General features: G+C 43.9%; 4 protein-coding genes across 12 annotated transcripts; 2 read left to right on the top strand and 2 right to left on the bottom strand.

The window, feature by feature from the left end:
* Positions 1-1,677: 1,677 nt before the first annotated feature.
* LOC116618750 lies at positions 1,678-47,697 on the bottom strand. Of its 2 annotated transcripts, none has more exons than XM_032382813.2 (19): positions 47,607-47,697; positions 45,081-45,355; positions 43,871-44,095; positions 43,121-43,275; positions 42,631-42,819; positions 40,540-40,747; positions 37,543-37,694; positions 36,823-37,034; positions 25,542-25,765; positions 24,984-25,052; positions 24,230-24,448; positions 24,004-24,158; positions 23,416-23,601; positions 22,613-22,820; positions 21,816-21,967; positions 21,335-21,549; positions 20,727-21,237; positions 20,202-20,388; positions 1,678-1,794 (listed from the first exon to the last, which is right to left on the bottom strand). In XM_032382813.2, exons 2-19 carry the CDS (start codon positions 45,331-45,333, stop codon positions 1,790-1,792), a joined length of 3,525 nt encoding a protein of 1,174 aa, XP_032238704.2. In that variant the 5' UTR covers positions 45,334-45,355; positions 47,607-47,697; the 3' UTR covers positions 1,678-1,789. The 2 variants fall into 2 exon arrangements, with proteins under 2 accessions (XP_032238704.2, XP_048584651.1); XM_048728694.1 differs by lacking the exon at positions 1,678-1,794 and adding an exon at positions 15,002-15,120.
* Positions 47,698-75,476: 27,779 nt separating this feature from the next.
* Positions 75,477-75,830, top strand: LOC125568052 (uncharacterized protein K02A2.6-like). Its single transcript, XM_048729363.1, has one exon. It carries the CDS (start codon positions 75,477-75,479, stop codon positions 75,828-75,830), a length of 354 nt encoding a protein of 117 aa, XP_048585320.1.
* Positions 75,831-78,332: 2,502 nt separating this feature from the next.
* On the top strand, positions 78,333-82,376 carry LOC125568051 (uncharacterized protein K02A2.6-like). Its single transcript, XM_048729362.1, has one exon. It carries the CDS (start codon positions 78,333-78,335, stop codon positions 82,374-82,376), a length of 4,044 nt encoding a protein of 1,347 aa, XP_048585319.1.
* A 3,816-nt stretch (positions 82,377-86,192) lies between these two features.
* LOC116618744 lies at positions 86,193-143,597 on the bottom strand. Of its 8 annotated transcripts, none has more exons than XM_048728689.1 (13): positions 143,535-143,597; positions 143,448-143,491; positions 138,466-138,701; positions 137,614-137,667; positions 122,762-122,974; positions 121,501-121,655; positions 120,291-120,476; positions 117,810-118,017; positions 98,934-99,085; positions 98,432-98,646; positions 97,297-97,807; positions 96,764-96,950; positions 86,193-86,814 (listed from the first exon to the last, which is right to left on the bottom strand). In XM_048728689.1, the coding sequence occupies exons 3-13, from the start codon at positions 138,689-138,691 to the stop codon at positions 86,807-86,809; spliced, it is 2,115 nt and encodes a 704-aa protein (XP_048584646.1). In that variant the 5' UTR covers positions 138,692-138,701; positions 143,448-143,491; positions 143,535-143,597; the 3' UTR covers positions 86,193-86,806. The 8 variants fall into 8 exon arrangements, with proteins under 8 accessions (XP_048584646.1, XP_048584643.1, XP_048584650.1 ...); XM_048728686.1 differs by having other exon boundaries at positions 143,390-143,491; positions 143,535-143,553; XM_048728693.1 differs by lacking the exon at positions 143,535-143,597 and adding an exon at positions 87,940-88,983 and having other exon boundaries at positions 143,390-143,491.
* Between the last annotated feature and the right edge of the window lie 582 nt (positions 143,598-144,179).

Raw genomic sequence — 144,179 nt, 5'->3', positions numbered from 1 at the left:
GCAGTTCATTTGGGTAACTCGTCAAAATCACGGTGAGTAATGAACTCTAGTGACGCATGGCAGTTCATTTGGGTAACTCGTCAAAATCACGGTGAGTAATGAACTCTAGTGACGCATGGCAGTTCATTTGGGTAACTCGTCAAAATCACGGTGAGTAATGAACTCTAGTGACACATGGCAGTTCATTTGGGTAACTCGTCAAAATCACGGTGAGTAATGAACTCTAGTGACACATGGCAGTTCATTTGGGTAACTCGTCAAAATCACGGTGAGTAATGAACTCTAGTGACGCATGGCAGTTCATTTGGGTAACTCGTCAAAATCACGGTGAGTAATGAACTCTAGTGACGCATGGCAGTTCATTTGGGTAACTCGTCAAAATCACGGTGAGTAATGAACTCTAGTGACACATGGCAGTTCATTTGGGTAACTCGTCAAAATCACGGTGAGTAATGAACTCTAGTGACGCATGGCAGTTCATTTGGGTAACTCGTCAAAATCACGGTGAGTAATGAACTCTAGTGACGCATGGCAGTTCATTTGGGTAACTCGTCAAAATCACGGTGAGTAATGAACTCTAGTGACGCATGGCAGTTCATTTGGGTAACTCGTCAAAATCACGGTGAGTAATGAACTCTAGTGACGCATGGCAGTTCATTTGGGTAACTCGTCAAAATCACGGTGAGTAATGAACTCTAGTGACGCATGGCAGTTCATTTGGGTAACTCGTCAAAATCACGGTGAGTAATGAACTCTAGTGACGCATGGCAGTTCATTTGGGTAACTCGTCAAAATCACGGTGAGTAATGAACTCTAGTGACGCATGGCAGTTCATTTGGGTAACTCGTCAAAATCACGGTGAGTAATGAACTCTAGTGACGCATGGCAGTTCATTTGGGTAACTCGTCAAAATCACGGTGAGTAATGAACTCTAGTGACGCATGGCAGTTCATTTGGGTAACTCGTCAAAATCACGGTGAGTAATGAACTCTAGTGACGCATGGCAGTTCATTTGGGTAACTCGTCAAAATCACGGTGAGTAATGAACTCTAGTGACGCATGGCAGTTCATTTGGGTAACTCGTCAAAATCACGGTGAGTAATGAACTCTAGTGACGCGAATTATGCAGGCTCTAACTCCACTGGAGTGTTTTAAATTGATATTTGTACGATTTTTCAATATCTTGCGCATTTTGGTGAGATTTGATGAAATCAACAATTGCTCTCGTAATCCTGCTATTTGCGTCATTCTCGTCATTTGCTTCGCTTCTCGGCCAACTGCTTATTTTTCGCACCATTTCTCATCCTTGGAAAGATGAAGGGTGTAGTGTCCGGGTTACCTGTGTTATGACCGGGCTGCCTGTGTAAGGAGTATATTATAGGATGTTCGTTCGTTGTAAAGCAGATGGTCGAGACATGTAATAAACAGTTGTGTTTACGAATGCTATAAAGGGGTTTATTTACTCAATAGCTGGCAGCTTAGGAACGATGACAAATAAAGTTTCTCTCTGAGGGCGCGAAGCAAAGCCTCGGTCGAAACGCCAAAGCCTCAGTTTGATATTTCCCGGCATGACCCCATTCTCGGTTAGTAAGTAGAATAGGTTTATTGGAAGTGTAGGAATTAAAGAAGAAAGGTAGGGAGGGACAAACTTAAATAGGACACGCAACGAGTTCTCTGTTTCACAAGAAGTGGGAACAGTTATTTTATTTGAGTTGCAATGCGTTTGACATGCGTTAGATATTCCTTCCTTCCTTCTTTAATTCCTTACGGCACCATTTTCTCCCAGACATTATCCTGAAATAAAAAGAATGAATAAAACATGTTAAAACCATTACAGCTTTTGTTGATCAGACGTCTACTCAGACTACTTATTGTGGCTTTAATTTGTCACCCAAAAGTCAACGTGATCTCTTAGCGCAAGTCCCCTATTAAGGCAGGCAAAGAATATTTTATTAAATAAAACACTGTGAAAATACACAAATACTAACATGGAAATTGGAGCGATTTGCAAAAAGGAAGGTATCTTAAAAGGCGAAAGCATTCAAAAAACCCTGGCATCTAATACAGAACTATGATCTGGAATTGTTGTTTTCAGAAGATAAAGTAGCAAAGGTTATGAATATGGACTTGCTTTATTAGACTCGCTTGAACCTGAAATATGCACTTGAATCTGGCATGGAGTACCCTGCTAACAGAGGCTTTTTCCTAGTGTTTCTTATTGTTGTTCTTGTATTCGCGGTTTTGGCTACTCGGGTTGTTTTCTTGTTTTTTTTTTTTTTTTTGTCGTTTTGACGAACAACGCGATAAAACCCGAATCGCGAATCGGCAAGGAAAGCGTCAAAGACAAAAAGAAAGGTAGTTCTGCTAGCAGGATAAGCATGGAAAAGTTTTTCAGGTAAATACAAATGTTTTTATAGGCAGAAAACTTTCGTTCGTTCTGTTCGCTGTATATCAAAGCAATTCGTTCAACAGAATTTGCCTGTTCTGTTCCCTATATCGTTTATTTTATTTTTGATCAAATCAGATTTTGCATTGGCATACTATATAGATAACATAGGCAAATCCTGTATCATGTGAGATAAATAAATTAATAAAACATTTATAATTAGTTGAAATTGATTTTACGGCATTGTACATGTACTTAAGATAATTCCCTTGAAATAGTTCTACAACCCAGAAGTTTTTAAAACTTGGCATAAACAATATTAAAGTGAAGGGCTTTCAAAAAATGTAATAAAAATGAGGGTACCGACCTCGTTTTCACATCAGAGGGGCGTAGAGTTGACGTGATTTTGCTGATCGCGCGAGGAAAAATCCCAATTTTTAGTTTACTAAATGAGTGCCTATAGTCTTTAGAAAATTGAGTTCTGTTTGTCGAGCTGCCAAAATCCGATCTTCTTAACAATAACCCGTAGAAGCTAACGTTAAAAGCAAATCACATTTTGAGGCATCGCACTAAAAGACACTGCTTTCGCCGCTATTTATACGGTAAAAAGCGCCATTTTGAAGTATTTTTACGGCTTTTAAACAAACTTCTACGACCCAACTTTTTTCTTCTTTCAGTATATCATTTTCCCGTATATATTAAACTATTTGAGCAAATAAAAAATTGGGGTAACCGAATTCGTTTTTCTGTCAAAGCGATTTTAAGTAAAAAACGCGCGCCTTTTGCTTTGTTTTCTTGTATAACTGTGGCGCGCGCGGGGACTTTTAAGTCCCCGCGAATTAAGTCCCCAAGAATTGAAATTCTTGGGTTGCAAATGACGTCACATCCGCCACATTAGATATGCCAAAGTTGAAGTGGTGGTCAAAACAGACACGCGAAGATGGTTGTCTACATTTCGTACAAGTGCCGTGCACCTGTAAAAATGTCATATATTTGCGCTGTTTTCGAGTGTACAAATCGACCTATCCAAAAGAGGGAAGGTTTCTTCAGGGTTCTGCGGAAATTTTTACGAAAAGGCGTTTTGTGAACAATTGTTTGGTATAACCGGAAGTCATTTGAACCCCTACTAGACTGGGGTATGATGTATTGAGAGAGTGATCGCGTGGTGGTAAAAATCGAGAGTGAGCGAGTTTGGGTGGTCTGAGAATCACTTGTAATAATACAACGAGAGTTAAATACAACATAATAAAACCCAACGTAACGTGAGTAGTGTGTCGTGGAAACAACGACGATATAGTGGCACCCCTGGTGGGACGAGAATGGCTAAAACAACAGAAGCATCGATAGAGAACATGGAACAAACACTGGAAGGAAAACTCAAAAGCTTACGCATCATCGGGACGAAATCAAAAAGGATACTAGAACAACAGAACCTGGAAAGCAACTGTCGTCAGATAAGTACCCTAAAAACTAAGGTCAGTGAAGCGAATTCTGTCAAACTAGAAATCCAGGAGATGAAATTTGAGAAGAATGTGTCTGACGAAGAAATTGAAGCGTGGTCGAATGAACTAATGAAGAGAAATTCAGGCAAGAGCTTAACCGCGAAAAACAAAAGTTTGAACAAAAGTTGACCTTAGAGCTTAGAGCCGCCGAGAGTAAACAACAAACCGGGTCAAATTCCATTGCCTCGGCCAAATTACCAAAACTTGAAATATCCAAGTTCACTGGATCTATTCTCGATTTTAATCGATTCTATGGGATGTTTGAGGCACAGGTTGATAAGTCCAACACGGCACCAGTTACTAAGTTCGCATACTTAAAAGAGCTTCTGGATCCTAAAGTGAGATCATTGATAGATGGGTTGCCTTTTAACAGTGAGGGCTATGAAAGGGAAAAACAAATACTTAAGGTGAAGTATGGGAAACCCAGTGAAATTGTTAATGCCCATATGCAAGGGATTATCAATCTCCCAACCATTCAAGGGTCAAGTCCTACTAAGATCAGCGAATTTTATGAGAAGTTACTAGTCCATGTGCAAACCCTGGAAACCATGGGGATGTTGAAGGAAGTGACTGGTTATGTGAGGTTGACCTTAGACAAGCTACCTGGTATAAGAGCAGATCTAGTCAGACTAGATGACGAGTGGCATGAATGGAAGTATTTCCAGCTCATAGAAGCACTGAGAAAATGGTGTGAGAGAAACCCAATTTCATCCCCAGACCCCCAGCCCCTCTCCCAAAACAAGCCCCAAGGGATGAGTCAAGGGAAACACCAAAGGAAGGAAAGGACCTTTAATGCCAGAGAAGAAACCCCTAAACCCAAAACATGTGTGTATTGCAAGTCTGAAAGCCACCTGTCGGTAAATTGCGAGCAGGTGAAAGGGGTGGCTGCCCGCCGTAAAATCCTTAGCGAAGCGAAACTGTGCTTCAACTGCACAGGGTCAAAACACAAAGCTGATAAGTGTCGCAGTAAAACCAACTGCCAAAATTGTGATGGGCGGCACCACACTTCCATATGTAACAAGCATGAGAATCCCACCCAAAGAGAGATGATGCTAGCTTCCAATGAGGGATTCCCGACCCATGTAGTATACCCCGTGGTGATTGTTAACGTAGAAGGCATAACATGTCGGGCATTACTAGACACAGGGGCAGGGGGGACCTATGCTTCCAGTAAATTACTTGAGCGCATTGGGAAAAAAACAGTAAAAACTGAATGCAAGCAAATTGACATGATGCTGACTACTGCATCTAGAAAGATCTCGATTTATCAGCTTGATATAGAAAGCATTGAGGGATACTTCACACTAAAAGCCACCGCAAACCGTGTAGAGCGTGAGATCTTAATGAGGTTACCCAGCCCCCACTATGCAGAGATGATAAGCAAGCATGCATACTTAAAGGGGGTGGAAATGGGAGATGTGGACACAAAGGAGGAACTCCCAGTTCATTTGATATTGGGCGCTAGCGAGATCTCAAAGATAAAGACCCAAACTAGACCCAGGGTGGGAAAGCCGGGAGAACCCATTGCTGAACTGACCAAGATGGGGTGGGTTATTATGTCACCGGGAGCAGAACCAGACACTTGTAACCTTAACTATGCGCAAACGTCAACCGAAGACTATGATAAACTGTGTAGTCTCGACATCCTGGGGCTGGACAATGACAGGGGGGGGGGGGGGGGGCAACCAGAACGATGTGTACGAAGCCTGGAACAACTGGAAGGAAGCGAGGAGGGTTTCTACCAGACAGGGTTACTATGGAAGCCAGATTGCCCGCCCCTGCCTAACAATCATAATGGTAGCCTTAAAAGGTTGAATCATCTAGTGAGAAAACTTGAGAAAACCCCAGAGCTTTATGACACGTGCAAGGAGATTATTAGAGAGCAAGAGGGAGAGGGGATAATTGAGAGGGTCCCAACTGCCACGCATGGGAGGGAATTTTACATCCCTTTCAAACCAATTGTCAGAGAACTCGCTGAGAGTACCAAAACAAGGCTAGTTTACGATGCGTCTGTGCGCGCTACAGCCGACGCGCCATCACTGAACGACTGTTTGGAAACAGGTCCACCCTTACAAAACCTCATCTTTGACATCACAGCTCGCAACAGGTTCCACCCAGTCACATTAGCGGGGGACATACGTAAAGCTTTTCTGTCAGTCCGAGTAAAGGAAGAAGACCGCGATGCTTTACGATTTCATTTTATCGATCCATGTGACCCAGATAAGACCATTGTGTACCGCTTCACAAGGGCTTTATTTGGCTTGAACCAATCACCCTTCTTGCTAGGGGTAACACTTGAACAGCATTTGAACACATACACTGATGAGTACCCTAAGGAAGTAGATGAGATCAAGCGCATCCTCTATGTAGATGATATCTTACTAGGGGGGGACACTAGGGAGGAGGTAACCAACCTTAGAAACACTGTCGTCAAGATTTTTGAATCCGCAGATTTCAAGCTGCACAAATGGCACTATAACGATCAACAGTTGGAAATCACAGAGAGCGTGGAACCTGCCGATGGAGACCTCAGCTTCGCAAAGCAGCTTCTGAAAGTCGAGAACCCAGAAACCAAACTACTCGGTATGACCTGGAACAAAGCACAGGACAGCCTTGCAGTGACCTTCACACAACCAACTGAGGAAGCAACCAAGAGAAAGGTGCTAAGTAACCTGGCCACCATCTATGATCCCCTTGGGCTGGCATCCCCCATCACTGTGTTAGGGAAGATGGTCTACCGTGACATCTGTGACAGAGGATTGAAGTGGGACGAACCACTGCCAACGGAGATCAGTCAGCGCTGGAAGGCATGGGAGAGCAGACTACCAGAGAGAATCGAGGTCCCCAGGAGAATTTCCGGGCACTACCCTTTGTACATCCCGCCGAGAACCTTACTGGCAGAGAAGCTGGTGATGGAAGCCCATACAAGTGCGTTACACGGGGGAGTGGGAGTTACGATGACGGCAGTCAGAGAGAGATATTGCATCCCACGTCTGAGGTACCTAACCAAGCGCTTAGTCAAGAGCTGTAAGGGGTGTAAGAGATTCCGAGTCACACCCTTTCCCAAGACGCCAGCTGGGAAACTACCAAGAGATCGCATAGTCGGTGAACGGCCATTTCAAGTAGTAGGCCTTGACTATGCAGGTCCCCTACCCTACAAGAGTGGCAACAGCAGCGACGGTAAAGCATATATCCTGCTGATAACGTGCAGCCTACCAAGAGCGGTACACCTCGAGGTACTACCTAATCTTGTATTAGAGGAATTCAAGCAAGCATTCAAAGGATTTGTGGCGAGACGAGGGCGACCTGAAACTATATACTCAGACAATGCGAAGACGGTCTTTGCCGCTTCCATGTGGATCAAGAAGATAGTTATGAGTGAAGAACCTTGTGACTATCTGGCCAAGTTGGAAGTTCAACCTAAGCAGGGCGCCGTGGTGGGGCGGAAAGTTCGAAAGACTCGTCGGGATGATGAAGCAGTCACTGTTCAAAGTGATCGTAGGCGCCAGAGAACTCCAAGAAGTAATCCTAGATGTTGAGGTGAGCCTTAACAACCGTCCACTCACTTACGTGGAGGATGACATCCAGCACCCAGTGTTGACACCGAACCTAATAATTAATGGCCAAGATTATCCATATCCTGAAGACAATGAGGCGACCGAGGAGAAAGAACTCAAGAGACGTGCACGCTATCTTAAAAGGTGCAAGGACAGGCTATGGAAACGGTGGACGGGGGAGTACGTACGAGGTCTTAGAGAACGGCACAACCAAAAACACAAGCTGAAGCAGATGATCCCGGAGATTGGAGAAGTTGTGCTTGTTCATGGAGACGAAAGAACAGATGGAAATGTACTGTTGGTATAGTGCAGAAGCAGTTCGAGGGGCGCGATGGAATAGTGAGAGGCGTAGAATTCAAGACACCCAAGAGCACCATCGACCGCCCGGTGCAGCTGCTTTACCCCCTGGAGTTGAAAGTGTCAGACCCACCGGCTCTAAGGGCAGCAAGGGCGTTGAATCCGGAAGCTGATGCGTTCAGACCCATTCGGAGGGCAGCTCAAGCAGCAAGACATAATATTGTGCAAATTTATAACCACGAGGCATAAGTCATTTTGCACTAAGAACTAAAACCAAGAACGATTTCTTGTAATCGAGGACGACTTACCACATACCGGTATTCGAGTGTTTTATCATTATCATGTAATCTTGTTACTGTTGAACTTGAACTTACATTTGAGCCCTCATTCTGATCCTCAAATGGTGGGAGAGTTTTGTGAACTATTGTTTGGTATAACCGAAAGTCATTTGAACCCCTACTAGAGGGAGGTATGATGTATTGAGAGAGTGATCGCGTGGTGGTGAAAATCGAGAGTGAGCGAGTTTGGATGGTCTGAGAATCACTTGTAATAATACAACGAGAGTTAAATACAACATAATAAAACCCAACGTAACGTGAGTAGTGTGTCGTGGAAACAACTACGATAGGCGAAAGAATTTACAGAACAATGGCGTGAAAAGCTGCGAAATTCGTCTCTCCAAATGAAAAGGAGCCGAGTCAAAAATCGCAACAGTTTCCAGTAATTCGTTTTTGAAAGGTATGAAAATCATCCCAATGTCGTCTTTGGTGTTGTAAGTAATTCTGAAATGTGTAATTACGCTGTAAATATTAAAATCCCGTTTTGTCACACGTTGCCCAGGGCTACTGTCAATAGTTTATAAAGGAATGTGGGGGGGATTTAAGATAACTATGTTAGTGAAAAACTTACTTTTTCGCAAAAAATAAAACTATAAACCTTGTAATAGTGTGTTTAAGTCTCCCTTTATTTCGCTTTTGCCGGTAGAATGTCATCAGTACAGCGAGTTTGAAGCCCGCGACGAATTGTATTTTTTATACTGTAAGAAAGCTAACAGTCAGAATGAGACTACAAACATATCGGGTGTTGAACATGATGTCGAAGAAAGTAAAGGTTGTTTATTTCCCTTTTATATACCGAAATGATCACGTTTTTGTAATTTACTCATACGTTGAAATACACTCACTTTGACAGAACATGGGCTTCCTCCATGGTAACAGAGGTATCCTTCCAGACAGACATGACTGGTAATGACATTTTGTCCAATGGATTAGGAACTTAGAATAGTGAATTGTGATAAGAGTTCTCTTCACTTTACCCGAACAGAAAAGTCGGAGACTCTTTTCCCTTGAAAGAAAAGACCCTTGAGATTGGGAAAAACTTGAGAAATACTGCGAGCTAGGAAGCCTTAGCCAAGAGAAATTGTTTACACTTAATTAATAGACACCCCCAACACCCAAAATCCTGGCTATGTACCCGTTTGCAGCTAATATTACTTGTCCCTATGCAACTTTGTTTAAATTTTTCCTAAGTGTCAAAGTAAACTGAATTTAGCATGTGAGGCTTGGATTTGGTGCATAAAAAAAATGCAATTTCTCATTGAGTGGCCTCAAAGGGATATGCCAAGACCAACACTGCCCATGGATTTCATTTTTGACTTGCATTTGGATCTGGAGTCACAGCCATTATTTGTTGTGCCCTATACAAATCTTACAGGGTCTGTTGTCCCAACAGACAAGTCTTAGACACACACATATGTAAGTCATATGGTTTCTTGATGCTCATCAACTATATCTAATTTCTAATCTGATGGTTGAAGGCTTTCATAGAAAGTGCTCAATACTCGAAAGTAGAGCGGTGTATAGTGTTGGTTTGAGAAAAATACAAACTACATAGGTTTCCCTACAGGTCTGTTTCGTGGTTGCCCACTCATCAGGGGATTCCTGATGAGTGGGCAACCACGAAACAGACCTGTAGGGAAACCTATGTAGTTTGTATTTTTCTCAAACCAACACTAATTTCTAATCTCTATATACAACATATGGCCAGTATTTTTTCTTTTTTTGAATATAAAAAAATAAAATTTTCCCACAACTTTCATTTTTGTTTTTCCACTCTTATTTGAATAACTTCTTTAATTTTCAAAATATCGGGAAATCGATACGCAATTATGTAGATGGCAACTAGGTGAATATTCTCTGCCTACAAAAATCGCGACATGTCCGGTTTTCGCAAAGATAATAGAGTTGGAAACGCAAACCGGAAGTAGAATCATCTACGCATGGGCAATTGAACATTGTGATTAAGACGCGAATGTTGTGATAGAATTTTGTTATCAAAATATCGAAGTTTCTCCGGCTTTTTAACAGTGGAATAATATGCATGTAAACAACTTTTTTCTTGGTCAAATCAGCACTTCAGGTCGCTAAGTAGGTGCCCTAAGTGATAAATCATGCTCGTCGATTTTTTTATTACAGTATTTGCTCTTTTTATTATGTTTTTCTCGCCAGTTTAGGGCGTTTGTTTTCGAAGCTAAAAATGTCGCGCGCGCGTATAGTAACGATTCAAACAAAATGGTCACGTGTTGTGTCATCGGTAGGGTTGCAATCAGTCGTAAAGGTGGTGTTATTCGGGATAACATGCAGTAAATTTTTTTTAGATACATTGTATCGTAGAAAGTTTTTGACCGTGTAATATATCGCGCAACACAATTTTCCGCGCATCATTCCACTCGGCAACATGTTGAGTGTTTTTGAACCCGCTTCACAAATGCAACACAGAATGACGGATATCTGAAACGTTATTCCGTGTAATATTTGTTTGGTAACATATCAGAATGGATACGATGCAAAGTATCGCGAAAAGTTTTTGTTGCATGTTATCCCATGTAACACAGCCTTTACGACTGCTGCTTGCGATCCGATGACGTGACACGACACACTTTCTATTGCAATTATTGAACAAAAATTCAATTCGTTTAATTACACTAAAGACCTTGTTTTTACGAAAGAAGATGGTTAGGCTTAGGCTTTCAGTGCAAACCCTCCTGTCCTGGATGTCACAGCGAATAATCACGTCGTGGTTTAGAGAAATTGGTCGAATTTGCTGATATGTCTCTCGTGTTTACTATCGATGCCGTTAACGTTGTCAGTGCTTAAAACAGCAAACCTGGATTGAACATTTTCACGCAACTTACCTCGACGCCTGTGCTTCTTGGATGAGTCTTTACTCGGTCTGGGACAAGTGACGGCAGCAACTTGCGAGACATCGACCTTCAACTTGTCCGCGATAAACGCGTCGGTTTTGTTCAGTCTGTGTCTGTACAAGCACACTCTTCGTTTCTGTAATTCCGTTAGGGGCCAGGGACACGTGACGGCTTTAACCTGAAAACAATCCCATATCCGGATTAATATATATATTGTTATTAACCCTGATGGGGCTAGATGCTGCTCTATTTATAAACTGATAAAAATAAAAAGCTTCAATGTTAATCCGAGCTCCATACCACACACTCACACTCATACTTAATTAATTAAGCGAAATTAAAGCTTATCTACTTCCTGACATCATAGATTATTCCGAGTGCCGTGAGTGGTTATTTTTTCTGAAGTGATTATTGAATTGAAATGACGACTTTGGTGGTTTGGTGTGAATTGATTGGTTATTTGGAGCAACGTGATTGGTTATTCGGAGTGACGTGATTGGTTATTTGGAGCGGTGCGATTGGTTATTTGGAGTGACGTGATAAAATATTTGGAGTGACGTGATTGGTTATTTGGAGAGACGTGTTGGTTATTTGGAGCTTCGCGATTTGTTTTTTGGAGTGACGTTTTGGTTATTCGGTGTAACATGCTACATCACATGATATGTCTAACCCTGAACAAAGGCCAATCATTTTCCGTGGCGATCACTTCGTTTGTTTTGGTTTTGCGTTCCCAGCACACTCTCGTCTTTTCCTCGTCCGTCAGTGGGCACCTCGCAATTATTTCGCCAGCCTCTGTCTCGGCCAACCCCTGCTTTTTCGCCGCTATTTTTGCGGCCGTTAACATATTTTCCTTGCATTCGTAGCATACTTCAGAAATTAAACTCGGGCGGTTCAGCTCGCATTTTTCGTTTAAGCTTTCGTTGGCTGCAACTTTCAGCCAGGCTTTGTGAATCTGTGATTTCTTGATGTACTTGAAACCAACTTTATCAACACAGTTGGCCGGGTTTGACGGGTCATATGCATTGTTTTCGAACTGTCTATTATTATCGCGATAAATCTCGTCAAAGGTTTTTCCTTTGATTCTATTCTTCTTGGCCTTCCCTTTTTTACAGTCATTGATCACATTTCTGATGATTTTCATCTTTTCCGAGTAACAGCTCACAGTGAACGGAACTCTGTTAAAACAAACAAGAAATCAAGACTAGTGAGATTTCAGTTTCCGTTTCAATTGCGAAAATTTATTTGCTTATTTGTATTTCCAGTTTCCTATTTCGATGCACTCTTTTTTTTTATATATAAGAACGTCTTATTTTCGGTTGAGGCTGAACCGTTGATTATGTTTTTAGTGCATATAAGAATATAATACCCAATGAATTATTAGGAAGAGAATTACACTAATGATCGATAGCAATAATAAGGTTGTTACTATGAGCACAATTTGGTTCTGCATTTTTAGTGGAAGAAAATGGTGCAGCATCGTTCAAATTTGTGGAACATTTTTGAAATTTGGCACAGTGATAGAGGATCTCGCACTGAGCAATTCTGGATATGGACCCAGCCCCAAAAATGTATACTTACAGTTTTATAGAGGTGGACTTAATTTCCTTAAAAACCTGAATAAAACCAATACTTTTCATGTTACGGTCACAAAACTTAACCCAGTGATGGATACTAACATAAACTACAGTTAAAAAAAAATAACCACACCCCCTTAATACTTACAGTTTAAGGGGTGGAATAAATTATTTCCTTTAATCAGCATTAAAACCCATACTTTTATTTATTGTGCAACTTTCAAACTCTACATAATTGTAGTATTCTTTACAAAACTTCATTCGAGATATGGACCCACGCCCAGATGTAAGTACTTACAGTTATACTAGAGATGATACGAAAGAGGCATATTGCTTAGAGTGCCTTTCAATACAAACTGAAAGCTAAGAATCCATATACTTACTTATTATGGTATATTGCAAGATATTTCCAAACGAATTGTCACGCCCCTATTGTACTTACAATTATACTATAGATGGCACGCAAGAAGTACTCGCATATATAGTTTGCCTTTCAATACGAGCTATGAGCTACAAATCCACATGCTTACTTATATTGGTATATTACCGGATATAATCAATTGCATTACCACGCCCCTATGGTATTTAAAGTTATACTAGAGATGACGGGAATGGAGGTATATTGTCGCCTCCAATACGCATTTCAAGCTAAAAATCAATATACTCGCCGATATTGGTATATCGCAGGATATAGTTAAATGTATAACCATGCCCTTGTAGTACTTACAGGAGTTTATAGAAAGAACGTCCTTCCATTCGAACTGCACGTGACAATTGTACATACTAACACAGTTTCACAAATGTTTGGTCTATCAAAATTCAAAAAACGTGTAGGGCATTGCCCATATGACATTAACAGTTCTATATGAGATGAAACAAATTGAACCTTTTTTTAAAAAAAAAGCTGGGAAGCTGAAATTAATAGAGACTGTTGAATTTAAGAAAATCATAAAGTTCACCGCAACACCAATAATAAACGAAGAATAGGCAATATACTGAAGAATACTTTACTGGGGTGGGGTCCCATAAGCATGTGGGTTGTTCAACCCACATGCTCAACATCCCCGTGTCTACCGGAGAAGCATCAACATCCCCGTGTCTACCGGAGAAGCATCAATATCCCCGTGTCTACCGGAGAAGCATCAACATCCCCGTGTCTACCGGAGAAGCATCAACATCCCCGTGTCTAAAGGAGAAGCATCAACATCCCCGTGTCTACCGGAGAAGCATCAACATCCCCGTGTCTACCGGAGAAGCATCAACATCCCCGTGTCTACCGGAGAAGCATCAACATCCCCGTGTCTACCGGAGAAGCATCAACATCCCCGTGTCTACCGGAGAAGCATCAACATCCCCGTGTCTACCGGAGAAGCATCAACATCCCCGTGTCTACCGGAGAAGCATCAACATCCCCGTGTCTACCGGAGAAGCACTGTTGATGTAAAAAATATATGCTGTTCTATATGGGTCAGGTTATACGCTCGACTATATCCTGCAATATACCAATATAATTAAATATGTGGATTTGTAGCTCGCAGTTCGTATTGAAAGGCACTCTATATAAGCGATATACCTCCTTCGCGCAATCTCTAGTATAACTGTAAGTACAATAGGGGCGTGGCTATACGGTTGAGAATATCTTGAAATATACCATTATGAGTTAGTATATGGAATCTTAGCTCTCAGTTTGTATTGAAAATCGCTCTATAAAAGCAATTCCATCTCATCTCTAGTATAACTGTAAGTACTTACATATTGGCGTGGGTACATATTTCGAGTATAAAAATTATGTGGAGTTTGAAAGTTGTACAATAAATGGTACTAGGTTTAATGCTGATTAAAGGAAATAACTTGTTCCACCCCTAAAACTGTAAGTATATAGGGGGTGTGGTTAATTTTTTTAAACTGTAGGTTATGTTAATATCCATCACTAAGTTAAGTTTTGTGACCGTAACGTGAAAAGTATTGGTTTTATTTAGGTTTTAAGGGAAACTAATTCCACCTCTATAAAACTGTAAGTATACATTTTTGGGGGTGGGTCCATATCCAGAATTGCTCAGTGTTAGTTTCTCTATCACTGTGGCAAATTTCACAAATGTTCCATAAATTTGAACGATACGCCACTTTTTATGCACCATTTTCTTATTTTCGCACGCGTCAGGAGTAAAAAAGAATTTTTTTCTGTAATGTGAGCCTTGTCATGTTTTTAGCAGGTTCTAAAAATTTGGTGAAATCTCAGGCTGGACGTTCTTATAAAAAAGGTTCTTATAAAAAAAGTTAATACCATATAACTGGGAGCTTTTAGGGTCGCTGACAAATAAAGGTGGGCCTTAATATATTATACGTTTTAACGTACAGTTCTCACAATGCAATTCAGATTTATGATTAAAGATCTGGTAAAAAAATAAAGAATCTGGGTTTTGGGTAGAGTAAGAGAGAAATAGAAAAGGTAGGGAGGGACAAACAAAAATAGGACACGCAACGAGTTCTCTGTTTCACAAGGAGTGGAAACAGTTATTTTATTTAAGTAGCAATGCCCTTGACATGCGTTCGATATTCCTTCCTTAATTGCTTTTATTATCAACGTCTACCAGACATCAACCTGAAATAAAAAGGAATAAAACACGTTAAAATCATTTCAGCCTTTATTGGACAGTGTGTAGAGGGCAGTGTTTAGTGTGCAAAGAACTAGAGGAAGGGATGGGAGGCGCAGCAAAGTGATAAACATATGTGCAAAATGGTGTAATTAATGGGATAAATTATGATATTTCATAGAGATCTTTGAAAGGTTTAGCAGCCTCACGTATGGGCCATGTAGAAGCTGTCGGAAGATTTCAACACATTGGATTGGTTTGGATTGATGCAACACAGACGAAGAACGGGAATACAATAGAACAATGAGGGTAATCTAGCCAACCATGTTAGGCCTTACGAGCGGACTTCTATACTTCTCTCACGTTTGTTCTATTACAGGGTTAATAATCAGAAAGTAAGACCAGGTACTAGTCAAATACGACCGGAAGTGGTGAAACTGGGAGCCGAGGAGTGCGAGGAGAAGCTGCAGGATGCTGGATCTTTAAGCTGACATTGCGGACAGTGTTGCAAGAAACTTTTTCAAACTAGTTTCGACTGGTTTAGTTCCGCTTAAGACAATGTTTTGCGAAAAAAAACATTTTGACTTTTCAGTGCAAATGCTACCTCCCTGAATATCAATGCGAGTATTTATTTTTTCACGTCGTGGTTTAGAGAAACTGGCTAATATGTGTCTCGTCAGGTAGCTCATAACAGTCGTCAAAGTGAAGTGATTGTGGAGGAGGCTATTGCCGCAGCACGAGCAGCTCACACCGGCCAACCTGCGATGCAAGGTACAGGTCCTGCTGCTATGCCAGGTAACCTCTTCTCCTCTCCCAGTTTGCCGGTAGATGCCAGGGTATCCGATAAGCCAAAATTTAACAAAATGAGTTTGTCGAGTTTGGGCTGCTGCTGGCCAATCCCATCCTAGAAGGGAAATACCAGCTTACTCTCTCAGCCTCCCAAAACGGGCCCATGTCAGCGTTAAACGTTGAGCCAGTCAGTAAAACCAAAAAAATATTTTAAGCATAGAAAATTGGGTATCATGTTTTTATATTTTTGTGGGTGTCTATACCCAAAAGTATTGTCATGAGGCCCCTGCTCTCATGAAATACGGCGAGACCATTCAGGACCTTGCCAGCCGGGGACATGATTGGAGGTACTACGATGAGAATTTTAGGTTTTTGCGCCAGGGTCAGCCAAGTGCTTACCCCTGGCAAAACACGCACTGGGAGCTCTGGCTCCGGTCACAGCGACCTGCCCTACATTCTTCAGCTAAACCGCAGCATGAGAGCCGGAATTTGAGGGGGAACAGTCTTGTTAGGGGATATTGCTATCGATTTAGTAGGGATAACCCATGTTCAAGTGACTGTGGTTACAAACACAAGTGCCATAAGTGTGATGGCGACCACAGGCGAGGGGCCTGTACTTTTTGTGCCCCTAAGAGAACCTCCAATCAGTCCCCGGCTGCAAGGCCCCAGGCTAAACCACAACAACCAAGGTCTTGGGCTACCCACTCCTGTCAGTGCTGATAGGTTGGCCTCATTATTAGTAGGTTATGATGCTGTTAAGGTTTCTATTCCTTTCAACGGTTTTCAGTTTGGTTTTGCTTTTCACTATGAGGGCAGTCGTGAGTCGGCAGTTTCTGGTAACTTGTTGTCCACCAAGGACAATCCTGAGGCCGTAGATCAAAAACTTGTAAAAGAATTGCAAGCTGGGCGTTTAGCCGGACCTTTCGTCACTCCACCCTTGGTCCCTTTCAGGGTTTCGCCCCTAGGTTTGGTACCCAAGAAGTTGTCTGAGGACTTCAGATCAATTCATCACCTGTCATACCCTAAGGGCTTGTCTATGAATGATGGCATTTCATCGGACCATTCCACAGTGCGCTATGCCACGATTGGGGATGTCATTTCCAAGATTAAGGCTGCAGGGCGGTTTTTTTTTTTACTAAAACCGAAATCAAAAATGCCTTTAGAATTATTCCTATCCGACCTCAGGATTATAATTTACTTGGTATGCAATGGAAAGAGTTTTACTATCATGATCGTTGCATGCCCATGGGCTGCTATAGCTCTTGCAAAACATTTGAGTTATTCAGCACTGCCTTGGAGTAGATAGCTTTGGAGAAATTGCAAATACCACAGGTAGTCCACCTACTAGATGATTTTCTTTTCATTTCTCCAAGTCAACACTTGGGTGTTGGATGTTTGGATGTTTGTAATTATTTGGGAGTCCCAATAGCCCCTGAAAAGACACTTGGGCCTTCCACTACATTATCCTTTGCTGGAATTGAACTAGATACTATACTGTTTGAAGCACGGCTGCCTGTAGACAAGATTCATAAGTGTTTGGATACCATCTCTAAATTTCTGACTAGGAAGAAAGTCACATTGAGGGCACTACAGTCTTTGAATGGCCTACTGAACTTGTTCAGTGGTGGTCCCAGGCCGTGCACTTCTTAGGAGACTTATCGATTCGACAATAGGCATCAATTTGCCTTTGCATTACATTAGGTTGTCAAAGGAGGTCAAGGCAGATTTAAGGGTTTGGCAGTGTTTTCTTGAAGATTTCAATGGTAAATCATTCTTTTTGGAGGATACCTGGCACAGTTCTGATAAGCTTAAGTTATACACAGATGCATCTGGAGCTATAGGCTTTGGGGCTGTTTTCGGAAATAAATGGTGCTATGGTACATGGCCAGACAGCTGGAAGCATCGTAACATTGTGATATTGGAGTTTTATCCCATAGTTCTCAGTCTCCTACTCTGGGGCAATGACATGAGCAATAAGTGTATCCTATTCTTGACTGATAATGAAGCATTAGTACATGTGATAAATAAGCAGTCCTGTAAGGATAAAGAATTGATGTTTTTTGTTCGGCAATTAGTTCTGAAAAATAACATATTTTTCAAGGCGAAACACATTCCTGGTGTTCGGAACAGCTTAGCCGACTCCTTATCTCGTTTACAGCTTTAGAGATTCAGGTTAATGGCTCCTCCCACAGTGGATCAGCTGCCAGCGGAGATTCCAGCCCATCTGCAGCCTCAGAACTTGCAACTGTTGTAACTAAGCTATTGCAATCTAGCTTACAGCCATCTTCTATGCCAATTTATAGGAGAGCTTGGAACCTTTTTTCTCAGTTCATTTATGCTACCAACATTGCCTTTTCAGCAACCCTTCCTATTTCACCTCCCACATTAGCTTTGTTCATAGCATATCTTTTTGACAAGAATTATGCTCCCGCAACAGTGAATACCTATGTTTCAGCCTTAGGCTATCTACATAGGCTCTCAGATTTGCCAGACCCTTCTAAAGCCTTTTTCATTTTGCAGATGCTTAAGGGTTACGGAGAAATAGGTTTCCGTTTAGATTCGCGCCTTCCAATTACCCTCCCAATTCTTCATAGACTCATAGAGGCTACTCCTAGAGTAGTTTTCTTATTGCGCGGTTCCTAGCTATGTGTCTATTAGCTTTTCATGCCTTCTTACGAGTTGGTGAGATAACCACCTTCTCGGGTAACAAAGGTAATCCTCCTCTTGCTATCCATCAAATTACCAAAATGGTCAATGAACAAAAGGAAATTGTAGCTCTTAAGCTTACCTTTGGTAATTTTAAGCATAGTTACAATCAGCACCCATTTTCAATCGAAGTCTCGCGTAGGAATGATGTTTGTGCGGTACAACATATTATGAAGTATTTATCTCTCCGGGGTAGTGGGCCAGGACCTATTTTTATTTCTGCGGATGGTTCCCCTGTGTACCTAGATCAGAATTTACGGACAGGCTTTCAGTTGCCATTAAATCATGTGGGTTGGACCCCTCCAGATACAAGGGCCATAGTTTTAGAATAGGGCTGCTTCTAATGCTGCAGATGCTGGCACGTCCGATACGCAGATTAGGGCCTTAGGCCGCTGGAAATCCAATGAATTTCTTAAATATATTCGCATCCATTCAGTGTCCTCAACTGTTTAGAACCAGAAGGCAACTTGCAGGGGGAGTTGTCCTTCACTCTTGGCCCTGAACTGATTCTTTGTCTAGCAAGGGCAGCGGAGATTTCGTTTCAGGGTCAAGAGTACATTAACACTTTCAACTTGGTATCTGGCTAGCAAAGGCGGCAGGTTGAATGCTGCATACCTTTTACGCAATTTTCAAGGGCAGTTGCCATTCATTCTTGGCTCTGAAGTGGGGCCTTGTCTAGCAAGGGCAGCGGGGTTCTCTATTTCAGAGCCAATGATTTGTCAATAACAGTTGGATTATAGTTATCAATAAGGTTGTTTTTTCTAAGTATGTGCTGTTTATCCTTTGGGTGGGGCTAGCATCATATTTGTGATGCTTTTGGCGTTTTGTTGCCCTCACCTTTACTGGGCTAAGATAATTGAAAAATATTGTAAATATCAAGTGAAAAAAGAATTATATTAAATTCGGCTTTAGGCGTGGCCCATAGCCAATTAAGTCCATACAATGGTGTGGTCTACATTGATGGAGGTTGTGCCCAGTAAACTAGCTTCAGGAAAAGCAGCATTTTACCTTTTAATTGCGAGAGAGAAAAGCATAAAGGAAACATTTGTTTGCAAATAGAATTTTTATGCTTTATTTCGAGCACTGTTTAGTAGCATGTATGTTATGTAATATTATTTGTGGTCGCGTGTCAACACCATGTCTGTTGTTAGGAGGACAAAGAGGTGGGTCAATTAATTGTGCATTATCTCATACACGTGACCTCTTAGCAAGGATCACTTGGCTTCTGTAACTCGTTGAGAACAGAAGTGTTTTTTGACCCACCACCTCCCCTTTTATCTCCTCCTCACACTATCAGATTTTAGAGTTATCAAGTTGGTTGCGTTTTGTTGCCCTCACCTTTACTGGGATAATTGAAAAATATTGTAAATATAAAGTGAAAAAAGAATTATATTAAATACGGCTTTGGGCGTTGCACATAGCCAATTAAGTCCAAGAAATGGTGTGGTCTACATTGATGGGGGTTGGGCCCAGTAAACTAGCTTCAGGAAAAGCAGCATTTTACCTTTTAATTGCGAGAGAGAAAAGCATAAATTATATATTTTTTGTTTATCCGTCCAGGCTTGCTCTCTCTACAAATTTTCACAAGACTAACCTCGACGCCTGTGCTTCTTGGATGAGTCTTTACTCGGTCTGGGACAAGTGACGGCAGCAACTTGCGAGACATCGACCTTCAACTTGTCCGCGATAAACGCGTCGGTTTTTTTCTGTTTGTCTCTGAAAAAGCACACCATTCGTTTCTGAAATTTCATTAGGGGCCAGGGACAGGTGACGGCTTCAACCTGAAAGGATCAAAGATCATTTCTGTTCTCATAATCAATTCTGACAATGCTGTATTTTATCCGTTCAAAATGGGCGGCTGGCCATGATTGGCCTTTTACATAAATATGCCGAAAAACACAACCGTGTTTAAGTAGATTTGGAAGCGGAGCGGAGCTCTTAATAAATTTGTAAATAAAAAAGGCAAAAAAACTTAAGCCACTCAGTTTATGTGGATATCTTGCAATAATTTCACAACACGTCTTTTAAGTAAAATAATTACACAGGAATATAACTTTTGTTCAAGAATGCTAAATTCTTGATAAAGTTACAGTATGCAGAAAACTGATATCACACTAACCTTTTGCAGTTGATACCTCTCCTCCTTAGCAATATCTTGGTTGCTTCTAGTCTTCCGCTCCCAGCAAATCTCTTGCTTCTGTTTGTCGGACAGATGCTTCGTGCTCGGGGTGCACTTTTGCACAAGCTCTTTGATATCTTCTTGTTTTAGTTTAGAATCTCGCCACATTTGAGTATAGATAACCTCGTTAGACAAGCCTCCATCAGTCTTATGAAAGCAAACTAGCTCTACCAATTTCTTATCGTTGAGTTTACAATTCGTGCTGAACCCGTCTCTCTGCGCGGAATCGATCAATGCGCTTTCCACATCTTGCTTACGGATGAACCTGAAGCCGACTTTATCGACGCAGTTGTCCGGATTTTCTGGGTCATACTCATTGTCTTCGTAGCCACTCTGCTCTTTGTTGTACCACTCGTCAAACGATCTACCTCCTTGGCCCTGCTTGCAGCCGGCGATGATCCTGTTGATAATCCTGTATTTGGCCGAGTAGCAACTAACTGTAAACGGAACCCTGGGACAAATACAAAATACATGTTGTTAAAACAAAATATTTTTAGCTGCCTCGTAGTCTTTTCCAAGGATTAACATACGTAATCGCTTTTCCTAACCTTTTTAGATCCTCTTTTAGTTTTTTAGCAAGTTCAAAGGTCAGATTGTAGTTGCTGGTTGCCCCTTTTATGTCCCGGACGAAGTTCTTTATTCCTGTGGCGACCTTCTTCATATCGTCACTTCTCTCCTTAAGGTCGTCAACCATCTCGCCCACATCAGACACGGAATCCAGGAAGGTGCCATCGGTTATGTTCGACTTGAGATACCCCCATGCCTAGTATTAGAGATTAAAAAACAAACAAACATCAGAATGACAGGCAGGCACCGACAATACATATATCCGTTTATATCTCTCCTAAGCTCCAATTTTTCCTCTGTCCACGACACCGAAGGGGTACCGGGACTATTAAGGAGGTCCCGACAGGTACTGGATTAATAAAGCCCTCCATACAGAGGAATCTTGTCCTCCCCCCTTACCCCTGTTACTCCATCCCCCTCTCTTTTCAGGAAATCCTGGATCCAACCTTGTGTAATTCCTACCTTGTCCATGATATCAAGATGTCGGGTAATATTCGCCATCTGACTGCTAATGGTGTTTCGACTCTTCGTCATCTCGCCCAGAGCCTCATACGCATGCTCTCTAACTTTCGCACAATGCTCTTGAGATTTTATCATCATAAAGATCCCAAAGCCTGAAAAGCATAATAGGGTTATTAAATACTTCTTTTTTAATAAAGATTTCAACACGAAAAAAAGCGTTTTGATGCTTTAGCTTCAAAGGTCTAAAACTGGAGACCCTTCTTTACGTTGGGCGGGGTGGAGTGGGTTGACGCACGAGGGATTCACTAATCTTCCCACGTGACGACCACGTCCTCGCTTGACGAATTTCTGATATGCCTTGTTGCACGCTGTGTCAGTTAATCGGTTGAAATTCTCGCCTCCACCGCCAGGATCACGATACTTTGTAAATGTACTCGCGCGCAGATACTTTTAGCGGAAAAATGCAAACAGATAAAAGCAACGTATTCATTGCTAAAGGATCAGCCAAAAACTTTCAATTTCAAAAAGGAAATGTTTTCATGGAAATCTTTTATTTCACTCTTTGGCGTACGGTTTTGATCGTGAGCTTGCCACTCAAAATATCACGTGATTTTTTAGTGCAAATCGCCTATTGTCTGTAAGTAATAACATCGTGTAAATTGACAGCTACATTCCGTCAAGCAAGTAAAAGTTCATCATCTGCTGTAGGTACATTCCGTCAAGCAATTAATAGTAAGTCTGCTCTAGCTCGGAAGCAATACGTTACAATACAATACAATACGTGCAAGCGCGCATACCTGTTCTGGCTAAACCAAATCCCGCTTTGAGTCCTTTTTTGAAATAACCTGCCAGCTTCGAAGCGGTTGCAAAACGACTCTTAAAATTTCTCTTCATATTTGAGATTCTTGCTTTAGAACTGCCAATAAACCTCCCGATCTTGGTTTGTTGGTATATCCGGTCCATTGAAGATGAGGCTTTAATCTTGACATTCTCTGCAACCGAAATCTGTAGAGTAGAAACATAAGTAAAGTCTGCATAATAAAAATACACATTCACTGGCCTTTTGAAAATGTAACAAGGGCTGGATGTAATATCAAACTATAATGCCACAACGCCAAATGCCAAAATTTTGGTCACGTGATTGGTGACGTCACCGATTACGTCACTAGAAGCAAGATTATGCTAACGTCATCAAAATAAAAAAAATATCTATATTTCACGAAGTTAACATCATATGGCAACCAAACTCGGTAATTGTCACGTGTCATGTAACAATATGGTAACGTGTTGTGTGACGTCACATATCTCCTAAACGAAACATCATATGACAACCAAATTTGGTATGTGTCATGTATGTGTCAAGGGGGTGCATAAATATAGTCACGTGATTGTGACGTCATTGATGACGTCACTAGAAGCAAAATATGCTGACGTCATCAAAATAAAATATATCTATATTTCACGAAGGAAACATCCTATGGCAACCAAACTCGGTAGGTTTCATGTAGGTGTCAAGGGGGATGCAAAAATATGGTCACGTCTTGTGTTAGCTAGGCAGGGCGAAGTAATATGTAACATAGAATCATGCTAACGGACTAACCTCCATGATTTTTCTGGCAGCTTGCCTCTTCTTTACGAGTTGGTACAGACGACGAGCCGCAGGAAAAGCGAGAGCTGTTGCCGGGGCGCCGATAGACAGGGCGTTCTCTAGCGCGGAGTTGTAGCCTTCCAGCAGCTCCGTGTACACCACACCATTCGCAGTGTTGTTATTCTTTTTCATTATCGTCTATTGAGGTTTGGACAGTGTTCAAATGTTATAAGACACAAAATCTTTAGGATGTAACCAAGGATGAAGACCAAAAATGTTTAAAGCTGCATTTATACTTAAAAGATTTTAGCAAAACTATAATGTTTAAGAATGTTCTAGACGGACGTCATTTGTGATGCACGCGGATAAACTTGGTGCATCAAAAAAGAAATATGACGATGTGTTAGGGAGAGGATTGGCGACGATAATGATGATGACGATAATGCTGCTGCCGCTTATAAAGATGCTGCTAATGCTGCTGCTGATGATGATAATGATAATGATGATGACGATGATGGTGATGATAATGAAGACGATAATGATGACGACGATGATAATAATGATGAAAATGATGATGATCACGACGTTATGGACTGGTACCTTGATGTCGGCTATTCCGTCGCGCATGGCATCTCGCACGCTAGGATGGATGGCTTTAATTAGATTTTCTTGCTCTTTATCAATGCGTATGAGCCCGTCCACAATCTGGTTAAACTGATTAACAACCTTTTCCACCCATAGGTGATCTCTTTCAGCTGATGAAACACACATAATAAGAATATTAAACTTTTATCCATGAACGAGTGGTTAGAAAGAAATATAGTACCTTCCTGCTGCAGTTTGTCCGCCCGCTCGCTGAGAGTTTTTACTTCGTCCCTTACGGTCTCGAAGTCTCTCTGGTAGGTCTCAAGATTGGGTTCTCCTAGAGGCCCAGCGCATCCCTTGATTGTATGGTAAATAGCGGCAGAGAGCTCTACGCCAGTCAACAGTGAATCGGTAACTTTAACACCAATTTTGAAGCCTTTAAAAAGCGCGCCTGCCCAGCCTAGAGAGAAAAATTGTCAAACAATTTATTTAAAGCTCCATAAAACGAATCTCCATGTAGGCGCATATATCTCTCTTTAGCGGGCACTTTTCACACATAGCCTAAACGGGACACATGTTTCGGTCTAGATGGTGTCCGTTATAGGAGATTCAATTGTAAAGCCTGACAATCTCCAGGTTGCACTCGGAAAATCCATTACCGTAGCCGGCAGTGCTTCATGGGTATAAGCAAATAAGCGTAAATCAAAACAAATCCAGGCTCCAGTTCATTCCTGTGAACATTCGCCTGGTTTTCAGATACCACGATTCAGCAATTTATACGCTACCCACTAAGCACTGCGAGTTACCATGCATTGATTTCCGAGTGCGAGGTTGTTAGAAATAAGTGTACAAACACCCGCGTATTAAAACCTAGAGATTAAGAACCCACAGACTGAAATTTTGCATTTCAAGCACAGACATAAAAAGCTTTGTCTGTCTTTTTATAAGAACCCCAGTCTGATCTCTTATTCGTGGATATTAATATATTGTGTTACCTTTCTTTCCAGGCGACTGTTCTTTTGTTTTCTGAGGTCTTAAAAAGCTGATTATGCTTTCAGTAAAAGCTACAAGAAAGATAAAAAAGGGAATGACAATAATATTATGGTGGGGTGATGAATAATCAACATATGATAAAACCGTGATAAAAATATAAAACCACGATAAACCGTGATAACTTATGATAAACTTTGATAAAACCATGAACAACTATGACAGACAATGATAGACTATGATAAACTAAGATAGAACAATGGCAAAACCACGACAAAATGCCATGATAAATCCACGATAAAACTCCGTGACAAACCTGATACAAAACATGGTAAACTATGATAAAACTGCAATAATACCCAATAGAATAATGATAAAACATGATAAAATATGATAAACAATGATAAAACAATAATAAATCCATCATAAACTATGATGTAAACCATGATAAATTATGATAAAAAATGATAAAACAATAATGAATCTATGATAAACCGTGATAAACTATTATGATAAACCATGATAGACTATGATGATAAAACTGTAGTCGATCATTGCAGCACCTGCTTTGTAAAGTTTTTCTTTAGCAGGCTCTCTGCCCGGTTTGTTTTTGACGTCATCTTTTACAGGCGTAACACCCTCGCTATCTTCCCCCGACGTTTCCTTCCTTGATAATGATCTACTGGCCGGTCCATGCGCCTGCCCGAATTCTTGCAGAAGCAGGAGAACGCACAGGATGGCCACAAAAGCGTGAAAGAGCCTCTTCATCGTGTGTTTGCTTTGTAGGCTAGATAAATTGTACAAAAGTATGAAACAAGTAGTAAATCTATGTTTGCTTTGTAGGCTAAACGAATTGTACAAAAGTATGAAACAAGTAGAAAATACATGTTTGTTATCAATGATAAATAAAAATACTTATTATATTTGCGCACACCTATGATCTCAACAAACAAAAGTCGGTAGATTGCCCATAACAAGTTATACTTTGTGTTTTTTTCTTAATTTTTTTAGCCAAATACGCGCCTATTTCAGTTTTGCGTTTGGTATGACGTCAGACGCGCGCAGGATTGTGATCAACTTGTTTAGAGCGGGGGTCTTACTCTCAAAATTAACGGTATCGGTATGTTATAACGACAAGATTTAACTTGTTTATTTTGATGTTAGCCCCGGCCCTAAATCGGTTCCATTTTCTAAAAAAAAGAGACTTCTATTGGTTATATATTTAACGGTGATCAAACAGTACTATACAGAAACACAGCAAGTAAATTTTACGTACCTTCTACGAACTCTGCCTGCAGAAACGCCAAACTTCTCGAAGATTCTCTTAGACGAAGACTTATATTACCGTAAAATGATATGTAAATATGACAAAACTGGTGGCCAATAGATCATACCAACTCAAGGAATAACAAGCAGAGCCGCCGGAATCCATGTTTCGCGCAATGTCCACGTCAAGTTTTAAAGGATCTCTACCTTGGGGGGTAAGAATAATGATAATGTTCGAAATTTTGACATTAAGATATTATCAAGTGCATTAAAGAGTCAGAGATAAAAAGAAATGTTAAAAAAAATAGAGTCATCGGTGACTTATAAATCTTGTATTACTTATTTTTCTAGCTGGTGTAGGTCGAGTTACTATTATCAAACATCTGAATGAACACCAGGTCATAAGAAAGGTCAAACCATATTTAAATTAAGGAATGACAAACGAAGCAAGAAAAATCAAAGGGTTAAAATCCTGTAATATCGCGTTGGAAAATTACATATGGGCGTTTCAAAGGTAACATAGAACTATACTTTACAGTACAGTGGAACCCTGCTCTACGGACACCCGCTTAATACGGACACCCCGACAAAAGTCTCATATATTCTCTTTTGATTTAAAGCGCTGTATACGGACACCCGTTAATACGGACAACGGACACTTTTATGTGTCCAAAAGACATTTTCCATACAAAATTAACCCCGCAAGGAGATTGATGCTCAAAAATGCCTGTTCTGAGCAGAGTGGACACAACCTTTGTTGAAGTATAACGGATTTAGTTAGAATAATTGAAGTTGAATCGTCGCAAGGACGATTGAGGAAAAGAGAAGTTATCCTGTTTTGTTGTTGCTTAAAAAAAAACGCTATCACGTTAAGTTATAAAGAAATAACCGGAACATGTCACTAGTTCGCAGACGTACTTTATCAAAATGTAACTTAATATATGAGTTTTAAAGATTAAAATTTCAAAATATAACATGTTATGTTGCTGTAGCATGCGTTTTGAGTGTTTGAAATTCCTTTTTGACACTTGCGAAAGCTGGAGGATGTCCGTATTACCGGGGTTCCTCTGTAAAAGCCAGCATACAACATTACAGTATATGGAAGCCAGCATCCACAACATTACAGTACATGGAAGCCAGCATCCACAACATTACAGTACACGGAAGCCAGCATACAACATTACAGTACATGGAAGCCAGCATCCACAACATTACAGTACATGGATGCCACCACCCACAAACATTACAGTACATGGAAGCGAGCATCCACAACATTACAGTACATGGAAGCCAGCATACAACATTACAGTACATGGAAGCCAGCATCCACAACATTACAGTACACGGAAGCCAGCATACAACATTACAGTACATGGAAGCCAGCATCCACAACATTACAGTACATGGAAGCCAGCATCCACAACATTACAGTACACGGAAGCCAGCATACAACATTACAGTACATGGAAGCCAGCATACACAACATTACAGTACATGGAAGCCAGCATCCACAACATTACAGTACATGGAAGCCAGCATCCACAACATTACAGTACATGGAAGCCAGCATACACAACATTACAGTACATGGAAGCCAGCATACAACATTACAGTACATGGAAGCCAGCATCCACAACATTACAGTACACGGACGCCAGCATCCACAACATTACAGTACATGGAAGCCAGCATCCACAACATTACAGTACATGGAAGCGAGCATCCACAACATTACAGTACATGGAAGCCAGCATCCACAACATTACAGTACATGGATGCCACCACCCACAAACATTACAGTACATGGAAGCGAGCATCCACAACATTACAGTACATGGAAGCCAGCATACAACATTACAGTACATGGAAGCCAGCATCCACAACATTACAGTACACGGAAGCCAGCATACACAACATTACAGTACACGGAAGCCAGCATCCACAACATTACAGTACATGGAAGCCAGCATCCACAACATTACAGTACATGGAAGCCAGCATCCACAACATTACAGTACACGGAAGCCAGCATACAACATTACAGTACATGGAAGCCAGCATCCACAACATTACAGTACACGGAAGCGAGCATCCACAACATTACAGTACACGGAAGCCAGCATACAACATTACAGTACATGGAAGCCAGCATCCACAACATTACAGTACACGGAAGCCAGCATCCACAACATTACAGTACATGGAAGCCAGCATACACAACATTACAGTACATGGAAGCCAGCATACACAACATTACAGTACATGGAAGCCAGCATCCACAACATTACAGTACATGGAAGCCAGCATACAACATTACAGTACATGGAAGCCAGCATACAACATTACAGTACATGGAAGCCAGCATACAACATTACAGTACATGGAAGCCAGCATACAACATTACAGTACACGGAAGCCAGCATCCACAACATTACAGTACATGGAAGCCAGCATCCACAACATTACAGTAAATGGAAGCCAGCATCCAACATTACAGTACATGGGAGCCAGCATCCACAACATTACAGTACACGGAAGCCAGCATACAACATTACAGTACATGGAAGCCAGCATCCACAACATTACAGTACATGGAAGCGAGCATCCACAACATTACAGTACACGGAAGCCAGCATACAACATTACAGTACATGGAAGCCAGCATCCACAACATTACAGTACATGGAAGCCAGCATACAACGTTACAGTACATGGAAGCCAGCATCCACAACATTACAGTACATGGAGGCCAGCATACAACATTACAGTACATGGAAGCCAGCATACAACATTACAGTACATGGAAGCCAGCATACACACCATTACAGTACATGGAAGCCAGCATCCACAACATTACAGTACATGGAAGCCAGCATCCACAACATTACAGTACACGGAAGCCAGCATCCACAACATTACAGTACATGGAAGCCAGCATCCACAACATTACAGTACATGGAAGCCAGCATACAACGTTACAGTACATGGAAGCCAGCATACAACATTACAGTACATGGAAGCCAGCATCCACAATATTACAGTACATGGAGGCCAGCATACACAACATTACAGTACATGGAAGCCAGCATACACAACATTACAGTACATGGAAGCCAGCATCCACAACATTACAGTACATGGAAGCCAGCATACAACGTTACAGTACATGGAAGCCAGCATACAACATTACAGTACATGGAAGCGAGCATCCACAACATTACAGTACATGGAGGCCAGCATACACAACATTACAGTACATGGAAGCCAGCATACACAACATTACAGTACATGGAAGCCAGCATCCACAACATTACAGTACATGGAAGCCAGCATACAACATTACAGTACATGGAAGCCAGCATCCACAACATTACAGTACATGGAAGCCAGCATACAACATTACAGTACATGGAGGCCAGCATCCACAACATTACAGTTCATGGAGGCCAGCATACAACATTACAGTACATGGAAGCCAGCATCCACAACATTACAGTACATGGAAGCCAGCATCCACAACATTACAGTACCTGGAAGCCAGCATCCACAACATTACAGTAAATGGAAGCCAGCATCCAACATTACAGTACATGGAAGCCAGCATACAACATTACAGTACATGGAAGCCAGCATCCACAACATTACAGTACATGGAAGCCAGCATCCACAACATTACAGTACACGGAAGCCAGCATCCACAACATTACAGTATATGGAAGCCAGCATCCACAACATTACAGTACATGGAAGCCAGCATCCACAACATTACAGTACCTGGAAGCCAGCATCCACAACATTACAGTACCTGGAAGCCAGCATACAACATTACAGTACATGGAAGCCAGCATCCACAACATTACAGTACATGGAAGCCAGCATCCACAACATTACAGTTCATGGAAGCCAGCATACAACATTACAGTACATGGAAGCCAGCATCCACAACATTACAGTACATGGAAGCCAGCATCCACAACATTACAGTACATGGAAGCCAGCATCCACAACATTACAGTACATGGAAGCCAGCATCCACAACATTACAGTACCTGGAAGCCAGCATCCACAACATTACAGTACCTGGAAGCCAGCATACAACATTACAGTACATGGAAGCCAGCATCCACAACATTACAGTACATGGAAGCCAGCATCCACAACATTACAGTACATGGAAGCCAGCATCCACAACATTACAGTTCATGGAAGCCAGCATACAACATTACAGTACATGGAAGCCAGCATCCACAACATTACAGTACATGGAAGCCAGCATCCACAACATTACAGTACATGGAAGCCAGCATCCACAACATTACAGTACATGGAAGCCAGCATCCACAACATTACAGTACATGGAAGCCAGCATCCACAACATTACAGTACATGGAAGCCAGCATACAACATTACAGTACATGGAAGCCAGCATACAACATTACAGTACATGGAAGCCAGCATACACACCATTACAGTACATGGAAGCCAGCATCCACAACATTACAGTACATGAAAGCCAGCATCCACAACATTACAGTACATGGAGGCCAGCATACAACATTACAGTACATGGAAGCCAGCATCCACAACATTACAGTACATGGAAGCCAGCATCCACAACATTACAGTACATGGAAGCCAGCATCCACAACATTACAGTACATGGAAGCCAGCATTCACAACATTACAGTACATGGAAGCCAGCATCCACAACATTACAGTACATGGAGGCCAGCATACAACATTACAGTACATGGAAGCCAGCATCCACAATATTACAGTACATGGAGGCCAGCATACAACATTACAGTACATGGAAGCCAGCATCCACAACATTACAGTACATGGAGGCCAGCATACAACATTACAGTACATGGAAGCCAGCATCCACAACATTACAGTACATGGAAGCCAGCATACACAACATTACAGTACATGGAAGCCAGCATCCACAACATTACAGTAAATGGAAGCCAGCATACAACATTACAGTACATGGAAGCCAGCATTCACACCATTACAGTACATGGAAGCCAGCATACACAACATTACAGTACATGGAAGCCAGCATCCACAACATTACAGTACATGGAAGCCAGCATCCACAACATTACAGTACATGGAAGCCAGCATCTACAACATTACAGTACACGGAAGCCAGCATACAACATTACAGTACACGGAAGCGAGCATCCACAACATTACAGTACACGGACGCCAGCATCCACAACATTACAGTACATGGAAGCCAGCATCCACAACATTACAGTACATGGAAGCCAGCATACAACATTACAGTACATGGAAGCCAGCATACAACATTACAGTACATGGAAGCCAGCATCCACAACATTACAGTACATGGAAGCCAGCATCCACAACATTACAGTACATGGAAGCCAGCATACAACATTACAGTACATGGAAGCCAGCATACAACATTACAGTACATGGAAGCCAGCATACAACATTACAGTACATGGAAGCCAGCATCCACAACATTAAAGTACATGGAAGCCAGCATCCACAACATTACAGTACATGGAAGCCAGCATACAACGTTACAGTACATGGAAGCCAGCATACACAACATTACAGTACATGGAAGCCAGCATACAACATTACAGTACATGGAAGCCAGCATACACAACATTACAGTACATGGAAGCCAGCATCCACAACATTACAGTACATGGAAGCCAGCATACACAACATTACAGTACATGGAAGCCAGCATACAACATTACAGTACATGGAAGCCAGCATACACAACATTACAGTACATGGAAGCCAGCATCCACAACATTACAGTACATGGAAGCCAGCATACAACATTACAGTACATGGAAGCCAGCATACAACATTACAGTACATGGAAGCCAGCATTCACAACATTACAGTACATGGAAGCCAGCATCCACAACATTACAGTACATGGAAGCCAGCATACAACATTACAGTACATGGAAGCCAGCATACAACATTACAGTACATGGAAGCCAGCATCCACAAACATTACAGTACATGGAAACCAGCATCCACAACATTACAGTACATGGAAGCCAGCATCCACAACATTACAGTACACGGAAGCCAGCATACAACATTACAGTACATGGAAGCCAGCATCCACAACATTACAGTACATGGAGGCCAGCATACAACATTACAGTACATGGAAGCCAGCATCCACAACATTACTGTACATGGAAGCCAGCATCCACAACATTACAGTACATGGAAGCCAGCATCTACAACATTACAGTACATGGAGGCCAGCATACAACATTACAGTACATGGAAGCCAGCATCCACAACATTACAGTACATGGAAGCCAGCATCCACAACATTACAGTACATGGAAGCCAGCATACAACATTACAGTACATGGAAGCGAGCATCCACAACATTACAGTACATGGAAGCCAGCATCCACAACATTACAGTACACGGAAGCCAGCATCTACAACATTACAGTACACGGAAGCCAGCATACAACATTACAGTACACGGAAGCGAGCATCCACAACATTACAGTACACGGACGCCAGCATCCACAACATTACAGTACATGGAAGCCAGCATCCACAACATTACAGTACATGGAAGCCAGCATACAACATTACAGTACATGGAAGCCAGCATACAACATTACAGTACATGGAAGCCAGCATCCACAACATTACAGTACATGGAAGCCAGCATCCACAACATTACAGTACATGGAAGCCAGCATACAACATTACAGTACATGGAAGCCAGCATACAACATTACAGTACATGGAAGCCAGCATACAACATTACAGTACATGGAAGCCAGCATCCACAACATTAAAGTACATGGAAGCCAGCATCCACAACATTACAGTACATGGAAGCCAGCATACAACGTTACAGTACATGGAAGCCAGCATACACAACATTACAGTACATGGAAGCCAGCATACAACATTACAGTACATGGAAGCCAGCATACACAACATTACAGTACATGGAAGCCAGCATCCACAACATTACAGTACATGGAAGCCAGCATACACAACATTACAGTACATGGAAGCCAGCATACAACATTACAGTACATGGAAGCCAGCATACACAACATTACAGTACATGGAAGCCAGCATCCACAACATTACAGTACATGGAAGCCAGCATACAACATTACAGTACATGGAAGCCAGCATACAACATTACAGTACATGGAAGCCAGCATTCACAACATTACAGTACATGGAAGCCAGCATCCACAACATTACAGTACATGGAAGCCAGCATACAACATTACAGTACATGGAAGCCAGCATACAACATTACAGTACATGGAAGCCAGCATCCACAAACATTACAGTACATGGAAACCAGCATCCACAACATTACAGTACATGGAAGCCAGCATCCACAACATTACAGTACACGGAAGCCAGCATACAACATTACAGTACATGGAAGCCAGCATCCACAACATTACAGTACATGGAGGCCAGCATACAACATTACAGTACATGGAAGCCAGCATCCACAACATTACTGTACATGGAAGCCAGCATCCACAACATTACAGTTCATGGAAGCCAGCATCCACAACATTACAGTACATGGAAGCCAGCATACAACATTACAGTACATGGAGGCAGCATACAACATTACAGTACATGAAAGCCAGCATCCACAACATTACAGTAAATGGAAGCCAGCATCCACAACATTACAGTACATGGAAGCCAGCATACAACATTACAGTACATGGAAGCCAGCATCCACAACATTACAGTACATGGAAGCCAGCATACACAACATTTCAGTACATGGAAACCAGCATCCACAACATTATAGTACATGGAAGCCAGCATCCACAACATTACAGTACATGGAAGCCAGCATACAACATTACAGTACATGGAAGCCAGCATACACAACATTACAGTACATGGAAGCCAGCATACAACATTACAGTACATGGAAGCCAGCATCCACAACATTACAGTACATGGAAGCCAGCATACACAACATTACAGTACATGGAAGCCAGCATACAACATTACAGTACATGGAAGCCAGCATACACAACATTACAGTACATGGAAGCCAGCATACAACATTACAGTACATGGAAGCCAGCATCCACAACATTACAGTACATGGAAGCCAGCATACAACATTACAGTACATGGAGGCCAGCATACAACATTACAGTACATGGAAGCCAGCATCCACAACATTACAGTACATGGAGGCCAGCATACAACATTACAGTACATGGAAGCCAGCATCCACAACATTACAGTACATGGAAGCCAGCATACACAACATTACAGTACATGGAAGCCAGCATCCACAACATTACAGTAAATGGAAGCCAGCATACAACATTACAGTACATGGAAGCCAGCATTCACACCATTACAGTACATGGAAGCCAGCATACACAACATTACAGTACATGGAAGCCAGCATCCACAACATTACAGTACATGGAAGCCAGCATCCACAACATTACAGTACATGGAAGCCAGCATCCACAACATTACAGTACATGGAAGCCAGCATACAACATTACAGTACATGGAAGCCAGCATCCACAACATTACAGTACATGGAAGCCAGCATACAACATTACAGTACATGGAAGCCAGCATCCACAACATTACAGTACATGGAAGCCAGCATACACAACATTACAGTACATGGAAGCCAGCATACAACATTACAGTACATGGAAGCCAGCATACAACATTACAGTACATGGAAGCCAGCATACACAACATAACAGTACACGGAAGCAAGCATCCACAACATTATAGTACACGGAAGCCAGCATACAACATTACAGTACATGGAAGCCAGCATCCACAACATTACAGTACATGGAAGCCAGCATCCACAACATTACAGTACATGGAAGCCAGCATCCACAACATTACAGTACATGGAAGCCAGCATCCACAACATTACAGTACATGGAAGCCAGCATTCACAACATTACAGTACATGGAAGCGAGCATCCACAATATTACAGTACATGGAAGCCAGCATCCACAACATTACAGTACACGGAAGCCAGCATCCACAACATTACAGTACATGGAAGCGAGCATCCACAACATTACAGTACATGGAAGCGAGCATCCACAACATTACAGTACATGGAGGCCAGCATACAACATTACAGTACATGGAAGCCAGCATCCACAACATTACAGTACATGGAAGCCAGCATCCACAACATTACAGTACATGGAAGCCAGCATACACAACATTACAGTATATGGAAGCCAACATCCACAACATTACAGTACATGGAAGCCAGCATACAACATTACAGTACATGGAAGCCAGCATACAACGTTACAGTACATGGAAGCCAGCATACAACATTACAGTACATGGAAGCGAGCATCCACAAACATTACAGTACATGGAAGCCAGCATACACAACATTACAGTACATGGAAGCCAGCATACAACATTACAGTACATGGAAGCGAGCATTCAAAACATATTTCATCACGCTTACACCTTACTTAAATGGTACGAGTCCATAGCAATAAACCCGTAGAATTCATTTCTGAAAGGACCTTAGAATTGGTCGATGTAACAAAACTTAAGTGAATATCTTAAGTGGGGTGAAAACGCCAAGGCTACAAGGAAGAGCGACTATGCTACGCCCCGGGTGCTAAAAAAAAAAGAAACTAAATGTACTTTAAACTTGGAAAAACAAGTGGTCGAAACTCCGCTACTGTGTTTTTAGTCCTTAAATAAGAACCTTTCAAATCATCTGCAGAGCGCACCCATTTTTGTGTTGGGACGATATCTTAACGGATAAATCAGACCAATTAAATCTCGGATGGCTTGCTTCCAATCAATTTAACCAGAAACGCTTTTAAGGCTATGTACTCTTCGAACTAGCACTCCTACTTGAAATTTGTAAAAGCTTCACCTACAAGAAATTTACTCTCTTCTGCTACTTCCAAAGGTTTGTTAAGATGGCACAGTCAAAGGTACCACATGGAAGATGCTGTGAAGAAGAAGACGTGCTTCTGAACAAGAAAAGATTCTCAAATCTGGATTCGCTTTATTTACATAAGTTTGCCCATTTATTTAATCCCATGAGACAGTGCGGGTTGCAACACAAAGACTCTCTGCTGCAACATTTGTATTTCATTTTTACAACTTTTATAGGTACGAAAAGGTGTTTCCTTGTTCATGTTTGTTATATCGAGCAGTCTTAGGGGCTTAAAAAGCAAGTGTTTGCGTTTTCAATTAACCGTTAAACTTGGAGATTTCACGTCCTCACGGCTCAATAGTGCAAAACAGAAAGCGCATTTTACCAGCTTCTATTAAATTCGCAATCCAATTCCATTGATTTTCGCAGTGCATGTCCCCTAATTAACCGGGAGCATGAAATTTTATCATTGGCCAAATGACCACGGAACATATAACAAAGATGATAAATAATTGATTAGCATCACGGTTGATATAGTTCGGAGACTGGCCATTCATAAAATTCACTGAACAATTAAGAACGTGGAAGGAAGAGTATTTGGCAAATAATGCCGTTTGATAAACCGTTTACTTACTTGAGCAGATTTGTGGCCAAGTCTTTAGCGAGGTCGAACGTCTGGTTATAGCCATCAGAAGTCTCAATATTCGACACGAAGTTATCTATAGAAGTGCTTACACCAGTCATCTCGGTATTTGTCTTGGCCAAATCATCTGTCAGCTTCTTGACGTCCGTCAAAGAATCCAAGAAAGTTTGATCACTCATGTTGCCGCGCACGTAATTCCAAGCCTGATTCGATTCACAGAATAATCTAAGCAATTATAAACTAAGACAACGAATTTGGTTTAAGCATATTCGAGTCAGTGTGTAGAGATTCTATAATCTAGATCATATTTTCTTTTCTGCGGCTGTTCTACTTTTAAGAAATGGAATGCATTCAGATGAGTAATTATTGAGCAGTTACAATTACACTAGATATTACTTGAAATTGCTTTTATCCGGTTTCCAATATTTTAACAGGCGCGCTATCTAGAGGGATACGCGGGTGGGTGCATAAAGGTAGGTTATTTCATATTCGTCAATCGTCAAATAGTATTCATTTTACATACAAAACTTATGACTTACCTCCCACTCTCACCCCCTCTCACCCTCCCCCAGCAAATCCCGACTACGGCGCATGTAACTATTTTGAATCTTATTTCAATTTAAGCTCCACAAAATGTCAAGCTACCATTACATGAAAACAAGGGTAGATATAAAGAAAAAAAGGTTTTCTGGTGTTGAGAGGCATCCTTACTTCTTCCATGATTCGGAGATGATCTCTGATGTCGTTTAGGTTAGCTTTGATCTTCTGTTCGGCTAAAGTCACGTTTTTGTAAGCAGCTTCAGCCTGTTCCGCCATCTCCTTACACTTCTTACGCTCCTTGATTAAGTAGAATGCCTGCAGACCTGTTGATGAACACCATTGTATTACTAAAGACATTGCTTATACTCCAGGTGTTGCTGGTCAGCGGGATTTACCGTGTATTACATCGCAAATGATAAAACCACAGTCTTTCCACCCGCGTCAGTGAAGGAATTCTAAGAACATACGAATTATTTAAGTAATTAAACATCTATGAGTTATATCTTCATGCTCTAATTCATAAAATAAACTTAGTTGGGGTGTAAATGTATCCGTCTGTGGAGTTTTCTCTTTCCTAGAAGCTCAATTTTATGAGTTTAAAGCGATTTAAGTTTGTTTCTTATTTTGTGTCTATAATATATTTATTAAGGCTGACAACTTAATTCTGACTACCTCAGCCTCAGCCTCAGCCTCAACCTCAGCCTCAGCCTCAGCCTCAGCCTCAGCCTCAACCTCAGCCTCAACCTCAGCCTCAGCCTCAGCCTCAGCCTCAACCTCAGCCTCAGCCTCAGCCTCAGCCTCAGCCTCATCCTCATCCTCAGCCTCAGCCTCAACCTCAGCCTCAACCTCAGCCTCAACCTCAGCCTAAGCCTCAGCCTAAGCCTCATCCTCATCCTCAGCCTCAGCCTCAGCCTCAGCATCAACCTCAGCCTCAGCCTCAGCCTCAGCCTCATCCTCATCCTCAGCCTCAGCCTCAGCCTCAGCCTAAGCCTCAGCCTCAGCCTCAACCTCAGCCTCAGCCTCAACCTCAGCCTCAGCCTCAGCCTCAGCCTCAGCCTCAGCCTCAACCTCAGCCTCAACCTCAGCCTAAGCCTCAGCCTCAGCCTCAACCTCAACCTCAGCCTCAGCCTCAACCTCAGCCTAAGCCTCAGCCTCAGCCTCAACCTCAGCCTCAGCCTCAACCTCAGCCTCAGCCTCAGCCTCAGCCTCAGCCTCAACCTCAGCCTCAACCTCAACCTCAGCCTAAGCCTCAGCCTCAGCCTCAACCTCAACCTCAGCCTCAGCCTCAGCCTCAGCCTCAGCCTCAGCCTCAGCCTCAACCTCAGCTTCAGCGCGATTTTTTGGCAGATTTTAAGCTGTACGAAAGAACTGACATCTGTACAGGATAGTTAAGAGTAAAGTCCATCTGCAGAGCGCACAGTACAGTATGGCTGCTTAATGCTTTAGAGTATTTGGAAAGGGGTTGTTGGGTTGGTTTTCTGGAGATTATGGTGGCTACGGTATTAATTTCTGGTGCGCAAGTGCAAAGCACAGGATCACATAATTCCCCGCTAGAATACGCAAAGTAAATTAGTGGCACAAAATAATAGAAACAATGCAATCTCAGCATATTACATTCAAAAGCATGATCATTTCTGCTGCTTTACCACACTTTTAGGCCAAAATACTCTCTCTCGCTTATAATTTTTAATGTTTGAAAATGATTCTGTTTGTTCTCCTATATTTTCTGTAGGGCTTTCATGTCTATACCTCATTTCTAATGAACACGCCCATACAGAGACAGATCCAGGGGTGGAAATGGGGGTGATTTTCTTTTGAAGACATCTGAAGACATCATATAAGTTAACCGTCACCAAATTTTTCTCATACAGAATGTCTGCTTGATGCTTTAAAGTATTTGGAAAGGGGTTGTTGGGTTGGTTTTCTGGAGATAATGGTGGCTAGTTTTAATTTCTGGTGCACACTTGCTAATCACAGGATCACATAATTCCCCGCTAGAATACGCAAAGTAAATTAGTGGCACAAAATAATAGAAACAATGCAATCTCAGCAAATTACATTAAAAATAATGATCATTTCTGCTCTTTTACCACACTTTTAGGCCAAAATAATGCAAAATTGTTTCTAGTGTGCACACTAAATAACGATTTTCATGAATTTCAGTTAGTTGACATGACAAATAAAATTTCACCAGGAGGGTAAGTTTTACCAGAGATGTGTAAGGTTATACACTTACACACACTGGTTATACACAAGGAGGGTTGACCAACAATTTACTAAAGTACTAAAAACTATTATTCATTGCTTAGCACCTTTTTATGCTAGAATACATGGGTTGTGTCCAAAATATACACCCTTCCTAATTCTAGATACTGTAACACTTGAAAATCTATAGTCAACGCCCTGATGATAAAGAAATAAATTATGAAAACTACATTTTGGGTGGACTGAGAAAGATAAAGTTGTGAAGCAGAAAAGATTTTAGTGTCCAGTGGAGTTCAATGACTGTGGTCACACAAGTAAACACAATAAGTTGCTCAAGTTTAAGCCCCACCTCTCTCTCTCTCGCTTATTTTTTTATAAGTACTTTTATTGTTTGATACATTCACTGTACGCCGTTGCATTTTTATCACACGTGAAACTATTGAGAAAATTAATATATAAAATCTCCGGCTTTATAGTAGACCCCTGGTATGAAGTAACTGCCTTGAAGAACAGTTTAAAATAACTGAAATACCTCGTGATTTAGATAGAAGAACAGAGGGGCAAAGTTAGTAGTTCTCTATTTAATTTTATATCAAGTAAAACTTTTACACTAGTGTTTTAGTTGCTGTACTTAGCTTATTACAACGCATTAGCATCGAGTCGACGGTGCTTCCCGGGTCTGTGTTCAGCGTTTAGTGAACTATAAGTGCGTGTTTTCCGATATTGAATGTGGCGTATTATTTTCAGGGTGTAAAACAGCTTCAAAGAAACGGTTAGGTTGTATATTCGTACTCCCCTTCGCGTCGCCATTTTGTTTCAAGTGATAGCTTGGCATACAAAGACCAAGGAGGAGGGGGGTGAGGGGTATTCTGCTGTGATTGGATAATTTCTTTATTTACAAAATGCCTCCAATTTTAGTTATGACCCTAACTGACAGGAATTCCGCAAATGCGGACATCTTACCAGCTGACGCAAACCCAAAAGCCAACTCTAATCCTGCTTTGAACCTTTTGGCGACGGTAAAGGCCTTTTCATACCGAACCTTCAGCTTCTGTTTAGCAGCAGCTATCTTGCCTTTAAATTTCCCATAAAACTTAGCGATCTTGTTGGACTTTTTGGAAGTAGCCGAAGTAGAAGGTAACTCAAGGTCAACGTTATCTAAAGCGGCAAGCTGAAAAGAACAGTTAAGAGAATTAACAGAAAAGAACAGCATGCTATTAGGAGATAATACAACGATCTCCCTATTCTCCTCACTTACGCCAAATACCTCCATCTCCTTACTCTACCTCAAATACCTCCATCTCCTCACTCTACTCCAAATACCTCCATCTCCTCACTCTACCCCAAATACCTCCATCTCTTTACTCTACCCCAAATACCTCCATCTCCTTACTCTACCCCAAATACCTCCATCTCTTTACTCTACCCCAAATACCTCCATCTCCTTACTCTACTCCAGATACCTCAATCTTTTTACTCTACCCCAAATACCTCCATCTCCTTACTCTACCCCAAATACCTCCATCTCCTCACTCTACTACAAATACCTCCATCTTTTTACTCTACTCCAAATACCTCCGTCTCTTTACTCTACCCCAAATACCTTCATCTCTTTACTCTACCCCAAATACCTCAATCTCTTTACTCTATTCCAAATACCTCCAGCTCTTTACTCTACCCCAAATACCTCCATCTCTTTACTCTACCCCAAATACCTCAATCTCTTTACTCTATTCCAAATACCTCCATCTCTTTACTCTACCCCAAATACCTCCATCTCTTTACTCTACCCCAAATACCTCCATCTCCTTACTCTACCCCAAATACCTCCATCTCCCCACTCTACTACAAATACCTCCATCTCCTCACTCTACTACAAATACCTCCATCTTTTTTACTCTATTCCAAATACCTCCATCTCTTTACTCTACTCCAAATACCTCCATCTCCTCACTCTACTCCAAATACCTCCATCTCCTTACTCTACTCCAAATACCTCCATCTCTTTACTCTACTCCAAATACCACCATCTCCTCACTCTACTCCAAATACCTCCATCTCCTCACTCTACCCCAAATACCTCCATCTCTTTACTCTACCCCAAATACCTCCATCTCTTTACTCTACCCCAAATACCTCCATATCCTCACTCTACTCCAAATACCTCCATCTCCTCACTCTACCCCAAATACCTCCATCTTCTTACTCTACCCGAAATACCTCCATCTCCTTACTCTACTCCAAATACCACCATCTCGCCACTCTACCCCAAATACCTCCATCTCTTTACTCTACTCCAAATACCTCCATCTCTTTACTCTACCCCAAACACCGCCAACTCTTTATTCTACCCCAAATACCTCCATCTCCTCACTCTACCCCCAAATACCTCCATCTCCTCCTTCTACCCCAAAAACCTCTATCTCCTCACTCTACTCTAAATCCCTCCATCTCCTCACTCTACTCTAAATCCCTCCATCTCCTCACTCTACTACAAAAACCTCCATCTCCTCACTCTACTCCAAATACCTCCATCTCCTCACTCTACCCCAAATACCTCCATCTCTTTACTCTACCCCAAATACCTCCATCTCTTTACTCTACCCCAAATACCTCCATCTCCTCACTCTACTCGAAACACCTCCATCTCCTTAATCTACCCCAAATACCTTCATCTTCTCACTCTACCCCAAATACCTCCATCTCTTTCCTCTATTCCAAATACCTCCATCTCCTCACTCTGTCACAAATACCTCCATCTCCTCACTCTGTCACAAATACCTCCATCTCCTCACTCTACCCCAAATACCTCCATCTTTTGATTCTACTCCCAGACCTCCATCTCTTTACTCTACCCGAAATACATTCATCTCATTACTCTACTCAAATTTCGGGAGAGTGGTCTTTAATTACCAAGGGGATAAGAGGAGGGATAAGATCACCTCTTTTCAATTAAAAAAAAGGAATTTTGGCAACTTTTCCCGACCGGAAAAAGAGAGTTTGCTCTTAGAAAATCCCCTCCCCATGGAAGAAACACATTTTCTCAACTCTTACATCTTGTAATTTCCTGGGGCTAAATCTTTCCTTGGCGTAGTTGAAGATCTTGACCCCGGCAGGAAAAGCGAGCGCTATGGCGGGAAATGCAATGTTGATAGCATTCTCTACTTTTGAATTGTACATGTTCAGCATGCCTTGAGCCTTGACTCCATTCACGGTCTTATTCACCTCTTCCTTCATCAGGTACTAAAGTTGACATGCAAGCTTTGTAAGAACAATGTTCATTCAAGAAAATATGTGCCCTTTAACGGCGCGAGGCCACAAGGCCGCGTGGAAATCGTTGGAAGGTAGAAAAAAATGTAGAAGCCAAAATGTTGGTTTTATAGGTTTTAAAAGGGTACTATAAACAAACCCTTACAGCCCTTACTACCCAAGTAGCCACCACCCATCTCCTTCCCATGGTTGTCTCCTCCCCATCACCCATAGCGCTCTGTGCTCCAGGAGTGGCCCACTGCTATATCCATAATTATCAGCAGCGATGACTCACCTTGATATCCGCGCTCGCATTTTTCATTGCAACTTTGACGTTCGGGCTAATATCTTTAACTAACATCTCCTGCTTGTTACTGATCGCCTTCAATCGTTTAGTTATACGTTCATATTCCTCGATGTTGGAACGAACCCATATTTGGTCCAGTTCCCCTGAAGACAAGTAAAAAAACATCTTGCATAAGATAATAGATTTAGCCATTCGAAAGAGTAGAAGGATAGGTGTGCAGTTACAGAATAACACCAGAATAACACCACTTGATCGGTTATTAGTGAATTAAAGATTTTGCCTTGATTATTTTGGTAGTAAATGCAATGATTGATTAATCAATTATCGGAAGCTGACTACTTTAATGTAGGCTCAAAGTTCTGTTAGACTCCTCTAACAAATAATTCCCGTAATCGTAGATCGATAAGATGTAGTTTTTATTTGGACAAGAATATTGGTTTATACCGGTGTTTGCGTTTTTGTGCCTTTTAGCGTTTTACACATCAAATGATGGTTTTTTTTGGTAGCCCTCATTTTGCTTTGTGTAACATAGACATTTCTGTGTTCAATTATTTCATTTTCGGTTATATTTAAGACGAACACCGTTTTGCAATGGCAAAACACTTTTACAAGTGTCACACAAACCAAAACAAATTAACGGATCATGCAGAATGAGCGCCATGGTTGCAAAGCCTCAGCTGTTTTGCTTGATTTTCAACTTTTTCTCCCTCCCTGTTTCAAACTTTTCTTGCAGCGTACCTTTATTCTGTAATTCCTCAGCCGTTTTGCTATCTTTTTTAACCCTGTTCTTTCCGGCTTCGAACTTCTCTTTGAATGTGCATGCCTCTGGGAACTCCAGGTCTCCACAGCATCCTTCAATAGCTCTATAGACGGCAGCTGTTAAACTAACAAATGAAACCACAAAATTTGTGAATTTCGAGAAGATCTTGAATCCCTTGAAAATCAGCTTCGGCGAGATAAATCCTGCAATGAATGTGGGAAAGTTTGTTATTTTCGATTTATGTGATTATGTTATTTATGAAGTAAATATTCATAAGGCTAACATCTAAATCAAAGCGAGGAAATAGCGTCATTTCTTTTCCTCATTAGTGGCGAAACCCGTTCCTATGACGGTCTTGTCGGTTTAGTTTTCCTATGACGGTCTTATCGGTGTAGTTTTCTTATGACGGTCTTGTCGGTTTAGTTTTCCTATGACGGTCTTATCGGTTTAGTTTTCCTATGACGGTCTTGTCGATTTAGTTTTCCTATGACGGTCTTGTCGGTTTAGTTTTCCTATGACGGTCTTGTCAGTCTAGTTTTCCTATGACGATCTTGTCGGTTTAGTGTTCCGATCACGGTCTTGTCGGTTTAGTGTTCGTTGACGGTCTTGCCGGTTTAGTGTTCGTATGACGGTCTTGTCGGTTTAGTGTTCGTTGACGGTCTTGTCGGTTTAGTGTTCCGATCACGGTCTTGCCGGTTTAGTTTTCGTATGACTTTCTTGCCGGTTTAGTTTTCGTATGACGGTCTTGCCGGTTTAGTGTTCGTATGACGGTGTTGTCGGTTTAGTGTTCGTATGACGGTCTTGCCAGTTTAGTGTTCGTATGACGGTCTTGCCGGTTTAGTGTTCGTATGACGGTCTTGCTGGTTTAGTGTTCGTATGACGGTCTTGCCGGTTTAGTGTCTTAGTGTTCGTATGACTGTCTTTACGGTTTAGTGTTCGTATCCAATGTGAAAAATAGCCCCACCAAACCAATCATAACCAGACTTGAGATTCGTACCCAAACAGGGCTGTACTCCCTTCTCCCTTTCCCACCGTAAAAAAAAAACAATAATCTTCCGAAAGCTCTCCCATGTTCTCTTTTGTACCTGAAACCACATTGCTTTTAAAGACCGATTTAGCCATTTTGCTCATGCTTCAATGCGGGTCACGATGAAGGGATACTCGACCATTTGAAAAAGGTAAACTTACTAGCTCTCCCTGCTATGTGGAGTGCTGGACTCTGCTTGTAGTGTTGAGCGATGTTATTCTTTCCGCTGTCCTCGCCATCCGCACTGCCGTCATACTCGTTTTCCTCGTCGTCGTCCACATCAAGGTCCTCATAGTTGTTGACACGCAACTCCTTGTTATCCGAGGAGCACACGTGACCAGGACGTGTCGCCTGGCCGAATTCTTGCAATAGCAACAACGTGCACAAAATGGCAACGAGACGTGTATTAGCCATCCCTGATTCTTGTCACAAAATGCTGCAACACAAAATATGATTGGCGACACCAGCAGAGACAGCGAAGATCTGGATCGGATGTAAGAAATTACCCCAGAATTCGTCAGCCTTTTTATAACAAAGTAGGGCAATACTCAGAATATTCAGAAGATACTCCAAGCTTTGAAGTTAAAATAGGACAACTCGAACCCTCAAGGGAGACGAAAAAAGTTCCGGTTATCAGGAGTTCGACTTATCCGAGTTCGAGCCATCAGGAGTTCGAGTTAACCGAGATAACTCGAGTCTTCAGGAATTCGAGTTATCAAGAGTTCGAGTTATCAGGAGTTCGTGTTATCAGAGTTCAAGTTATCAGGAGTTCGAGTTATCCGAGTTCGAGTTATCAGGAGTTCGTGTTATCAGAGTTCGAGTTATCGGGAGTTCGGGTTATCAGCAGTTCGACTTATCCGAGTTCGAGTGTATTCGAGTTCGAGTTATCAGAGTTGAAGTGATATAAATGTATCCGTCTGTGGTACGGATTCTTTGGAAGAATCCAAAGAAGCTCAACTTTACGAGTTTAGAGCTATATAAGTTTGTCTCAGATTTTGAGTCGATAATAAGTATGTTAATGAGACAAGGCTGGAAACTTTATTCTGACTACCTCAGTTTCAGCGCGATTTTCTGCCGGATTTTAATCAATATATAAACACTGACACCGATAGAGGATGGGAGAGGGATCGATTTTTTAAAGCAATCCACTTAGAAACCTGCGAGCAATTATTTTTAACGTTATTTTAGCTTTCCGTTGATGATCAGGACATAGCAGATGGTCAAATGGCATTTCTGGAATGTAATTTGCATAGACGGTGTAGCCCTGCACCATCCTAGATTTCTCTTGTCCTTCTCGCAAACGTCGACAGTCTGCATATACTTCCCTAAGCGCTATAAGTTACGTTTCACACAACTGCTCACCGTATAGAAGTCAGTGCGGATATTACGAGAAAGACAAGTCAGGTCTCGAAATCCGAGACAAACCTATATCGCTCTAAACTCGTAAAATTAAGCTTATTTTGGAAGAAAGCTGACGGAAACATTTGTATCCCAACAAAGTTCATTTCATGAATTAGAGCATGAAGATATAACTCATAGATGATTATTTGCGTGAAGAGAGATGACTGAAAATTTGTCTCTAGGGAACTGGAAGTAAGTTCGAGTAAGCGGAGAGTTCGAGTTATCCGAGTAGGAATGACTGAAAATTAGGCTTAAGGCATACGTCGAACCGAACTTAAACCTAATCTTATTCTTATTTCCAGTGGCGGCAAACGCCGATCCAATTTTTTAGGATACAATACATTTTAAGTAATTAATTTCATACTTTTGTGGAATTTGTTCGAAATTACTTATTGCCAGTGATTATTAGGATTTCATTATTGTCTCAGAACAAATAAAAGGACAAAATTTTCCCGTGCGAGCGTGCGTTTTGAAAAATAATGAATGCTGCTATATATAATCATTACCGACCAATAAATTTTAAAATAAGAACATTTGTTGCACATGTCGATCGTGTTTCAGGCACGTATGTGCCCTCAAAGCAGGGCCAGAATAACAATTTTTTTCTGATACTTCGCTATTTTGTTGGTAAGTACGCAAATCGCTTACTCTTTAAGGGGTATGCCGCCAGGCCGCGGCGACACGATTCGATTCGACTCGGCGACTTGAACTCGAATCTACAGGCCCGTAGTCAGGGGGGGTTCGGACGAACCCGGCTTGAAGGTCCGCTCAGAGCAAACGAAAATATATAACGTTTGGTTGGAGATATACCGTGCACATCAATATGTCATTTAAGTAACTATAAAAATCTTTTTATAATAATTATCTTTATTATTATCGCTTTATGTTAAAAAGTACCCTATATATAACATTTTAAATACAAGATTGATTGCCTAATGTTATAAGGCGAGTAGAGGGGTATACCAGAAATTTGGTCCTCTGAAATGAAAAAACCAACCACCCTGGCTCAAAATCCCGGCTACGGGCCTGATCTATTAACCACACTTGGACTGATTCGTGGCATACGTTGTACCTTCCATGTACTTAATTCAAAAACAATAGATTCGACTGAATGAGGTACTGTTCATGTTTGGTTCAACGTATGCCTTAAGCCTAGTCTTTAAAGTACTTTTTGATGACCACATTATGGTCACCTTGTGTTGACCTAGATCGAGGATCTTGTTAAAAGACTTTTGCCATTATTAAGTTTTTTTTTCTTTAAAAATGGCTTTTAAATCTTGTCTTACCTTTCGCGGGGACGAGCAGCGATCTGAAGCAGTCAAATGCTGCCTTTGTGATTCATCTATATCTTGAGCTCAGAGCACATCAATATTTAAGATACCACCAAAAAACTCTTGTAATTAAAAGTTTTAGGACTTTTTATTGAACATTTGGATTTGTCTTAGAATGTCAGCAAATGGGTCTGCATTATTTGCATTTCGTATTTTCAAAGAAGTTCTTCCATTTTGCGAAAAAAGGCGCAAAGACGGGAAAAGTTGAGACTTTCTCTAGGATTCGTAAAGAAATCGGAGGAGGATTTTAATGAAAATCTTATTTGATAGACAAGTTCACAGCGAAAAGACAGGTAGAACGTTATTACAATTTTTGGGCAGGTACTTTAATCGTTTTTTAATAATCTTGTGCCGTAATATAGACAACTTTGCTTTCTTTATGAAGAACTGTGAATCCCTTATTCGTGAAAAGGATTAATTTTGGAAGTCAAGTCTTTCATCGCACTTCGGTACATCATATTTTGTTCTCTCAGCACTTATCATTTAGATTCAAAATGGCGGATGCTCTTAAAGCGGGAAATCAGAAAGTGGCGTCTAGTGACAACTGCGGACGAGGCCTGGGGACGAGGAAGGGAAAACCCGTTTTAAACATGTTTTAGCTCAATCTTATGATTGTTGACTGCTTCGTGTAGTTCATAAAACTACTTTATACAGGCAGCCATGCACCAAAGAAATATCTCTTTGTTGTAATTACTGTACTTCGATACATATCGAATCAATACGAAAGGCCCAAATAGTCGTGATCGTAAACCAGAAGAATTAATACAATGCACCAAAAAACTGGTATTCGACTAATTTTCGTCTTTAATAAGACTTCTTCAGGGCAGACCGAATAAGGCCCCCCGGGGGGGTCTTCAGAGTAAAAATGATAGGGATGCTTGTCGGGAAATTTGAAAAATACCGCTAAATATACCTGCACACCAAAAATTGCTACCCTAAAAATACTCCAAATGCCCTAAAAATACCATTTCTAAGAGAAAAGCCCACTTTTTTATCGGAGAACCCTAAAAATACCTGAGGCCTGATTTTGACCCCTAAAAAATACGACAAGCATCCCTATCAGGTCGACATGGGAAGAACCCCCCCCCCCCCCCCCCGGGAAAGGAGGTAAATCGTTACAAGCTTATTTACATCAGAATAGAGGCACAAGACTAAAAACATTACAACTGTCCCACAAAAAAAGCGCGTGTTCTAGAATAGCGCGCTATATATCTCTACTTGGGTTCCTACTTCATAAAAAGTCGTCACTAAGACCCCGCGAGACACCGTAGATAGACTTTAGCCGATAAGCCCACTGACCTTCCCTTTCCCTAGGCTGAGCCTCAGAATTACACATATCTATAAGTTGTCCTGTTACATTACTAAGACCTAAATGGATTGTAGCAATAAATGTTGATAGACAACATCCTTAACTCTCTCACTAATCAGTAATTTAGGGTGCTTATTTAACCTTCTTTTGTGATTTTTAAAACGCTTTCTAAAATTGTTGATAGTAGAACCTACGTACTGCGTGTTATAAACATAGAGCAAGTAAACATAAACAACAAAATCTGAATTACAATCTAAGTCAAAATTAAAGACATATTTCTTATTGGTAACCGTACTGCGAAGCCCCCGCCCTGTCGTAAGAAAGTTAGACACTATTATTATTTTCGATCAATATTTTCAAGACCTCGGTCAAGGTATTTCACGATACGGACCTCCCAGCTGGTAAAAAAAACATACATAAACCATTTCTCTATATTTAAGGAGCACCGCGCTTGTTTGTAACAGCAAACAAGTTAAACCCGGTACCGTCCCCCAGCCGTTGTCGTCATATCAACGAGACAATACAAGTGGTCAGAGAACCCGAAAAAAAAAATGCTGTTACAAGTGCACGAACATATCCTTTGAACTCCTTTGAAGCTTCCTTTGAAGCCACCATAGGTACCCTTTTGTGTTGGAATAGTGCAATCAACGAAAAGGTCCTTCAACCTAAGTTTTTTTCAAAAACAATCGTCATCTTTTGATATACACATAATCCTACATACTATACCTCTTGTAGTACGCGAAAATACTGACCGATAATAACAACAACAACAACAACAACAACCACAACAACAACAACAACAACAACGACGACGACGACGACGACGACGGTGGTGGTGGTGGTGGTGGCGATGATGATGATGATGATAATAATAATAATAATAATAATCAGTCTCGCTTAGTGCACTCAACTGGATGTCCAGCCAGACAACGTCGCGACAGAAAGCCAGGCGACTGCACTAAGCGAAATAGGGCATGAATCTGATTGGCGCAGAATGGTGGTTTGGCTGGCGGAACAGAAGAAGATAACGGTTGACATACCAAGCTAAAACGTTTTTTCACTTTATCAATATTCTTAAAGAGCCGACAGAGAGTAAATTCTTGTAGTCCAAGAAAAAAAAGTGAAAAAAAAAAAATTGAAGCATGCTCACGTCAACAAAACGTGATTTCACTATTGAATGACAAAAATCGCTGAATACTAGTTAACAGCAGTGAACTAAATGCTTATAGGTCAAGGAAACAAGATTGTCGATATGAAATTGACGTCATAAGCAGCAAGTTAGATTTGATAGATACTGTTATGACAGACGTGTATTCGAAACAAACTCCGCTTTTAGGCAGTGTCAAATCTCTACATGACATTATTACATTTGTGGGTTTATTACATTTGTGGGCAATATGTTGTTACATTTATGGGTTTATTACATTTGTTGGCAATATGTTGTTACATTTATGGGTTTATTACATTTGTGGGCAACATGTTGTTACATTTATGGGTTTATTACATTTGCGGGCAATATGTTGTTACATTTATGGGTTTATTACATTTGTGTGTAGTTATTACATTTATGTGCGGTCCGGTATTGCGGGGTTCGGATCGTAGGATACCGGACCTAACGAGAGCCAATCAGAGCGCGCGATTTGATAGATACCGGATCCCCCCAAAATAAATACTTGTTATTTACCAGCTGGAAGTTCCGTATCGTGATATACCGTAACCGAGGTCTTGAAAATACTGACCGAGGCCGAAGAACTTCGTTCAATATGAAGTTTGTTGGATTCGGATCAATTGCTAGCGAATAAAAGCCAATTGTCATGAGTGGTATTTTGCTTATTTTCTTTGAATGGGTGCGATCTTAAATAACAATTAAAGGGGATAAAATATCTTTGTAAAAAAATTCTCGTTATCAGTTCGGTTGCTTCGGTGCAAAAGATTGTTAAAATGGAAAATAGGGTCTTAGCCCCTTTTACTCCGAATTCCTCTATATTTATCACCTATAATTTCAGACCACCAAGCGAAATAGTGTCTGCGCCCCCTTTCCCCGCAGCCTGGCATGGCTTTGACGCCGTAAATCCAGAGATGGAAATCAATACAATCAAAGAAGAGCCGCAAAATATACCAAAGAAGCCACATTTGGGTTTATAAGATTTTTTGGGTAAGCCAAACGGACCATCAAGAACCATCACGTATAAATATATTTTTTTTTCGAGTAAAGCGCTTTTTTGAGAAATGTTGTCAATACAATTAAGGCATGTTCTAAGTTTTAAGGCAATTTTATGGATAACATTTCACAAAGAAAACGCTTTACTCGTCCCCTCTCAGAACAGCCGAATTCCGAACTACGAACAAGCAACCATTGCCTGGGCTACCTGTGCTCCTTCCAGCGCGGTCAAGCGTAACTAATCGTCCAACGGCGTCGGTCAAGGATGCTCGTGGCTACTTTTTGGTTTTAAAAAACGACTAGCGGCAAGGGAAATTGTTTAGCTCGGATGTTTTGCCACATATCGAATGTAAGTCTACCCTGGCATAGGTCTGCGAGATAAAAAATATTTTGTTTGTTGTTTTTTCCTCTCGAATTTCGACGGTATATGAGAGTGCTAACGACAATGGCGCCTCCAACCTTGTTTCTTTCCTCAGTAGGGGGAGAGAAGTCATAAATTCCGTTGAGAAAACCCCGCCAAATTGCGTATTACAGGTGAATTTGACAACAACAAGATATGTTCTGAGTTTAAAGGCAATTTTATTGACAACATTTCACAAAAAAAAGCTTCACGTGCAATTTCATTTCCTGTTTACGCGCGCGCGTTTCCAAACACTGAAGAACACTGTTCTCAAAATCTTTTCCATAACAAACGTACTTTCGTACTTCAAACGACAAACAATAAACTGGTTCTTATCTAATCTAATGCATAAGAAGATTACCTACAGCCCTAACAGAGTGCGCATGTCATAAATTCTAATACCGGAGCCGGGGGGGACTGGGGGGGTTCAGAGGAACTGGTGGGAGGCGTGGATCGCCCCTCCGGGCCTCCCAGCCCCGTCTCCCGTCTTAGGCCTGGGAGACGCGAATCGTCCCTCCGAGCCCCCTGCCCCGTCTCTATATATCAAGCGTATAATGTTTCACGTACATGAACAATCGGCGATCGCTAATGTAGACCGAATCGGTTTCGCGTACATAAGCTTTTGGCGATTGCTAATGTAGGCCAAATCGGTTTCGCGTACGGGGCGATTGCTAATTAGGCCAAAATGGTTTCACGTACATGAACAATTGGCAAAAGCTAATGTAGGCCAAAACGATTTCACGTACATAAACAATCGGCAAAAGCTAATGTAGGCAAAATAGATTTCGCGTACATGAATAATAATTAGGGCCGCAGGTGTTTCGCGTGCATGAATAATAATTAGGGCTGCAGGTGTTTCGCGTTCATGAATAATTAATTAGGCGCCGGCCTTGCAATTAGACATTCGTCTGTCCTGTGGTATACCGAGCGTTCGAAGGATGAGGTGCGGAAAAGATTACTGCGGGTGGCTAAGGATCGGCCACGCAAACACGTGCGGCCGGAGGTGCTTGGACACCTACTGCAAGGTGCACCTCCAAAGGCTCCGTAAGTGCAGCCCCCTCCCCGTGCCGTGCATGGTCTGCGGCATAGGGACTCAGTCGGAGACGCGGCTGTGCCGCCCCTGCGGAGCGAATCGTAAAGGGCAGAGGATGCGTGGCATCGAGAGGCGCGCTCGGAAACGGTTCGCACTCGTCCTGTCTGACATCGCAGCCCGCGGTGTGGTCAATTAGAGACTGGGTGGCATGGGGCATACCCAGACTCTCAGGTAGAGACTGGGTGGCTCAAGGTGTGCCCGAATATGGACGCTTATGTAGAGGAGATTCTCGATAGCATGCGTGACAAAGAGGCGCCCGCCGTACTGGCGGGGCTGGTCCAAAACATCCTGGACGAGGACATCATCGACGATGTCAAACACAGGCTGCTTAAGCCGCTCGTACCGGAGAAGGTGTGGACGGAGGAGGTCTGGCGCGAGTTCGACCCTCTGCTGCCTGGACGGCGGCAGGAGGGCCCGGAGAGCTTAGACCCCGAGACGTACTACTCTCTCTTCGTCGGCGGCGCCCATCTTCGGTTCCCAAGCGTGGATGCCACTCTGCGGGGCCGATACATAAGCGCCAGTGTTTACCAGGAGATGCGAGATCTTGGTGGGACAGGTGTGATTGCTCTAAAGCCGGTTGTGCGGGGACCTGATACTAATGACGATGGCTCGGTGTGGTGGGTCTCGCACGAGCGAGAGTCTCTGCGGGCGAATGCAGTGCTTCCGCTGGTGCTCGAGATGGTAGACCCCGACCGGCGTTACAGACTCTTCACGGTCGTTGGTAAGGCCCCCGCAGAGCCATTGGCGCCAATCACAGAGGAGGAAGGGCGCTCGGAGCACAAGATCGGTGGGTTGTTAGTCAAAAGTGGGGGCCAAATCGCAGTCGGCGCCCTGGAAGGCATCGATGCGGGTATTTGGGAGAAGGGGCGAGAGTACCTCATCTACGTGAAATACGAGCTTCGCCCTTTACCTGAGCAAAATGGTGAGCCTGGGCCAATGTTTGTGCGAGAGGGGGGTGACACCTTCGTTAACTGTGTTGTGAGCTATGTTGCCGACGTCTTGAGGAATCGCGGCACCTCGCGCTCCCTTGGTCTAACCAAGACACGAGACAAGATCCTCGAGCGATTTGACAAGAAGCTGGCCACCACGGGGTGCACCAAAGAAGACCTCTTTGAGATGGAAAGGAAGCTCGAGGTAAAGCTAGTAGCCGTGGACGCCCTGGGTTACGTCCTGTGGGACTCGGGGAAGTACGGGACTAAGACGAGGATCACCATCCCTTGCCACAATAACCACCCCTGGGCGGAGCTTCCGACCGAACCATCTGCGATCGCGAGCGTCCACGGCCTAGACTTCGAGGCTGAGAGGGAGCTTCGTTCGTTATGTCAGGGGGAGGCAGCGCCTCGCGCTACCAGTGCCGCCGCAAAAGCGCACGAGGCGAAGGTGCGGGAGGTGCTCATCCGCTTCATAAACAGGGCGATCCCCAGAAGCACGAGGGTCTGGCTGTGTGGGCGCGTTATAGTCACACACGAAGGCAAACTGTACCGATCGGGACAAGACGGATGGGCTATTGACAGGGCGTTTACAGACGGGACTGGACATGATCCTCAGTGGCTCCCTGATGATCACCCAGCCTACAAGAGTACATCGAAGCTACACACTCGATGGGCGGCGCAATAGGGTATCGCTTCAAGAAGTGGACCCAAAGAGAAAACATCAGGCCAACGACTCCTAAATACAGGGACGTCTGGCGAGCGGCACAGGTTGAGTCCAAAGTGTGGAATAGCAGGGAAAACTTAGGGGCGCAGCCTCATGCGCACATCGACATGCGTGCGGCGTACCTAGGATGCGAGGACAGTGTCTTCGGCGGCGCCTCGGACGCCATTGATCTGGTACGGAAATACGGCTTCCCTACGAACGTGTGTCGTATCGCGGATGTTGCGAGACGGCCATTAAGCGAGGTTCTTCAACTGACCGGGGCCATTCAATTGACCGAGTGGGGGTTCTCTGAGGCCTGCCACCCCTACACTTCCGGGAGGGTAGGGTAGCACTTGGAACAAAACGAGGGCTGGATCACCACGCCAGAGCTCAAGGACCTGCTAGACTCGGGTGACCTCGCCATGGCCGCGACGAGGGAGGTGTTGTATAGCGTCGGAAAAAAGGACTCCATCAAATTCCCCCACTCCGGCCCCGGCGGCGAAGACTCGCAGGGCCGAGATCTCGCTGTCCGTTTCGTAGGCAAGTGCGCTCGCCATGGCGACGAGTCCTCGATCGTAGTCCGCGACCGTGAGGAAGCCGCGTATCTGACAAACCTCCTTGCGGGCACCGACCACTTACTTAACTTCGAGCATGCCGACGGGGCTCATCTGATCCAATACAAAGACGGAGTCCGGCGCTCACAATGGTACCACATCAGGGCCTTCGTCTTGGCGTACACAAACATAGCGTTGCGACGCATGTTGCGACGCATGCGAAGACGTTCTCCGAGTGTGCACAGATGCCATATACGCAAAGGCGATGCCCAGTGGTGTGAGGCTCGTGGAGCGAAATCCGAGGTATGAAGAGTGGCGCCACAAGAGACCTGGTTACGAGTGGCGGCCCGAGGCGGCTTGGGGTCCGAAGAGGTCGGGGTGCTTGGCTAGGGAGCCAAGCACTGCGCCGAGTCTGCCGTGCGATCTGGTGGCCGCAACCTCTGCGAGGATGTATCTAGCCGGCCAGGGAGGATCGGGGAAGACCGAGTGGGCGGTGAGCATGTTCCGTGGCCGTAACGCTGTGGTGCTCACCCCCGAGAACGACCTCGCCCACGACCATCGCAACAACCCGCGCCTCGCGGTGAAGGCTCAAACCTACCCCCACTACCTCTGCATACCAGCGGAGAAGCCGATAGAGGAGTGGAGACCTTCCGAGCTGGGGCACAAACTCGACCGTCTTGCAGTAGTAATCATAATTGACGAGTGCTGTAAGGTGCAGAATAAAGTGCTACGCGCCATCCTAGGGTATGTCGCCACGCGGCCGTGTCAGGTAGTGTGTTGTGGCGACTATGGGCAGGTCCCGCCCTGGGAAGATAAAGAGGGGCCTCACGATATGCTCAAGGAGTGGGCACAAGGGAACATCCGCTGGTTCGAGTCCGACTACCGCTGCCTGTGTGAAGGCTGCGGAAAGCAGTACAGTACATGCGACTGCGGCTCTGCGGCTCTGCCGCCCCCTCCTCCAGGCTCCACGACATAAAGGGCCGGATTTGGTGTCAGCCAGACTCCCAACAGCTTGAGGTGTTGGATTGCAGGGCAAGACCATCCAGAACCCAAGACGTCTGTTTATCATAGACCACAGCTTAGAGGGCTGGATCACGAATGCTGTGTACACCGGCATCTCCCGGTGCGGCTCGCCGACCAGATAGTCCGCGTGATCCCCCCCGATGACACCCCAGGTGCCTTGGTTCCCACAGGACTGCAGGCTACGCCCAGTGAAGAGCTCATTATAGCGCGAATCAAGCGATACGCTTTCGACGACAGGCAAAAGGGTCGCACGAAGTACACTGGGCCGCACCACGTTCTGACGGTAGACCACGTACTCGGCATGATTGCTGACGCGGAAAAGAAGTGCACGCTCTGTGGCAGTCAGCTTCTGCTTCAGGGGTACACCAAGAGTCATCTCCAATGCTTCAGTATCGACCGGCGGGACGACAGTCAGGGTCACTACAAGTGGAATGTCAGACTCACGTGCCTCAGCTGCAATAGAAGGCACAAGCGATGATCACGCTAGGGTGGCGCTAGCGTGGCGCTAGGGTGACGCTAGCGCGATCAGAAGATTTTTTCGATCGCGCTGGCGTCGCGCTACGCAACTGCGATCGCGTGAAGCCGTGCTTAGAGTACGCCGTGTAATAAAACACTGGCTGTCCGGGCTCCATGACCCTCTTTAGTATTGGGTACGCCTTGCTTGTCCACCACGGGTCCGTCGCTCGCCGTCGGCCCTTGTCCTGAAGGTCTTCCTCGTTTACGGCGATGTACACCTCCGTTCCGACCTCCAAGGGGACCTCTAAGGGGGGCTTTCCGGCTTTGAGAGGCACGCGCCTCAGCTTTATGGCGTCCTCAGGCGCAAGGCCAGTCATGCGAGTCTTCTTTGCGTTCATGTCCGAGATGACGATTGGCAGAGCAGTAACCCACTCGCGGTTTGTCTTGCCGGACGCAAGCTCCTTCGAGTACTGCGCACGAAATAGGCGCTGCGCCAGCCAGCGATGGAAAGACTCGGCGAAAGCTTGGCTCCTGTGGTGCCCAGGCTCAGCCCGTCGGACCTCCACCCCGTGGTCTGTTAGGAGCTTCGTGGTAGCACCCTTGAACTCCGTGCCGTCATCAACCATGAGGACTTTAGGCCATGTGAGAGGTCCCTCTTCGTAGATGCCAGCGAGTTCGTGGGAGACGACGGCCGCGCTCTTAGTCCTCAGTGGGCGGGCGGCTTTATATCGTGAAGCAACGTCAACGACAGTCAGGGCATACTTGTACCCGCGGTCGGTTGGTAAGAATAGCAGGTCCGACTGGTGGATACGGTTTGGCTGCTCCGAGAAGTGGGCGTAGGTAGTCGGAGGAGGGGGCGTCTGTGTGTAGCCCCCGACGGGCTGCGAGCTTACCCACCTGCGCGCTCGATCTATGGAGGCTGAGCCCTTGGGAAGTTTGGCATGCAGGACAGTCACTAACTGGAAACCACCACTGGCGTAGTATATAGGACGAAGGAACGCATCGAGCTCTGCGTCGGACATGCGCTTGCCGTTCCGGCGGGCCATTACGTGCGTATCGCGACGGGGGAATCAGTCTCCAACAGGCGGATGCCGTCTGCTTAGCCTTCGGCGTACGTATACGTACACGTATACGCGCAGCATGGAAAAAGGCCGCCTAGACGCATACGTACGTATACGCGTTTCGACGGCAGCTGCATCACAGCAAGCGGCTAGCTGCGTAGCCGATGGCGAGAGCGCCGGGGCCTATGTACGCCAACTCGGCGTTCTTCTGCGTTTTGCTGGGGACGTAGTAGTCGGACAGCTCGGGGGCCCGCATCGAATCCAGGGAGGTCTGGTTGTAGAGTTTGAGCGCGTAGTCGATGTCGGTGAAGTTCTGCTTTGCGAGGGACCCTCTCTCGCGACTTTGAGCTTGCCAATCGAGGATTTTTTGTCGCCGCTGTTGGTAGCGTCCATAGTCTTGTTGGTATTTCTCTAGGGCCTTGTCGTGCCTCTCCTTCTCGGCTAAGCCGGGGCTCTCATCGTTTGACAGGAACTTTGCGAGGTAGTTGCCACCAACGAATGCAGTCGCGTTTAGGACGGCGCCGCCAAACAAAATCGCGATAGAGGCCATGTCTATGCGAAGCACACTCCACGCGCTGTGTGTATGCGCAAGGCGCGCACGAGTCTAACACACGGCCCACGCTACTACATGGGCAGGATCTTCTGGTCCTCAAGGTAACCCTTCAAAGCGACCGCACCTGCGACGGCGGCAGTCATTTTTGCGTAGTTCATGGCGTTCGCGGAGGGATCTTTGGTGAAGTCCTCGCGTAAGACCTTGCGCCCAACCCAGCCAATACCGGCGACGAGGCCGGTTATGACTGCGGCGTCGTTGATGGTCTTTGTAATCTTGCTCTGCTGCGTCGTCGACATCGTGCGGATATGGGTGGGGCCCTCGTGTCTAAATGTCTGCTTACTCCATGGATAACAGCCGAGACCCGGGAGCGCGCTCCTTGGTCTGCTGTGCGGCCGCTGCGTGCGGATCGTTAGCTCGCTCGGCCCCGGGGCCACCAACTGGTGTGCGCGTGAACGCGGAAGCTAGCTCCCGCCTACGTGTGTAGAGGCCGATCAATGACACTAGAAGACCAGCGAGCCCGATGACCGAGCTGGCCGGCCTGGCAGAGTTGCTCTCCGGGGCAGGTGTGTGTGCCGAAGGCATGCCAGCGCTTGCCGTTCCGGAGACGGTATCTTCGGCGCGCAAGCGCCGTCCCGGCTGCGGCTCGCTCGGCCCCGGGGCCACCGGCAGCTGCTGCGCAGCGGCGACACGAAGCGACTCTTTCTTCGCTCTGTTGATTCGGTTCCACTTTGCCAAGCGCCTTCCGGCTTCGACTCGTCCAGGGTGAGGTCGGGTCGCGGGCGATTCGGGGCTCGTGATTCGCGCCGTGCCGTCCCGGCAGCAACAGGCGTGCGTGCAGGTTCTTGATGCCGTTTGCCAGGTTCTTGGGCAAGTTCTTGAGCAAGTTGTTCGTCAGGCTGGGCACTAGTACTTCCTTGAGGTTCCTCCATCTGCGTCGACGTGCGAACACGCGGTGTCAACTACTTGGAACCGAGTACTTGGTGCCAAGTGGCAGGATAAGTGGCGAGCTTTCAAATGAGCGTCTACTCTGGGATGGCGGGCTCGACACTGTCCGCGGCTGCTACCTCGCGTTGGCTCCGCGCGTCAGCGCTTGCCGTTCCGGTGTCGGCACGACAGTCCACGTGACGCGCTATGAGTAACGCCCCGGCGGCTAAAGCCATCAAAAGACCGCGGCGTAGAGCCAGGCTTCCGCACAATATGCGGAGCTCGTTGTTGACGATGTAGTCGGACTCTAGGTCATTGTGAAGATCGACCACACTGTCTATCGGCAGCGCCATGCCTACTAGCTTGGTCGTAAGCTTCAGAAAGCCGTCTGCCAGGGCGTCTGTAGTCCGGCTGGCTAGAGCGGTCTCGTATCGCCTCTGGTACTTCCTCACCTCCTCGGCGCTCATGCGTTTGACGTCGTCGTGAGTCAGGGCCTTGCCTACCATTTCTCTCGACTTCCCCGAGGCTACGAGAATCGCGAGTTCCTCCCTCGCGTCTGCTATCTCAGTTTGCTCACCTCCGGTTGCCGCCCCGGCAGGATGCGTCGAGCAGTCCAACGACTCGACGGCCGGGAGGCCTGCGGCGTCCCCCTCAAGAAGACTCTCAAAGTATTCGTCGCTCATCATGCCGTGGCTAAGGTGCATATACGTTATGCCCTAGGGCGGAGGTTACCGTTCGACTAGGGCGATGGTATAAGGGTGACGCAAGCAAAACTCTAACTTCGAGAACTCTTTCGTCTTGAGGGCTTTCATGTACTCTTTCATCTTCTCTTCTGAGAGCCCCGCGCCGTAGTCATGCAGGATAGCTTTCATGTCCGCCTTGCTCGGGGTATAGAAAACCACCAGGGCCGCGATGTTCTCGCGGAACGGCTTCGTGATGCTGGTGAGCTGCTGCGTGATCACCCACACGCTAATACCCACGTGGCGCGCGCTGAACGCCAAGTTGACGAGCTGGTCAGAGCGCCTCTTAACGTCTTTCGAGGCCGCACAGTCGTCGAGTATGATTAGCGTATTAGTGCCTTCGAAGAGAGTGGAGACAAACCTCAGCAGTATGTCGATCTGACCCGCCTCAGGTGCGATGACAAACAGACGATTGTCGCCCTCGCCGAAGCCGTCGTGTGTTTTGTTGTAGACAAAGGTAGGGCAAACGAGTACGATGTAGTCAAACTTGCCCCGGAAAGGGCCGCGCAGTCGGTCCACTAAGAATTGGGTCTTCCCGCATGACGTCGGGCCCACGATGAGAGCGTTAAATGGGACGATTTTAGGGTCAATACCGCTCCGGCGTATGTGCTCAGTATTGTATGGACTCTAGCTGTCCGTTCATAAGGCTCATCTGGGCGTCGGCCACTACAAACACGTGACAGTTTACGCTACCCGAGCCGCCTGCCGTGCGTTTTATCTGGAGGTGCACACCGTCGCGGGTATTGACCAATCGGAGACCACCCCCATGGATGGCGCTGTCGTCCGTCGTTCGAAGGTCGATCCACAGAGCAAACTTGTTATCGCCATAGAACGACTCGGGGCCGATTGCCGGGGCGGCGGGCGCTCCGCTGTGCCCCCCCGGGGAGGGGCGGACGAACCGCCTTTTCGCCTCCCTCCAGAAATCCGTGGGGCGCAGGCCCTGGCTGAAGACTTTGTTTGGCGTGCCGTCGATTGTAACGCGAACGCTCTTGATGTCGGGGTACACGAACTTCTCAGAGTCGCGAGTCCCTGCCGTGTATGGCTCCACGAAGAGGAGCAGCAGACCACTCATAGACCTTCGCGGCAGGTTGAAACTTTCGTTGATTATGCTGTCCGTCCCCTTTGCTAATCACGAAGGTCTTGTGAAGGTTCACTTGCTCGTAGAAGAACGTTGTGCCGTTGTGGTAGGCGGCGGCTGCAGACCGGGCGAGGTTGTCGTCCCTCAGGCTTTCGTACTCCAGCTCTAGATTTGTGATGCCATAGGATAATTTGGTGGCATCGGTTCCAACTACTACCTGGTCAGCCGATGCGAACGTGATCTCGAAGAGCAGCGCCTCGGAGAGCGCCCTTGGGTATAGCACGCCGTGGTCCGTCAGCAGAGAATGGTCTAGCGGAATGGTGTACCTCGCCCCGTGGGTGGCGCTTAGAGCGTTCTCCTTGGCGTTACTGGTCGCCTTATCGCCAGCCTTGGAGCGAAGCTTGCGCATGTTTTCTGACTGTATGCCCTGCTCCAGGCGGTCCTCTCTCTCGACCTTGGACAGGTAAAGCTCCTCATACGTCTTGAAGACGTCGTAGCGGTTGGTGTCCTGGAGCGTTTCTCCTGCAAACGTGATTTTCAGGCGGCTCACGAGATTTCGGCCGACGTTGTTCACGACGGTATTATTCGCATGGCCTGAGACGGAGAGTTCGAGACCGACCCTCAAGGAGCCAGGCACGAGCGTGACGCCTTCCAATAGCTTTGGGACCGCCACATATAGCGTCTCCTCTGGGGAGGCCGTCGACGGGTTGAGAGTGACCCGGTGAGCAGTTCTCTCGGCTTTCAACCCCAGAGGGATTCTGGGTGTTCGCTGGGGGTCGAGTTTATCGCTGACTGACATCGTATACGCGTATGCACATAAAGTACGAAGTCGCGTGGCTATGGTGCGGACTGTTAGACATGTCTAACATAACATAGCATAGCACGAGTTATGCGCGCGCATCATGGGTGATGTTGACGTTGACATTGACGATACCTTGCCGGGCGCGTCCGCCGATCTCGGGGCGGGGGACGACGAGACGACGCCCCTCATCCCGTTTGACCCCGACGATGGGGAGTCGATCCCAATGACGAGCACGTCATCGCGTATGCATGCTGCGCATAGCATGGCTACTCGAAGCGCAACGCAAACCGCCGGAACGGCAAGCGCTGAAACCTCGTTCATCACAGAGGGTGCAGCGACAAGACTCGGTCTCCAGTTCCTCAGGGAGGAATACCCAAACCTTAACGAGAATCTGCTACGGTTCCAGTCAGACCGGAGGGGAAAGACGCTAATACAGGTGCGCAACCTCGACAAAGGAGGTTGGTCTAAACCAAGACAGCTGTTCAACGAGGACGGGGGCGTCCGACGGGACGTTGCAAATCTGAGAGGCTTCAAGCTGGCGATGGGGTCCGTGGCAGAGGTAGACGCGGTCATCCAGACTGGCTCTCCCCTCATGGATTTTCTCTAGATCTCCCATGCTCCGAATGCTTTGCTATTGGTAATGGTATCCAAGTGGTTTCACAAGCCTCCAAGGAGTGGACATTGTGTTTTGAGGCCATGGAAATGAACCTGGAGGATCGGAATAAAGGTACCTATTTGTGTCTTGGGCTGTGTTTATTGATCTCTCTCCCTTGTGTGGTATTTTAAGCGTTTTGTTGAGAAGGATGATTCTGCTTTTTTTCTTTGTTTGATTTGAAGACCATTTATCCCTTAGACTGATGCCTGAGGATCTTCATCTTGTTGTGTTTATTTTGCATTCATGATTTTTTTTTTGGGTTGTGGGTACTGCTCAAGGCCGATACAGGCCGGTTGAGGGGTCAATGTGTTAAATGGAAAAATATGCTTAAACGTTTTTAATGTACTGTGTAGCAATGGGTTGAAAAATCATGAATAGTTTGGAATGACCGAGAAAAACTGGATTGTCCATTCTGGGTCAAGTGATCACTGGCGTGGCGCGATGACGTCATCGATCTCTTTGAACTTCTGTATATATAGCATGTGTTGAAAGTCTCATTTGAAAATGTCGAGTCTTCCCTGAATTATAGCCTTTTTAACTTTCCTAGCAATGGGCTTAGAGAGTCCATGGGCCCTCACAATTTTTATCTGTATATTTCCAATATTTTCTGTATCTTAATTAAATTTCTTCATTTTTTTTCTGTACCTAAAAAAAACACTGTATATTGTTGATCAGTTCTCATGGGTGGAGCTAGGGGTGGGCTGCGCGGGAACCGCCCTCCCCCTAAAATCCAAAGAAAATTCTCGAAGCATCAATAAATCCGGTTACATCCTTTCTTCATTTCCTTGTTTCGCTCTTCCCTCCCTTAGTCTAGTCAATCTACGGTCTAAGATCGGACTAATTGCAAAACAAGGTTTTTCAACGTTTTTGTATTAAATAAGGATCTTTTTATAACATACTAAAAGTCTAAAAAAAAAACGGAGCACGCAAACACCCCGAAAAACCGCATCGAATTTTCCCATACGAGGCTTGTAATAAAAACCAAAGGGATCCCAAATCATGAAAATTATGAAAAATATACATACTTTGAAAAAAAAATCAAATTTATGCCACTTTAAATAATAGGAAATATATATATTTTTACACGATCTGGATAAAAATCAACGTTATCTTATATAGCTTATCTGGTTTTGGCAAAATCCACAGGTTCCTAGCTACCTTTACGGGTATTTAGAAAGAGAATCAAGGACATCATGTAATTATTATAATTAATTTGAGTTTGTTTGATTTTAATAGCGTCGATCTCAAGTTTATTGTTATCTTCCTGCAACCCTGCTTTCAATTATAATTATTTAGTGAGATTTTTAATGCAGGACCACAGTGATATCGGGAGGGGGGGACTAAATTTTTTCATTGACACCGGGACCCCTTCGCGTAGAAAAGGAATTAGTAATTGTTAATCTACGTCGGGCGGGGTTCTAGTAGAAAAGGAATTAGCAATTGTTAATCTACGTCGGGACTGGGTCATCTCATAGAACGGGCTGGGGGGGGGGGGGCGAGTTCCCCAGCCCCGTCTCGTGCAGATGAGGCCTCGCGTAGATAAATAATTAGCGATAATCAGCAACCATCAATCTACGGCGGGACTGGGGCCTTTCACAGAAACGAGGCCCCGCCGCGCCCCCCCAGCCCGTTTTCCATGACCGGGGTCCGGGTAGAAAAGAAATTGGCAACTGCTAATCTACGTCGGGCGGGGTCCGGGTAGAAAGGTCGGGCAGGGGCTTTCATAGAAATGGGGGTAACCCGCGCCGCGCCCCCCAGCCCGTTCTTCGTATGCCCCCAGCGCTTCGTGCGGCATACCCAACGATGGGGTATACCGTCTGGGGGCCTCCGCTCCCTTCGGTCCCCCGCCCGCCACTGCATGCAGCAGGCTCATCCTGTTGTCCCGCCTCCTCGCCCCCCCGGAGTGCCTAGCGCGCGCCGAGCGAAGATAACAGGACCGATAACAGGGCGGCTGGCCCCCCTAGCGCTTCGCGCGGTAACATGTTGGAACCTTGCAATTAGACCCCCGTCTGTCCTGTAGTATACCGAGCATTCGAAGGATGAAGTGCGGGATAGATTACTGCGGGTGGCTAAAAGTCGGCCACGCAAACACGTGTGGCCAGAGGTGCATGGACACCTACTGCAAGGTGCACCTCCAAAGGCTCCGTAAGGGCAGCCCCCTCCCCATGCCGTGCAGGATCTGCGGCATAGGGACGCAGTCGAAGACGCGGTTGTGCCGCCCCTGATGAGCGAATCGTGTAGGGCAGAGGATGCGCGGCACCGAGAGGCGCGCTCGGGAACGGTTCGCACTCGTCCTGTCTGATATCGTAGCCCGCGATACGGGCAATTAGAGACTGGGTGGCACAAGGCATACCCAAACACTTGTCCCGTCTGGTGCCGCAGCCCGCGATACGGGCAATTAGAGACTGGGTGGCACAAGGTATACCCAAACACTCGTCCTGTCTGATACCGCAACCCGCGATACGGGCAATTAGAGACTGGGTGGCACAAGGCATACCCAAACATGGACGCTTACATAGAGGAGATTCTCAATAGCATGCCTGACAAAGAGGCGCCTGCCGTACTAGCAGGGCTGGTCCAGAACATCCTGGACGGGGACATCCCGAAGGGTGTCAAGCACAAGCTGCTTAAGCCGCTCGTTCCGGCAGAAGCGCGTCGGCTTGCCGGAACGGCGGCTGACGAAGAGGCCGCGAAGCACGAGCCGTGGCGCGGGTTCGACCCGCTTCTGCCGGAACGGCGGCAAAAGGGCCCAGAGGGCTTAGACCCCGAGAAGTAATATTCTCTCTTCGTCGGCGGCGCCCATCTTCGGTTCCCAGGCGTGGATGCCACTCTTCGGGGCCAAGACATAAGCGCCGGTGTTTACCAGGAGATACGAGATCTTGGTGGAGCAGGAGTCATTGCTCCAAAGCCGGTTATGCGGGGGCCTGATATTAATGACGATGGCTCGGTGTGGTGGGTCTCGCACGAGCGAGAGTCTCTGCGGGCAAACGCAGTGTTGCCACCGGTACTTGAGATGGTAGACCCTGACCGGCGTTACAGACTCTTTACGGTCGTTGGTAAGGCCCCCGCAGAGCCATTGGCGCCAATCACATAGGAGGAAGGGCGCTCGGAGCACAGGATTGGTGGGTCATTAGTCAAAAGCGGGGACCAAAACGCAGCCGGCGCCCTGGAAGGCATCGATGCGGGTATTTGGTAGAAAGGACGAGAGTACCTCGTCTACGTGATATACGAGCTCCGCCCTTTACCTGAGCAAAATGGTGAGCCTGGGCCAATGTTTGAGCGAGAGGGGGGTGACACTTTCGCTAACTGTGTTGTGAGTTATGTTGCCGACTTCTTGAGGAATCGCGCCTCGGACGCCATTGATGTGGTACGGAAATACGGCTTCCCTACGAACGTGTATCGTATCGCGGATGTTGTGGGACGGCCATTGAGCGAGGTTCTTCAACTAACCGGGGTCATTCAGCTGGCTGAGTGGGAGTTCTCTGAGGCCTGCCACCACTACATTTCAGGGAGGGTAGGGCAGACCTTGGAACAAAACGAGGGCTGGATCACCACGCCAGAGCTCAAGGACCTGTTAGACTCGGGTGACCTCGTCATGGCCACGGCGAGGGAGGTGTTGTACAGCGTCAGAAAAAAGGACTCCATCAGGTTCCCCCACTCCATCGCGAGTAGAGAAGACTCGCAGTATCCTGAGGGTCGAGATCTCGCTGTCCGTTTCGTAGGCAAGTGCGCTCGCCATGTTGATGAATCCTCGATCGTAGTTCGCGACCGTGAAGAAGCCGCGTATCTGACAAACCTCCTTGCGGGCACCGACCACTTACTTAACTTCGAGCATGCCGACGGGGCCCATCTGATCCAATACAAAGACGGTGTCCGAAGCTCACAATGGTACCATATCAGGGCCTTCGTTTTGGCGTACACAAACATAGCGTTGCGACGCCTGTTGAGGCGGATTCCTCGCGAAGACGTCCTTCGGGTGTGCAAAGATGCCATATACGCAAAGGCGGTGCCCAGTGGTGTAAAGCTCGTGGAGCGAAATCCGAGGTATGGAGAGTGGCGCCACAAGAAGCCTGGGTACGAGTGGCGACCCAAAGCGGCTTGGGATCCGAAGAAGTCGGGGAGCTTGGCCAAAGAGCCAAGCACTGCGCCGAGTCTGCCGTGCGATCTAGTGGCCGCAACCTCTGCAAAGATCTATCTAGCCGGCCAAGGAGGATCTGGGAAGACCGAGTGGGCGGTGAGCATGTTCCTTGGCCACAACGTTGTGGTGCTCACTCCCGATAACGACCTCGCCCACGACCATCGCAATAACCCGCGGTAAAGGCGCGGTAAAGGCTCAAACCTACCACCACTACCTCTGCATACCAGCGGAGAAGCCGATACAGGAGTGGAGACCTTCCGAGCTGGGACACAAACAATCTCGCTGAAGTAATCATCATTGACGAGTGCTGTAAGGTACAGACTAAAGTGCTACGCGCCATCCTATAGTATCTTGCCACGCGGCCGTGTCAGGTAGTGTGTTGTGGCGACCATGGGCAGGTCCCGCCCTGGGGAGATAAAGAGGGGCCTCACGATATGCTCGAGGAGTGGGCACAAGGGAAAATCCGCTGGTTCGAGTCCGACTACCGCTGCCTGTGTGAAGACTGCGGAAAGCCGTACAGTACATGCGACGGCCTGCCATCCTCCAGGCTCCACGACATAAAGGACCGGATTTGGTGTCGGCCAGTGCCCGTGCCAGGCAAAAGGGGTGAGAAGGTCGACGCGTACAAAGGCACGGTAGTCGAGGTTTCCCTCGACGCGGTCCTTAACGGGCTTCCCTTCGAGTGGAAATACGCGGGCTGGGGAACCGTCCACCGGATGCAGGGCAAAACCATCCAGACTCCAAAACGTCTGTTTATCATAGATAACAGCTTAAAGGGCTGGATCACGAATGCTGTATACACCGGCATCTCCCGCGTGCGGCACGCCGACCAGATAGTCCGCGTAATTCCCCCCGATAACGCCCCCGGTGCCTTGGCTCCCACAGAACTACGCCCAGTGAAGAGCTCATTACAGCGCGAATCAAGCGATACGCTTTAGACGACAGGCAAAAGGGTCGCATAAAAGTACACGGGATCGCACCACGTTCTAACGGTAGACAACGTACTCGGCATGATTGCTGACGCGGAAAAGAAAGGCACGGTCTGTGGCGCTCAGCTTCTGTTTCAGGGATACACCAAGAGCCATCCCCAATGCTTCAGTATCGACCGGCTGGACGACAGTCAGGGTCACTACAAGTGGAATGTCAGACTCACGTGCCTTAGCTGCAATAGAAGGCACACGCTCTGATCACGCAACACGCAACTGCGAACGCGTGAAGCCGTGCTTAGAGTACGCCGTGTAATACAACACTGGCTGTCCGGGCTCCATAACCCTCTTTAGTATTGGGTATGCCTTGCTTGTCCACCACGGGTCCGTTGCTCGCCGTCGGCCCTTGTCGTGGAGGTCTTCCTCGTTTACGGCGATGCACACCTCCGCTCCGACCTCTAAGGGGACCTCTAGGGGGGGGGGGGGCTCTTCGGCTTTGAGAGGCACGCGCCTTAGCTTTATGGCGTCTTTAGGCGCAAAGCCAGTCATGCGAGTCTTAGTTGCGTTTATGTCCGAGATGACGATTGGCGAAGCGGTAACCCACTTGCGGTTTGTATCGCCGGATGCAAGCTCCTTCGAGTACTGCGCACGAAATATGCCCTGTGCCAGCCAGCGATGGAAAGACTCGGCGAAAGCTTGGCTCCTGTGGTGCCCTGTCTCAGCTCGTCGGACCTCCACCCCGTGGTCTGTTAGGAGCTTTGTGGTAGCACCATTGAACTCCGTGCCGTCATCAACCATGAGGACTTTAGGCCATGCGAGAGGTCCCTCTGATAGATATCAGCGAGTTCGCGGGAGACGACGGCCGTGCTCTTAGTCCTCAGTGAGCGGGCGGCTTTATATCGTGAAGCAACGTCAACGCCAGTCAGGGCATACTTGTACCCGCGGTCGGTTGGCAAGAATAGCAGGTCCGACTGGTGAATACGGTTCGGTGTCTGCTGCGAGAAGTGGGCGTATGTAGTCGGAGTAGGGATTGTCTGTGTGTAGCCCCCGACGGGCTGCGAGCTTACCCACTTGCGCACTCGATCTATGGAGGCTGAGACCTTGGGAGGTTTGGCATGCAGAGCGGTCACTCCCTGGAAGCCACCTCTGGCGTAGTATATAGGACGAAGGAACGCACCGAGTTCTTTGTCGGACATGCGCTTCGCCGCCATTATGTGTCGGCAATGTACTGCGATACATCGCAACAGGTGTGTCAGTCTCCAACAGGCGGTTGCCGTCTGCTCGGGTAGTGCCGCGCGAAGTGCTCGGTCTTTCTGAGGTCGGCATTGGCGGATTTCTTAACGCACTCGCTCGTCTGCGCGCAACAAGTCGAGGCTTCGGTTAGCAATGTCACCAAAGCTACGACACCTTCGGTGTCATCGACTTGTCTCGCTTAGCAGCGGCGGCTACCTCGTGCATAGCACTCCACAACCGGTCTGCAATTATCTTATACGTATACGTATACGTATACATATACGTATGGAAAAGGGCCGCCTAGATGCAGCAAAGCTACATCACAGCAAGCGGCTAGCTGTGTAGCCGATGGCGAGAGCGCCGGCGCCGATGTACGCCAGCTCGGCGTTTTTCTGCGTTCTGATGGGGACGTAGTAGTCGGACAGCTCAGGAGCCCGCATTGACTCCAGGGATTGTTTTGGTCGGGTCTGGTTGTAAAGTTTGAGCGCGTAGTCAGTGTCGGTGAAGTTTTGCTTTGCGAGGGCCCCTCTCTCGCGACTTTGCGCTTGCCAATCAAGGATTTTTTGTCGCCGCTGTTGGTAGCGTCCATAGTCTTGTTGGTATTTCTCGAGGGCCTTGTCGTGCCTCTCCTTCTCAGCTAAGGCAGGGCTCTCATCGTTCGACAGGAACTTTGCGAGGTAGTTGCCACCAACGAATGCAGTCGCGTTTAGGACGGCGCCACCAACCAAAATTGCGATGGAGGTCATCGAGTAGTGTGTGATGCTGTGTGTACGTGTACTTACATGAACACGAGTCTAATACATGGCCTACACAAGACTACATGGGCAGGGTCTTCTGGTCCTCAAGGTAACCCTTCAAAGCGACAGCACCTGCAACGGCGGCAGTGATTTTTGCGTAGTTCATGGCGTTCGCGGAGGGTTTTTTGGTGAAGTCCTCGCGCAAGACCTTGCGCCCAACCGAGCCGATACCGGCGACGAGGCCAGTTATGACTGCGGTGTCGGTGATGGTCTTTGTATTCTTGCTTTGCTGCGTCGTCGACATTGCGATGCACGGGCGTGCGGATATTGGTGGGGCCCTCGTGTCTAAATGTCTGCTTACTTCATGGCTAACAGTGGAGATTTGCATTGTCCGGGTCGGCTCGCCGGAACGGCAAGCGGTGGTTGCTGTGCAGTTGCGGGCGGAGTAACGTCGTCGGTACCTTCGGTAGCTGTGGGTGTTCGAGTGAACGCGGTAGCTAGCTCCCGCCTACGTGTGTAGAGGCCAATCAATGAAACTAGAAGACCAGCGACCCCGATAACCGGGCTAGCCGACCAAGCAGAGTTGCTTTCCGGGACTGGTGTGTGTATGCCTTCGTCATGATAGCCCTTTCGTCCCTGCGATTCGCTAGCGACCGGCGACTCAACGTGTTGTACAGCTTTTTTCTTCGCTCTGTTAAGTCGGTTCCACTTTGCCAAGCGCCTTCCAGCTTCGACTCGTCCAGGGTGTTTAGGTCGGGTCGCGGGTGGTTCGGGGCTCGTGATTCTCTTCACTAACGCCGAAGGCGTACGTGCAGGTTCATGAGCAGTTTGTTCCGCAGCTTCCGTGAGATGCTGAGCACTAGTACTTCCTTGAGGTTCCTCCATTTGTGATGAAACTATTTGGTTGCTGAAGAATTGGCAAGCTTTCAAATGAGCGTCTACTCTGGGATGGCAGACTCGCCAGTGTGCGTGCACACTGGTGAGTCCGCGACTGCTACCTCGTGTTGACACCGCGTGTCAGCGCCGTTGGTGTTCACATGACGTGCTACGTGTAACGCCAGACGGCTAAAGCCATGATACGACCGCAGCGTAGAGACAGGCTTCCGCACAATGTGCGGAGCTCGTTGTTGATGATGTAGTCGGACACGAGGTCGTTGTGAAAATCGACCACATTGTCTATCGGCATGCCTACTAGCTTGGTCGTAAGCTTCAGGAAGCTGTCTGCCAGGGCGTCTGTAGTCCGGCTGGCTAGAGCGGTCTCGTATCGCTTCTCGTACTTCTTTACCTCCTCGGCGCTCATGCGTTTGACGTCGTCGTGAGTCAGGGCCTTGCCTACCATCTCTCTCGACTTCCCCGAGGTTACGAGAATCGCGAGTTTCTCCCTCGCGTCTGCTATCTCAGTATGCTTACCTCCGGTAGCCGGCTGCGTCGAGCAGTCCAACGACTCGACGGCCGGGAGGCCGGCGGTGCCCCCCTCAAGAAGACTATCAATGTATTCGTCGCTCATCATGGTACACGTGTGATCAATGCGTTATGCCACGCGAAGCGCTGGGGGCATACGTGGGCGGTGATTTACTGCGCTTACCGTTCAACCAGGGCGATGATATAAGGGTGATGCAAGCAAAACTCTAACTTCGAGAACTTTTTCGTCTTGAGGCCTTTTATGTACTCTTTCATCTTCTCTTCTGATAGCTCCGCGCCGTAGTCATGCAGGATAGCTTTCATGTCCGCCTTGCTCGGGGTATAGAAGACCACCAAGGCCGCGATGTTCTCACGGAACGGCTTCGTGATGCTGGTGAGCTGCTGCGTGATCACCCACACGCTAATACCCACGTGGCGCGCGCTGAACGCCAAGTTGACGAGCTGGTCAGAGCGCCTCTTTACGTCTTTTGAGGCCGCACAGTCGTCGAGTATGATTAGCGTATTAGTGCCTTCGAAGACACCACCGGCCATATTATGAGCACCGACTGGCTTTGTCTCGGTGTTGATCGCGTTTGTGCCGAGCGTCATGGAGTCTGTGGCTTTCTGCAGTTTATTGTTGTAGCCCACGACGCTTTGCGTGTTTATCACCAGATCGCTCGGCATCAGCCACACTCCTGGTGCGACCGCATTGACAATAAAGTCGTACATGTTACAGCTGTCGTTTCAGCGCTCAATTCTAGCTCATCCCCAGAAGACCTTGAACAACATTTCTCCTTTGAGCTCTGAAAATTTCCTCCAGCATTGTTAGACTTAATGATGAGTGTAAGCGGTTGTGGCACAATGGACACGGAAGCTTATGACGAATTGAAGATAAGATTGCTTATGTGGAAAGATGCGGTAAAAGCGTCCACACGATTAGCATCACCGTTCCTGTTGGTGACGATAATTCCATATGGAAGCCCGTGACATCTACCTGATCCAAAATACAATACACCAAAAACTGGAATTCGACTCAAAGTTTCTTCTTTCATAAGACTTTTTCAGGGCAGACTTATTAAACACGAAAATTTGGCGAATTCCAGTTTTTGGTGTATTGTATTCATTGTTCTGGTTCGCGATCACGACAGTTTCGGCTACATGAAGGTGTGGGGAATGACGCCCATGAATGAGCTGCTAGGGAAAAGTTTTAATGTTACTATATTTCTCCTATTTTTTGCTTTTTATCCATGCGCTTCTTGGTTGTGATACCACATTCCATGAATACGGTTAGGAAAGGGGGGCATCGTTCAAGAAGCTTGTCTCCTCATCCTATATCCGCGCACAGGCAGCTGTTAACAGGACAGAGCTAAGAGAACCACAAAATCCTCAACTTCAGCAGCAGCCATGTTCCACAGTTCCAAGTTCAGTATTCTATCAAGTCAACCAATGGAAAGGCGATAGAAAGGCTGTCTGAAGTCTTAGCCTAGATGGTGGTCAACGACAGGGTAAACCCTTAACAGATCTTGAGAGACCTCAAGGACTGCAGCACGTTCAGTGCTCCTGCGCATGAACAATCTAGTGTTTTCGCCCTACGGCCAATACAAAGGGTAATCGTGTACTAATTTCCTCTCAATCAAAGACACGGGTTCCATTGATTTAGTATGTACCCACGAGTAAGAACCTAGAGTTTAAGAACCAGTAACAGGGTAATAACTTCCAACATTAAAGAATCTATTTTCACACACAAAAAAACGATACTATGAGAACGATTATTGTATTGTCCGGGCTACCTGTGTTAAGACCGGGCTACCTGTGTAAGGAGTATATTATGGAATGTCCGTTCGTTGTAAAGCAGATGGTCGAGACGCACAATAAACAGTTGTGTTTACGAATGCTATAACTGGCGACGAGTTAGGGGATTCTTTACGAAAAACACGGAGAAAGGCTAAAGAAATATCTGATGAAAAAGCAGAGGGAGAATCCGAGAGAGATGAACCTCGAGCTTGGCAGTATTTCGAATTTCGACTGCACGGGAAACCCAGCATCGGAGCACGATGGAAACGTTGGAAAGTGGCTTTTCAATACTATTTTGAGGCGAAAGATATCACGAAAGAATCGCAGAAAAAAGCACTGTTACTGCACAGTGCAGGAATAGACGTGCAAGCGATATTTACAACGCTAACCAACCCATTAGAAGAGGCGCCTACCCGAGAAACGTGTTATAAACAAGTGATAAGAATGCTCATCAGCTACTTTAGCCCGCAAATCAACGTGCCTTATGAGAGACATTGTTTCAGACAAACGAAACAAGAGGAAAGCGAAACGGTAGACCAGTTTGTCACGAGACTGTCCCAAATGGCGGAGAATTGTGATTTCGGTGACAAAAAAGCGGAACACATAAGAGATCAACTGATCGACAAGTGCAAGTCACACAACCTAAGGAAGACACTACTCGAATCCGGGGGAGCACTGACGCTGAAACGCGCTCAAGAACTTGCTAGAGCAATGGAAGCTGCAGAAAGTCAAGCGAAATCCATAAAAAACTGCTTTGAGACAGCAAGGAAAGTAAATTCTTTAAGAAGAAGAGAGGAAAAGAAGAAAGGAAAAGGCAAACACTGTTATCGCTGTGGCATGGAAGGACACTTTAGTAAAGACCCAGAGTGCAAAGCAGAGGCCGGATGTGTAATAAATGCGGCAAAATTGGTCATTTTGCCAAAGGTTGCCAAAGAAAAGAGCAAAAAAGCAAAGAGCTAAAAAGCAAAGAGCTAAAAAGCAAAAAGCAAAACAGCAAAGAGCTAAAAAGCAAGAACTTTAAACAAAAAAAGGAACTGTACATAACCTAACCGAAGAGAGTGACGAGTATGCGTTTGCAGTCACGGAAGGACAAGGGTGCGTAACCATTGATACAGAGCTGGGAGGTGTAGAACTAAGGGTAGTACTGGTGGACTCTGGATCTACATGCAATGTTATCGACAGAACCACTTAACTACCTGTATAATAACAACCTGTCATGTTGTGCTCGCTTTGTTGTTATTGAAGAGAAGGCAAGACCTATACTGAGTAGACAGACCAGTGAAATTCTAGGAGTTCTGTGGATACAAGTGAATACGGTTCAAGAGGATGAACTATTTGAAGAGTACAATAAGTGTTTACTGGAGTGGGGAAATTAAAAGATTTCCAAGCTAAGATACATGTTGATGAGACTGTAAGACCTGTTGCACAGAAAGCACGACCCATACCCTTTGGGCTTAGAGGCAAGGTAAACCAGAAGCTTGAGGAGCTCAAGAACCTTGATATCATTGAGGAAGTTTCAGGGCCTACACCTTGGGTTAGTCCAGTTGTTATAGTACCCAGGCCATCAGGAGAAATAAGAATATGTGTTGACATGAGAATGGCTAAGGAGGCTGTGGTACGGGAACGACACCCGATACCCACTGTGGATGAGATTCTGTACAACTTGAATGGGAGTAAAACATTCAGCAAACTAGAACTCAAGTAGGGCTTCCATCAGATTGAGTTGGATGAACAGTCTAGGGTTATCACCACATTTGTGACACATGAAGGTCTCTTCAGGTACAAGCGGCTCATGTTTGGCATTTCATCTTCACCAGAACTATACCAACACATTGTGCAGCAAGTATTGTCAAGCTGCCAAGGAGACTATAACATTCATGACGACATAATCGTACATGGTCGCACTGTGGAGGAACATGACGCAAGGCTACGGAAGACTCTTGACCTGCTAAAGAACAAGGGTTTGACTCTGAATAAGAAGAAGTGTGTTTTAAGGATGTCAGAACTGACATTTATGGGCTATCTCTTGTCTAGCAAGGGGATTGGCCCCACAGAATCCAGGGTGGAAGCAGTATTGAGTGCTAAAGAACCGCAGACAGCAGGAGAGGTACGGAGTTTTCTAGGGCTAGTCAACTTCAGTGCACGCTTTATACCAGATTTAGCTACAACAGCAGAGCCACTGCGGAGGCTGACTAAGAAAGGAGAGGAATTTGTATGGGGTCAAGAGCAACAGAACGCATTTGACACTCTGAAGAGAGATCTAAGCAAAGCAAACACTCTTGCTTACTTTGACAAGAATGCGGAATCAACGAGACTAGTGACGGACGCAAGCCCTGTAGGCTTAGGGGCGATCCTCACACAAGTGCAGAATGGGTGTGAGCGAGTAATAGCTTATGCAAGTCGCAGTCTCACTGATGTTGAGAAACGTTATTCCCAGACCGAAAAGGAAGCTTTAGGTTTCGTCTGGGGATGTGAAAGATTCCACATGTATTTGTATGGGGTGGAATTTGTGCTGCTAACAGATCACAAGCCACTAGAAGTAATCTACTCTACAAAGTCCAGGACTTCTGCACGCATAGAACGCTGGGTGTTGAGATTACAACCCTACAATTTCACAGTCAAACACATACCCGAAAAGGAGAACATTGCGGACTCACTTTCAAGGCTTACGGGAGCCAAAGGAGTGTGCATCAACACTGACGCGGAGGAGTACATCCGTCATGTTGCGGAAATGGCAGCACCTGTAGCTATACCGATAGAGGAGATTGAGAGGGAATCTGCAGTCGACCCTGAGATTAAACAACTTCGGGACTGCATCCTAACAGAGAATTGGGATGGTGCTCCAAATTAATACAAGGCTGTGAGACAGGAACTGTCTACCCTTGGTAAGCTAGTACTAAGGGGGACTAGATCGTTGATACCTACCAAATTACGGAAACAAGTTCTAGAGTTGGGTCATGAGGGGCACCAAGGGGTAGTCAAAACGAAGCAAAGACTAAGGACTAAAGTGTGGTGGGCAGGGATTGATAGACAGGTGGAACAGAAGTGTAGAGCCTGTCATGGGTGTCAGCTGGTAGGGACATCCACCCCACCCGAACCCATGCGACACACAGTTCCCCACCCAACCCTGGAAAGACCTGGCAGCTGACTTAATGGGACCACTACCTTCTGGAGAGTTGTTGGTAGTTGTGGACTACTACAGCAGGTATTATGAGGTTGATATTCTGAGATCTGTAGTGTCAAGTAAGATCATAGAAAGCTTAGACAAGATTTTCTGTACCCATGGTCTCCCTGAATCGCTTAAAACAGACAACGGTCCTCAATTTGTGTCGGAAGAATTTGAAACATACCTAAAAGCAAATGACATTCAACACAGGACAAGCACACCATTATGGCCCCAAGCTAATGGTGAGGTTGAGAGACAGAATCGTAGTCTATTGAAAGCACTTGAGATTGCACAAGCCGAGAAGAAGGACATACAACTCAGAAAATTCCTGATTGCATAGCGAACAACACCTCGGAGCACGACTGGTGCAACACCATCCAAACTGTTATTCAACAGAGAAGTTAGATGTAAAATTCAGGAGATAAGAGAATTCAGAACGGAGGACAGTGAAGTTAGAAGATCGGGATATGGAACTAAAACAAAAGAGAACTCACTATTCAGATGCAAGGCAAAACGCACAGGAGAACGATCTACAGCCAGGTGACACGGTACTTTTGAAGCAAAGGAAGGAAAACAAACTGTCAACTAACTTCGAGGACACTCCATATGAGATTTTTAGTAAACACGGAAATGAAGTAACAGTCACTTCATCAGAAGGAGCTAGTTACAGGAGAAACGTTACAGACATCAAGAAATACTTTAGAACAGGTGATGAGGCTACACCTAGTGTTGAGAGCTCTGTGGACACTAGGCTGACTAGAGAGAGAAAGTTACCTTCGCATCTGAAAGACTATGAAGTTTATGTGTAAACTTAGTTTATTGCACATATAGTTACATTTGAGAACTGTTTCATTGAGATTTGTTGTTTCACACTTAGGGACTGGTATAGACCTAGTCTACTTGTATGTTAGACTTAGTTCGGAGTATATTATGGGATGTTCGTTCGTTGTAAAGCAGATGGTCGAGACGTATAATAAACAGTTGTGTTTACGAATCCTATAATTATATTATAAGTAATGTGTCCATATTTCTTGTTTTATACTGAATCAATGACATTACTATTAAGATCCACTAAGCACTATCTGTATGAGAACCTGTTTTCGTCACGTAATATATAGATTTAGGCACTGCCTAAAAGCGGAGCCAGCATAAACACCTTTTGTGTTGACTGATCAAAGGTATTATTGGGGGATCTAGGATCCTGCTCTCTACTGAGATTTATTTATTGTACCAACCAAATGGATCCAGGCCTTATTCAATAATTTAAATTATGCAGTACATCAAAGTTAACAAACACAATTCCTGGTGTGGATATGGCTGTCAAAGTTGTCAAGAGTCTAATGGTAAATTCTTATGTCCCATCATAGAAGTTCCATCATGAATATCTTTTTTTTAATCAAAACAATACTCCCACAAGCTTTGCCCTTGTGCAGAAAATGTCATGGATGTAACAGCATTCTAAAGATTCGAAATAATATATTTTAACTGTTTAGATGCCATACTGTGATTTTTATGTATTGATTTAGTGGCAATTCTCTCCTTCATTGTACCGAATATTCAGAAAAATGTCTGGAAATTAAAATCCAAAAATATATCTCCTTTCATGCATTACATATTGGTGTTGTTGGTGGCCTACTCCCAAATAAATGCAATGAAGAAAAAACAGATTGAAAATGCTAACTTCAAATTTCAAACCAAACCCTTTCATTGATCTATGTTTGGGGTAGAGAGGAATCAAAGAATATCAATTGACTAAAAAATAACCGACGGGAGAGGAGATAAAAAGTGAATTGACTCAACTTGAAAGGTTTGGTAAAAAAATATAACAGTAATGAAAATAATTTGATTGAGAATTTCTTGACATTTCCTCTTTCCCATTATCTTAACCCTTTCACCACCACAGGCCTCTAAAGAGGCCATGTCTTTGCTATCCAAGTTATGTGAACAGAATTCTATTATTGAAAAAGAACAAGGTTGTTGCTAGTGTAAAGTTTAAGTATCTTGCCCTAAAAACCCTTCCCCTTAACACATTGACCCCTTAACCGGCCTGTACCGGCTTTGGGGAGTACCAAGAAACCCAAAAAATTCATAAATGCAAAATAAACACAACAAGATGAAGACACTCAGGCATCAGTCTAAGGGATAAATGGTCTTGCATATATGCATCCAACCAAGGTGTTGGCATCTACTCTTAAGCCAAATAATAGCACAGGTTCTTTGACAAATCTCAATTCGAACAAGGAGAGAAAAGCAGAATCACCCCTCTCAATAAAACGCTCAAAATACCAAACAAGGGAGAGAGATCAGCAAACACAGCTCAAGACACAAATAGATACCTTTATTCTGATCCTCCAGGTACATTTCCATGGCCCCAAAACACAATTTCCACTCCTTGAAGGATTGTACAACCACGAAGATGTCTTTACGTATTGCAAAGCGTTCTGGGAGATCCAGGGGGAAAATTCACGAGGGGAAGGGCGGTCAACACTCCTCTCCCCAAAGTCAGATGTTTTTTTATAAGTCTTTTCACCCCGAAGCCAAACAAATCAATTCCAGGTCGTTCAGACCCAGAATAGCAGTGTAAACAATTTTGCAATTGTTATAATATTATTTGTTTTGGGCCCCCTGTGGCCCCTTATTTATCTTATGGGCCCCCCCGAGGATGGGGCTCCTCGTTGTCTTATGTTGTAGTTTTTTCACTCGGTAGATTTGATTTTGTAGAGCTTTATTGCAAAAGAAACAACCGAATTTTGAAGTAAACACCTTTTATTACATGGTGTAGAAGTGGTTAACCACTGGAGAATATTAATTGTTAAAGAAAAGTCGACAAAACAAGGAAACGATGGCCGAAAGTGGGGAAATGTATCATCGAGCTCCGGGACCTTTGGTGTTGGATGCGAATGCATCAGAAAATTGGAGAAAGTTCCTAATGCAGTTCGAAATTTACTTGGTTGCAAAAGGAAAGGACGACAAGGGAGATAAGTTAAAAGTTAATTTGTTACTTAACTGTGCTGGACCGAGTGCAATTGAAGAGTATAGCCACTTTGTGTATACTGCAGGCGAGAGTAATGAATCTTATGGTGATGTGTGCCGAAAGTTCCATGAACTTTGTCGAGGAGCTAAGAATGTCATTTATGAGCGACTGCTCTTCAATTTTAGAAACCAAAAGGAGGGTGAACGAATTGACAACTTTGTTAGTGAGCTAAAACGGCTTTCATTAAACTGTGACTTTGGAGCACTTAGAGATTCATTGATACGAGACCGTATTGTGGGGGGAGTAACCAGCGATGAATTGCGAGGGGAGTTGTTGAAAAAGCCAGACCTTACCCTACAAACCGCGCATGATTACTGCAGAACTTATGAGGCGACTGAGCTGCAGAAGTATAAGTTTGTTCCACAGACAGTAGTCCCAAGTAAAACAGTGTCTGTGCAACCAGTCCAAGTTAAGAAAGAACAGCCATCTTGTAAGTTCTGTGGATATCGCCATTCATTTGCACACCCAACACGATGCCCAGCCTTTAAAAGGAATTGCAAGATTTGTAGCAAAACAGGCCATTTTGCAAAGATGTGTAAAAACAAACAAAAAAAAGATCCAGAAGTGCATGTGGTGGAACAGGAGTATGACTCAAGTGACAGCAACGAAACCCACACATACTTTGGATCCATTGAAGTCGGAAGCGTGTTACAGAACCAGCAACCCAAAAAGAGCCTGATAAAAGTCATGATAGCAGGAAAAGAGGTCAAACTGAAAGCAGACACGGGTGCGGAGGCTACTGTCATCCCCTACAACTTGTACAAGAGCATCACCAACAAGCCGTTGAAACGTGTACACCAGCCTTTGAAGGGCTGGCTTGCGACTAAGCCCATCTACCCTAAAGGATGTGTCCGCCTTCCAACACAGTACAAAGATCGAAAGATAGATCTGTTATATCTTGTAGTTGATGGAGAGTTCACCCCACTACTAAGTTGTGAGGCTTGCCTTGATCTTGAAATCCTACAGTTCATGGATCTCACATTGCTAGATTCACCATCAGCACAAACATCAAACATCGACTTGTCCAGAGAACAAAGCAAAAGTACCACAACCCTCACAAGTGACCCTGTTCTGAAAGATTACCTTGATTGCTTCAGTAACAAACCAGGAATGTTACCCAACAAAGTACACCTAGAGGTAGACTCTGCAGTAACTCCAGTTATACACGCACCCAGAAAGATCCCAGTATCCATGTTAGACCCAACTCAACAGAAGCTGAGAGAGATGGAAGAAGATGGGATCATTGTTAAAGAAGAAGAACATACCCCTTGGGTCTCTTCGATGTTAGTAATCGATAAACGAAAAGGCAAAGAAAAGAAAAGCCCACCAACCAAAGACAACATCAGAATATGTATAGATCCACGTGACCTCAATAGAGCCCTCAAGAGACCCCATTATCCGATGGCCACAGTGGAACAGGTTGCCAACAAACTCACCGGTGCTGAAATATTCTCAACGTTGGATGCATGCAGCGGTTTTTGGCAACTACCAGTAGACGAAGAAAGCTCGAAGCTCCTGACTTTCAATACCCCCTGGGGTCGATACAGATTCCTGCGGCTCCCATTCGGCATAAGTTCCGCGCCCAAGATTTACCAACGAGAAATGGACCGACTCTTCGCAGGAGTACCAGTAGAAATAATCGTTGACGACTTTTTGATACATGGTGGAAATCAATGTGAGCTAGATCACAAGATGATTGCAGTATTGAAGAGGAGCCGTGAGATAGGTCTAAAGTTCAATCCACGTAAAGCCAAACTTCGAGTTCCTGAAGTCAGCTACGTTGGACACCTATTTACTGCAGACGGTTTAAAGCCTGATCCTGAAAAGGTAAGAGCTATCAACGAGATGCCTGCCCCGACCGATAAAGATGGCATACTACGTTTCCTAGGAACTGTAAACTATCTGGATAAATTTATTGAACATAAAGCTGATCTCCAGGGCCCTATCTCGCAGCTAACAAGGAATGATACCGCATTCGTATGGGAGACACCTCAACAGCATGCATTTGACAAGCTCAAAGCAGTCATTACCTCAGCGCCAGTTTTAGCCTATTTTGACAACACCAAAGAGACAGTGCTTAATGTTGATGCAAGTGGCACGGGATTAGGTGCTGTGATTCTGCAGGACGAAAGACCTGTAGCATTTGGCTCAAAAACACTATCACCTGCTGAGACAAGGTATGCCAACATCGAGCGAGAGCTTCTGGCAATTGTCTGGGGAACTGAAAAGTTCCATACTTATGTTTATGGACGTCGTGTTGTAGTTGAAACCGACCACAAACCACTAGAAGCCATCTTCAAAAAGCCCTTGAATGAAGCACCACCGAGATTGCAGAGGATGTTGTTAAAGCTGACAAAGTATGACCTTGATGTTCGTTATGTGCCAGGAAAGAAACAATTCATCTCAGATTGCTTAAGCAGAGCCCCAGTTAGTGACACTAAACCAGTTAGTGAACCAGAAGAGATGATTGGAATCAACTTAATTGACAGTCTTGGTGTAGATTCAAGCACTTTGCAAAAATTCAAGGAAGCATCAAACTGCGATGTTACCTCTCAAGTGGTCATGGAATATGTCGTTAAAGGTTGGCCAGCAGAAAAACATCAACTTGATGAGCTAGCGAGAGAATACTGGAGTTTTAGAGAGGAACTTAGCGTAGAAGATGGTTTGTTATTCAAAGCAGACAGAATCATTGTCCCGAGATCGTTGAGGGCAGAGGTGCTAGAAGAAATTCATGGCGCACACATGGGTGAGAACAAAAGTCTCAGTTTTGCCAGAGAATATGTTTTCTGGCCCTCAATGACTGCACAGATCAAAGACAAGATTAGTTCCTGCTCCATATGTAATGCCTTCCGAAACCAACAGCCAAGAGAGACCCTACTACCACGTGAGGTTCCTGGATTGCCTTGGCAAGTGATCAGTACTGACATCTTTGAATATGCCGGACATTCCTATTTGCTTGTTACCGATTTGTATTCAAAGTACTTTGAGATTGAGTTGTTACGCCAAACCACTGCTAATTGTGTTATCAATAACTTAAAGAAGATTTTTGCAAGGTTTGGGATCCCGGTGGAAGTTCTGAGCGACAATGGCTCCCAGTACAGTAACACTAGAAACCTTTTTAATAGTTCACATGAGTTCAAAAAGTTTGCAGATGAGTGGGGTTTCCGTCACACCACAAGCTCTCCAGAGTATCCACAATCAAATGGAGCTGCCGAGAAAGCAGTTCAGACCGCAAAACGGATTTTAAAGAAAGCGGCTGCTGACAACAAAGATCCTTTTGAAGGATTACTCAAATACAGGAATACACCCTTTGATGACTTAGGTGTGTCTCCAGCTCAGCTGCTAATGAGTAGGAGAACACGTACCCAACTACCGACTCATCGACGTTTGCTACTGCCTCAGCCTGTTGACCCAAATCAAGTTGTGAAGACATTGAAACATCGTCAGAGTGTTTCAAAAAAGTATTATGATAGTCATAGTCATGATCTCCCTCCTTTACAAGTTGGAGATAAGGTGCGTATCCGTCCAAACCGGGAGGCTGAGTGGAGGAAAGCAGAAGTATTGCCCCGATCGTACTTATTAGGAGATGAGCGTGGGCGTGTCTTCAGGAGAAATCGACGACAAATCATTTCAACACCTAATGATCAATCGATGAGCACAAGTCCTTTTGTTATACCAGCCATTCCTCAACTACCACCAGAAAGTACCAACAACCCCACACAGTTAAGCAATAATGTGACAGCATCGCCTACACCACCAAAGTCTTCTGAGAGGCAACACGAGACGACACCGATGAGCACAGCATCTGGCAGGGTTATCAAAAAACCACAAAGACTTATTGAACATTGTTAAGAACATTTATTAAACACTTAACCTAACACTTTGTTGAGAAGGGAGATGTTATAATATTATTTGTTTTGGGCCCCCTGTGGCCCCTTATTTATCTTATGGGCCCCCCCGAGGATGGGGCTCCTCGTTGTCTTATGTTGTAGTTTTTTCACTCGGTAGATTTGATTTTGTAGAGCTTTATTGCAAAAGAAACAACCGAATTTTGAAGTAAACACCTTTTATTACAGCAATCAATTTGGTTTCAGAAAAGACAGCATTTAGGAGAGCTGTGGTGATTCATTAGAAAATTATTTTCTCATCCAGGCAAAGCCAAACAAGAAATAATCATCATGGATCCACCTTTGCTTGCAAATATCCATAAGCAAAGCACTCAATTATGCCCCAAAAGACTTCATTATGTCCTGAGACACTCTCCTAATATGCTCATAGCTGTATTTTTGATGAAAATAAGCAACCATCAACTTGTGCTGGCTTCAGCACAACGACGAGGGATTGAAAGTGGGGACTGCAAAGCACTGTTGAAAAGCTTGGATACCGCTGACTAGGTGCAGCTGTGTTTGACTTTTACGGGCTGTATAAAGCTCAGAAAAGGAGGGGAGGTATCTGTTTTCAGTCTGTAAATTTTGTAAATTCAGCTAAAAAAAAGCCAGGAGTCAATGGGTTAATAAAAGTTCCATTAATGTACATTTGTAAAGCTACATTCTGACAAGCTTTGTTCTTGCGAAGAACAATGGATGAAACAGGATTTCAAAGATGGAATATAGTGTCAGACACAATTTTAGATAAGATGTAATGCTGAAGATTTAATGTACCATTTTAAGTGGTGATTTTCCATCCCCATGGGAATTAATATCTACAAATATACATCCAGTAATGCATTATATTTTGGTGTTTTGAGAAACCCTGGATCTAACTATTCCAATGAAATAAATCTAAACATCTAAAATAAATGTAATGGGCAAGAGACTTGGAAAGAAAATCCTAAAAATATAACTGAAAGTTATAAAATGAAAATTTCTAATTTAAAAATCAAATCTGTTCATTAATTTATTTTTGGTGTAGAGGGAAAATAGCAAAGAGCATCAATTGCATAAAAATAGTCAACAGGGAGAAGAAAAAGGAAGAAAATATAATAACAATAATGTGATAATTATATTCAGTACTTTTGTAAAATATCCCCTTTCCCATTATCTTTAGGTTGATAGAAAACTATTTTCTTTACAGATTTATTATTTAAAAAGCAAAAGTTTGTTTTTAGTTTTATATTATATAAGTATCTTGTTCTAAAAAAAACCTATGAGTGTGTACTGCTGAATCACATAGTAATGAACTAGTCATTTGCACCCCCTCCCTTATGGTCCTGCAGAAGTCAGGGGTTAATGTGGGGTTTTAGAACACTTTTTAACCAGAATATTTCAAGAGGGGTGGTGGTATTGACTGTTTTTGACTCTTAACTTGGAAACAGGCTTTTATTAAAGTTTAATCCCCCACCCTTCCCTGGGACCATGGGTGTGGGGGTATCAAATGACTAGTGAATAAGAACATCCTACTGTTCTCTTCAAGACATGATTTTTAATTCTCATGTCTTCCAGTCTTTAGCATTCATCTTGGCCCTCAGGTAGTTCCTGTTTCATAAAAGAGTGAAAACAATTATTTATTATTTCTTTCAAAACAATCTTTTTATCAAGCCATTTATAATCTAACAAATTTTCCACAAATATTTGAAAAACAATTAACACATGAGATGCAAGATGCAGACAATAACAACAATACATATTGAAAGTAGGGTTTTTTTATCCTCGGTAAGGAAAATTTATCTTGTAAGTTGAAAAAGCTGCTGTATCTTCTAAGGATATGTATCTTCTTAGGACTAAGAGCACAGGATATAAAGACAAGAACGGTCTTCTTTAGCAGTATTTGACAAATGCAACACGATATTGGTTAGCCTTAATGAAATATCTCAACACAATCAATCTGCCCTGAAGAAGTCTTATTAAAGACGAATTCCAGTTTTTGTTGTATCGTATTTTATTCAACAAAATAAAGAATATAGATAAAACGAAGAATGTCAAAACAAAACCTGTTATGCTCAAATAATTTGATTACTAAGTTAAGTACTCGCATTCTCAAAGCATACAAAAAGGACAACAAAAAGCCTAATAACTTTTATATCCTCAATAGACAATACAAATCGTCGTCCGAAACTCACCTTGCATTGTTTTGTTTTTTTGTTTTTTTTGGTCGCTTTCTTGTGGTTCTGTTCGCTTTTTAATGTGAACTGTTACTTGCTTAAATTTATTAGCTAAAACCAGATAAATCTTGGCGTGAATGAATGTTAGTAGATCTCCTCTAGTTGACTTCATCCTTAAGTCACAAAATTTGAGGCAAAATAAATAATTATCGCATAATCGACAAGAACTTTTTCCCCTGCTCCGTGCTTGTATTTATATTTAGTCGCCATTACGGGGCCGAGTGAGGCCTGGGAGTTGCGCGGCTGACTGACTGGCTGGCTGGCTGGCTGGCTGGCGAGTGACACCACAGGGTACCCGCGCGATGACCACAAAAACCAAGTCGCATACCTATACCATATTTCTATGCCTATGGGGCTACGCGCGCGGCCTGCGGCCGCGCTTAGCTCCGCTATAAATATATAGATTTAGGCACTGCCTAAAAGCGGAGCCAGCAATGTTTTCCCACCCTAAACTAGGGGTATGTCCCCATCAACACCCCTCCCCCAACCCCGACAAAGACCAAACTTCAGGAGGGACATAACAGCAGGATACTACACTTTGATTTTGCTTCAGGTATCCCATCTCCCAAAATCAACCCTATCTAAATGCATAAAAATACATGGCTTATAACTTTTCCTATTATTATAAAATTATTTCCTCCCATTCTCCCCTAGAGAATACCCAGAACAATGACACTATTAGTAACTTTGATTGACATTACTCAGGATACTATTTGCATTAAACAGAGGGATTATTTGAACTCTTACGTAGAGTTGTACTCGATAGACAACTGATACAGAAAATATATTTATAATTTGCCATATAATAAGATGTTGCTGAATTGGGCCCTATTTATTTATGTCATGTTTCATTTTTTTAGTATACTTTAGATAATCTACAAAGATTTTTTTTCAGAAAAAGGGACCCTCAAGTTTATGTGCCCCTTGATATATAAGAGAAAAGTTGTTATTATATGTAGCTTTAAAACTCTCCTGAAAAAAAAAAAAACATGACCGAGTTCAGGCATTCAGTATTACAGCAGATGGTGCTAAGCATAATTTTGGCTACCTTGAAGCAAGGGGTAATGTTAGGCTATAAATATGGGGGTATGGACCGAGGTGCTGTGGCTGGATATGGTTGCACTTGGTAATAGGCGAAGTAGTATGATTATAGATTTGTAAAGAGTGCTTAAAAAGATGATATTACAGACGTTTTCTTGTCCTTTTTAGTGTTCTTTGCAAATCTATTATCATACTACAGGGCCGTAGCAGGGTGTGGGGCACTGGGGGCACGTTCACCCCCAAAATTGTCAAAAATAATAAGGAAATGACCAGTAGGGGCGTGGCTGTGTCCCCCCATTGTTTTCTTAATGTTTATGTATTGTGTCCCCCAATAATTCTAGGCCTGCTACGGCTATGCACTATGGGGCCTTAAAGAGTCCAAAATTACATACCCCATAACACCTAGGTTGAAACTTTCAACACCCTAAAATACCTGATCTTCAATTCTACACCACCTCATATATACTAATCCCTTTTTACATTTTTACTAATCTTATATTCATCGGTATCAAACTACAAATCTTTGATAAATCAAATAATCCTTTTAATGTACACCATCCTTTCTCTTTTATCCTGTATCAAAAACATCTTCCATCTAATAACAAACAACCAAATATTTTTAATATTCAAAGCCCTCTCCCCTGCCATTATTACATATGAGTTCTCTTGAACCATGCTCATGAATAATAATCAGTCATGTAGAGGGCCAAGCCATTTGAGCAAATGCATAGAAAAGTTAAAAGAAAAAAAGACTACATTTGCTAATAACAGTGTAGCCAGCATTTTGTTATATATGCAAATAGTATTTATTGTTGTTACCTATGCACATGAGAATAATGCAATCAGTTTGCAGTTAATTACAGTTGCAGTAAGTAACTTTGCAGTAAGTACAGAAGACCTGGTCTTCAAGCATCAGAAATCATAACATGGTCAATAATTTTGTTGACAGTTAAAGACTTAAATCCACACAGACTTTAGGGAAGTATCAGCAGAGCAAGAGCAGATTATGTTGGCTATAGGGAAAGAATGTGTGTTGATTGAATATAATTATACTAAGCAAAAAAGGAATACGAAAAACGTTTATTTACATCTGCTTTCATTTCAGCAAGCCTATAATGACGGCTATACTTTAGTCCTTGCTTTATTCACCTGAAAAAAAGGTATCCTTGTCATTTCATAGCTACCTGGGGTGAGGGTTGTTTTCGATTATGCTATCTCTAAGGGTTAAAAAATTCCTTCTACCCCACCCGATTTGCCATCTCTTAGGTGCTGACCACACCCAAGTTGCTCTCCCATCAACAATAACCCCCATCTGATTATAGTGGAGTCCCTCCCCCGGGACCAAGATATCCTTGTCATTGCATAGCTATTCCAGCTAAATCATGTAATTACTAAGCACGTAACTTGGCCCTAGGCAAGTGTAGTGATGTGTGTTTAAGAATCATTAAGAACTGACTTTGGACCCTGTTGGTCTGGACAATTATTATTATTGTGTATTGTTAAATTATTATTAGTGTATTATTAGTTTGGTCAAGTCTGTAATTCCATGTAAGCGTAAGAACGTTACAATTTAAAATAGAGCACGCACAGAAAATGGCGTACGCTAGTTTATCACGTGGACAAGTAAGTTCATGGCAGTTGGTTTTGGTTCTGTTTGAGAGCTGATATTTTGAAACACTCAGAGTAACAAACTTCTTAGCTACAGCCTCGAACCCTAACACTTGGCAAGAATTGTATTAAACTATTCAAGTCTCAAACAGAGTTTACACAAGCAATTTTTATCTTATAACAGTTTGGTATAAAAGAGACAGAAACAAAAACAAATGTCTATGTATCAACCAAAACAGACACAGTAAATCTCAATAAAGATTTTAATAGAGTGATAAAGGCACATAGAATCTTGAAAATATGATCGAATCTATAGAGAAAGAAAATTATTTTTAGATGCCTTACTGATTGCGAAATATTAAGCTTACTTATATGTTGTTCTCGAAAACATTCGCTTTCAACTATGTGGTAAATTGCCGGATATAGTTCTAAATGGATTATTTATCCAATACAACTGAGCATTTTTTTTGCCGTTAAACTCTCCCTACCTTAGCAATATAAGCCTTTATTTGTAGAAGGAAGAATTTTAGTATAACTTTTGACAACACAATTGTGTTCACAAATTGTGTGAACAATTTAAGTATGTTAAGGCTACGGTCAGAAAACGTTTTGTTTTGGTGTAAGTTTTCAGTTTAATTGCCCTGTTAAATAATATGATAACATTACCTCTTTGCTTTGATTTTGCTTCGTGACGCATTTATGAGAATACAGTATTGAGTCTGAAGTCCTCTTTTTAGCTGCTGTTTACAATCGAAGGAGAACGAGACGGGCGGGTTCACGAACACTCGGGTAGATTTTACTATCGACTCGTACGTCTTATCTTATCAGTTTCTTCCAGACGAAACGGTTCCTCAAAGACTTGTTTAGCCCTCGACCACAATCAGCCTATTTAAATCCTCATCTTTCTCATTAAATACTATTTTCCAGTTAAGAGAGGAGGCAAAAAAGCGTAAAATCACATTCCCCTTGTGAGACCGAGTGGGCCTGGGAGTTGCACGATTGACTGGATGGATGGATTGTGACACCACAGGATACCCGCGCGATTACCACAAAAACCAAGTCGCATAGCTATACCATCATATTTCTATACCTATGGAGCTCCGCGCGCGGCTTACGGCCGCGCTGGCTCCGCTATTATTTATGATAACGAAATGTCTGCGATATCAAAGTGGTGGTGACAAGGACCTAAAAAATCCGTGTGCATTTCACCCAAAATAACGGAACTTCTTCAAATAACGTTAATTTCTATCCTTATCGTGCACAAATATATATCTCTAGTAATCTATAGTGGTATAATTTACTTTTTCCTAAAGTATGTATTTTTTTTCGTGATTTCCATGATTTGGAAACCCTGTGGTTTTTAAAACAAGCCTTGTATTTGAAAACTGGATCCCATTTTTCGGGGTGTTTGCCCACTCCGATATTTTTAGAATTTTAGTATGTTATAGAGGGATGATTTCTGTGCAAGATACCGTTAAAAAACCTTGTGTTGCAATTAGTCCGATGTTGGCCCCTTTTTTTACGAAGATTGACTGGACTACCCCTCCCCCTTGTTTGCAACTCCTGATTCCCCTCTGATCTTATTAGGAAAAGAAAAAGGTATCAGTTTTCTGCACTTTATTTGAGATTATAATGTTATCTCAAAACTTAGTAGCTTGTGCGTCTCCAATGTTTCGACACCATAAGCAAGTTCTTGAATTAACTGTCAACCTGAAAAAAAATTTAAATAAAATTTAAAAAACAATGAAATGGTTTAGAAAATAATTTTGGAAAAAATAAGAGCCGTTATAGCGGAGCCGCGTGAGCGGAGCTTCATACTTAAGAAAAAACTTAGAACAAACAATATGGTAGCAAATATTGGTAACCCATCGACTCGAGTTTTCGTGACGCGATGTCCGGCCGTACGTCCGTCTCTTAAAAGCATCGTATGACAACCAAACTTGGCAGGTATCATGTATGTGTCAAGAGAGATGTAAAACTGTGGTTACTTGATTGGTGACGTCATCGATGACTTCACTAGAAGCAAAAATATGCTGACGTCATCAAATAAAAAATATTTATATTTCACAAAGGAAACATCATATGGCAACCAAACACGGTAGGTGTGATGTAGGTGTCAAGGGGGATGCAACAATATGGTCAGGTGTTGTGTGACGTCATCGATGACGTCACTATGAAAAAAATGTGATTAAAAGAAAAACCATTCATATATCTTGAAAGAAACATTGTTTCACAACCAAACTCGGTAGGTGTCATGTTGGTGTAAAGATGGTGCTCCAATATAGTCACGTGATTGTGACGTCAACAATGACGTCACTAGCAGCAAAATATGCTGACGTCATCAAAATAAAAACATTCATATCTCGTGAAAGAAACATTGTATAACAACCAAACTTAGTAAGTGTCATGTATGGAATGGACGTTGTTAAACCGCGTTATAAAATCGTCCAGGAATTAATTTGGGAAGAATTTACAGTGCTATAATCCCCAAAGAAGTTTTGCATATCAATATTTGGGTGACCTTCAAACCCGCTCGGTCAATCTCTGGGAGGCCTGGGTCTAAGGGCTTTTCAAGATTAGTGAGATGAAAATTTAACCAAGCTGTGAGGTTTTTTTGGACAAATTCTTGCCACGAGTCTCAAATTGACAGGAATCAGCATTTTTCACCATATTTTCTGGAGATCAGGGAGCTGGAAAACTTTAGCTCTTCTAAATATGGGCATCAATGACCATATAAGGCAACTATTCTTGGGGAATATGTCAAAGTGGTGGCATATGTTTGGGGAATATGTTTGTACTTTAAAGAGGAAGTCGATAAGAATAATTTGAGCTCAAGTGCCACTTGTACGAGATTTGCGCAGTTAGAAATCAGAGGAATCCAGAGAAAGGACACGTTAGTACAAGTGAGGATCAAGGATTAATAGCGGCACAGAGGTGCCGGTCCCTGATAAAATCAGTTTAGACACAACTCAGAACATATTTTCGAAGAAACAATACGGACATTTTACCGGACATTTTGATCGAATTATTAAAGGGAATACCTTAAAAACGATTTTGTAACTGTAAAATATGTTAGTTGTTAATTGTGTGTATTGTAAGTTTGTGTACTGTAAGTTTGTTGGCGCTCTCCCTGCAATTCAGTCTCAACTGCAATAGGGAATAATAAACATATAAACATATATTATTATTACCTTAAGTGAAAATACAGACATTAATAAGACACTTTTTCTAGAAAGCACATTGTTAAATACCTTTCAGAAAGTAGCATTATGGTTGCAGAAGTTTTTGTTGCTTAAACCAGCTGCGGTATGTCTGACGATTTCGAGTGACAAGGCATTTGATCAGTTGCTGCGCGCATTAGTTGATAATTTGTTTATATTAATTACAATAAAAAAGCACATGCGTAGAAACTCTTAGCAACAAAAGATAAGCCAGCCTTATGAACAGTACAACGGAAAAAATAATAATAACGAAAATATTTGCACGTAACAAAATGCATTTTTAGATGGTGGCTTGGCGTTTAGCAAGATACCGTTTCCTTAGAAAAACCTTGCGTAAGATGTAATTTGCGTAAATCCATTAAAAAAAGCATCTAATTATTTTACAGTGAAACATCTCCTTAAAAATTATCGTCGCTATGGAGACAAATTTTACTTTGACCTTTGGGTCAGCTGGTGATGTTTATATAATCTTTTTGTACACGCGCGTTGACAATTGCTATCAAAACCTAGTGGACAATAATAGAATATTATGCACTGTGCGTCTTTAGCAATGAAGAAAAAAAAAAGCTTAAACTAGTTTTGCCCAAATAACATTTTTTTTATATACCCAACAACAAACTAAATAGGAAGCTAGTTTAAAAACGGCTTGTGTTACACAACATCGCTTACAAATAGCGCACATAACCACAAAGAGTGACGGAGAACTTGTTCGACATCAGAGGGCATCATGGAAAAGTTATACTACCATGTAACTCCTTAGGAAGAAAATCATCAGTACGCATCAAGATGTGCATCTTAAAAACTTATCACAAGATTCTGTCACAAGACTTGCTGTCGCATCAGGAATATACCAAGATATTGAACATTTGTAAAGATGAATAAAATTATGGATCACACACAGAAAAAGAAAACATAAAGCTATGAAATAAAGCGTCTAACAATGTGGAATTGCAAGAATCTATCTTGAGGAATATACAAGATGTAAAGAGTGACACAGTTGAGAAAAAAGCCTCAATTATAATTTCTGTAATAGCGATGATGATGATGATGATGATGATGATGATGATGATGATGATGATGATGATGATGATGTACAATATTGGATGTGTGTATGAACAAGTGTAAACATTATATACGACAGATATTTACACAAAAAAAGACTATAAGGGCACACACACAAAAAAAACATTATTTACTCAAGGAATTATGGTACAGTTAGTAAAGGTAAACCCACATGTCGGGACAAAAACAGGACAAAAGGGCCAAAAGACAGGACAAACGGGACAAAAAGGCCAACAGAGTCATAACCATGGGTAAACTCATGACAGAAGATCGAATTGACCTATAAGGTATTGTGTCTCTGTTGACCTTTTGGCCCTTTTGTCCTGTTTTTGGCCTTTTTGTCCTGTTTTTGGCCTTTTTGTCCTGTTTTTGGCCTTTTTGTCCTGTTTTTGGCCCTTTTGTCCTGTTTTTGGCCCTTTTGTCCTGTTTTTTGGCCTTTTTGTCCTATTTTTGTCCCGTCTGTCCTGTTTTTGTCACTTCTGGCCTGTCTTTTGGCCTTTATAGCCTGGTTTTGTCCCTGTGTGCCCCTAATTTGGAGCAATATGGATTAATTTTTTTTAGATAGGACCAGGCTATACAAGCGTGACCCACGATCGAGCACCATGTATTAGCACAACAAGATCAAATACTGAGATGACAAGACCGTAAACAAAAAGACGGGCTAATCTTATAATTTATTAAGACAATAAATAACACATCTTTATAAAATAGAAAACAAGCGTTTTTTCGTCAATATATTCATATATATTCTTTTTTATCTACTTCCTCCACTTCGTCGCATCGCTTTATCGCATTATTTTTTTTTTCGTGGCTATTTTTTTTTAGTCTAACTGACTTGAGACCACGTTTGGTAGTAATATAGGTAGGTTTTGTTTAACGTTCACCGGCTGCATTGGCTTACGGAACTGAATAGCCGTCCTTCGACGGCCGTCGGAATAGAATAGATGTGACGGCCGTCGGAACTGAATAGCCGTCGGAATAGAATAGATGTGACGGCCGTCGCAACTGAATAGCCGTCGGAATAGAATAGATGCGACGGCCGTCGGAATAGAAAAACCGTCTATGATTGGCCGTCGGAACTGAACGCAAGATAATTTATTCCCTCGCAAAATTAGTATTCCCCCGCAAAAAAACAAGCTAATTCCATACCTACCCTACTACTAACGCTCGCATGGAAATTGCTTAGCAAAGCAGTTAATATTTTTAGCAGATTGACCTTTTTGGGAAACTTATAGGCGTTAGTCCTGCATCCGTTAACTACATAAGGAAAGTTATGTCTGAGTTCACACAAGGTTTACCCTAAGTAAGCTTCAGACCGTTGGTGAAATTAGGTTTTAGTACATTTAAAGAGTTTCAGTTCAAAAATGATTGGAATGCTGTCAATAATAATAATCACGTGTGTAGCTTGACATGCGCACTAGCAGTGTAACAAGTTAGTGTGTGACATCCGTAGTCAGTAGCAACATTGTAAACATTACGTAAGTCACGGTAGCCCAATTGTAACCGATTGACACACCCACGTAGGAAGGTCGTCGTCCCTCGTACACCCATTGGTTAAACCTTTATCCAAACAGTGCTAAAAGCCCTTTGGGATGTCAGTGTCAGTTATCCTAAAGGACATGCCGTCTTAGTAGCATATAAATATGGGTACGTACCGAAGCCCCAACTTGAAGAGGCAATTTTAAGACACTTGTAAGACTCTCTCCCACTAACACTCACTTAAGACACAAAGGACTTGAAGAGACTCACATGTGAAAATACTTGTAGACACCAGATCTTGTAAAGACTTTGTAACAGCGAAAAAATAAAAACCGGTACCTCCCCCAGCCAAGCGGGTCATAGTCGTTATGTCACAAGTGGTCAGAGAGAGTCATAGCCGCTTGTTACGATACCCTTGAAACCTGGGAGAACTTGTTTAATAATGTGCTTGATAGCTTCTGTCCTTGGAGTGAAAAGCGCGTGTCACCTGAAAAACAAGCTCCGCGGATAAACAAAGACTTGAACTAATTTATATGAGGGATAAACTTTTAAAAAAGGGCACGGAAATCAAACACAACTGTGGATTGATATAGCTTTAAGTCAGCTAGAAACAGAGCCAACAACGCTTAAGACTGCGAAAGTACAAATTTACAGCTCGTGCTTTGACGAACACCAAGGAGATGCTGAGCAGATATGAAAGACCATCAAATCACTCTCTGGGAACAAGCAGGAGAAATTTTCTGAACCTTCCTAAAAATCAACCTCTGCAGATGATTTTGATCACCATTTCGCATCAGTTTGCTGATCATCTCAGAAGCTTCGTACCCAGTGCTCACTTTGATACACCTAGACTGGTAAACTTCATTCGTTCAAGGAAGGACCCTGATGAAGTGTTTTCCTTCATAGAAACAACAAGTGGATACGTTGTGGATTGTCTGCGGAAATTGAAGACAAACAAGGCCATGGGTGTGGACAAGTTGGGTGTTCGTTTTCTAAAGATTGCTGCTCCTGCTATAGCACCATCAATCGCGAAACATGTCTACCTTTCTATTGTCTGGTGATTTCCCGCAGAGATGTAAAAACGGCAAGTTACACCACTATTTAAAAGTGGGATCGTACAGCAGGCAGTCACGAGTCAGACGACATCAAGGAACGGAAACTGATCTTATAAAATAGTTGATGAGCTGTTGTTCAATCTTGACAATAACCGTATTAGTGGTCTTGTATTTATAGATTACCGAAAGGTCTTTGACATGGTAGACCATACCATTCTGATCAACAAACTAGTAGTCTATGAATTTGTAATAAAGCGTCCCAGAGATTTGCAATTTTCCGGAAGATCCGCTCCTGCTTACCACTAAAACAACAATTACTCTACTACAATGCTTTGGTCAAGTCGATTCTTTTCTATGCTGGGTGTGCCTGACAGGCTGAGTGCTCCAATGATGTCTTGGAAAGGCTCCTCAAGTTACAGAAACGGGCAGTGCGTCTTATAGCAAACGCAGGTCCTCGTGCGCCTTCTCTCCCTTTATTCGACAAACTGGAACTGTTGCCTTTTTATATTGAGAACAAGAGGATGAAATGCTCCCTTCTTTTCAAGCGAACCCAGAATGCAGTCCCGGAATACTTTATCACAAATTTTCGTTTTAACAATTCTGTACACAATGTAAATAGTAGGTGTGGTGGGATCAATTTCATTTTGTCAAAATATTCGCGTGAGCTTGAGGGAAGGGGGACTTTTAGGGTGTGATAAGAGGTATATGCTCGTTCTTTTGGTGATCGTTTGTGGCGGTGGATGTGACGGTGTGGATGTGGCGGTGGGGATATGGCGGTGTGAATGTAAGAGAATGAATGAAATGTGGCGGTGTTATTGTCGATGAGCGTGAGTGCTAAAGAACGGTGTCGAAAAGGGCGCTATTCGGGTTGTTGCATTTAAGGAAAAGAAACAACAGTAGAAATAACAAATAAGAAAGAGGGGAGAGGAATATTTGTAATTGCGTGTGGTCATGTTCTTCTCTTGATGAGAGTTAATCGCCCGCGAGTTAATTAATGAATATGGCACGCGCCAACTGGTGGTAATTGTCCTTAACTGGTAATTAATGCTTACGGAACACGTGACTGGTGGTTATTATAAGCTACGGTGCGCATATGGCACGCGCCAACTGGTGGTAATTGTCCTTAACTGGTAATTAATGCATAGGAAACACGCGACTGGTGGTTATTATAAGCTACGGTGGTATCGTGATTTGTTCTAGTTTTTGTATCTTGCCTTTCCCTCGTACACACATATCACGATGATTGGAGCTTAGAGTAAAACTTGTTGACGAATTCGAAAAGGTCCAGAGGTCAAAGGCTCGAGTTATTATTAGTCAGACGTTTAAACTCGTCTTTGCAAACTATTGCGGTGAAAATTGCGGGTATTAACACTTAGTTGCAACGGGTGTAAGATAGGTCGTCAAAGTCAGCACGACTGTGTGATGATGGAGAGTGAAACTATGTGATCCGAGTATTACGAAGTGTCGAACGAGCTTGTCGACTCTAACAAGGTGTAGGGAAAGGCGCTTGGAGTTTTGCGGAAATTTGCACAATAGTGCAGGAAAATGGTGCAGAATTGTTTAAATGAATAGTAGGTTTATGAAATTTAGCAGAGTTATAGATCTTTGCACCACGATAAACTCTAGATAGGATGCCACGCCCAAAAACAAGTACTTCCAGTTTTATATGGGTGGAATTGATTATCACAAAAATAAAAGAAACATACACTTAATGGTAATGTACGGGTCCAAACTTTCTCAGGTAGATAAAGGCTAATATATTTCATATTATCGTTACAAGGGCAATGTAATGATTTGCGGTCTTTATTTAATTAATATATTGGGTATAATTGTCAGGATGAAGCATTGTGTGTTGAAGCGAGCGCATGTAGTCGAGAGAGAGAATTAAGTTTCATATTACAATAATATTGCGTGATTAATCTCTAACGATTTAGTTCTATATTACTAGTGATGAGCGAAGCGTTGCATAATATCATGACAGGCAACGCCCTCTCAACAATACTTCCAGTGTTATAGGGGTGAATTACTATGTTAAAAATAATTATAAAATGAATATATAACACACTAAATATGCTAGTTAATGATTTTAATCTTGTATATGGATTATCATCTATGCCATGAACAGTTTTTGATGGGATGCCACGCCCAAGTTTGGGTACATTTGGGGAGACATTTAGTAATTTGTATCTTTGATTCAATACGGAGCACGGAATCGACATGGCGCGCGGGTAATACCAAAGTGTCCCTCTCTTAACTTATGCTCTCTTGCGAATATCTGAAACGTTATTCCGTGTAACATTAGTTTGGTAACATATCCGAATGGATACGATACAATGTATCGCGAAATGTTTTTGTTGCATGTTATCCCGTGTAACACATTCTTTACACGCTTTCTATTGCAATTATTGAACAAAAATTCAATTCGTTTAGTTCCACTTAAGACCTTGTTTTTGAGAAAGAATAAGGTTAGGCTTAGGCTTTCAGTGCAAACCCTCCTGTCCTGGATGTCAATGCGAATAATCACGTCGTGGTTTAGAGAAATTGCTCGAATTTGCTGATATGTCTCATGTCTTCTTTACTATCGATGCCGTTAACGTTGTCTGTGCTTAAAACCATTATCTTGTTTAATCTCTTTACAGAATAACCTCGATTGAACATTTTCACAGCACTTACCTCGATGCCTGTGCTTCTTGGGTGAGTCTTTACTCGGTCTGGGACAAGTGACGGCAGCAACTTGCGAGACATCGACCTTCAACTTGTCCGCGATAAACGCGTCGGTTTTTTTCTGTTTGTCTCTGAAAAAGCACACCATTCGTTTCTGAAAGTCCATTAGGGGCCAGGGACACGTGACGGCTTCAACCTGAAAAGATCAAAGATCATTTCTGTTCTCATAATCAATTCTGACAATGCTGTATTTTATCCGTTCAAAATGGGCGGCTGGCCATGATTGGCCTTTTACATAAATATGCCGAAAAACACAACCGTGTTTAAGTAGATTTGGAAGCGGAGCGGAGCTCTTAATAAATTTGTAAATAAAAAAAGCAGAAAAACTTAAGCCACTCAGTTTATGTGGATATCGTGCAATAATTGCACAACACAACTCCTAAGTAAAATAATTACAAAGGAATATAACTTTTGTAAAGAATGCTAAATTCTTGATAAAGTGCCGAAAATTACAGTATGCAGAAAACTGATATCACACTAACCTTTTGCAGTTGATACCTCTCCTCCTTGGCAATATCTTGGTTGCTTCTAGTCTTCCGCTCCCAGCAAATCTCTTGCTTCTGTTGGTCGGACAGAGGCTTCGTGCTCGGGGTGCACTTTTGCACAAGCTCTTTGATATCTTCACGCTTCAGTTTTAATTTTTCCCATATTCTACCATAGATATCCTCGTTAGACAAGCCCATATCAGTCTTATAAGTTTTAACTAGATCTACCAATTTCTCATCGTTGAGTTTACAATTCGTGCTGAACCCGTCTTTCTGCGCGGAATAGATCAATGCGTTTTCCACATCTTGCTTGCGGATGTACCGGAAGCCGACTTTATCGACGCAGTTGTCTGGATTTTCTGGGTCATACTTTTTGTCTTCGTAGCCACTCTGCTCTTTGTTGTACCACTCGTCAAACGATCTACTTCCTTGGCCCTGCTTGCAGCCGGCGATGATCCTGTTGATAATCCTGTATTTGGCCGAGTAGCAGCTAACTGTAAATGGAACCCTGGGAAATAAGACAAACACCTTAGAAACTCGCACAAGCATTTGATGACGGCACACATCTTCGAACCTCCTGAATTGTAAAATTCCGAACATGCAAATACCAAAATTGCATAGCGTATGCCTTATTGAGATGGAAAACAAAGGAGTTGTCGTAACACCTATTTCACGTAAGGTTGCACTCGAACCCATGTGTCGTATAAACAGCTGAATCATTGTAACTGAAATCCATGGGAATATTCATAAGAACATAAACAAGAATTGGTCAGCTTTTGAAGCCTAGCTTTGTATTTTAATACTTTACTTAATACCCATGAGGCACTGCGGGTTACGATACACAGATTCTCCGAGTGCAACCTTATTTGAAATAGGTGTATACGTATATATATATATCGTATGCTGATGCTGTCGCATTCTTATTTTCAGCACAAAGCTTGATTTACTTCCCATGTTGTGGGTTTATTTGTGGGTTTAGTAAGATTGATAAGCTACCTCGGTAAATGAGAAAGATTATTAGTTATTTTGCTGTTTTTTAGCTATCACTTGGCTCGTTTATTTTGTATCCAATAAACTAATTATGGTACTTGAAATTGTATTATAACTTTTTCTTTTTTTTTGTGCAACCAACCTGCTAAGGTCCCCATCCAACTGTTTGGTGAGGTCAAAGGTCAGATTGTAGTTGCTGGTTGCCCCTTTGATGTCCCGGACGAAGTTCTTTATTCCTGTGGCGACCTTCTTCATATCGTCACTTCTTTCCTTAAGGTCGTCAACCATCTTGCCCACATCAGACACGGAATCCAGGAAGGTGCCATCGGTGATGTTTGATTTCAGATACTCCCATGCCTAGTATTAGATTTTTTAAGGAGCCATTTAAAAGTAAAAAGAAGAATAATGCATTGGCACAAAATAAATGGAAATCTGAGCAAGGAAAATATATGTATGCTTGCGAATAGACTTTTTATGCTTTTCCACTGGTTATTGAAATTAATGCTATTTGTATAATGACCGGAACCCTGTGTAATATAGTTCATAGATGGGTATCCCTGTTATTGTTATGTAACAATTGTACACGTGAATCCTTGTAGGGGTACATTGCACTGACCTCTATTCATTTGCAAACCTTTACGAACCTCCCTCATAATTTCTTGATGAGTAGTGATGTTGGTGATCTGTTCCCTTATCGTGTTCCTGGCCTTTGTGACGTTACCAAGGGCTTCAAACGCTTTTTCTCTTATTTTTGCACATTCTTTAAGACGTTCTATCATCTTGAAGATCTGAAAACCTGAAAAAAGAATTTTCAGTCAATGGCCATCGATTTAGCTTTTGTAACTTAGAAACAAATAAATCTACAAAATGAGCTAACAAAAAGGAGGTCAGACCAAATAAAAATTAATTTCCCAAGCCCCAAATGTCACGTATATCATTACACATATTTGCTTTCCACGCGTGGCGAATATCAGACGTTCTAAAGACTGTAGCAGTAGACTGTTCGCGAAGCGGGGTAAACTCAAATATGCATAGCAATTTGTTTCGTATACGTGATTATTTGTGAACTTCTTTTTAGGTGAAAAACCTCTCAAGAGCTGTTTATATGTTTCAAGAATATTCTTGATCATGTGAATTGTTTTGGTACTGGAACTTCTATGCTTAACAACTGGGAAGTTTTCTATTATCTTTTGCCTTAGTCGTAAATTTTTCTAATGCTGGTGAGACAAAGTGATTGCAAGGCGTTTTCCTTTAGTTCTCGATTCATCTGTGATCACATAAAATCCAAATTAACCGGCAACATCAGCTGCGGTACTTACGCCCTGTAGCAAGGCCGAGCGCCAGAATAAAACCCTTTATCAAATGGCTTACTGGCCCTTACCCAGTGTAGTAAGGCCGAGCCGAACAGAAAGCCCTTTCTTAAATGACTTACCAACTGTAGCAAGGCCGAGCCGAACAGAAAGCCCTTTCTTTAATGACTTACCAACTGTAGTAAGGCAAAGCCCCACAGAAAGCCCCTTCTTAAATGACTTACCCACTGTAGCAATGCCGAGCCCAAGAGTAAGCCCCTTCTTAAATGACTTACCCACTGTAGCAAGGCCGAGTCCAACAGATAGCCCCTTCTTAAATGACTTACCCACTTCAGTAAGGCCGAGCTCCACAAAGAGCCCCTTCTTAAATGACTTACCCACTGTAGCAAGGCCGAGCCCAAGAGTAAGCCCCTTCTTAAATGACTTACCCACTGTAGCAAGGCCGAGTCCCACAGAAAGCCTCTTCTTAAATGACTTACCCACTTCACTAAGGCCAATCACCAGAGAATGCCCTCTCTCAAATTACTTACCCACTGTAGCAAGGCCGAGCCCCACAGAAAGCCCCTTCTTCAATGACTTACCCACTGTAGCAAAACCGAGCCCCAAAGAAGGCTCCTTCTTAAATGACTTACCCACTTCAGTAAGGCCGAGCTCCACAAAGAGCCCCTTTTTAAATGACTTACCCACTGTATCAATGCCGAACCAAAAAGTAAGCCCCTTCTTGAATGACTTAACCACTGTAGCAAGGCTGGGTCCCACAGAAAGCCTCTTCTTAAATGACTTACCAACTTCACTAAGGCCAATCACCAGAGAAAGCCCTTTCTTAAATGACTTACCCACTTCAGTAAGGCCGAGCTCCACAAAGAGCCCCTTCTTAAATGACTTACCCACTGTAGCAAGGCCGAGTCCCACAAAAAGCCTCTTCTGAAATGACTTATCCACTTCACTAAGGCCAATCACCAAAGAAAGCCCTTTCTCAAATGACTTACCCACTGTAGCAAGGCCAATCACCAACGAAAGTCCCTTCTTAAATTACTTACCCACTGTAGCAAAGCCGAGCCCCAGAGTAAGCCCCTTCTTAAATTACTTACACACTGTAGCAAGGCCGAGCCCCACAGAAAACCCTTTCTTTAATGACTTAACCACTGTAGCAAGGCCGAGCCCCACAGAAAGCCCCTTTTTAAATGACTACACACTGTAGCAAGGCCGAGCCCCACAGAAAGCCCTTTCTTAAATGACTTACCCACTGTAGCAACGCCGAGCCCCACAGAAAGCGCCTTCTCAAATGACTTACACACTGCAGCAAGGCCAATTACCACAGAATGCCTTTTCTTAAATGACTTACCCACTGTAGCAAGGCCAATCACCACAGAATGGCCCTTCTAAAATGACTTACCTACTGTAGCAAGGCCGAGCCCCAGAGAAAGACCCTTCTTAAATGACTTAACCACTGTAGCAAGGCCGAGTCCCACAAAAAGCCTCTTCTTATATGACTTACCCACCTCACTAAGGCCGAGCTCCACAAAGAGCCCCTTCTTAAATAACTTACCCACTGTAGCAAGTACGAGTCCCACAGAAAGCCTTTTCATAAATGGCTTACCCACTTCACTAAGGCCGAGCTCCACAAAGAGCCCCTTCTTAAATGACTTACCCACTGTAGCAAGGACGAGTCCCACAGATAGCCCCTTCTTAAATGACTTACCCACTTCAGTAAGGCCGAGCTCCACAAAGAGCCCCTTCTTAAATGACTTACCCACTGTATCAAGGCCGAGCCCCACAGAAAAAACCTTCTTAAATGACTTACCCACTGTAGCAAGGCCGAGTCCCACAGATAGCCCCTTTTTAAATGACTTACACACTGTAGCAAGGCCGAGACCCACAGAAAACCCTTTCTTTAATGACTTACCCACTGTAGCAATGCCGAACCGAAAAGTAAGCCCCTTCTTGAATGACTTAACCACTGTAGCAAGGCCGAGTCCCACAGAAAGCCTCTTCTTAAATGACTTACCCACTTCACTAAGGCCGAGCTCCACAAAGAGCCCCTTCTTAAATGACTTAACCACTGTAGCAATGCCGAACCGAAAAGTAAGCCCCTTTTGAATGACTTAACCACTGTAGCAAGGCCGAGTCCCACAGATAGCCCCTTCTTAAATGACTTACCCACTTCACTAAGGCCGAGCTCCACAAAGAGCCCCTTCTTAAATGACTTACCCACTGTAGCAAGGCCGAGCCCAAGAGTAAGCCCCTTCTTAAATGACTTACCCACTGTAGCAAGGCCGAGCCCCACAGAAAGCCTCTTCTTAAATGACTTACCCACTTCACTAAGGCCAATCACCAGAGAATGCCCTCTCTCAAATTATTTACCCACTGTAGCAAAGCCGAGCCCCACAGAAAGCCCCTTCTTGTATGATTTACCCACTTCATTAAGGCCGAGCTCCACAAAGAGCCCCTTCTTAAATGACTTACCCACTGTAGCAAGGCCGAGCCCCAGAGTAAGCCCTTTCTTAAATGACTTACCCACGGTAACAAGGCCGAGCCCCACAGAAAGCCCCTTCTTAAATGACTTAGCCACTGTGGCAAGGCCGAGCACCACAGAAAGCCCGTTTTTCAATGACTTACACACTGTAGCAAGGCCGAGCCCCATAGAAAGCCTTTTCTTAAATGACTTACCCATTGAAAAACGGCCGAGCCACCACAGAAAGCCCCTTCTTAAATGACATACCCACTGTAGCAACGCCGAGCCCCACATAAAGCCCCTTCTTAAATGACTTACCCACTGTAGCAAGGCCTAGCCCCACAGAAAGCCCCTTCTTTTAAGTCATTTAAAAATGACTTACACACTGCAGCAAGGCCAATTACCACAGAATGCCTTTTCTTAAATGACTTACCCACTTCACTAAGGCCGAGCTCCACAAAGAGCCCCTTCTTAATTGACGTACCCACTGTAGCAATGCCGAACCGAAAAGTAAGCCCCTTCTTGAATGACTTAACCACTGTAGCAAGGCCGAGTCCCACAGAAAGCCTCTTCTTAAATGACTTACCCACTGTAGCAAGGAGCGAGCGCCAGAGAAAGCCCCTTCTTGAATGACTTAACCACTGTAGCAAGGCCGAGTCCCACAGAAAGCCTCTTCTTAAATGACTTACCCACTGTAGCAAGGAGCGAGCGCCAGAGAAAGCCCCTTCTTGAATGACTTAACCACTGTAGCAAGGCTGAGTCCCACAGAAATCCTCTTCTTAAATGACTTACCCACTTCACTAAGGCCAATCACCAGAGAAAGCCCTTTCTTAAATGACTTACCCACTGTAGCAAGGCCAATCACCAACGAAAGTCCCTTTTTAAATTACTTACCCACTGTAGCAAAGCCAAGCCCCAGAGCAAGCCCCTTCTTAAATTACTTACACACTGTAGCAAGGCCGAGCCCCACAGAAAACCCTTTCTTTAATGACTTAACCACTTCACTAAGGCCAATCACCAAAGAAAGCCCTTTCTCAAATGACTTACCCACTGTAGCAAGGCCAATCACCAACGAAAGTCCCTTTTTAAATTACTTACCCACTGTAGCAAAGCCAAGCCCCAGAGTAAGCCCCTTCTTAAATTACTTACACACTGTAGCAAGGCCGAACCCCACAGAAAACCCTTTCTTTAATGACTTAACCACTGTAGCAAGGCCGAGCCCCACAGAAAGCCCCTTTTTAAATGACTTACACACTGTAGCAACGCCGAGATCCACAGAAAGCCCTTTCTTAAATGACTTACCCATTGAAATAAGGCCGAGCCACCACAAAAAGCCCCTTCTTAAATGACTTACCCACTGTAGCAACGCCGAGCCCCACAGAAAGCCCCTTCTTAAATGACTTACACACTGCAGCAAGGCCAATTACCACAGAATGCCTTTTCTTAAATGACTTACCCACTGTAGCAAGGCCAATCACCACAGAATGGCCCTTCTAAAATGACTTACCTACTGTAGCAAGGCCGAGCCCCAGAGAAAGACCCTTCTTAAATGACTTAACCACTGTAGCAAGGCCGAGTCCCACAAAAAGCCTCTTCTTATATGACTTACCCACCTCACTAAGGCCGAGCTCCACAAAGAGCCCCTTCTTAAATAACTTACCCACTGTAGCAAGTACGAGTCCCACAGAAAGCCTTTTCATAAATGGCTTACCCACTTCATTAAGGCCGAGCTCCACAAAGAGCCCCTGCTTAAATAACTTACACACTGTAGCAAGTACGAGTCGCACAGAAAGCCTCTTCATAAATGACTTACCCACTTCACCAAGGCCGAGCTCCACAAACAGCCCCTTCTTAAATGACATACCCACTGTAGCAAGGAGCGAGCGCCAGAGAAAGCCCCTTCTTAAATGACTTACCCACTGTAGCAAGGCTGAGAGCCAGAGAAAGCCCCTTCTTAAATGACTTAGCCACTGTAGCAAGGCCGAGCCCCACAGAAAGCCACTTCTTAAATGACTTACACACTGTAGCAAGGCCAATCACCACAAAATGCCTTTTCTTAAATGACTTACCCACTGTAGCAAGGCCGAGCCCCAGAGAAAGCCCCTTCTTAAATGACTTACCCACTTCAGTAAGGCCGAGCTCCACAAAGAGCCCCTTCTTAAATGAATTACCAACTGTAGCAAGGCCGAGTCCCACAGAAAGCTTCTTCTTAAATGACTTACCCACTTCACTAAGGCCGAGCTCCACAAAGAGCCCCTTTTTAAATGACTTACCCACTGTAGCAAGGCGCGAGCGCCAGAGAAAGCCCCTTCTTAAATGACTTAACCACTGTAACAAGGCCGAGTCCCACAGAAAGCCTCTTCTTAACTGACTTAATCACTGTAGCAAGGAGCACGCGCCAGAGAAAGCCCCTTCTTGAATGACTTAACCACTGTAGCAAGGCTGAGTCCCACAGAAATCCTCTTCTTAAATAACTTACCCACTTCACTAAGGCCAATCACCAGAGAAAGCCCTTTCTTAAATGACTTACCCACTTCAGTAAGGCCGAACTCCACAAAGAGCCCCTTCTTAAATGACTTACCCACTGTAGCAAGGCCGAGTCCCACAAAAAGCCTCTTCTTAAATGACTTATCCACTTCACTAAGGCCAATCACCAAAGAAAGCCCTTTCTCAAATGACTTACCCACTGTAGCAAGGCCAATCACCAAAGAAAGTCCCTTTTTAAATTACTTACCCACTGTAGCAAAGCCGAGCCCCACAGCAAGCCCCTTCTTGTATGATTTACCCACTTCATTAAGGCCGAGCTCCACAAAGAGCCCCTTCTTAAATGAATTACCCACTGTAGCAAGGCCGAGCCCCAGAGTAAGCCCTTTCTTAAATGACTTACCCACTGAAGCAAGGCCGAGCCCCACAGAAAGCCCCTTCTTAAATGACTTAGCCACTGTAGCAAGGCCGAGCACCACAGAAAGCTCCTTTTTAAATGACATACCCACTGTAGCAACGCCGAGCCCCACATAAAGCCCCTTCTTAAATGACTTACCCACTGTAGCAAGGCCTAGCCCCACAGAAAGCCCCTTCTTTTAAGTCATTTAAAAATGACTTACACACTGCAGCAAGGCCAATTACCACAGAATGCCTTTTCTTAAATGACTTACCCACTGTAGCAAGGCCAATCACCACAGAATGGCCCTTCTTAAATGACTTACCCACTGTAGCAAGGCCAATCACCAACGAAAGTCCCTTCTTAAATTACTTACCCACTGTAGCAAAGCCAAGCCCCAGAGTAAGCCCCTTCTTAAATTACTTACACACTGTAGCAAGGCCGAGCCCCACAGAAAACCCTTTCTTTAATGACTTAACCACTGTAGCAAGGCCGAGCCCCACAGAAAGCCCCTTTTTAAATGACTTATACACTGTAGCAAGGCCGAGACCCACAGAAAGCCCTTTCTTAAATGACTTACACATTGAAATAAGGCCGAGCCACCACAGAAAGCCCCTTTTTAAATGACTTACCCACTGTAGCAACGCCGAGCCCCACAGAAAGCCCCTTCTTAAATGACTTACACACTGCAGCAAGGCCAATTACCACAGAATGCCTTTTCTTAAATGACTTACCCACTGTAGCAAGGCCAATCACAACAGAATGGCCCTTCTAAAATGACTTACCCACTGTAGCAAGGCCGAGCCCCAGAGAAAGACCCTTCTTAAATGACTTACCCACTGTAGCAAGGCCGAGTCCCACAAAAAGCCTCTTCTTATATGACTTACCCACCTCACTAAGGCCGAGCTGCACAAAGAGCTCCTTCTTTAATAACTTACCCACTGTAGCAAGTACGAGTCCCACAGAAAGCCTCTTCATAAATGGCTTACCCACTTCACTAAGGCCGAGCTCCACAAAGAGAACCTTCTTAAATGACTTACCCACTGTAGCAAGGCCGAGCCCAAGAGTAAGCCCCTTCTTAAATGACTTACCCACTGTAGCAAGGCCGAGTCCCACAGATAGCCCCTTTTTAAATGACTTACCCACTTCAGTAAGGCCGAGCTCCACAAAGAGCCCCTTCTTAAATGACTTACCCACTGTATCAAGGCCGAGCCCCACAGAAAGAACCTTCTTAAATGACTTACCCACTGTAGCAAGGCCGAGTCCCACAGATAGCCCCTTCTTAAATGACTTACCCACTTCAGTAAGGCCGAGCTCCACAAAGAGCCCCTTCTTAAATGACTTACCCACTGTAGCAATGCCAAACCGAAAAGTAAGCCCATTCTTGAATGACTTAACCACTGTAGCAAGGCCGAGTACCACAGAAAGCCTCTTCTTAAATGACTTACCCACTTCAATAAGGCCGAGCTCCACAAAGAGCCCCTTCTTAAATGACTTAACCACTGTAGCAATGCCGAACCGAAAAGTAAGCCCCTTTTGAATGACTTAACCACTGTAGCAAGGCCGAGTCTCACAGATAGTCCCTTCTTAAATGACTTACCCACTTCACTAAGGCCGAGCTCCACAAAGAGCCCCTTCTTAAATGACTTAACCACTTTAGCAAGGCCGAGCCCAAGAGTAAGCCCCTTCTTAAATGACTTACATACTGTAGCAAGGCCGAGTCCCACAGAAAGCCTCTTCTTAAATGACTTACCCACTTCACTAAGGCCAATCACCAGAGAATGCCCTTTCTCAAATTACTTACCCACTGTAGCAAGGCCAATCACCAAAGAAAGTCCCTTTTTAAATTACTTACCCACTGTAGCAAAGCCGAGCCCCACAGCAAGCCCCTTCTTGTATGATTTACCCACTTCATTAAGGCCGAGCTCCACAAAGAGCCCCTTCTTAAATGACTTACCCACTGTAGCAAGGCCGAGCCCCAGAGTAAGCCCTTTCTTAAATGACTTACCCACTGAAGCAAGGCCGAGCCCCACAGAAAGCCCCTTCTTAAATGACTTAGCCACTGTAGCAAGGCCGAGCACCACAGAAAGCTCCTTTTTAAATGACTTACACACTGTAGCAAGGCCGAGCCCCATAGAAAGCCTTTTCTTAAATGACTTACCCATTGAAAAACGGCCGAGCCACCACAGAAAACCCCTTCTTAAATGACATACCCACTGTAGCAACGCCGAGCCCCACATAAAGCCCCTTCTTAAATGACTTACCCACTGTAGCAAGGCCTAGCCCCACAGAAAGCCCCTTCTTTTAAGTCATTTAAAAATGACTTACACACTGCAGCAAGGCCAATTACCACAGAATGCCTTTTCTTAAATGACTTACCCACTGTAGCAAGGCCAATTACCACAGAATGGCCCTTCTTAAATGACTTACCCACTGTAGCAAGGCCGAGCCCCAGAGAAAGACCCTTCTTAAATGACTTACCCACTGTAGCAAGGCGGAGTCCCACAGAAAGCCTCTTCTTATATGATTTACCCACTTCATTAAGGCCGAGCTCCACAAAGAGCCCCTGCTTAAATAACTTACACACTGTAGCAAGTACGAGTCGCACAGAAAGCCTCTTCATAAATGACTTACCCACTTCACCAAGGCCGAGCTCCACAAACAGCCCCTTCTTAAATGACATACCCACTGTAGCAAGGAGCGAGCGCCAGAGAAAGCCCCTTCTTAAATGACTTACCCACTGTAGCAAGGCTGAGAGCCAGAGAAAGCCCCTTCTTAAATGACTTAGCCACTGTAGCAAGGCCGAGCCCCACAGAAAGCCCCTTCTTAAATGACTTACACACTGTAGCAAGGCCAATCACCACAAAATGCCTTTTCTTAAATGACTTACCCACTGTAGCAAGGCCGAGCCCCAGAGAAAGCCCCTTCTTAAATGACTTACCCACTTCAGTAAGGCCGAGCTCCACAAAGAGCCCCTTCTTAAATGAATTACCAACTGTAGCAAGGCCGAGTCCCACAGAAAGCTTCTTCTTAAATGACTTACCCACTTCACTAAGGCCGAGCTCCACAAAGAGCCCCTTTTTAAATGACTTACCCACTGTAGCAAGGCGCGAGCGCCAGAGAAAGCCCCTTCTTAAATGACTTAACCACTGTAACAAGGCCGAGTCCCACAGAAAGCCTCTTCTTAAATGACTTAATCACTGTAGCAAGGAGCAAGCGCCAGAGAAAGCCCCTTCTTGAATGACTTAACCACTGTAGCAAGGCTGAGTCCCACAGAAATCCTCTTCTTAAATGACTTACCCACTTCACTAAGGCCAATCACCAGAGAAAGCCCTTTCTTAAATGACTTACCCACTTCAGTAAGGCCGAACTCCACAAAGAGCCCCTTCTTAAATGACTTACCCACTGTAGCAAGGCCGAGTCCCACAAAAAGCCTCTTCTTAAATGACTTATCCACTTCACTAAGGCCAATCACCAAAGAAAGCCCTTTCTCAAATGACTTACCCACTGTAGCAAGGCCGAGCCCCACAGAAAGCCCCTTCTTAAATGACTTAGCCACTGTAGCAAGGCCGAGCACCACAGAAAGCTCCTTTTTAAATGACTTACACACTGTAGCAAGGCCGAGCCCCATAGAAAGCCTTTTCTTAAATGACTTACCCATTGAAAAACGGCCGAGCCACCACAAAAAACCCCTTCTTAAATGACATACCCACTGTAGCAACGCCGAGCCCCACATAAAGCCCCTTCTTAAATGACTTACCCACTGTAGCAAGGCCTAGCCCCACAGAAAGCCCCTTCTTTTAAGTCATTTAAAAATGACTTACACACTGCAGCAAGGCCAATTACCACAGAATGCCTTTTCTTAAATGACTTACCCACTGTAGCAAGGCCAATCACCACAGAATGGCCCTTCTTAAATGACTTACCCACTGTAGCAAGGCCGAGCCCCAGAGAAAGACCCTTCTTAAATGACTTACCCACTGTAGCAAGGCGGAGTCCCACAGAAAGCCTCTTCTTATATGATTTACCCACTTCATTAAGGCCGAGCTCCACAAAGAGCCCCTGCTTAAATAACTTACACACTGTAGCAAGTACGAGTCGCACAGAAAGCCTCTTCATAAATGACTTACCCACTTCACCAAGGCCGAGCTCCACAAACAGCAGCTTCTTAAATGACATACCCACTGTAGCAAGGAGCGAGCGCCAGAGAAAGCCCCTTCTTAAATGACTTACCCACTGTAGCAAGGCTGAGAGCCAGAGAAAGCCCCTTCTTAAATGACTTAGCCACTGTAGCAAGGCCGAGCCCCACAGAAAGCCCCTTCTTAAATGACTTACACACTGTAGCAAGGCCAATCACCACAAAATGCCTTTTCTTAAATGACTTACCCACTGTAGCAAGGCCGAGCCCCAGAGAAAGCCCCTTCTTAAATGACTTACCCACTTCAGTAAGGCCGAGCTCCACAAAGAGCCCCTTCTTAAATGAATTACCCACTGTAGCAAGGCCGAGTCCCACAGAAAGCTTCTTCTTAAATGACTTACCCACTTCACTAAGGCCGAGCTCCACAAAGAGCCCCTTCTTAAATGACTTACCCACTGTAGCAAGGAGCGAGCGCCAGAGAAAGCCCCTTCTTGAATGACTTAACCACTGTAGCAAGGCCGAGTCCCACAGAAAGCCTCTTCTTAAATGACTTAATCACTGTAGCAAGGAGCAAGCGCCAGAGAAAGCCCCTTCTTGAATGACTTAACCACTGTAGCAAGGCTGAGTCCCACAGAAATCCTCTTCTTAAATGACTTACCCACTTCACTAAGGCCAATCACCAGAGAAAGCCCTTTCTTAAATGACTTACCCACTTCAGTAAGGCCGAGCTCCACAAAGAGCCCCTTCTTAAATGACTTACCCACTGTAGCAAGGCCGAGTCCCACAAAAAGCCTCTTCTTAAATGACTTATCCACTTCACTAAGGCCAATCACCAAAGAAAGCCCTTTCTCAAATGACTTACCCACTGTAGCAAGGCCAATCACCAACGAAAGTCCCTTCTTAAATTACTTACCCACTGTTGCAAAGCCAAGCCCCAGAGTAAGCCCCTTCTTAAATTACTTACACACTGTAGCAAGGCCGAGCCCCACAGAAAACCCTTTCTTTAATGACTTAACCACTGTAGCAAGGCCGAGCCCCACAGAAAGCCCCTTTTTAAATGACTTACACACTGTAGCAAGGCCGAGACCCACAGAAAGCCTTTTCTTAAATGACTTACCCATTGAAATAAGGCCGAGCCACCACAGAAAGCCCCTTCTTAAATGACTTACCCACTGTAGCAACGCCGAGCCCCACAGAAAGCCCCTTCTTAAATGACTTACACACTGCAGCAAGGCCAATTACCACAGAATGCCTTTTCTTAAATGACTTACCCACTGTAGCAAGGCCAATCACCACAGAATGGCCCTTCTAAAATGACTTACCCACTGTAGCAAGGCCGAGCCCCAGAGAAAGACCCTTCTTAAATGACGTACCCACTGTAGCAAGGCCGAGTCCCACAAAAAGCCTCTTCTTATATGATTTACCCACCTCACTAAGGCCGAGCTCCACAAAGAGCGCCTTCTTAAATAACTTACCCACTGTAGCAAGTACGAGTCCCACAGAAAGCCTCTTCATAAATGGCTTACCCACTTCACTAAGGCCGAGCTCCACAAAGAGAACCTTCTTAAATGACTTACCCACTGTAGCAAGGCCGAGCCCAAGAGTAAGCCCCTTCTTAAATGACTTACCCACTGTAGCAAGGCCGAGTCCCACAGATAGCCCCTTCTTAAATGACTTACCCACTTCAGTAAGGCCGAGCTCCACAAAGAGCCCCTTCTTAAATGACTTACCCACTGTATCAAGGCCGAGCCCCACAGAAAGAACCTTCTTAAATGACTTACCCACTGTAGCAAGGCCGAGTCCCACAGATAGCCCCTTCTTAAATGACTTACCCACTTCAGTAAGGCCGAGCTCCACAAAGAGCCCCTTCTTAAATGACTTACCCACTGTAGCAATGCCAAACCGAAAAGTAAGCCCCTTCTTGAATGACTTAACCACTGTAGCAAGGCCGAGTACCACAGAAAGCCTCTTCTTAAATGACTTACCCACTTCACTAAAGTCGAGCTCCACAAAGAGCCCCTTCTTAAATGACTTAACCACTGTAGCAATGCGGAACCGAAAAGTAAGCCCCTTTTGAATGACTTAACCACTTTAGCAAGGCCGAGCCCAAGAGTAAGCCCCTTCTTAAATGACTTACATACTGTAGCAAAGCCGAGTCCCACAGAAAGCCTCTTCTTAAATGACTTACCCACTTCACTAAGGCCAATCACCAGAGAATGCCCTTTCTCAAATTACTTACCCACTGTAGCAAGGCCAATCACCAAAGAAAGTCCCTTTTTAAATTACTTACCCACTGTAGCAAAGCTGAGCCCCACAGCAAGCCCCTTCTTGTATGATTTACCCACTTCATTAAGGCCGAGCTCCACAAAGACCCCCTTCTTAAATGACTTACCCACTGTAGCAAGGCCGAGCCCCAGAGTAAGCTCTTCTTAAATGACTTACCCACTGAAGCAAGGCCGAGCCCCACAGAAAGCCCCTTCTTAAATGACTTAGCCACTGTAGCAAGGCCGAGCACCACAGAAAGCACCTTTTTAAATGACTTACACACTGTAGCAAGGCCGAGCCCCATAGAAAGCCTTTTCTTAAATGACTTACCCATTGAAAAACGGCCGAGCCACCACAGAAAGCCCCTTTTTAAATGACATACCCACTGTAGCAACGCCGAGCCCCACATAAAGCCCTTTCTTAAATGACTTACCCACTGTAGCAAGGCCTAGCCCCACAGAAAGCCCCTTCTTTTAAGTCATTTAAAAATGACTTACACACTGCAGCAAGGCCAATTACCACAGAATGCCTTTTCTTAAATGACTTACCCACTGTAGCAAGGCCAATCACCACAGAATGGCCCTTCTTAAATGACTTACCCACTGTAGCAAGGCCGAGCCCCAGAGAAAGACCCTTCTTAAATGACTTACCCACTGTAGCAAGGCGGAGTCCCACAGAAAGCCTCTTCTTATATGATTTACCCACTTCATTAAGGCCGAGCTCCACAAAGAGCCCCTGCTTAAATAACTTACACACTGTAGCAAGTACGAGTCGCACAGAAAGCCTCTTCATAAATGACTTACCCACTTCACCAAGGCCGAGCTCCACAAACAGCCCCTTCTTAAATGACATACCCACTGTAGCAAGGAGCGAGCGCCAGAGAAAGACCCTTCTTAAATGACTTACCCACTGTAGCAAGGCTGAGAGCCAGAGAAAGCCCCTTCTTAAATGACTTAGCCACTGTAGCAAGGCCGAGCCCCACAGAAAGCCCCTTCTTAAATGACTTACACACTGTAGCAAGGCCAATCACCACAAAATGCCTTTTCTTAAATGACTTACCCACTGTAGCAAGGCCGAGCCCCAGAGAAAGCCCCTTCTTAAATGACTTACCCACTTCAGTAAGGCCGAGCTCCACAAAGAGCCCCTTCTTAAATGAATTACCCACTGTAGCAAGGCCGAGTCCCACAGAAAGCTTCTTCTTAAATGACTTACCCACTTCACTAAGGCCGAGCTCCACAAAGAGCCCCTTCTTAAATGACTTACCCACTGTAGCAAGGCAGAGCGCCAGAGAAAGCCCCTTCTTAAATGACTTACCCACTGTAGCAAGGCCGAGCGCCAGAGAAAGCCCCTTCTTAAATGACTTACCCACTGTAGCAAGGTCGAGCGCCTGAAAAAGCCCCTTCTTAAATGACTTACCCACTGTAGCATGGCCGAGCGCCAGAGAAAGCCCCTTCTTAAATGACTTACCCACTGTAGCAAGGCCGACTGCCAGAGAAATCCCCTTCTTAAATGACTTACCCACTAAAGCAAGGCCAATCCCCACAGAAAGCCCCTTCTTAAATAACTTACCTACTGTAGCAAGGCCAATCATCACAGAATGCCTATTCTTAAATGACTTTCCCACTGTAGCAAGGCCGATCCCCAGTGTAAGCCCCTTCTTAAATGACTAAACCACTGTAGCAAAGCCGAGCTCCAGAAAAAAGCCCCTTCTTTAATGACTTACCCACTGTAGCAAGGCCAATCACCGAGCCCCAAAGAATGCCTGTTCTTAAATGACTTACCCACTGTAGCAAGGCCAATCACCACAGAATGCCTATTCGTAAATGACTTACCCACTGTAGCAAGGCCGAACCCCAGAGTAAGCCCCTTCTTCAATGACTTACCCACTGTAGTAAGGCCGAGCCCCACAGAAAGCCCCTTCTTAAATGACTTACCCACTGTAGCCAGGCCGAGCCCCACAGAAAGCCTCTTCTTAAATGACTTAACTACTGTAGCAAGGCCGAGCCCCACAGAAAGCCCCTTCTTAAATGACTTACACACTGTAGCAAGGCCAATCACCACAAAATGCCTTTTCTTAAATGACTTACCCACTGTAGCAAGGCCGAGCCCCAGAGAAAGCCCCTTCTTAAATGACTTACCCACTTCAGTAAGGCCGAGCTCCACAAAGAGCCCCTTCTTAAATGAATTACCCACTGTAGCAAGGCCGAGTCCCACAGAAAGCTTCTTCTTAAATGACTTACCCACTTCACTAAGGCCGAGCTCCACAAAGAGCCCCTTCTTAAATGACTTACCCACTGTAGCAAGGCAGAGCGCCAGAAAAAGCCCCTTCTTAAATGACTTACCCACTGTAGCAAGGCCGAGCGCCAGAGAGAGCCCCTTCTTAAATGACTTACCCACTGTAGCAAGGTCAAGCGCCAGAGAAAGCCCCTTCTTAAATGACTTACCCACTGTAGCATGGCCGAGCGCCAGAGAAAGCCCCTTCTTAAATGACTTACCCACTGTAGCAAGGCCGAGCGCCAGAGAAATCCCCTTCTTAAATGACTTACCCACTAAAGCGAGGCCAATCCCCACAGAAAGCCCCTTCTTAAATAAATTACCTGCTGAAGCAAGGCCAATCATCACAGAATGCCTATTCTTAAATGACTTTCCCACTGTAGCAAGGCCGATCCCCAGTGTAAGCCCCTTCTTAAATGACTTAACCACTGTAGCAAAGCCGAGCTCCAGAAAAAAGCCCCTTCTTTAATGACTTACCCACTGTAGCAAGGCCAATCACCATTGAATCCCTCTTCTTAAATGACTTACCTACTGTAGTAAGGCCGAGCCCCACAGAAAGCCCCTTCTTAAATGACTTACCCACTGTAGCCAGGCCGAGCCCCACAGAAAGCCTCTTCTTAAATGACTTAACTACTGTAGCAAGGCCGAGCCCCACAGAAAGCCCCTTCTTAAATGACTTAGCCACTGTAGCAAGGCCGAGCCCCACAGAAAGCCCCTTCTTAAATGACTTACACACTGTAGCAAGGCCAATCACCACAAAATGCCTTTTCTTAAATGACTTACCCACTGTAGCAAGGCCGAGCCCCAGAGAAAGCCCCTTCTTAAATGACTTACCCACTTCAGTAAGGCCGAGCTCCACAAAGAGCCCCTTCTTAAATGAATTACCCACTGTAGCAAGGCCGAGTCCCACAGAAAGCTTCTTCTTAAATGACTTACCCACTTCACTAAGGCCGAGCTCCACAAAGAGCCCCTTCTTAAATGACTTACCCACTGTAGCAAGGAGCGAGCGCCAGAGAAAGCCCCTTCTTGAATGACTTAACCACTGTAGCAAGGCCGAGTCCCACAGAAAGCCTCTTCTTAAATGACTTAATCACTGTAGCAAGGTCAAGCGCCAGAGAAAGCCCCTTCTTAAATGACTTACCCACTGTAGCATGGCCGAGCGCCAGGGAAAAGCCCCTTCTTAAATGACTTACCCACTGTAGCAAGGCCGAGCGCCAGAGAAATCCCCTTCTTAAATGACTTACCCACTAAAGCGAGGCCAATCCCCACAGAAAGCCCCTTCCTAAATAACTTACCTACTGTAGCAAGGCCAATCATCACAGAATGCCTATTCTTAAATGCCTTTCCCACTGTAGCAAGGCCGATCCCCAGTGTAAGCCCCTTCTTAAATGACTTAACCACTGTAGCAAAGCCGAGCTCCAGAAAAAAGCCCCTTCTTTAATGACTTACCCACTGTAGCAAGGCCAATCACCATTGAATGCCTCTTCTTAAATGACTTAGCAAGGCCGAGTCCCACAGAAAGCTTCTTCTTAAATGACTTACCCACTTCACTAAGGCCGAGCTCCACAAAGAGCCCCTTCTCAAATGACTTACCCACTGTAGCAAGGCAGAGCGCCAGAAAAAGCCCCTTCTTAAATGACTTACCCACTGTAGCAAGGCCGAGCGCCAGAGAAAGCCCCTTCTTAAATGACTTAGCCACTGTAGCAAGGTCAAGCGCCAGAGAAAGCCCCTTCTTAAATGACTTACCCACTGTAGCATGGCCGAGCGCCAGAGAAAGCCCCTTCTTAAATGACTTACCCACTGTAGCAAGGCCGAGCGCCAGAGAAATCCCCTTCTTAAATGACTTACCCACTAAAGCGAGGCCAATCCCCACAGAAAGCCCCTTCTTAAATAAATTACCTACTGTAGCAAGGCCAATCATCACAGAATGCCTATTCTTAAATGACTTTCCCACTGTAGCAAGGCCGATCCCCAGTGTAAGCCCCTTCTTAAATGACTTACCCACTGTAGCAAGGTCAAGCGCCAGAGAAAGCCCCTTCTTTAATGACTTACCCACTGTAGCAAGGCCTATCACCATTGAATCCCTCTTCTTAAATGACTTACCTACTGTAGTAAGGCCGAGCCCCACAGAAAGCCTCTTCTTAAATGACTTACCCACTGTAGCCAGGCCGAGCCCCACAGAAAGCCTCTTCTTAAATGACTTAACTACTGTAGCAAGGCCGAGCCCCACAGAAAGCCCCTTCTTAAATGACTTAGCCACTGTAGCAAGGCCGAGCCCCACAGAAAGCCCCTTCTTAAATGACTTACACACTGTAGCAAGGCCAATCACCACAAAATGCCTTTTCTTAAATGACTTACCCACTGTAGCAAGGCCGAGCCCCAGAGAAAGCCCCTTCTTAAATGACTTACCCACTTCAGTAAGGCCGAGCTCCACAAAGAGCCCCTTCTTAAATGAATTACCCACTGTAGCAAGGCCGAGTCCCACAGAAAGCTTCTTCTTAAATGACTTACCCACTTCACTAAGGCCGAGCTCCACAAAGAGCCCCTTCTTAAATGACTTACCCACTGTAGCAAGGCAGAGCGCCAGAAAAAGCCCCTTCTTAAATGACTTACCCACTGTAGCAAGGCCGAGCGCCAGAGAAAGCCCCTTCTTAAATGACTTACCCACTGTAGCAAGGTCAAGCGCCAGAGAAAGCCCCTTCTTAAATGACTTACCCACTGTAGCAAGGTCAAGCGCCAGAGAAAGCCCCTTCTTAAATGACTTACCCACTGTAGCAAGGCCGAGCGCCAGAGAAATCCCCTTCTTAAATGACTTACCCACTAAAGCGAGGCCAATCCCCACAGAAAGCCCCTTCTTAAATGACTTACCTACTGTAGCAAGGCCGAGCCCCGCAGAAAGCACCTTCTTAAATAACTTACCCATTGTAGTAAGGCCGAGCCCCACAGAAAGCCTCTTCTTAAATGACTTTACCGCTGTAGCAAGGCTGAGCGCCACAGAAAGCCCTTTTTTAAATGACTTACCCAGTGTAGTAAAGCCAAGCCCCACAGAAGGCTCCTTCTTGAATGACTTGCCGATTGGAATAAGGCCGAGCCCCACAGAAAGCCCCTTCTTAAATGACTTATCCTTTGTAGCAACGCTGAGCCACACAGAAAGCCCCTTCTTTAATGACTTTCCCACTGTAGCAAGGCCGAGCCCCAAAGAATGCCCTTTCTTAAATGACTTACCCACTTCAGTAAGGCCGAGCTCCACAAAGAGCCCCTTCTTAAATGAATTACCCACTGTAGCAAGGCCGAGTCCCACAGAAAGCTTCTTCTTAAATGACTTACCCACTTCACTAAGGCCGAGCTCCACAAAGAGCCCCTTCTTAAATGACTTACCCACTGTAGCAAGGAGCGAGCGCCAGAGAAAGCCCCTTCTTGAATGACTTAACCACTGTAGCAAGGCCGAGTCCCACAAAAAGCCTCTTCTTAAATGACTTAATCACTGTAGCAAGGAGCAAGCGCCACAGAAAGCCCCTTCTTAAATGACTTACCCACTGTAGCAAGGCCGAGCCCCGCAGAAAGCACCTTCTTAAATAACTTACCCATTGTAGTAAGGCCGAGCCCCACAGAAAGCCTCTTCTTAAATGACTTTACCGCTGTAGCAAGGCTGAGCGCCACAGAAAGCCCCTTCTTAAATGACTTACCCAGTGTAGTAAAGCCAAGCCCCACAGAAGGCTCCTTCTTGAATGACTTGCCGATTGGAATAAGGCCGAGCCCCACAGAAAGCCCCTTCTTAAATGACTTATCCTTTGTAGCAACGCTGAGCCACACAGAAAGCCCCTTCTTCAATGACTTTCCCACTGTAGCAAGGCCGAGCCCCAAAGAATGCCTGTTCTTAAATGACTTACCCACTATAGCAAGGCCAATCACCACAGAATGCCTATTCGTAAATGACTTACCCACTGTAGCAAGGTCGAGCCCCAGAGTAAGCCCCTTCTTAAATGACTTACCCACTGTAGTAAGGCCGAGCCCCACAGAAAGCTCCTTCTTAAATGACTTACCCATTGTAGCCAGGCCGAGCCCCACAGAAAGCCTCTTCTTAAATGACTTAACCACTGTAGCAAGGCCGAGCCCCACAGAAAGCCCCTTCTTAAATGACTGAGCCATTTAAATAAGGCCGAGCCACCACAGAAAGCCCTTTCTTAAATGACTTACCCACTGTAGCAAGGCCGAGCCCCACAGAAAGCCCCTTTTTAAATGACTTGGCAAACTTGGCGGCGGTCCCAAAACGAGTGTTGAATCTTTTCTTCATTTCTGTTACTTTTGATTTAGATCTGGAGATAAACCCTCCAATCTTGGACTGTTTCACCATCTTCTTATCGCTGGTTGGAACTTTCAAGTCTACATTTTCTGCAACTGAAATCTAAAACGATAAAACTCTTATATAAATTTACTTCTCAAGCAGTTATTGTTTCATGTCGTTTTGTATATTCTTAAATTCAATGTCATTTATAAAACCATAACGGATATATGTTTTATAATAATAAAATAAAATATCAAATAATATAAATTATTTGTATTTGCCATTGCTACACTCAACAAAAGTCCTTACACACTTACTCAACTCATGGTTGTTAAACTGTGATAAACTCTACTGACGGATTTAAAGCATAGATTTACATTTTACAAACATCAATGATTTTTGCCTTACTAACATGACTGTCCTCATTTATGTCTTTATTTATGTCTCCATGACTTCCCTTACTTACATCCATAAATTTCCTAACAATACACCTAGCCTACGTGTAGCCGCTGACTCGCGAAATCCTCTCGTAGCGTCTACGCAACGAGAGATAATCGTGTTCCGTGACGCCATTATAATACATTTGAATAAATTAATTTTGACATCTATGCATGGCTTTTCTCTTATTCAGCGCGCGAAACACGTTCAGGTTTCGTCTTGCAAAACAAACACTCCAACATCGCCTTCAAATGCTGCTACTTCCCAAGTGCACATTTTTTCGTTTTAATTCTGCTAACGTTTACCTGCATTCTTTATAAGAGTATAATTGAAAAAGATTATGAACGGTATCTCGTGGATAGCAAGCGCTCCTCGACTTTCAGCGTTCGATGTGAACTCGAGCGTTTAGATTTCTGTGTACACAACACAAGCGCATACATATTCAGGAGTTGCCGTGATCTGCAGCTTAAAATGAAAAATTTGGAAAAAACCTAGCCATTTTGGATAGAACTTTGGAAAATAACTAATATAACGAAATTGCTTGGTAAATGAAAGACTTTCCGTAGAAAGACATCGACATCATCGTTCAGAAAAGCAGAGAAAGCCTTCTCTTGTTCTTTGTGTGGTTTCTCTATCCCAAATAACGTTGACACATCTCTAAGACTGAACTTAGGACAGATTTTGTCGCGATTAGGTGGGAGAGTCGTAATGTTTTTTTCCATATTTGAACCGCTCGATAAACTCACAGGAACCTATAATTTCAACTTCTGATATCTGGGCCAATCAAAATATCCAAGAGAAAGTTACTAAGTCAGTGGCCAATCAGAGAATATTATAGGTTTTCCTGTGAAAGCCGTGACGTCACGTAACACGATTATCGCTGGCGTTGCGTAGACGCTACGAGAGGATTTCGCGAGTCAGCGGCTACACGTAGGTAGAGTCGAATTCCAGTTTTTGGTGTATTGTATTCATTGTTCTGGTACGAGATCACGACAGTTTGGGTTTTTTTTATTCTATTCATAAATTTCCTTACTTACATCTATGACTTCCCCTACTTACATCCATGACTTTTCTTACTTACATCCATGACTTCCCTTACTTACATCCATGACTTACTTACTTCCATCCATGACTTTCCTTACTAACATCCATGACTTTTCTTACTTACATCCATGACTTCCCTTACTTACATCTTTGCCTTTCCTTACTTACATCTATGATTTTCCTTACACACATCCACGACTTCCTTTACTTACATCCTTAAATTTCCTTACTTACATCTATGACTTCCCTTACTTACATCCATGACTTCCCTTACTTACATCAATGTCTTTCCTTAATTACATCCATGACTTACTTACATCCATGACTTACTTACTTACATCCATGACTTCCCTTACTTACATCCATGTCTTTCCTTACTTACATCTATGACTTACTTACTTACTTACTTACTTACTTACATGACTTCCCTTACTTACATCCATGACTTTCCTTACTTACATCCATGTCTTTCCTTACTTACATCTATGACTTACTTACTTACATCCATGACTTCCTTTACTTACATCCTTGACTTTCCTTACTTACATCCATGACTTTTCTTACTTACATCCATGTTTTTTCTTACTTACATCAATGTCTTTCCTTACTTACATCCATGACTTTTCTTTCTTACATCTATGTCTTTCCTTACATACATGACTTACTTACACCCATGACTTCCCTTACTTACATCCATGACTTCCCTTACTTACATCCATGTCTTTCTTTACTTACATCCATGACTTTTCTTACTTACATCCATGACTTCCCTTACTTACATCCATGACTTACTTACTTACATCCATGACTTTCCTTACTTACATCCATGACTTTTCTTACTTACATCCGCATGACTTCCCTTACTTACATCCATGACTTACATACATACAACCAATAATTCCGTTACTTACATCCATGACTTTTCTAGAAGCTTGTCTCTTTTTTACGAGTTTGTAGAAACCTTTAGCTGCAGGGAAGGCCAGAGTGAGTGCCGGAACTCCAATGTTTATAGCTTTCTCCAGCGCCGAGTTGTACCCATCCAACAGCTCGGTGTAAAGGACACCATCAGCAGTGTTGTTCTTCTCTTTCATTATCGTCTGTCGGATAAGACAACCGAACGTTACTAATTCATATGGCATCGCCCATATAGGAACGGGTGTTAAAACCGCTTTTTTCAATGATCCATGGAAAGCATTTTGCAAAACAGATTAAAACAGAGCCGGACACCCTCTTATTTATCGTTAAACGAAATTTTAAGGCTTGGTTCCGAAAACATGAGATGTGAGAAACAAAAACGAGCTTTTAAGAATAGAATAAAACATCATATTTTAAGCAGTTTTCTGTAATATGAATTGAATTGGCGTTGTTCTTGTGTCCTCACCGATTTACATTTATTTAGCGTGCTTTTTATCTCATTTGCATGTTAGTTTAGTTTATTTAAAATTGTTGTAATAAATTGACAATTCACCCGTCAAGTATATCATGTCTACCGTAAATAATCTAAGAAACGCCGGGGGCGTTTATCAAATTTCGATGATCCGATGGGGGTGTTCAATGCATAGAAGGTGTTTTTTTAGAGAGGGTCGCTCATTAAAAACTATAACAATATAACAAACTGCTAAGACGTTTTTATTTTTTAGCTTGGGGAGGGGGGTAGGGGGGCGTTTACTAGGGCGTTGAGAGGGGCGCTCAATACACTTGTAAGCTTAGGGGGGGGGAGCGTTTATTAGATAAGAATGTTTATAAGATCATTTACGGTATCTCTTCTAGGCTTTTAAACTTGGCATTCGCACTGATGACTTAATAGACTTGACGATGGATCGTACCTTTATTGTAGCGACGGCTGTGTTCATGCTATTCTGCACTGTTGGGTGAATGGACTCTATCATGGATCAAACCTTTATTCTAGATTCTAGCGACAGCTGTGTTCATACTAGTCCACACTGATTGGTGAATAGACTCTATCATGGATCATACCTTTATTCTAGCGACGGCTGTGTTCATGCTAGTCCGCACTGTTGGGTGAATGGACTCTATCATGGATCATACCTTTATTCTATTGACGGCTGTGTTCATGCTAATCCGCACTGTTGGGTAAATGGACTCTATCATGGATCATACCTTTATTCTAGCGACGGCTGTGTTCATTCTAGTCTGCACTGTTGGGTGAATGGACTTTATCATTCGTTCCTGTTCATCATCAATCTTTTTTAGCCTCGACAAAACTGATTCGAACTCGGTGATATCACATTGAACCCAAAGCTGATCTATTTCCGCTGAGACAGAAAAACACATGAAACCACTGAGACGATGCATTGAGTTGTATAGTTGACAACGTTCTCTAAAGCAAATCTTAAAATCAGAATAAGAAAGAAAAAATATTAAGAAAAAAATTCCCCTTCCCGTACCCTGGGTACCAGAGCCTCCAAACGTCTCTCGCCCAGTGACGCTCAGCCAAAATGTCGCGACGAGGCTCTGGGCGGGGGAGTAGCTTGTTTCAGTTCCAGTCTCGAATTACATGCCTAAACTGGTTTTGCGGGTATGACGTCGGTCACGCAAAACGAAAGCTGTAAGCTTTCAAAGTTTTGTTGTTATTTTCATTAAAAGTATCACCGAATGGCTCATGAAGAAATTTTCCTGCACTTATTTCTGTCATATCTGCAATCGCATTTCTTTAGGCAAGTTTTATTTGTTTACTGACTCTAAGACAAAGAAGGAGCGATTCGTAGAACGTCTGTTTATTATTATTTACCAACAAACGTTACAATAGTAAACCACCTGCGTAATGCAGGTTGGAAAGCTAGAGAATGTAAAGGGATCATTGAAAGAGAGCTGGAAAAAATCAAATCAACAAATGCAAGGGCATGTGAGCAATCGAGTGCGATAGGTAGGAAGACTCAGAAAGTCACCGTTCGCGCAGGACAGGCTTAGGGTAATCTTCAACTTCGCCTTCGGTACAAACTGCAAGATTCCTGCAGCTTCCAGCCCGAAAACAATAAGGAGAATCAAGCACCGTTGTCGAAACTAGCGTTGAAATCCATTTGTACTTTGTGTAAGCAAACCAACTGCACGCGATCGAACAGCTGAACTTTCAACTTTTGCAAAAAAAAAACAACCGTTTTTTCAAAGCTAATCCCAAATGTGGGTATATTGACCAAATATGGTTTTGTGTTACTCTGACAATCTCGCTGACCAATCAGCTGCAGAATACAAAACCTGTATTTCTGGAACAGAAAAAAACATTTTGGCTGAGCGTCACTGGACGAGAGAAGTCTGGAGGCTCTGGTACCCTTTCCCGTTAAAATAAATATTTTTCAAACGATTAGTGTTGCCTGTGTGTAAACTAAGTTGAAACTAGATGTTGCACTATCGCACGCATTACCTTCCTGCTGCAATGTGTCCGCTCTGTCGCTGAGAGTTTTTACTTCGTCCCTTACGGTCTCGAAGTCTCTCTGGTAGGTCTTAAGCTTGGGTTCTACATCATCGCATCCCTTGATAGCGTCGTAAATAGCCACTGAGACCGATACCGCCGACGTCACCAGACTTGCGACCTCTGTACCGATTTTAAAACCTTTGAAAATAGCATTGACCCAACCTAGGGGGGTTGAAGGAGAGCAAGAAAGTAAGGTGATTGTTCTAACCAAGTGCTTTATCTTGACATATTTGATTTAAATTTGCAATGTCACTTTTCATGTAACATATTTGAACGATTTTTAAGCCTTTTGTCCCGACTATGATAGAGTACTGACCTAGCCTGAAAAATAAATATGGTCTACAGAATAGAAGGCGCTAGAAAATGGGAATCGGACCAAACGGAATCGCAAGAAAATTAAACAATCAAACAGTAACTTTTTTTAAATACACATTTGTTTTTGCTCTCAGCTTTAGGCAAGAGTTTATCTAGTTCAGCTCTTACTTGCTGTGCAGAATTCTTTCAATTCTTTCTTTTTTTCAAGTAAGAAAGTGCTTATCATTAATTACAAATGGTAATGGATCAAAATCATCTTTATGTTATAAACTTTTTTGATTACATTTGATCTATTTCTTGCATGTTTTTGTATTCTTCGCCTGAAAATGTAACAAGCATACCCCCTTCCCCGAAAATTTATATTTTTTACTTGTCTTGTGGGAACCAGCGAGTAAAATAAAGGTTCCTTTGCCGATTACCATAAAAACCACATAATTAATATACATTTATATATGTCTTCATATGTCATTCCAATCAAGCTGTCTGCATGTGAAGTTGTACAATTGTCAATTGCTATTTTGCCCCTAGCCCCAGGCGTCCCGTGACAACACTCTCTTGTCAAACATTCTCTGCGATAGATAGATAGATAGATAGATAGATAGATAGATAGATAGATAGATAGATAGATAGATAGATAGATAGATAGATAGATAGATAGATAGATAGATAGATAGATAGATAGATAGAGATAGATAGATAGATAGATAGATAGATAGATAGATAGATAGATAGATAGATAGATAGATAGATAGATAGATAGATAGATAGATAGATAGATAGATAGATAGATAGATAGATAGATAGATAGATAGATAGATAGATAGATAGACACCTTTACTTAAAATTAAAATTTAAAAATGCCCAGGGTAGTCCATTCAGATAACCACAAGGGCTATTCTGCTATCAACATATATATATAAAAGGGGGGTTGTACCAGATGATGTTGTTGCGCTGGCGGTTCTTGCGTTTGTTTGTGGTGTTTGGTTGTAGTGCAGCGTGTAGTTATATTCACTTTCTATTCACTAGTTATATTGCTTTCTGTTATGGCGGGGCGGCTCGGTCGAAGGTTTCTTTGTCTGATGATAGTGTAGATAAGCGTTTGTTGATACTGGCAGGGATATTCTTTGTGATGGTAGGTTGGTGGTTGCTCTCGCGGTGGACGTACTGTAGTGGGGCGTTCGGTTTGGTGAAAGGTTGGTAGGTGTTGCGATTCAGGTCGAATGTGACGTCTAGGAAGTTGACTACTCGCTTGTTGGCTTCTATGGTAATTCGCAGTCCGTTGTTGTTGAAGATGCGGCATAGTTCTTTCTTGATATTTTCTGTGTTTTTAGGTGTGGCGCTTGTGATGGCTAGTCCGTCGTCGCAGTAGAGTCCTACGTTGATGTTAAGGTCTTGGAGTTGGGAGAGGAGAAAGTTGCCTACAAGTTCGCATGTTTCAGCGCCGTCGTAGCTTCCCATTGTCAAGTCGAATGTCGCGTTGCCTTTTTTGTGTCAGGGTGTTTGGTTGTGAACTAGGATAGAGCTCTTGGCGTGGGTTATGATGTTTGTTTTCTTCAGCGGTGATGCAGTCGTAGTCAGCGGCGAAGTCGAGGGCTTTGTTTAGGAGTTCTTGGCTGATGGATGGGTAGAATTCCACTATGTCGAGACATATAAAGTTGGATGCTGTCTTGTGTTTTGTTGATGTGAACCAGTCGATTACGGCTTTAGTGCTTTTCCATTGGTGAAAGTTAAGTTTTGTTGCGATGGTGGTGTTGATGCGGTCGAGGATACTTTTGCTGATCTTGCCTATTTCGGACTTGGTAGGGTTGATAAGTCTGCAGGTCGGTTTATTAGCGAAGTTCGGTTTGTGGTCTTTGAGTGTTATAAATGCTTGCTTGTTGGCGGTGGTGTCCATTCTATCGTCGATTCCTAGTTTTGTCGCGATGTTTTTGTTTTCTTTGTGGATGGCTTACGTAGTCTCGGGTGGAGCTTTCTTGTAAGATTTTGTTATGTCTTTTTCTAGGAGATTCTTGTAGGCTGACGGTTCTAGTTTATAGAAGTTGGTAGTTTTGTCGGCGGCGACTAGGAGCTTCGGTTCATTTTTTATCCGTCGCTGTCTTCTTTTAGTTTGTTGAGGAATGGGCTGCTCGCAAAGGAATGGGCTGCTCGCAAAGAAGCGGCCTTTTACTAGACTGTCACGGTATATCCCGATACGGCCCTCCCAGCTTGTAAATAACATGAATTTATAGGGAAAAAAATCTAATATATTGATTTAGGCACTGCCTTAAAGCGGAGCCAACATTGAACACCTTCTGTGTTGACTGATTGAGTTATTTTTGGGGGATCTAGGTGTCTAGGATCCTGCTCTTCACTGAGATTTATTTATTGGACCAACCAAATGGATCCAGGCCTTATTCAATAATTTAAATTATGCAGTACATCAAAGTTAACAAACACAATTCCTGGTGTGAATATGGCTGTCAAAGTTGTTAAGAGTCTAATGGTAAATTCTTATATCCCATCATAGAAGTTCCATTATGAATATTTTTTAATCAAAACAATACTCCGACAAGCTTTGCCCTTGTGCAAAATATAATGTAAAGGCATTCCAAAGATTCCAAATAATCTATTTAGACTGTTTAGATGCCATACTGTAATTTTTATGCATTGATTTAGTTGCGATTCTCTCCTTCATTGGACCGAATATTCAGAAAAATGTCTGCAAATTAAAATCCACAAATATATCTCCTTTCATGGATTACATATTAGTACACCCACCCTTAACCATATAGTGGCCTGTTGTTGGTTGCCTACTCCCAAATGAATGCAATGGACATCTAAAGAGGCCAATTCTATGCTATCCAAGCTATGTTAACAGAATCTTATTATTGAAAAGAACAAGGTTGTTGCTAGTGTTATATAGTTTAAGTATCTTGCCCTAAAAAACCCTTCCCCTCATAAAAGTTCCATTAATGTACATTTGTATAGCTACAATCTGACAAGCTTTGTCCTTGCGAAGAACAAGTAATGAATGAAACAGGATTTCAAAGATAGAATATAGTGTCAGACATAGTTTTAAATGAGATGCAATACTGAAGTTTTCATGTACCATTTTAAGTGATTTCCCATCCCATCTTCAAATATACATACAATAACGCAATATATTTTGGTGTTTTTAGAAACCCTTGATCCAACCATTCCAATGAAACGAATCAAAACCTCTAAAATAAATGTAATGGGAAAAAGACTGACTTGGAAAGGAAACCCTAAAAAGAAGATATATGTAAAAGAACTAAATGAAAATTTATAATTGTAAAATCAAATCTGTTCATTAGTTTAGTTTTGGTGTAGAGGGCAAATAGCAAAGAGCACCAATTGCATAAAAATAGCCAACAGGGAGAAGGAAAAGGAAGAAAAATACTTTTCTTTAAATGGTTGATAAGAAAATATAACAACAGTGTGATAATTCTATTCAGTAGAATTGGACCCTTTAATCATGGATACGCTAAGGCCAAGTTCCATCAGGCGAATTCATGCAATGCATGCAAATGAAGATGAAACAATCGACTCGATTCATTCGCAAGCATTTGCATTGAATACGGCTGATTGATAATACGACATTTGAACTGGGCCTAAGCTGGTTATGCAAATTAGGTAAATCCCTAGTGGGATTTGTCGTTTTTCTTCGAATAAAGAGACGATTTGCTGCTCTTTTTAATCCCAAATAAAATTTCAGCAAACTTGAAATTTTATCGCGCGTTGCAAAATCATTATGGAGTTTGAAGCCGACTTTCCGTAAAGTCAACGATTCTAGATAAAATGACAAAATAAAATTCCGTTTAAATGTGAATATCTATAAACTTGGGACTAAAAACAAAACAGTGTTCTATGGTCATTTTACAAATCAGCTCATTCTTTTGAGCTTTGTCGGTGAACGGCGGGTATTGCGGGGCGATTTGATGGATGACCACCCTCCAAAAACAATTTTATTTTTTAAAACTGCCCGAGCCTTACAATTTTAGCGGAGCTAGCGCGTTGTCCTATAGGTATAGAGAAATGGTCTATAACTGGGTGTGACGTCGCGAAGTCATTTCCGTCACAGGCACCAGCCGCTATCTGCCCCTCGCCCAAGGCCTTCAGAGCGCACAAAACAAATGGCGTTATGGCGGTCGCTAGAGTATTTCTGCCCTAAAAAACACACAACCGACTGCAAGCAAGCCAAGAATTGTCAAAACGAAGTGCTAAAAAAAATTCATTCTTAGGGATGTTAACCACAAAAATGACCTATCTAGTTATGTGTTAGAAGCGTGGTCAAATACTTTTTAAAGCTTTGAAAAGAGTAGAATCTTCTCGGCTCGACTCCTCGAGTCAAGTCAGCTGAAATGAAAGGCACAAAGATAAAGACAAGTGCTCCTATAGTTTGTTGTTCAACTGGCAGACGTAGGTAAGTTGGTATATCTTTACTATTATTACGTCTGTCGGGCAAACGTTTTTGATTGGTCGAGAGGTATGATGCATCAACCTGCACAAGCTTTCGGTGAAAAATCTTGCAGGCGCCATTATAGAAAACACAGAAAAACATTCCGAAAACCCCGAGAAATATTCTGAAAACTCGCTTACTGTGAGACATCTATGCTTTTGACATGCCTGGAAATAAACAAAAAAAACTCCTCTGAAGCTCTGAAGGCGGTCCTTAATGTAAAACTAACAACGTTTGTCTGATGATGGGGGAAATCAATGGAATCAAAATCGAATCGTGCCGCTGAAAAAGCATAATTCAAGCCTGGAATACAATAGGACATGCTTGGGAATCTTATTTAAGTACATAATGTTTGGCTATTTGAGATGTGTCTGATGATAGAAAAGGTGATCTAGATTGACTGCGCTGAGAAAGTTTAGCAAAGACGTATGATGCGGGAAACCGATCCGTGTTTTTGCTTTGAAAAAGGAAAAGGAAAGGAAAGGAAAAGATCGCTTCGCTATAGAACTAAAATTCCTTAAACTGCATAAAAATTATTAAAAAGGCGTCTTGTTATCTAGAGATATGCTCAAGAACTAGGTTCTGAGACTTTTGAAATGTGTCTATCATAATTTGTTTGCCTGAGTTAAGAAAGAAGAGCAAACACATGAAACATGTTCCACATCTAGACATTGAAGCTGAACTGTATGATGATGAAGGTAAACTGTTTTTTGAATTTGATTTCAAGAGATATTTATTTTTTGAAAATTATGAACTAAGCTATTGAAGAATGTTGTATAAATGCTTACAGTGATTACAAAGATCCTTAGTAATTGTGTTTTTGTTTGTAACGATAAATATGACTTAATGGATCCTGCAAAAAGTGAATCTAGGAATTTTTTTTTGGAAATGAAGCTCCACCGTAAGATACATTAATTATCGTCATAAGGTGACGGGTCCTGTTCTTGTTGTATTAAAGTACTTTATTATATGGCAACAACCACTTCTGGTGGAATGGCGCACGCTGATTGGCTGTTGAGCGGCTTTCGAAGTGTGTCATTTATAAAAATGATAAAGAAGAGGATAATAAAACTTCGACGCTTCGTGTCGTGCAGTCGCCGGTGGCCCCGGGGCCGAGCGATCCGCAGGGCTTGCGCGCCGACGATGCCGAAGGCGTCACACACACACCAGCCCCGGAAAGCAACTCTGCTTGGTCGGCTAGCTTGGTTATCGGGGTCGCCGGTCTTAGTGTCATTGTCATTGTTCGGCCTCTACACACGTAGGCGGGAGCTAGCTGCCGCGTTCACTCGCACACCAGCTGTTAACCAGCGAGCTACCGACCCGCATGCTACCGATCCGCATGCTACCGAAGGTACCGACGACGTGACTCCGCCCGCAAGGCCGCCGCTGGCGGCCGCACAGCAGACCAAGGATCGCGTTCCGGCGACAGCGCTTCGCGCTCCCGGACAATGCAAATCTCGGCTGTTATCCATGGAGTAAGCAGACATTTAGACACGAGGGCCCCACCCATATCCGCACGTCCGTGCATACGCATATATATAATGTCGACGACGCAGCAGAGCAAGATTGCAAAGACCATCACCGACGCCGCAGTCATAACCGGCCTCGTCGCCGGTATCGACTGGGTTGGGCGCAAGGTCTTACGCGAGGACTTCACCAAAGACCCCTCCGCGAACGCCATGAACTACGCAAAAATGACTGCCGCCGTTGCAGGTGCTGTCGCTTTGAAGGGTTACCTTGAGGACCAGAAGATCCTGCCCATGTAGTAGTGTACTGTGGCGTGCGTAGGCCGCGTATTAGACTCGTGCGTGCTTTTCACATGCGTATACGTACACGTATACATACACACAGCACGTGAAGTGTGCGTGAAGTGTGCTTCGCACAAACATGACCTCTATCGCGATTTTGGTTGGCGGCGCCGTCCTAAACGCGACTGCATTCGTTGGTGGCAACTACCTCGCAAAGTTCCTGTCGAACGACGAGAGCCCTGCCTTAGCTGAGAAGGAGAGGCACGACAAGGCCCTAGAAAATACCAACAAGACTATGGACGCTACCAACAGCGGCGACAAAAAATCCTCGATTGGCGAGAGAGGGTCCCTCGCAAAGCAGAACTTCACCGACACCGACTACGCGCTCAAACTCTACAACCAGACCCGGCCGAAACAATCCCTGGAGTGGATGCGGGCCCCCGAGCTGTCCGACTTCTACATCCCCAGCAAAACGCAGAAGAACGCCGAGTTGGCGTACATTGGCGCCTGCGCTCTCGCCATCGGCTACACAGCTAGCCGCTTGCTCTGATGCAGCTGCCGTTGAAACGTGTTTCTGCATCTAGGCGGCCTTTTTCCAGGCTGTGCGTATACGTATACGTAGGCCGAAGGCGTAGCAGACGGCAAACGCCTGTTGGAGACTGATACATGCGTTGCAACGCATTGCGATGCATCGCGATACACGCCGGAACGGCAAGCGCATGTCCGACGAAGAACTCGATGCGTTCCTTCGTCCTATATACTACGCTAGAGGTGGCTTCCAGGGAGTGACCGCTCTGCATGCCAAACTTCCCAAGGGCTCAGCCTCCATAGATCGAGTGCGCAAGTGGGTGAGCTTGCAGCCCGTCGGGGGCTACACACAGACACCCCCTTCTCCGACTACCTAGGCCCACTTCTCGGAGCAGATACCAAACCGTATCCACCAGTCGGACCTGCTATTCTTGCCAACCGACCGCGGGTACAAGTATGGCCTGACTGTCGTTGACGTTTCTTCACGATATAAAGCCGCCTGCCCACTGAGGACTAAGAGCGCGGCCGTCGTCTCCCGCGAACTCGCTGAGATCTATGCAGAGGGACCTCTCACATGGCCTAAAGTCCTCATGGTTGATGACGGCACGGAGTTCAAGGGTGCTACCACAAAGCTCCTAACAGACCAATGGGTGGAGGTCCGACGGGCTGACCCAGGGCACCACAGGAGCCAAGCATTCGCCGAGTCTTTCCATCGCTGGCTGGCACAGCGCCTATTTCGTGCGCAGTACTCGAAGGAGCTTGCATCCGGCAAGACAAACCGCGAGTGGGTTACTGCTTTGCCAATCGTCATCTCGGACATAAACGCAACGAAGACTCGCATGACTGGTTTTGCGCCTAAGGACGCCATAAAGCTGAGGCGCGTGCCTCTCAAGGCCGAAAAGCCTCCCTTAGAGGTCGGATCGGAGATGTACATCGCCGTAAACGAGGGAGACCTTCAGGACAAGGGCCGACGGCGAGCGACGGACCCGTGGTGGACAAGCAAGGCGTACCCAATACTAAAGAGGGTCTTGGAGCCCGGACAGCCAGTGTTGTATTACACGTCGTACTCTAAGCACGGCTTCACGCGTTCGCAGTTGCGTAGCGTGACGCTAGCGCGATCAAAAAAATCTGCTGGTCGCGCTAGCTTCACCCTAGCGTCACGCTAGCGTGATCAGCGCTTGTGCCTTCTATTGCAGCTGAGGCACGTGAGTCTGACATTCCACTTGTAGTGACCCTGACTGTCGTCCCGCCGGTCGATACTGAAGCATTGGGGATGACTCTTGGTGTACCCCTGAAGCAAAAGCTGAGTGCCACAGAGCGTGCACTTCTTTTCCGCGTCAGCAATCATGCCGAGTACGTGGTCTACCGTCAGAACGTGGTGCGGTCCCGTGTACTTTGTGCGACCTTTTGCCTGTCGTCTATAGTCTATCGCTTGATTCGCGCTAAAATGAGCTCTTCACTGGGCGTAGTCCAGTGGGAACCAAGGCACCGGGGGTGTCATCGGGGGGGATCACGCGGACTATCTGGTCGGCGAGCCGCACGCGGGAGATGCCAGTGTATACAGCATTCGTGATCCAGCCCTCTAAGCTGTGGTCTATAATAAACAGACGCCTTGGAGTCTGGATGGTCTTGCCCTGCACCCGGTGGACTGTCCCCCAGCCCGCGTATTTCCACTCGAGGGGAAGCCCGTTAAGGACCACGCCGAGAGGGACCACGTCTACCGTGCCTTTTTACGCGCCGACCTTCTCACCCCTTTTGCCTGGCACGGGCACCGGCCGCCCTTGCTTGCGATAACGATGCGCGACGCTAGGGTCGGGGTCAAAGCGGATGGTTGCTGGCAATCGGGGGTAGTTTTTCCTGTGGTGCTCTACCAATCGCTGCTGAACAAGGGCCCCCATCTTGTTGGTTGAGCACACCCTTATGTCGCTTGGGTAGGCCTGTTCGATCGCCGCGTCGAACGCCACCCCATCCCACTCCTCTCGAAACACCTCAAGCTGTTGGGAATCTGGCTGACACCAAATCCGGCCCTTTATGTCGTGGAGCCTGGAGGAGGGCGCGGCAGAGCCGCAGTTGCATGTACTGTACGGCTTTCCGCAGTCTTCACACAGGCAGCGGTAGTCGGACTCGAACCAGCGGATGTTCCCTTGTGCCCACTCCTTGAGCATATCGTGAGGCCCCTCTTTATCTCCCCAGGGCGGGACCTGCCCATAGTCGCCACAACACACTACCTGACACGTCCGCGTGGCGAGATACCCTAGGATGGCGCGTAGCACTTTAGTCTATACCTTACAGCACTCGTCAATGATGATTACTTCTGCGAGACGGTCGAGTTTGTGCCCCAGCTCGGAAGGTCTCCACTCCTCTATCGGCTTCTCCGCTGGTATGCAGAGGTAGTGGTGGTAGGTTTGAACCTTCACCGCGAGGCGCGGGTTGTTGCGATGGTCGTGGGCGAGGTCGTTCTCGGGGGTGAGCAACACAACGTTGCGGCATACTCACCGCCCACTCGGTCTTCCCCGATCCTCCCTGGCCGGCTAGATACATCGTTGCAGAGGTTGCGGTCACTAGATCGCACGGCAGACTCGGCGCAGTGCTCTGCTCCCTAGCCAAGCACCCCGACCTCTTCGGACCCCAAGCCGCCTCGGGTCGCCTCGGATTTCGCTGTACGAGCTTCACACCACCGGGCACCGCCTTTGCGTATATGGCGTCTGTGCACACTCGGAGGACGTCTTCGCGAGGGATCCGCCTCAACATTCGTCGCAACGCTATGTTTGTGTACGCCAAGACGAAGGCCCTGATATGGTACCATTGTGAGCGCCGGACACCGTCTTTGTATTGGATCAGATGAGCCCCGTCGGCATGCTCGAAGTTAAGTAAGTGGTCGGTGCCCGCAAGGAGGTTTGTCAGATACGCGGCTTCTTCACTGTCGCGGACTACGATCGAGGACTCGTCGCCATGGCGAGCGCACTTGCCTACGAAACGAACAGCGAGATCTCGACCCTGCGAGTCTTCGCCGCCTTCCATCCCGAGCACCAGCGGAAGCACTGCGTTCGCCCGCACCGAGCCGTCGTCATTAATGTCAGGCCCCCGCATAACCGGCTTTAGAGCAATGACACCTGTTCCACCAAGATCTCGTATCTCCTGGTAAACACCGGCGCTTATGTCTTGGCCCCGAAGAGTGGCGTCCACGCTTGGGGACCGAAGATGGGCGCAGCCGACAAATTGAGAATAGTACTCCTCGGGGTCTAAGCTCTCTGGGCCCTCTTGCCGCCGTCCCGGCAGCAGAGGGTCGACTTCCTCTGTCCACACTTTCACCGGTACGAGCGGCTTAAGCAGCTTGTGTTTGACATCGTCGGGGATATCCTCGTCCTGGATGTTCTGGACCAGTCCTGAAAGTACGGCGGGTGCCTCTTTGTCAGGCATGCTATCGAGAATCTCCTGGTAAACACCGGCGCTTATGTCTCGGCCCCGAAGAGTGGCATCCACGCTTGGGAACCGAAGATGGGCGCCCCCGACGAAGAGAGAATAGTACTCCTCAGGGTCTAAGCTCTCCGGTCGACTTCCTCTGTCCACACCTCCGCCGGTACGAGCGGCTTAAGCAGCCTGTGTTTGACATCGTCGGGGATGTCCTCGTCCAGTATGTTCTGGACCAGCCCTGCCAGTACGGCGGGCGCCTCTTTGTCACGCATGCTACCGAGAACCTCCTCTATGTAAGCGTCCATGTTTGGCCACACCTTGTGCCACCCAGTCTCTAACTGAGCGTTTGGGTATGCCCTCTGCCACCTAGTCTCTAATTGACCGTACTGCGGGCTGCGATGTCAGACAGGACGAGTGAGAACCATCCCCGAGCGCGCCTCTCGATGCCACGCATCCTCTGCCCTTCACGATTTGCTCCGCAGGGGCAGCACAACCGCGTCTCCGACTGAGTCCCTATGCCGCAGACCCTGCACGGCACGGGGAGGGGGCTGCCCTTACGGAGCCTATGGAGGTGCACCTTGCAGTAGGTGTCCATGCACCTCCGGCCGCTTTTGCGTGGCCGACCTTTAGTCACCCGCAATAATCTTTTCCGCACTTCATTCTTCGAACGCTCGGTATACCACAGAACAGACGGATGTCTAATTGCAAGTCCTTAAAGGTTTGAACTGCATCATTGGAAAAACATAGACGTGACACTTCATAACAGCTTCATTTATTAGGGCGTGAGGCACAAAATCCTTAAAAACGTATGTCATGAAGTACAACGCTCAATTATCCAAGATGGCGGCTCGACTTAAACGCGGAGTTAGACCTAAAGTGCTTGGCTGGAAACTTTCAGTAACAGCCGAGGGGGAAGAAGAGGACGCCTTCGTGGATGGAGTCTTAAAGGGTTCGACCGCCTCTATGAAACTGTATTTCGGAAACAGGAGGCTTCTGTGGCAGCCACAAAATCGTAGACCTCTGGCCGGCGATCGAGCGTTCGATAAAAAGAACACACGACGGTATTCATCGCCCTATCATCGGTGCTTTAGCAGAGAAATCCCGAGAAAAGTTCGAAGTCATAAAACAAGCACGATCAAACTGGGGATCAGCTTTTGCCAAAAGCTTATGTACGTAAAATCGATTTGGCCTACATTAGCTTTTGCCGATTGTTTATGTACGTGAAACATCTGCCTGATATATAGAGACGGGGCTGGGGGGCTCGGACGGGGGATTCGAGCCTCCCAGGCCTAAGACGGGAGACGGGGCTGGGAGGCCCGGAGGGGCGATTCGCGCCTCCCACTAGTTTCTCTGAAACCCCCTGGTCCCCCCCTACTGGGTATGTACAGGCATGCAGCTCAGGGTGGGCACACGGGTTTGTGCCCTCCCCCTCAATCACAAAAAGCATTCCTTTTTAAAATATACTGATCTTCTGTAATATCTATGACTGCACATCCTCTCTCAGCGGCGGATCTAGGATTTAGAAAAGGGGGGTGACTTTTTGGACAGGCTGTCTCGTTTTCTTTTTCAGATTTTAGGGAATATATATTTCATGATACAAAAACTTCTACAAAATTTCGAGAATACATTTATTTTCCCTGTTTGTGAAAATCACGTTACTTATTGAAGTTTTGAATTAGTAAAGAACCAAAAGCATAACAGCCCCTCTTGCTACGGACTTTACTGGAGGAACACTTAGAAAAGAAGATAACGCCATCCGCCATGGTTGCGCTGCAATAAAACGCCTACAGCCCTCCATTCTGTCGATCGACACTATTACATATCTTATCATGCAACCAAGCAAATTTTGCAAAAATCTTCCAGTTTGCGCTTTCTTTTTTCTGGTGCAAGTGCATCAATCACAACACAATTTTAAAGGAATTGTCGAGTTATCAAAAAAAAAATGGCGAGTCACCCTGTCACCACCCCTGTATCCGCCACTGCCTCCACAGCTAATACGATTGTCTGTTATGGTTATCAGACTTAACCTGTCCTTTTCTAGACATACAATAATGCCTTCAATTAAATAAATTATGTTTTTCTAATAAAATAAGACTACAAGCAATTTGTTCACTTTCTCTTATAAAACAGACAGAGAAACCATGAAACAAAGGGTTAGTGATCATAACTTCTCTAGTTTATTTTTCCTCGATAAAATTTCCAACTTTGTTACCTTTCTTCTTAACCAGTTGCTTCTGACAGTTTCGCTGATGTTCGTGAATATTTTTTTCGGAATGATCATTCAGTAAAATCCAGTTCGAATTTCCACACAATGCTTCTAATCATCCACAAATGCAGAACTTCTAATTAAGACAACCTTTGAATTTTTACCAACAATTTTGTGAAATAATTTAGTACAAATTGATCGTCGCTCTACACTCGAATTGATCGGAGAGATTTTTTCTTTAACTTGAATTCTCCACAGACAGTAAAATATATTCACTAAAATACTTCTTTTGAATGAAGATACATTATGCAGGTAAATTACTCAAGTGATTTGCCTTTATTCCTCGTATAAAGAGACGATTTGCTACCTTTTATCGCAAATAAAAGTTCAGCAAACTTGAAATTGTCGCGCGCGTTGCAATTATTATGGCGGAAAATTGTCATAACACAGGGAGTTTGAAGACGATTTTCCGTAAAGACAACTAATCTAAATAAAATAACATAAAAGAAATGATGTTTTCATGTGGAGGTCGGTTAAATCGGCGTAAAAAGCCATTTTCGTCATTTTACAAATCGACTCGTTATTTCGAGCTTTGAAGTTGAGCACTCGTGGCTTGTAATTCCAGAACGGGTTCCTTCTTCAACTTAAGCAGCATAAGTTTTCCTTCTCGTAAAAATATTTAAAAAAGCCATATAATAAATAACTTATTAACCTGGCTTGCTCGGTCCGTACTAAGAAATCTCAGCCCTTGGGCTTAAATTTCTCAGTACAGACCTCGCGTTCGGTTAATAAGTAGTATGTAATAAAGTGCTAGCGAAACGATCTGTCGGAGTTGTTTTGTTTTGAAAACTTTGATCACCTTTTCATTGTTATGTCCGCAGGGAATAATAAGTACTTACTTTAAGTTATAAGAGGCTGTATTTTTCAACTTCTCTATAATCTGCCATTAATGCCATTCACCAATATAGGAAAATAATAACGGTTCATGAAAAATTGAATACTGCATAATAGAGATAAAACCAGTGATTCATGCAATGAATGATTGACCAAACTCTTACAAAATATGAACAATGGCTAAAATAATTGTTGACAAGTAAATTAAGAACTGGTTTCCTAAAACCCTAAGTATTAGTAATTTGTGAATTTGAAAACACTTAATTTAAATCGACTATGAGCTTTTTTTTAAACTTAAAATTAAAATAATATGTCTTGATGGCTAAGATTCACCTGAAAAAGGTTGGAGAACAACAACTAACAGAAAACTGTAAATTTCCTAACAAATAGCTACCGAGGATAAACATTTCATGCAGCTAAAATTTAATTCCATAAACCTGAAAATAGAAATAATATAATTTCCTTAAATGGTACCCATAACAGAGAATGAATGTATTAGCCCTGCTGTTTCATTAGATTTATAAGCTGATGGGCCAGAGGTTAATAAAGCTTTTATAGGAAAAGCTGTAGAAGGAAAAAAAGAATAGCTTTTAAGCAAATTGCTCCTCTACAAAAAAATGTGAAATCTAAATTCTACTTTGAGGCCAATAACATAATTATGGAGATATGTGACAGTTGAGAAAACAAAACGTTTTGTGGTGTTGTAAGAAAACATTGAGGTACTGAGGGTTATGCAAAGTATTGTCAGGTGGTACTGTATATAAACATAATTTTAGGCTCACGGTCCTAGTCCATATATACACCCCGTAGCGGTTTTTTGCAGTTACACAAATTTATATTCGAGCTCGAGGGGGTAGAAACTACAGTTAACCCATTCTCTCAAACAAACGGAATTTATAAAAGATAAAGAAAACTGTTTTATAAAACTCTGTAACGTGTTCTTTTAATTCTTATTCAGAGAGATCTTTTCAGATTGAATGCAGTCAATACTTCTTTGGTTTTCCGATAGTCATTTACATCTATAATCCCTGTGAAGCGAATTTTGTGGGTATTTCCACCTTGTTAACTCCACTGAACCGCCATATTGGCTTTTCCGAAGATCGATCGTACTTCGAAACTTCGGTCGATATTCGGCAAACGGCTAGGGGGTGGAATTTAGGCACAACCAAGAATCCTGCCCTATATATTATAAGCCGGAAAAACTACACATACTGTATAAAAATAAGTTTCGGATTACCTTTCTTTCCTGGCGTTTCTTCTTTCGTTTTCTGTTGCTTCAAATGACTCAAACCTGTAAAAACAAAACATCGTAAACAGGATGAACCCAAAAGATGAGACATATTTTGTTTCCCTGAGAATTACCCATGTTTCCCAGAAAATCTCCATGTTTTCCTGAGAATCACCCATGTTTCCCTGAAAATCACCCATTAGCAAATCAGAGGCGCGAACGATGTTTTTTCACCGTGAAGAAAACTCGTTCGCGGTTCTGATTGGACAAACGATATTTTTTCACTGCACTTGAATGTCTTCAATTCCAACGCAGGGAGACGGGTAGCTTTTTGCATGTCACTTTTGTTATTGAGCTCCATTGAGAGAACGAAATCTTACTGTGAAAATTGAATACAAAGCGTTCAAAATGGAAGACAATAGATTTGCTACTCTCAATGACACTGTAGAGGATTATGTAGAAAGTCTTGAAAACAAGGGGAAAAACCGAGCGAGATGTAAGGCTGTTAAAACGCTATCTAACATCACAGTGTCGTGCGTTGCATTAGAGAGACAGATTCATTTCAATGTAAGTTTCTGGCTGTCTTAACCGTCAAACAGCAAAAACCCCGGAGCCACTGCAGCCAAGTCTAATAAAATGTTATGTAATCAGCTTATTATAAATTTCTCAGTATGTATATAATAAACACAATTCAGCATGGAAAGTGCTTTGTATAAAAAGCTCACTCGTTCGCTGAGCTCACTCGTTCGTTTTTGATACTGCACAACTTGTAAATAAAAACCGTACGCGCGCACTTTCCATGTAGTATTCTTTATTTATTACATATGAAACTTTGCATTTGGGCTGATTGTTTGACCGCACCTGACTCATGATGGTTTGCTTTTGCTGATCCTTCGTCCTCATCCTCTATTTCCTCTTCTTCGATGTCGTCTTCTATAGGCGTATCATCCCCGCCATCTTTCCCCGACGTTTCCTTTCTTGATAATGATCTCCCTGCCGGTCCATGAGCGAACCTCGCCTGCCCGAATTCTTGCAGAAGCAGAAGAACACAGAGGATGGCAAAAAAGCGGGAAGATGATCTCGCCATATCTCACGAGCTTCCATAGAAAAAAAAGTACACATAAGCAAGCAGCAATATAAGAAGATGATCCACAAATGCTGGCAATATATGCAAGGCATTTAGGTTAACTCATTGAGTCCTGGCTGTTTTTGAGCATAATGTACAAAAACAGACCGAAAACAGATACCTCCCCCACATGTTGAGTTTTTTACCGCCCGTCGAGTCAAAGCTTTACATCAACGGTTTTGTGGTCCCCTTTCTAATCCCCAGATCCTGTGCTAATGCGAGCAAAAGTTCATGGTTGCATGTATTATAAGGAGAGTGCCTTAGGACATTATTTAGTCTAATAGGGCATAATTAAGTACAGTGCTTATGGATGTTTGCTAGCAAATGTGGATTCATAGGGATTCCTTTTTTTGTCTGGCTCATCCTGGATTTCTAATGGATCACAACAGCTCTCCTAAATGCCGTCTTTTCTGAAACCAAATTGATTTCAAAATAGTTTACAATGCTATTCTAGGTCCGACAATCCGTTTCTTTTTTTTTTCTCTTTAAATCCGTTATCCGCGTGCCATTTTAGGCCGGATCCGACGATTTGAAAACCTATTCATCCCGCCCCTTTCAAGGAGTGGACATTGTGTTTTGAAGCCATGGAAATAGCTTAGAATAAGATAATAAAGGTATATATTTGTGTCTTTAGCTGTGTTTGCTGATCTCTTCCCTGATGTTTTTCCATTTTCGACTTTTAAATTAGTCCAAGAACCTGAGCTATTATTTGGCTGAAGAATAGTTGTAATCACCTTGGATGGATGAATATCTTACATATGTATCTTCATCTCTTTGTGTTTATTTTGCATTTATAAATCTATTTTGGTTGTGAGTACTTCTCAAGGCCGGTACAGGCCGGTTGAGGTGTCAATGTGTTAAAACTGTTAGGCCACAAAAGAAATCGTTTACGGCCGCGATTTCTTCCTCGGAGCATAAGGGCGGTTTTAATTTTTTAATTTATATTTTTCTTATATGAAAATCAGGGTTTTCGCGAGGAGAAACATGATTCATCGAACCAGGGGCAATTCATAGATCCGACGCGCGCACGAATATCCAATCAGAAAGCAGGAAATAGAAGCCATCGAAGTGCAACCCAAATGTCCCACAAAAGTCCCACAAATTGTACATGTCGGATGAGGTCTGTGAATCCGGCTTTGGTTTATCTAAAATAAATACGTTTATAGGGGTTTTCCTGCGACTTGGGAAATAAAACACGGTCACCTAACATGATGGATACTTGATTTGTTGTCCAACCTTTGTGAAAATCTTGTAGAGAAGCATAGAAATAGATAACTACAAGTTTGGTTGATGAATGGAAACGGCACGAATCCAGCTCGAAATACGAAAACTTGGAAACGATAAGATTAAGCGGTGCTCTCTTCGGTAGGTACTATGTGTTTATGTGCTTTCAAATAATAGCTTTAAAGCTATTTATCTCAACTTGCACTCATTTAAGTGCGGGAAAAGTAGAAGAGAATGCCGTATTCGCTGTTTACGCCTGACTTTTAACTACAAGTTTTATCGGCAAACGTTAAGATTTACAGCAATAAAACAAACGACAGTCTCATCTTATATGTAATTTATGTAACCAAGGATAATATCAAACACAAGTTTAATGGTAGGATTTTTTTTGCCGACTTTTTATGGGACATTTGTGGGACCACATGAGTGTTATTGCATCATCTCTTTCCTGATTGGCTATTCGTGCGCGCGTGATTGACATGTCGGATCTATGAATTTTGCGACACTGTACAGGCCGACAAATGCGAGAACATTGTTAAGTTCCTATATTTATTCCATGCGAATTATTGAGCATCTTCTATAATCCGGTATAATTCCAATTCCAATAAATCATGGTAACGTCAGCTCTCTCTGCACGACTTTACACTTTTTACACAAAATTATATTTTGATTTGATCGAACATTTAATCACGAGTTTTTTTTTAATCGAACACCACATCATTATATATTCTTTAGCTGTATATTGATTATACTAATAATCTAAATCGCGTGTTTAAAAACAGAAAAAATATGCTGTTCCCTTGATCTAGTTGAAAATAATGCACTTGAAAGGCATTTCAAGGTGAAAATATCAGATTTATTTTAAGCTCTTGTTAGCGACATTGATATATTCATGAAAAATACAATGATAATAAATAAAGAGACAAAGAATTAAACAATAAAATACGTTAATATCAACAATGCAATGTGTTATGAAGGACTTTGAGCAGAAGGACCTTAGAATATATGATTTATTAATGTATGAAATTCTAGTAAGTTCTAGTATTGTAAAAAGTAGGATCTAGATTGCTAGTTCTAGAATAGTCGAAGAAGTCATAAGACATATTTTGTAGATAGTTCGTGAAAGCTTGCAGTCGCGCGATATTGTTTATTTGATTGCGGGCCTGTGGTACGCTATAGTGCAGTGAAAGGGTTTACCTAGCATACCTTACGATTGATGATGTGATTGGGTGTCTATAATTTGCCATCTCATGATATCGAAGAGAGCAAAACTGAAACCTCGCATGATTCAAGAGGTTTAAAAAGTAATAATTAGCACAAAGGTTTTGCGTTCAACGTACCTTTTGAACTCCAAGGTGTTGTTTTTTAAGTGGCATCGATTGTTTGCTTGTAACGTACCTTTTCAACTGCACAGTGTTGTTTTATAAGTGGCCTTAAATGTTTGCGTGTAACTTACATTTTGAACTCCACAGTGCTGTTTTGTTTAAGGCCTTAGTTGTTTGCGTATAACGTACCTTTTGAACTGCACAGTGTTGTTTTGTTTACGGCCTTAATTGTTTGCGTGTAACGTACCTTTTCAACTGCACAGTTTTGTTTTATAAGTGGCATTAATTGTTTGCGTGTAACGTACCGTTGTAACTGAACTGTGTTGTTGCCTTTGCAAGAACAACAACGAAGTGTCAAGCTCTTCAAGCTCTAAGCAATGCGGGTCAAATGAATGATAAGCTCTTTCTGGTGGCTGTGACACTGTTCGAAGCCTGAATATAAAGCACTGTGAAAGATCACTTGTTCAACAATAAAAGGAGCAGGTGGACAATTATCAAGCGAGCGCGGAAGACCCCTCCTTTTAGAAACCATTAATTGATGTTGTGATGGATGTGCATCGAGCGCTCATGCGAAAAACGAAATATAGGTTATTCTTTTCAATTCATTTGATTGATGATGTTTTTTTGCGGCTCAATTATCAGTGCTGATCTATCAATCTATAAACAAGAAAGAAATAACGGCCCCTTTTAACTTTCAGCTGTTAAGAATGGGGTTGTAAGCTTTCACCACAAGCGGTCAGACCGCGGGAGCTAAGATACTATCAAGGTGAAAACAGAGAGCGGAATAAAAATTCCTAAGGTTAAAATAGAACCCCCCGCTAAGTCCTTTTTGCCCCGCCGCCTCCCTGCCTACGCCCTCACGGCGTGTTTTTGTAAGATTTGCGTGTTTTCTTTTCAAATGGGATAGACAACTTTTTTAGTACCAGCCATTAAATATACCACTGTATATTATTGATGAGTTCTCATGGGCGGAGCTAGAGGTAGGCAGCGCGGCCCCCGCCCCTTTACCTTATTTTAGAGGAAATCCACCAAACGAAAATCAGTCATCCCTTTGCTTAAAAACCCTGTTAACCCCACCCCTCACCCCACCCTACCCCTCACCCCACCCCACCCCTCTAAATAGAACTCCTGGAATCGCCCCTGGTTTTTGTTCGAAAACAATAAAATTGTTGCTGAGTTATCTGCCGTTTATTTGGAGTTTATAATTGCAATTTTTTTTGTTGTGAATTGATTACTAATAATCTAAATCGCGTGTTTAAAACAGAAAAATATGCTGTTCCCTTGTTGCTGAGTTATCTGCCGTTTATTTGGAGTTTATAATTGTAATTTATTTTGTTGTGAATTGATTACTAATAATCTAAATCGCGTGTTTAAAAACAGAAAAATATGCTGTTCCCTTGATTAGTTGAAATTAATGTACTTGAAAGGCATTTTTATAGTTTATTGTGTTTCTAAAGTAGGTGAAAATATCAAATTTATTTTACGCTTTTGTAAGAAAATAGACATGGACATATTCATAAATAATAAAATGATTTTAAATAAAGCAACAAAGATTAAACAATAAAACACGATAATGTCAAAAGTATGTCAATAAATGTGATTCACTGAGTAAAAAAATAAAAACAATAAAGAGAGTTAAGAGAAAATATGTTGTTCAATTTTTTAATGTATTTTCACTTTTTAAATAAAATGTATAATTTCCCTTCATTTTAAATTATTTTACAAAAAAAAAAGTGTTCTTTCATTTTTATCTAGCTAAAAGTCGAGCACTTCATTCCTCGTTCCATTCCGTATGTTGTTACGGTATCATTTGCGGGCCTGCTATGATGTTTTTTTGGGGGTCATTTGCGGGCCGGAATCATTTGCGGGCATGTAGTACACTATAGTGCAGTGAAAGTCTTTACCTAGCACACCTTACGATAGATTATGTGATTGGATGTATCTATAGTTTGCCATCTCTTGATATCGAAGAGAGCAAAACTGAACTCTGGCATGATTCAAGAAGTTTTAAAAGTGATACTTTGAACAAATTCAAAGGTTTTTTTTGCGTTCAACGTACCTTGCAATTTGTTGTTTTATAAGTGGCCTTAATTGTTTGCTTGTAACGTACCTTTTGAACTGCACAGTGTTGTTTTGTTTACTGCCTTAATTGTTTGCGTGTGACGTACCGTTGTATCTGAACAGAGTTGTTTTATAAGTGGCATTTATTGTTTGCGTGTAACGTACCGTTGTAACTGAACTGTGTTGTTGCCGTTGCAACAACAACAACGAAGTGTCAAGCTCTAAGCAATGCGAGTCAAATGAATGATAAGCTCTTTCTGGTGGCTGTGACACTGTTCGAAGCCAAATATAAAGCACTGTGAAAGATCACTTGTTCAACAATAAAAGGAGCAGGTGGACAATTATTAAGCTAGCACGGAACACACCTCCTTTTAGAAACCATTGATTGATGTTGTGATGGATGTGTATCGAGCGCTCATGCGAAATTGAGAATATCCAAGTGTATTGAATCCAATTTTTATTCACCATTTGGCGGTTTGGGAATAAATTTTGGAATTTATAGAAGGCTGCTTGTTTGATACCAAGTCACAAATGTTACCATGAATAGTCACAAACTTTTGAGTGTCTAGCCAGTGCATGTGCTATAGTCTGTTATGCAATACGCTTTTATTTTCAAGCTGATAACAGTCAATTCAGGCTTTATTTTTATTTAAAGTCATCAGCATTTTTTACCATTGCTGATGACTCTACATGGCGCTTATGGGTATTTGAAACTTATCCCTTGGTTGCACTTCGTTAGCTTCTAACTTCAATCTTGTAAAGGGGGGCAATGGCAAAATGGTTTTATTAAAAAAACATTCTACTGCTAATTGTATAGATACAGGAGAAGAAATTATTTG

Source organism: Nematostella vectensis, chromosome 6, assembly GCF_932526225.1.
Source record: "Nematostella vectensis chromosome 6, jaNemVect1.1, whole genome shotgun sequence".
Lineage (NCBI taxonomy): Eukaryota > Metazoa > Cnidaria > Anthozoa > Actiniaria > Edwardsiidae > Nematostella > Nematostella vectensis.
The sequence above is the reverse complement of the archived record's forward strand: the minus strand, read 5'-3'. Positions and strand labels throughout refer to the sequence as shown.

What these genes read in the sequence shown, in the direction of transcription:
- LOC125568052 (XM_048729363.1), top strand. Translation starts at nt 75,477, where the DNA reads ATGGGACCACTACCTTCTGGAGAGTTGTTGGTAGTTGTGGACTACTAC.
- LOC116618750 (XM_032382813.2), bottom strand. Translation starts at nt 45,333, where the DNA reads ATGGCTAATACACGTCTCGTTGCCATTTTGTGCACGTTGTTGCTATTG. An exon ending in ACGGAATAGCCGACATCAAG is followed by an intron (nt 23,602 to 24,003) that starts GTACCAGTCCAT and finishes AAACCTCAATAG; the next exon opens with ACGATAATGAAAAAGAATAA. An exon ending in ATCTTGATATCATGGACAAG is followed by an intron (nt 21,550 to 21,815) that starts GTAGGAATTACA and finishes CTCTAATACTAG; the next exon opens with GCATGGGGGTATCTCAAGTC.
- LOC116618744 (XM_048728689.1), bottom strand. Translation starts at nt 138,691, where the DNA reads ATGGCGAGATCATCTTCCCGCTTTTTTGCCATCCTCTGTGTTCTTCTG. An exon ending in GCTCGGCCTTGCTACAGTGG is followed by an intron (nt 99,086 to 117,809) that starts GTAAGTCATTTA and finishes TTCTTTTTTCAG; the next exon opens with GTTTTCAGATCTTCAAGATG. An exon ending in AGAGGTATCAACTGCAAAAG is followed by an intron (nt 96,951 to 97,296) that starts GTTAGTGTGATA and finishes TGATCTTTTCAG; the next exon opens with GTTGAAGCCGTCACGTGTCC.
- LOC125568051 (XM_048729362.1), top strand. Translation starts at nt 78,333, where the DNA reads ATGGCCGAAAGTGGGGAAATGTATCATCGAGCTCCGGGACCTTTGGTG.